This window comes from Syngnathus leptorhynchus, chromosome 3 (genome assembly GCF_054491065.1).
Source record: "Syngnathus leptorhynchus isolate UIUO chromosome 3, UIUO_Slep, whole genome shotgun sequence".
Taxonomy (NCBI): domain Eukaryota; kingdom Metazoa; phylum Chordata; class Actinopteri; order Syngnathiformes; family Syngnathidae; genus Syngnathus; species Syngnathus leptorhynchus.
In genome coordinates this window covers 15,726,460-15,839,725 of record NC_141197.1, presented here as the reverse complement: position 1 = coordinate 15,839,725, position 113,266 = coordinate 15,726,460, and the positions used below count along the sequence as shown (strand labels likewise).

Sequence of the window (113,266 nt, the reverse complement as noted above, 5' to 3'; positions counted from 1 at the left end):
ATCATGGTCAAAACTTAAATGAAAGTGAAAAGTGCCACACCCGAACAACCCCCCACTTTCTGATTGGCTGTTTGATCTGTGACGTCACTCGGACACTCCATTAGGTACACCGCCATTTTCAGGTGTACCTAATCACAGGCCACTTCATTAGGGAAAAATCATGGTCAAAACTTAAATGAAAGTGAAAAGTGCCACACTCAAACAACCCCCCACTTTCTGATTGGCTGTTTGATCTGTGACGTCACTTGGACACTCCATTAGGTACACCGCCATTTTCAGGTGTACCTAATCACAGGCCACTTCATTAGGGAAAAATCATGGTCAAAACTTAAATGAAAGTGAAAAGTGCCACACCCAAACAACCCCCCACTTTCTGATTGGCTGTTTGATCTGTGACGTCACACGGACACTCCATTAGGTACACCGCCATTTTCAGGTGTACCTAATCACAGGCCACTTCATTAGGGAAAAATCATGGTCAAAACTTAAATGAAAGTGAAAAGTGCCACACCCGAACAACCCCCCACTTTCTGATTGGCTGTTTGATCTGTGACGTCACTCGGACACTCCATTAGGTACACCGCCATTTTCAGGTGTACCTAATCACAGGCCACTTCATTAGGGAAAAATCATGGTCAAAACTTAAATGAAAGTGAAAAGTGCCACACCCAAACAACCCCCCACTTTCTGATTGGCTGTTTGATCTGTGACGTCACACGGACACTCCATTAGGTACACCGCCATTTTCAGGTGTACCTAATCACAGGCCACTTCATTAGGGAAAAATCATGGTCAAAACTTAAATGAAAGTGAAAAGTGCCACACCCGAACAACCCCCCACTTTCTGATTGGCTGTTTGATCTGTGACGTCACTCGGACACTCCATTAGGTACACCGCCATTTTCAGGTGTACCTAATCACAGGCCACTTCATTAGGGAAAAATCATGGTCAAAACTTAAATGAAAAAGAAAAGTGCCACACCCAAACAACCCCCCACTTTCTGATTGGCTGTTTGATCTGTGACGTCACTTGGACACTCCATTAGGTACACCGCCATTTTCAGGTGTACCTAATCACAGGCCACTTCATTAGGGAAAAATCATGGTCAAAACTTAAATGAAAGTGAAAAGTGCCACACCCAAACAACCCCCCACTTTCTGATTGGCTGTTTGATCTGTGACGTCACACGGACACTCCATTAGGTACACCGCCATTTTCAGGTGTACCTAATCACAGGCCACTTCATTAGGGAAAAATCATGGTCAAAACTTAAATGAAAGTGAAAAGTGCCACACCCGAACAACCCCCCACTTTCTGATTGGCTGTTTGATCTGTGACGTCACTCGGACACTCCATTAGGTACACCGCCATTTTCAGGTGTACCTAATCACAGGCCACTTCATTAGGGAAAAATCATGGTCAAAACTTAAATGAAAGTGAAAAGTGCCACACCCAAACAACCCCCCACTTTCTGATTGGCTGTTTGATCTGTGACGTCACACGGACACTCCATTAGGTACACCGCCATTTTCAGGTGTACCTAATCACAGGCCACTTCATTAGGGAAAAATCATGGTCAAAACTTAAATGAAAGTGAAAAGTGCCACACCCGAACAACCCCCCACTTTCTGATTGGCTGTTTGATCTGTGACGTCACTCGGACACTCCATTAGGTACACCGCCATTTTCAGGTGTACCTAATCACAGGCCACTTCATTAGGGAAAAATCATGGTCAAAACTTAAATGAAAGTGAAAAGTGCCACACCCAAACAACCCCCCACTTTCTGATTGGCTGTTTGATCTGTGACGTCACACGGACACTCCATTAGGTACACCGCCATTTTCAGGTGTACCTAATCACAGGCCACTTCATTAGGGAAAAATCATGGTCAAAACTTAAATGAAAGTGAAAAGTGCCACACCCGAACAACCCCCCACTTTCTGATTGGCTGTTTGATCTGTGACGTCACACGGACACTCCATTAGGTACACCGCCATTTTCAGGTGTACCTAATCACAGGCCACTTCATTAGGGAAAAATCATGGTCAAAACTTAAATGAAAGTGAAAAGTGCCACACCCGAACAACCCCCCACTTTCTGATTGGCTGTTTGATCTGTGACGTCACTCGGACACTCCATTAGGTACACCGCCATTTTCAGGTGTACCTAATCACAGGCCACTTCATTAGGGAAAAATCATGGTCAAAACTTAAATGAAAGTGAAAAGTGCCACACCCGAACAACCCCCCACTTTCTGATTGGCTGTTTGATCTGTGACGTCACTCGGACACTCCATTAGGTACACCGCCATTTTCAGGTGTACCTAATCACAGGCCACTTCATTAGGGAAAAATCATGGTCAAAACTTAAATGAAAGTGAAAAGTGCCACACCCAAACAACCCCCCACTTTCTGATTGGCTGTTTGATCTGTGACGTCACACGGACACTCCATTAGGTACACCGCCATTTTCAGGTGTACCTAATCACAGGCCACTTCATTAGGGAAAAATCATGGTCAAAACTTAAATGAAAGTGAAAAGTGCCACACCCGAACAACCCCCCACTTTCTGATTGGCTGTTTGATCTGTGACGTCACACGGACACTCCATTAGGTACACCGCCATTTTCAGGTGTACCTAATCACAGGCCACTTCATTAGGGAAAAATCATGGTCAAAACTTAAATGAAAGTGAAAAGTGCCACACCCGAACAACCCCCCACTTTCTGATTGGCTGTTTGATCTGTGACGTCACTCGGACACTCCATTAGGTACACCGCCATTTTCAGGTGTACCTAATCACAGGCCACTTCATTAGGGAAAAATCATGGTCAAAACTTAAATGAAAGTGAAAAGTGCCACACCCAAACAACCCCCCACTTTCTGATTGGCTGTTTGATCTGTGACGTCACACGGACACTCCATTAGGTACACCGCCATTTTCAGGTGTACCTAATCACAGGCCACTTCATTAGGGAAAAATCATGGTCAAAACTTAAATGAAAGTGAAAAGTGCCACACCCGAACAACCCCCCACTTTCTGATTGGCTGTTTGATCTGTGACGTCACTCGGACACTCCATTAGGTACACCGCCATTTTCAGGTGTACCTAATCACAAGCCACTTCATTAGGGAAAAATCATGGTCAAAACTTAAATGAAAGTGAAAAGTGCCACACCCAAACAACCCCCCACTTTCTGATTGGCTGTTTGATCTGTGACGTCACACGGACACTCCATTAGGTACACCGCCATTTTCAGGTGTACCTAATCACAGGCCACTTCATTAGGGAAAAATCATGGTCAAAACTTAAATGAAAGTGAAAAGTGCCACACCCGAACAACCCCCCACTTTCTGATTGGCTGTTTGATCTGTGACGTCATTCGGACACTCCATTAGGAACACCGCCATTTTCAGGTGTACCTAATCACAAGCCACTTCATTAGGGAAAAATCGTGGTCAAAACTTAAATGAAAGTGAAACGTGCCACACCCAAACAACCCCCCACTTTCTGATTGGCTGTTTGATCTGTGACGTCACATGGACACTCCATTAGGTACACCGCCATTTTCAGGTGTACCTAATCACAGGCCACTTCATTAGGGAAAAATCATGGTCAAAACTTAAATGAAAGTGAAAAGTGCCACACCCAAACAACCCCCCACTTTCTGATTGGCTGTTTGATCTGTGACGTCACACGGACACTCCATTAGGTACACCGCCATTTTCAGGTGTACCTAATCACAGGCCACTTCATTAGGGAAAAATCATGGTCAAAACTTAAATGAAAGTGAAAAGTGCCACACCCGAACAACCCCCCACTTTCTGATTGGCTGTTTGATCTGTGACGTCATTCTGACATTCCATTAGGTACACTGCCATTTTCAGGTGTTCCTAATAACAGGCCAATTCATTAGGGAAAAATCATGGTCAAAGTTTAAATGAAAGTGAAAAGTGCCACACCCGCCCTCACCCCCACTTTCTGATTGGCTGTTTGATCTGTGACGTCACTTGGACACTCTATTAGGTACACCGCCATTTTCAGGTGTACCTAATAACAGGCCACTTCATTAGGGAAAAATCATGGTCAAAGCCTAACTGAAACTGAAAAGTGCGACACATGTTTAGCCGACAATTATGTTTTAATTTTGTATTTGATGGATTGTAGTTGATCGTATTATCATACCGAATGTGTTTGTGTTTGAATAAAAGGTTGAAAAAAAATCTGTTATGCCGACATTTGTTATTTTGGGGGACACCAACTCATATAACAACGTAAAACACATACGTATTGTCATATAAAGCAGTTAACCAAATGTCTGATTTATATGTTTTAATTGGCGAATATAACAACAAGGAATAAAACACCAGACAAGTTTTAACATCAACGTTTATTTAAAAATAATAGTAATCCATCCATCCATCCATCCATCCATCCATCCATCCATCCATCCATCCATCCATCCATCCATCCATCCATCCATCCATCCATTTTCTGCACCGCTTAGTCCCCACGGGGTTGCGGGTGTGCTGGAGCCTATCTCAGTCGTCATCGGGCAGTAGGCGGCGGACACCCTGAACTGGTTGCCAGCCAATCGCAGGGCACAAATAATGATAAATATTAAATAATAATAATAATACAAGAAAATTTCAAACCAATCCAACATGAAATTGCAGTAGATATATTGGATAACAATATTTAGGCATATATATGGATACATGTTATTTAAAAACTACTATAAGTGTTATAAAATAAAGATTACCCAAAGAGAAGCATCATCTCCCCGTTTTTGCATAACAGCGCATACCTTCAAAACCTACCAAAAAAAAATTTGCCGTTAGCTTGCCGCAAACTTGCATAAAAGAAGTGGTGTTTCAGTGAGTGGGGTTCTTTCTTTCCTTGGCAAATCATAAATCTACATTCTGGCTTACATAGTTCACGCCAGGAAGGAGACGCAACACGTTCACTGACTGCTTTGTCACTTCATTCAAATGATCGGGATCATTATCATGCTCTCTGATTTGTTTGTTAGTCATCATAGGCAACATAGCTACCTTGCATAAGTCAGAGAGAAAAGCATGACACCCCCATCCAAAAGTAAACCTCCCTTAGACACACAGTCACACGCACATCCTGGTCCCTAAGCAAAACCACACGAGGCTGTGTGCACAGTAGCCCTTGACCTTGCTGGGTGTCCTCATGGCCTGCACGCCCGCTGGAAATTAAATTACAGACTAGTGGCTGCTGGCCCAATAGTTGCATGGGTGGCCTCACTCTAATTCGGGAACTGCTGGTGAGGGATTAGAGGAAGAAAAGGCAAGTCTTGATGTTTCGCACCCTTTTTAGCAGATCACTAGCTTCCTACAGCCCTAAATCAACATCAGATGAAAAATATACCAGATTATAATGAATTGTAATTTATCCGCACAAAAAGTCTAGTTGAGGATACATTTTTAATTCAATGTAGCCTCTCACTGTAGGTTTATTAATTATAGTTTCATCTCAAAGACAAATAGAGACTTTGAGGCTGCTCACAGCTGATAGTAGCGCCTTTTCAAGTGTTAACACAACACACTTCTCAAGTTAAAATGAGTTTTCATACCAAAGCTGACAGACAGTGAATGTTAATGTTTGGATATCCTCAGTGTGAGCTCACTTTGTTTGGGTCCGAGCTTACAAACATTGTGCACTCTGACCATATTGTCAATGCACACAATTTTTTTTTGGAGGGGGACTAAAAGCGACAAACTGAGCAAACTCAGCAGGCAAGTTTGAGCAAATAGAACAATGTGATGACTCAGCCTGGGTGGGTCAAACAAAATTCTATACAGGACTACACCGCACTCACATTAAAAAAAAAAAGTCATTTTCCACTGATGACATTGATTAGCCCATTGCTAACCAAAATAGCATCACTGAGGCATGTAAAGTGCCTCCTTGTGTGCTACTTTCTTTCCTTAATTCAACTCCATGCACGGATCGTCTATTTTTGCAACAGAATAATTGAAAGTCTCAGTAAAAGGAAATCTCGACTTTCTCGCAGGCACCTTTTTACAAGACATCAGAGGTCAGCAAGCGCTTCCAAGTACCTTGGACTCAGAGCCCACACATGCTTCCAATACGATGTGCTAATCGCTAACGAGAAGCCATTGCAATTAAATAAGGGAATAAAGAGAAATAGCTACAGGGACACGAGTGAATGCCAATGTGCAAATAGTTTATTCATGGCAATGGCAGATTCTCCATCACAGGCCGTTAAAGTGCATGTAAATAAGTTTGGCTTAGGCCACTTACATTGCGTGTAAACACAGCAAAGAACCCCCCCCCCCCCCAAAAAAAAAAAAACAAGCAGATTGCCCTGACGCGCCCCTTGCATCATTTTTACGATCTGCCCGGGTTTGTTCGCCACTTCAGGAGCGGCGTTTTAACGTTTTTTTTATTCCCCCCGAGGAGTCCTGATGGCGTAGTTAGTATGCAGAGGATGGAGCAGCGCATAAAGCAGCCAATGCAACTGTGGCAGAGCGATACTTTTTCGACTGAACTTGCTAATAAGCACGCTGTTTTATGACACACTGAAGCAAGCGTTCAGGCTGTGAATTTGCTTTGGAATTCACAGTAAGTTTCCTCATTGGAAAAGCCAAAGAAGCCCCCAGCTAAAAGCTGCTAAGCCACACAAAAGGACCAATTATTTGTGCAAATATTCCGAAGAATTACTCACCAAACCAAAGCCAAACCAACATAAACTAAAAACACTGAATTGTGATTGTGAGTCAATGACTCGCACTACTTGAATAAGCTCTTATGGAAATGTATTTCAAAACTGAACTCACCAGATCAATCCATTTCTATTCAAGGCAATAAAAACCTTTTCTTGTCATGTCATTGAAGCGTAATCTTTATGTATCCGACATCAAGTCACATGGTCACAAACCTACAGCATTGTTTTTTTTTAGCTGAGGATGCACAGAAGTGGAAGCAACTGAAGCCAAAAGGATGGGCAAGCCTACTAGGCACATTATTGAAATATCACGAGTAACATTTGTTGGAATAAAGATTCATACAAAGATATATTGTTCTATTTCTACTTAAAGACAAAACAAGGGCAAAGTAGGTCAAGACTGCCCTTTGAAACTGTTGAGTGTGGTTTGCATCATGTTCGTTTGTTTTGCTAGTCAACGAACGCCATCAATCCCTTCATTTACACATCAGAAACACCAACATGACTCACTTTTCAAACCAAAACATCACAACTGGGTCGATATGGACCGCGTGAAAATGGATAGCATTTCTGAATTTCATGAATTCCCAATCGAATGTATTAACATGTCAAGTCAAGTCAACATACACCCTTAAATGTGCTGGGGTAAAAACTGGACCTACCCAGAAGGTTGTGGTGAATTTGACCCAAGTTACTGGTCATGTGCTGAACATCAAATATCATAACTGGTTCATGAAGCACATTTCAAGCTTCATTCATTACTAGTTTAAAAAAAAAAGACACAGCCATTTAACTAGTGTGCCCTACTAATTCTAATAGTGTGCTAAATGTACTAAATAATGGTCACAAAGTATACTAGTTCATGTACCTTACGCTGATTATCAAAGATGTTGAAGCTGGTTGAAGATTTAGATAGATATTTGATATCTTTAACGACCGGCTGATGATACTAGTAGGCCAAAAGTGGCACTAAGAAGTGGAAAAATGATGAGTCACTTGACATAAACGCAAAGTTGTTTATCAAGGCTATCGACCAACTGCTCAAACGAGCATCGAAAGTATGAAGACGAAGCAAGGCTATGATAGCTAGCGATGACTGTTTCTAAAGTGCTGCGTGAGCCTAGAAAGTGATAGTGATGTTTTTGTGAGGGACATCGGGGAGGCCCAAAATGAGTCTTATTTTAGCAACATGTGCTTGGTCAGGCTCATTGAATGCTGCTGTCCCTAATTAAAGTGTTCTGCTCCACAGAGTAGCAAGCAGCAGGCTGCTCCTGAGCATGCACAAAAGCGTCTTATTCTCTCCATCCATCACATCTACTGTAATTACTTTTGTTTACAGTGCGCCAAACGGCAGCTGTCTGATTAGAACTTATTGGCCAGATAAGTTGTTGGTAATTTTCAGCGGCTTGGTTCTCTGCTACTGCAGGATGCAGATGAATCATTTCCTGTGTGAAGTGAGGCGGCCATGTTGTGAGGACGTTTCCTGACAAATTGCCTCTGGGCTGTCAAATGTCCCTCAACACCCTTGTTATTGTCGTTGCGTTCTTCCACAACTTATTGTGATGAAAAAGTTAGCAAAATGACTTGCACTTAATGTTATGATTCTATGTTTCTGCATTATTTTATGGCTTTGGGGAAATTAAGAGGGCAATAAACCTCACTACCTTGTGAGACATACATCAACAGTTTAACAAAAGGGCACTCTGTTATAGTATCTCTGCTATGTCGTAAATGTTACACATTAGCATCATGCTACACGCACGCGTGCTGTTACTGATAGAGCAAATGGATTTGCAATGTCTTCATGGGAAATCCATTCTGTATCATCTACTTCCATGCTTTTGGATTAGCAATATGCTTTGGATTTATTTTTAGAGAGGCTACTGAAATAGTGAATAATGGTCAAAAGTGAGTAAGATACTGTCCAATGATGGCATAGTTTATGACTACGTAGCTGCTGTATGCAATTATTAATAGTAAAAGTATTTGCACTCTTCAAATTCTTATTTTTTGCAGTTTCACCAAGGTATTTTTATTTTTTTTAATCTCAGACAGAGATAACATATAGTAAACATAATATCATTAATTGTCAATTCACATCTCTGTGGAGATAATTTTGTTGTGCCGCAAAAGTTAAGTGCGCTTCAGCTTCAGGTGAAAAACTGATGGCCAAATATTTTCCTTCAGAATTTTCTGGTAAAAAGCAAAAATCATGTTTATAACAGGTTGTACAGGTCCTGAAGGAGCAAGGCAACCCGTCATTACCACACTACCACGTTTGACTGTTGGGATGATGTTCTTTTTCAGAAATGTTGTACATGTTACATTAACGCATGATGTAATGAGACACACGTTGCAAAAAGTTAATTTTTCATCTTATCGGTCCACGGGATAATAAATAAATAATACTGTAGGAGCTTAGGACTGGGAGGTAACAATCATTAAATTTCGACAACTATACTCCTCACCAGTGGGCCCATTAGTACAAAGTCATTAATCTAACACTGTGACAACTGCATGGAGGTGTGATGTGCAATATTACAGTTACACATGAGCAAGCATGAAATCAAAATAATTAGTGATTTGCGTAACTACATAAGCAGTAGCGCACACCTGCTAATATGGGCGTGGACAAGCCAAGCATTTAAAAAATAATTTGCATACACAGGTGTGAGTGTGTGTGTTTATGAATGAATATATATGCACACAAACTCAATCAATACCCAAATACAAACTGTGCAATGATGACACTAAAATCCTGCATGCAGTCTTAATTGCTATTTGCATGGCTCGTTAGCATATTAGCGCCTTCTCCACAATGGTTGATGATTGATGAACACGTCCGAGCACATCAGCGTCAAAGTAACAACATTTGACAAATTATAGAGACGACACACACTCTCTCAAGGACAACTGCTCATTCCCTATGACCGCCACAACAGAAAGAATTAAAGCTCATGGGAGATCATTAAATGAATTAAAAAAAATATATATATTTTACGACTTTGAAGTTGGCATATGAGAATACATTGTTTTTGTTCCAATAAGTCTTGTTTTCTTATGACAAGTTATTTTAATTACATTTCAAAGTTAAAATGTTACGTACGGTGCCTTTAAAATCAGATACCCTCACAGGAGGTAGCCATGATCGATACTCTGCATGAGTCTGTCATTAGCAATCCCTATTTCCTCTCCCCTTGCCCTGAGCTGGAGCCACATTCGGGCGTGATGTACGCCGCTGCCCGCTAACGATGCCCTGGTCTTAATGAGCCTGCGTCACCATGCGTGACAAAAGAATGCCCGTCTGGGGACGTCTGCTAGAGTGAATTGGCAGGCCCGCCGCCAGCCGTCATATGTAAAAAGGCCAGCAAGAGGTTTTCAGACGTTGCACGATGACGACTTCCGCCTTTTGTTTGGGTCTGGGATGAACGTCGTACAGTATGATGATCCCAAAAAAAAAAAAAGACAGAGAAAATTAATTTGGTAGTTTTAATAGGGTGACTTAGACGTACAAGTTGTTACGACAACAGTGCCTTTAAGTGACCTCAGATGTATTAGCGTGCTACAGCTCATTAGCGTCCTTGCTGTGTTATTGCACTGAGGCTTACTAAAGAAAAATAAATAATGAAATAATAAATGAAGTGCCTTGCATTAACAGTAGAGGAAGAATATTATATAACAACCACACAAGTGGTGATACATATACAATGTGTCAACAGCAAGTTTCTGCTGGAGTCAGAAATAGAAAAAATGGGTGAAAAATGCATGCGGCTCCCATATGTAAAGGTCCTTGTGAGCAAACCATTATGGAAATATGGATCCCGAGAACCGGTGTTGACAAATATCACCTTTAAAGGTTGCATACATTTATAAATAATACAACGATTCTATTTATAGGGCCTACTATGTTTTTTCTTACAGATGCGATAGTTTTCTGTGTATTATTGTCAGCATATAATGAGAAAATGAGGAAAAAAAAATTATTACCACATTACAAGAATGTCTAAAATGATATTGCAAAATAATCACGATTCAGAATGGTGTTCATGAGTGCAAAGTTATTGCAAAATAATCATTATTCAGAATGGTATTTATGAGTGTAAACTTTAGGTGTGTCGAGAAAAAACACTTGACATGAAATTTGTATGATTATGAAAAAAAATGCAAAATGGAAAACAAAGCATTGCAATTCTAATTGAATGTGAAACATTATCAGAACAAATGTGAGAAATGTAATGAGAATAACAAACAAACATAAAAACACGAAAACGAGGATGTGATATCAAAACTTTTTTATGTTGAACAAGTGCATGCAAAACAATTTCAAAATGCTGATTTACGGAAAGAAAACATTACTATGACAAAATTTGTGAAATCGCTTCCTTCGACCGTATGACATCAAAGCACTTGAATAGCAAACGTTTTCTTGCCAAGATGTCATAATGTGCTACTGCCTGTCCAAAAAGGTCAACATCATCCACTTGGATTCTATTCTGAGCGATATCACCTTGTATAATGTGAATTCTCAGTGCACCTGTTGTCTGCGGTGTTAGTACGAATGTATGTGCAGCATGTGTGCTCCCTGCAGGCGAGCCAGCGACAAACACGGGTGTTCCGGTGACGGGGCAAACGAGCCAAGGCCGTGAATTTCCAACGGAATATTGGCTGGAGGGGAAACCGTTTGGAAAGTAATTACATCAAAGGCTGTGTTGGGAGTATTTCACACAAACACCAAAACAGTGCTGATGATAAGCAAAGCCCCCGCAAGGCTGTAATCAGGGATTCCTGCCTTATGGCCAGCGCAGTGGAGCTCGCACATGTTGAATAGTTTGTACGTTTAAAAAGCCCACGATGTATGGAGGATTATTAATGAGTGTAGCAAATGGGATGTATGGGTGGATGGATGGATGGATGGATGGATGGATGGATGGATGGATGGATGGATGGATGGATGGATGGATGGATGGATGGATGGACGTGTAATGATAACATGTAGCCACCTAGTTTCACAAAGTACAATATGCCCAAGGTTTAGGACTGTGAAATCGTCCACAGACAAGACCATCCAATTTGCCAAATGCTTGACCAGGCCTTCATGCCTCACAGGCTGGTTCCTACAACCTTTTTTTTTCTGTAAGCCTGTTGACCTACACAGTCACTGTCTAGTCACGAACGAGGCCGTGGTCTTGGTTGGACAGCTTTAAATAGCTACGGTGAACATGAAATGTGGAACTCGGTGGGCTTCAATATGCCTCTTTCTGAGTGGGTGGGATGCTGAAATCTTGCACAAGTTGTTGGAACGGATAGCTCTCGGGAAACAGTTGCTACTTAGAGATTGTGCTCATTTTTCATCCTTTCAGCCTTGAAATATTCTTGTCACGTTTCTATTTAACTGCGGATAAATAGAATTGTTTTTGCAATTTGCACGCCTACCTAACGTCCTACCTTACGTCAGTCAAGACGGGCGTGAGTAATCCGATTTTGATTGACAGTTGGGATAGGTTGAAATAAGTATAAATCTTGCAGATCTATTGAGTACTTACTACATGACTTCAAAATTGACAAAGAACATCCATTAAGAGGGACAACCAAGAAGTGAAATTCCCCACACAAGCACGGGGAGGACATGCAAAATCCACACAGGTTCCAAACTGTGGGGCAAGATCAACATTGCCCAAATGCAAAAACTAACCCCTCCTCGGCCAAAACAAAGTCAGAAAGAAAGCCAAGGTGTGATGTAAAGTGGAAGTACAGTACTATTAGAGGCTGTAACCCTCTTTGGGGGTGGGGGGGGGAACTATTGATTTTCCCTTTAATATGAAATGTGGAGCTACACCTCCCGGTGTGGTCTAAGGATAATGGCTTGATGGAGTGTGTGTATTATTTGCTCAGGTTCCTCTTGAAGATCGGCGCTAAATCTCCGCGTAGAACTCTACGTGCAAGCCCCGTCCAGAATACATAATCCCTTCCATGGTTGGGAGTCTTATATTACATGCTCGGGTGAATGTCGGATTTTTATGGTCACTCGGTGCATGGTGCTCTCTCTTGTGCAGATGGCTTGGAGGGATAAAGTCTGCTCCAGTGTCAGGAGAGAGGTGCACAGTTAGTCCATGTGATAAATACTACTCCCATGCTGTGATTACGTTGGCCCTTTGCGGGATGGAGTCATTACGGCCCTCGAGCAAACACCTGTGACGGGCCAAACACACAAAGAGAAGCCTAGCTTGATTTCCTTTTTTATTCCGTTTGTCCTCATTTGCGTCGTGGGTGATCTGGAGATGACCTAAGCTGCTCTTTGACACCATTATAAGGTCAATGGGCACATCAAAATGGGTTCGGAATGTTGTGAGGAAGTCTGTGAAGGTGATTTTTTTCTTTTTTTTGTAAAGTATGCTGTATTGCCACAATGTCCTCGTCGTCATGTTCCGATATTAAAAGTAGCACATTTCCGACAAAAAACATTATTTTCTGCCTGCTTCGGATCCCTTCTTTAAAATAGTAACTAAAAGAAACAAGACACTTACCGGTGCATCAAGGCTGACCGTGCCATTTTTCATTATGGGGGAAACAGTCCCAGCATGTCTTAAGCAGAGTGAAAAACAAATTTGGCTTATCAAAAATTTGTGATGCACAGTAAGCAAGCAGGCTACTTCCGTGTTCAAAGAGACAGAAACAACCTTTTGGGAGTGTAATATTTACCACAGATGGGGAAACTGTCCAACAGTGCCCAAAAAAAAAAGTTTTACTGTTTTGCAAATGCCAAATTTATGCATGTACTCATCTCAAACAGCAAAAAGGGAAAACAAGTGTGTTATATTTGTTCATCCATCTATTTGCTAGCTTCCTGGGTCATATGAAAACGGAAAAAGGCAGACCTGACTGCTAAGTCACTTATCCAAACCCTCATCAAAATGCAATATCTTTGAAGCTTTGGAGAAATCAATTTTGGTTTTACATAATCCTTCTACAACAAACAGATGAGTGATTCAAAAACAATACTCCGCATCAGCAAATTTTTATGATATACGTCTTTGTTTTTGTTAGCACATTGTCATTTTGTCACACCTGATGAGAAAGAACTGAGCGCTTTCCCTACAAGCGCCTGCCCTTATGAGCACTTCACCAAACTAAAAAGCCTTCAAGGCGAGCGGCCGACCTGCGACCTTTCATTTCAAGCTCAAGCAGAAAAGTTCAGCTCAGGGCTGGATTCTTATTTACTGTACAGCGTGACTTTCATCTCAAATAGAAAAGTCTGAACTGGCCTCTTACGACTAACAATTTATAAAATAGTCAGACCCCTGATATAAGAATTACAGTGGTTCCAACTAGAATGACGATAGGGCGACAAAGTCCACACGGGAGTTTTACGGCTTCCGAGGTTGTATTGGAGTCATAACGGCACCACTCGTGTGGAAGGTAATTCCCAAATGCCAAGTTTTGATGTTTGCTCCCGAGTTGCTGTTCTTTGTCGCTCCAGAAATTGACGTCATCTAAATGTTAGATTACCAAACAAAAATGTCGCAAAAAGGTGTGCAAAAACAATCTCGTTCCAATTTACTCACTCAGTGTTTTGGGGTTCCTCTGTAGAGTTTGATCAACATAATCCAACAATTGTCACAACAAAAATCTAAATAAATAAATCCTGGTTCTGATAAAGAACAAGCATTTGTTGTTGTTCTTCCCCAGATGGCAAATTTTGTGCAGTGAATGAACATCTGTGCTGGTTGCAGTCAAGTTGTGAACCCAATTTGGTGTATAGCTTTATCAACTCCAATGATCTGACTTGTAGCAATCAATTAATCAAGACTTATAATCAATACTCTTGCTCTACATTCCTGTGCCCTGCTTTGCACTTAAAGATAATCGAACATTTCTGGATCTGCACCATTAGCAACAACAGCAGAAATATGCAACGATGTAACCCGGATTCACATCTCTAGTATAGTCAGAATTAAGTAAATATTTGGATGAAAGACTTTTCTAGACCAGTTTTAAAAGAAAACAATTTGTCGCCAAACGTAACGGGTTTTGCCTGACTAAAGTTTGACCGTCTATGGAAAACATACGATTGAAGGAACACACACAACCACAAATATAACCTCTAGTGTGACTGTGCCTGTTTCCTCCATGTGTTAACTTGTTTCCTCGAGTGTTTCCTCCTTGCTTGCCAATGTGTGCTTATGTGTGTGTACCTGGAATCCTGGCATGTGTCCCTCTTCCTCCTCCTCCTCCTTGCCGGCTCATCAACCAGCAGTAGCTCTCCTTGCCAGAGTGCCACTCTGCACGTGTGCGCGACTCTCAGCTGCCCAGTTAAAGTGGTGTTATTAATGTTCTTCAGTGTTTTCTGTTGTGCATGACATCCAAAGTGTCTCTCTGGGCCCTCCGCTTTTGTGTTCACGTGCCAGCTCGTGGGCCACGTGGATTTGCTTCCGGGGCCGTCCCACAGCCCGACTTTTTTTTTTCTTTCTGCGTGTTATTAGAAGGTCACATCCGTGAATGAGGATGAAGACTTTACAGATGGACTCATAGGAATGTGGCTTTTTTTTTTTATTCTGGGGTTAAGTAAGTGAATTGAAGTAAGTACTTTATACTTTATGGGCAGATGATTACGGGGTGCAGGGAACATTTCCATTATGACTCTCAATAAAAGTGTAATGAAGACAATAGAGCATTGTGCAGGTGTCTCTCTGCCATCTGTTTGTTAGTTAGCAGGATAATTCGATATTTGAATGGACGGTTGAAATCTCAGTAACACAACTAAACTTTGTGTGTCTTTTTTTTTTTATAGATCTCTTCATGAAAGACAATCCTGCCAAATGTCATGTTGCGAAATGAAACTGGCTTCAGGGATGGATTTTGCCAAAAGAGCCCAACAGTGTTATGAGCAGCTACAATGCGTTTATTGTGTTCGAATGGCACGGCTGTATCTAATATTTTGCTCACCTCATTTTGTAACTCAATTTTCCAGCACGCGTCCCAATGGCATGGCAGCGTTGTGACTGGCCTCCATCTGCTCACGCAGGCTGGCGACCTTTTGCAAATGGAAGATGTGTAAATATTAATAGCTGCAATTGGAGACGTTTAACAAAGAAAGCGAGTTGGAGTGTTTTATAGAAACTGTTAACTTCAATGTCCTGCAGGCTCTTTAAAAAAGAAGAGTTGGAAGAAAGCGTATGACTTTAAATATTAATGCTATAATGTGCCTTTCCCAAGGCAATGTGCCAGGTTTCATAGCGTGGGGATAAATTCGGATTGGAATAGCATTCATACATATGCAATTGTGCATCCTCCCCCCAAAAAAGGTGAATGGTGATTGAGAGACTGATTGAGAGAAAAACATCAGTATTGCTGCGTATTGGTGAGACACCACCAGCATTTCCATTAAAAACTGCTTTTGTGTGAATGCTAAGAGACAAACACTGACATTGATTCTAAACAGTCAAGTCATCTGATGAGAAATATGCATCCACAAAAGGTGCATCAAAAAAGTTTAATATGTCAAAGTTTCGAGACAATTGTTTTGTTTTCCATATCCAGAATATTGCTGAGACTTTATTTAAATTTTATGTATGAATGTTGAGGATTCACACTAATGTTGAAAAAAAAAATGCTTTTCTGTAAATGCATTATAAGTGATGAAAATGATTAGGATGGGAATGCCGGATGACACTAATGGCAAAAAATTACTTTTGTAAATGTTGAAATATGATCACGCTGAGAACTTAAATGTCAATCGAGCATTCAGAAGAATGTTAGTTGGCATTTCATTTGTGGCATTTTGTGAATGCTGAGAGAAAAGAATCCACTCATGTTTTTGGATTGGTGACTGTTGCAGCACAAGCCGGAGTAACTTTGGTACAATCCGGATCAAATCCTTCTCAGTTACAGCCCGCTGTTAATTTATTTCTCACAATTGTGGCTCATTTACAGCGTCCCTAAGTATTCTCATGAATTATCGGAGGGAATTGTCGATTCGAGTTGCACGATGTGCAAAAAGGGGGAGGATTATTAATTCTAAATTGCTTCACCGAGTGTGAGCCAATCCGTTGATGAGTTCTAACTTTTCACGGGGGGGCGGGGGGTAGGGGTGGGGGGAAGCACTGCATCATTATCATGCCAGTGGGAGGATAATTACAGCAAATGATACAAGTAAATATGGCACTTATTGGCCCACGTTCGAAGGAGACATCTGGCCTTCATCAGTGTTCAAGTCCCCGTGATACTGTCACCTCCATCAGGAGAACATTGCTACAATCATTGCAATAATCAATGGGCCCAAACCCCATCTCTGCTTGTAAAAGTGTGGCTTCCCAAATTCCACCAGGGTACTGTTTTAGCTTTGTTTACACTGCGATAAACCCGATGAGGACTCGTAAAATAAACTAAGCTGGGCGGGGACTGGGACTTGGGGGGAGGGGGGGGGGATTTTTACTACTACGTTTGGAGTCTTAAAGGTTTAAGTCCCTGGAAGAATTAGGAGATAAAAGTTTTTATTTGACAGGCCTGATGGTTTCTCAGGGCGAGTCGTGCCTGGGAGATGATAGAGAACGATCAAACAAACAAACAAAAAAATTGACAGCTCTCAGGCCTCCACCAAATGTGTTGACAAATAAAGGAAAAGACCATGAAAATATCTCTGTCCAAAAGGGCTTTTTTCCACCTCACTGTTTTGAATGAAAAACAAATTCAGCCATTACCGAATTTTTCAGACTATAAATGGCACTTAAAATCATTTTAAATTTCCCAAAAATCAACATCATGCAGTGGAATTCTCAGTCTTCCTTCATTTGAAGTCATGTTTACCTTAGTGGGTCCTGGATCCGGGCCAGGATTAGTCGTGTTCCATTAGCACTATTTGGCACACACACATTCACTTAGTGGCAGGAGGTACATGCGGTTTACACAGTGTGAGTACTAAACTGAGATTTTTAATAAGATGTGTACTTAGTCGCTGTTCTAATTAGCATCATGCACAAGCCTGGCTAATGTTCATTTGAGTTGACACTGCTTATATAATTTAGGATAACAGGTTTTAATAAAACCCCCTCTTCATGCTTCATTTCCACTGATCACCAGCTGCCGGGTCAATTGAATAATTAAGGATTTAATTAAGCTTCAGGGTGGATCACAGTCTTCCGACGCAGTCCAGCTTGATGCACCGGAGAACGGGAGCACAACTCAAATGGGCGGCGGTGCAGAATTTGAACAAAAACATAACTGTTCTATCTCGGAATCCTCTCTTTCCATTTCACACGGTCAGGGTTGTTATTTTTTTGGGCTTGCCGCGGTGCAGTTCAGATTCCCAAGCGATCCTCCGAGGTATGCGGCATCGCAGGCCGTCATGTAATACAATGCCTCCCATCGACTTATTGGAGAGCAGCTCCTTCCTGCGCTGGCTCGTCCGTGTAGCGCCGGCTAATTTCACTCAATGGTGCATGAGTAAATGTTAGATGAAGCCAGTGAACCCTGCAGTATGAGAATATTATCAGCCTCACTGCGGTCCTCCATGTGTTAATGTACTTTTGGACACTCTATTGAGATGCTAAATAATTTAATTGGCACTATCATTCAGCAAAGGTCCTTGGCACAAAGCTATTTTACTGTGAGAGTTGACAGTATTGGTGAGCATTTGCGGTGACATTTAAACAAGTGGCTTTAAAGCAACTCTGTGGAGGCCTACAAGGGGGAAAAACCTGTTTTGTTTTTTACGCCCATATTAAGAACTGAACATAAAGACGCAAGGCTTTTTCTAGGTAATTAAAAAGTCTTAAATGCTGTATTATGCTATCATGTGTTACGATAAGTTGTGTTACGTCACCTTGTGGTCTGATACGATGTGTTCTTGTACATTGTGTTACAAGTTTTACAATACGTTGCGTTACCATTCGTTGTTAGAAATGTTGTGTTGCGCTACGTTACGTTGCAATACGGTGAGTTATGATGCGTTGATTTACGATACTTTACAAACAAACTGTATATCTCGACACAGACACTACAGGGGTTCTTGGTCATTCTCTGAGTGATGTTGCTAGTTTTAATGCTCTATCAAGTCTGAATAAACACCATAAAAACATATGCGAAGCAAAGTCGCAAAGAGCAACATTTAATCAATTGTAATCATATTCCTCTGCAACTTAATGTCCGTGAGTGCTTCCCAGTATGACCGTTCGTTTCACGCACGCACACACGTGCAAACACACACAGGCACCTCCGTCTTTCTGATTTACCGTTTTGTACACGTTGTGCTGACACTGAAAATCACGCTACGCATCACAGCACCTGATGAATAGACCTGATGTAAACTTATACGCGGGTTGTAATCCTGTGATATATGCAGGTTACAAAGCTGCTTGAAGCTCGAATATGCATATAGCCACATTCCTGGAGCCTTGCCTGACTGCAATATATATTTATACACTAACATATTTGTGTGCGTGTGTACGTACGTGTGGATTATATATATATATAGTCTATCAGCGGATGCACGGCCTGCAGCGGAATTTATTAGGGCTTCTCACACACACTTAAACTAGCCATGATGCTAATACTTCTCTACAGGCCTGATCTCATTGCAATGGATGACATCACTCACCATAAGTCAGTCCAATGGAATTGGTCCCCTGCGACAGGGACTAATTGTAATCGTGATAGGACCACAAAGGGGTGCATGCATGTATGTTCTCAATATAGACAGCCATACTGTTTTATGGATTATTGTACTGCATTAAAGAGAGAACACAATTTGGAAAGTACAGTTTACGACAGAGTAAACAAATCTATACATCTGGTATTACGAGTTTATTTTAGTAAGGTCACAATTACAGGAAATATAAATGTATCAAACGGGAATCCATGAAAAGGAAATAGTGGTACATTGTGTTTCAGTACATTATGTTGTAATAAGATAACATGGTTGTCCATAGTAAAGTCCTCGTTGCAGAATCTGAATATATATATAAACAATCAAATCAAAAGAGATCTTTTTTTTTTCTCTTACCTTCCCTTCTGCGATTGGCTCACACACTGGAATAACAGCCAAACACCGGAGGTCAGGACCAGTGCAAAGTGTGGACCCCCTGTGATGTTGAAGCAAAAACACATCAATGATTTGCATTAATGTCAGACTTTTGTCTTCAAAATTTGACTGCTGCTTGCTTGCAGAAAAATACACAGGGGTTAGGTCTCGTGTGTGTGCGTGCATATATGTGTGACCAGTGGAGCTAAATTGAAATTTAACACACACAAAGTTTTTCTGGCTAAGGTCACACAGAGGTTGGGGTTCCTGAAATGTTCTCTGAGCCAATAAATGATACATGAGAGATGGAGATGGTGCGTGACTCTGGAGTTTGTTTTTGTTTTTTTGTTGCCAAGTAGCACCTTTTCCAATGTGGGCTCTGCTTCACCAATTTGAGCATTTTTCATCCATAAATAGAAAAGGTTAAGTCGGGATTCTAGTTGATGTGTAGCTACAGAAAAAGCACTTGTATAACTTCATTTAATTCAATATAATTAGACAGTCAACTTAAAATATTTAGCAAGTACAAAAATAGAAAATAGAAAAGACAAATATTCCTCTTATCAACAATACCATTGTTTTATGATTCCAAGTCTTACTAATAAATACTGTATCATAGAATCTGAACATTACACTACATTAATGCCATCAATTGATCTTTAACCTTCAGGTCATAAAAGAATAACATTTATACCGATTAAAAAAAAACTAATTTGGTTATGTCTCGCCTTGCTTAGCTATGAGACAAATCCATTGAACACTTTTAAACGCTGAGATTAACGCCATGCAGAAAATGCGACAGCACAATCACAAAGCTCTTAAAAATCACACAGCATATAATGCAAACAGAACAGCCATGAATACTAAAGTGTTGCGAGGAGTGAGGTGCCACATCGTGAGAAGTCTTACCTCAAAATACTTTTTAGAGAACCGAAACTGAAAATAAATGGATGATATAAATATATAAGTAAATGGCTGTATTAAGCATGTGGACTTATGTACAAACAAAGCATCATTAAAATGTTGTTAAACGGTTCCCAGCCAACCAGAGTAAAGAGTGACGAAATGTGGCAACAGAAGATTAATTCTACGCTTGTTCCTCAAGGTCCCCAGAAACCTCCCAATCATCATGAAGTCACGTTTTAGGATTAAGCCACGTACAATTTAGACCTCACATGAATCACACCTACAGCATTTTAATGCATTCTGTGATTTACACTGGGTGCTGCTGTTGTTGTTTTTGTTTTTTTGTAGAGAATGTGTAAAACTAAATATATTTATAGTATTCTTTGCACCTTGAGAACTAAAACTAGAAACTGACTCACATATTGGTTTCTGTGATTTTTTAGTGGAGGCATAAGATAAGAAGATGCTGCCCTTTTGTTTAAAAAAAAAAACAGACAAATTAAAGTTTGCAAAAAAAAAAAAATCTGTCTTTATTTTGCTTGCCTTGGGAATAAGTCTAACGTAGTTGATTGTTAATATAAATGTGTAATATTTTCAGTACAGATATTTTTTTTCTCCTCTGCCTCAAAACCACTGTACAGAATAAAAAGTAATTATAGTAACATATCCAGTGGCAGTTTAAGATTTTTTACACAGTACCAGATAGGTAATATCTTTGTATCCAGTTAAAAGGAAATCACCCGAAAGCAATCACGGCTGTCAAAAGAACACTTTTCAATGTCCTCTCGAGTGCAGGAGGCGGTCATGAGTAAACATCGCACAGACTTCTTGACTTTATTGCATCAGCTCAGAGGCCAGCAATGATACGGGAACGCGAGCCTCTTTTTTTGGAGGGATTTCTCTGTAAGAAGGTGATTTTTGTTCTCTTGGTGTCCATTGCAATACTTTCAGCAATTCCGGCGCTAAGACGAGATCTCATTTCAGCGTTGTGCCTGAGAGAGGAGGCTTAGGGGAGATGAGAGGCCTCTGTCGGAGCCCCCGTGCCAGGAAAATGAGGGTTACACAATTACACACAGTTCCGAAAAAAAGCCCTCTTCGTAATTGGATCCATTTTAGGGCCTTTAAAACCCACCTCTTGGAGATAAAGCCGCCCTAGGTGCAGATTTCATTCTTTTCTCTCTGTCTGCAGTGCTTTTTCATTTAGACTGGCCTAAAAAAAAAAAAAAAAAAAAAAGACTGCGGTATCACATCCAATAGAACATCATTTTAACTGAAAATAATTCTGCTAATTTCTACAAGGATGGATGATCATCTGTGTCAAAACTTGATAAACAATCAGTGTAATGGGGACAAAAAAAAATTGTTGCTTTCTTTAATGAATGTGAGACATTACAGTGATCACCCAGCATCTCTTTTTTTTCCCCCCCAGCAACACCCTCATCCCAGCAACTCTCACAAGAGCCTAAGGCGGTGAAAAAGTACCCAGAAGAAACACACAATCAATCGAGCATATTCTTGTTTTGGCCTAAGGGCAGAACTTGCAATGTACGGCCCGTGGGCCACGTGCAGAAGGTTCAGACTTGACCAGCCCTGGGCAGTGTTTATGAAGTTGAAAATAATATGCAAAACATGTGCTTCTTTTATTTTGAAAGTGTTAATTTTATTTTGATGTGCATGCGTGTGGATACACAGATTTTTCCAACCCCTCTGCTGTCAAATCTTTAAAAAAAAAAAAAAGACGAGCAAAAATGCCAATCGATTTGCCACCGAGTTCGATGCAAGTACGTGGCATTCACACAAAAAGCCATTATCCACAGCTCATATACTAAAATGTGTCCCTAAGTTGTATTTTAGTTGAGCTGAAATCACGTAAAAACCAACACCATGCACCAGTGGCTAACTGTTTTGGTTAGATTTGGTGTGCAATTGCCACAAATGTCATTATTCATTCATGTCGATCGTAAAATAGCAATCTAAGATTAATGATACTACCCCAACCATTATAGTGTTAAAACGTAATAGTAGGGCAAATGGCCTTGAACCAAGCACACACTTCATTACACACAGCCAATATCCAAATGAGATATCTCAAGAGAAGATAATAGTGAATCACAAATTACATGGATTTACCACGCACTTTAAAGCCTGCTTGTCTGCCAAATGAACTTGTGATTGCTTTCTGACAACACACTAACATAGCATAAAGGAACTGTCACATTGGTCCTATTTGATGTATTGTACTATTTGCAAAATCTACACTCAATACTGTTAAATGGTCATTTTGGTGAGAACGCGTTGGTAGTTTTCTAACATTAAGTGACATAATGTTTTTTTTTCTTTTTTGGTAAACAGAGGGAAAAAACATATATGCCCATAAAATCCAAAACAATATGGCAATGGTTATGACATTTTCAGAAGCTGAAGTGGGTACTATACATTTTAGTGATGGCATGGTTGCAGTGTTCTGACATTAAGTGACCATTTTTTTTGCATGCACATTAAGCATTTTAAGACTGTCCTGAGTATGACAGTTCTCAGTCTTTGCACAAAACAGGTACTCTGCACGAGTTTAGACATTTCAAACATGCATAATGTCTTTAGAAACAAAGGGATGAATTCCCTTTAAAAGCTCTTTAAACTAGGTCATCGTGCATGTACAGAGTTTACAATGCCCTAGTAAAAAAGAAGCATTTATAAAAATAAAAAAAATAAAAAAGACATACAGAGTTGGTCGTTGTAAGCAACGCGCTCCGCGCTCAGCGCTCAGCGCCGTAAGGGCATTTTTTGCATAACAGCTGGCTGTCGCGCTTGTGAAAGATGACAAGAGCCATACATCGGCGAATCCCACGCCATGTCCTTCGTGCATTCGAGGATGAAATGACAAAAGGACAAGCCAACTCTGCGTGTGACTGTTAAGCACTTTACGCTGCCGCTTCGTCACAAACAGCAATCCAGCACGCCGACTCAGGTCGACTGAAGGCGGAGAGCACACACGGACACCGTGGAGACTTTAAGGCCCTTCCCGACACATAATATCACCTCGTTCCCGTGCTCGTGACGATCATGTTACGTTACAACTTGAACCGCGACGTCATAAAGCACATGAAAGTCAAAGTTTCCCTACCTGCACCCGCGGACAGGATTTTTCTCGACTGTCACACCTCCTCCGGGCGAGGTGACCGGGGCTCCCCATGTCCTCGACCGAAGAGCTGCGCGTACAGTCGGACGATCACCTGCTCCTCTCCAGAATGGATTCTTCCGGTTCTGAGGATAATCAATTTTCACCCGGATCCCGAATTCATTCCAAGTCGTCCAGCTATGACGTGCTGTCAGTCTTGGGACGCGGCGCCTATGGGAACGTGGTTAAATGTCGGAAGACCACCGACAACAAGACGGTGGCGGTCAAGACCATCAAGAACCATGGAACATCAGCCAAGCGGGCCATCTATGAGGTGGGTGATGGCTTTTAGGTACCTGAGGTCATGACCTGCACTGACATCTATACCACTTGTGTCTTTATAGATTCTTGCCCTGCTAAAAATAAAAAAGATGGATGCTGACAAATGCCACTTGGTGCAATGGAACAGCATCTTCAGCATCACTGGACACGTTTGCATTGAGTTTGAACTGTTGGACAAAAGTCTGTATGATTTTGTAAAAGAACGAAATTTCAGGCCTCTCCAGCTGAAGGAGATCAGGCCAGTTGTCCATCAGGTATGATCTCCTAGAAAAGAAAGGAAAAAAAAGCTTTTAATATTTTTGGAATGTTGATAAAGTTGGACTTGTTGGATTGACCTTTTAGCTGGCAGACATGCTGGATCACTTGAAGGTCTCGCAGATAATACACGCAGATCTCAAGATGGAGAACGTTATGCTGGTTAATCAGGTTCAGCAACCATACAAGATTAAGGTGATCGACTTTGGCCTTGCTGCTCAAGTGTCCACCGCCAAACAGGGCTCGCTCATTCAGACCCTTCCCTATCGGTAAGTCAGAATATAAAGTAACTCATGTTTATGACTGAGGTCACCAAAACACTGGAGATAAAGTCTAAAGACTAACGAAACAGTGATCGTACAAATGCAAATAATAATGTATATAAAAAAATGGGGGAGGAAAAAAAAAAAATCACAATAAGATGGTTAATCATTTCCCCCACTGTTGCCAGGTCTCCAGAAGTCCTGTTGGGTGCACCATTCACAGAAGCCATAGACATCTGGTCAGTGGGCTGCATCGCTGCATTTTTATACACAGGCGCACTTCTCTACCCTGGAAAAAGTGAATACGACATGGTAAGTATAAGTAAGTATACCCTATTTTGAAATTGGCTCAATGACAATACTGTGAAACGTCATTTCAAGAAAAAATTGCGTCGTAAATGTGCTTCATCTCATTCTTGAACATCAATTGTCACACTAGTGTTTTGGTTGACACTGGAATCTAAATTCTTTAAGTGTGAGTCCACTTACGTCTCGTAATTTCCGATGAACACGACAGGTTATTTAGTAATGTTTTGGGTCCAAATTCTCAAATGTTAACTTGGTGTTGTGATTTCAGCTCAGGTACATAGTGGAGACTCAAGGCCAGCCTCCAGATAATGTTCTCGAAGCTGGACTGCAGACCAACCGCTTCTTCCAGATGGAGCGCAATTTCAGCTGGAAGCTCAAGGTACGTGCCTCTCCTTGCTTGTCCTTGAAAAAATACAAACTCTACGTTTACCTGGAGTCTGGTCCTTTCAGACACCAGAACAGTACCAGAAGGAGACCACGTCAGTACCCAAAGAGACCAGACGATTTAAATTCCGCTCTCTTGATCGCCTTCTTCATGTAAGCAGTCTCTCTTAGCGCTGTAACTTCAACATCAATGTCAATTTATGACATGGGCAACTTTATGTAGTTCCAGCCAGGAATCTTGAACACTAGGCACATTGCCAATAAAGCAGCCAAGACAGCTGACGTGCAGAGGTTTGTGGAGCTGCTGAAGGGAACGCTGCACCTTGACGCCGCCCAGCGGATGACGCCTCACCAGGTTCTAGAGCATGACTTCAGCACCATGAGCCACCTAGAGCCGCTTCACAACACCAGCTCTCAGTAAGGCTGAACCCGTTAAAGTTCCTGGAGCAATCTCGCTCATGAAACTGAAACTAATTCGAGTTTAAATATCGGCTTGTCTTGCAGCGTGCAGTCATGCTTTCACATCATGTCCACGTGCTCCAACAAGACCACGCTACAGTCGCTCTGCGGGAAAGGATTCGACCCGTTGGCTCTAAGTGAGCCGCACGACGACGAGCCGTGCTGCAGTCCAACATCACCGGAAGTGTACGAAATCATGGCCCAAGATGAACGATCGGACCCAAGTTGACATACGGGGTCTGGGATAGACACATCATCCGCTTGATGAGATGGAGGGACGTTGTCCTTTCTCATTATCCCTACAAACTCAACCCAGTGAACAATGTTGGGCCCTCACTAACCTGTACAATGTTTACACTTGACAGTCATGACGCCCATCGAATCTAAGTATCGCGCTCCACTGATTGAGCTAGCCGGGCATCATTTCCTGAAACTGAAGATATAATTGCTTAATGTTCCTTACATGCCAAAAACTTTGAGCACTGTGCCAGCTGATGGAGAGATCACATGTGCTGAAACCTGTACATAAATCTAACTTGTCCATCTTTTTCTACTTCATGGTTTGTGAATGATGCCAGAACAAGACAGCCATTGCTAATATAATTTTCAGAGCGTGTACAGTTATATTGACGCGACAATGATTGGTGAAAATAACTGTCATATAATTGTTTACTGTTATACTTTGTCAAACAAAATGAGTACTTGGGAAGACGGCGTCCTAACGCAGTGCATGTCTGAGACTGTTTATCACGGCTAATACAAAGTAAACGTTAGACGCCCTCTAGCCCGTTGGTAAGTGCACTCTGCCCATCTGATAGCTAATAACGGAGCCATTAAATGGACCGATAACGTTCACAGCTGTGTCCTTGTCTGCATTCCGCTTCACCCCGCCATCTTTCCCGCCTCACCTCAGCCACCCATCCCCGCTGCCTAGCCCTTTAATCCCCCAATAAAAACCTTATTTGGCGTCTGCCCTCGGCTCTAGGAAACGAACAATCCCCCAAACACGTTTCTTGATGAATGTAGTGTTTCATCACTTTGGTGCCCATGCTGATTTGTGTGCGAGGGGACGTGCCGGTGTCGACGCACCGGGGGCTTAACAGATGACTACTCCATGCCTGGGAGCTGCTTAGTGCACAGCGCACATGGGACGAGCTGGCTGCGTTGCAATGCGACAGCTGGTTTTGCTACAACCGGCGATATATTATGCAAATGACGGAAAATCTTCGTCTTGGATTGCTGTAGTTCTTCACACACTCATCCAGAAGTTGTGGAAAATAGATGGAAGTGGATATAGGCGGTGACGGGAACAAAGTCATTAGAAAGTTACAAATGAGTTTCCATTGTCCCATGGGTCCACAGCAAAATTTTGTTCGACCAACCCGTTTGTTTCTTCTGCCCTCTTTGTTCATCTGGTTCATGTGTCTGTTAGTCCGTTCATCTTTCATCAGTCAGTTGGTCTCTCAAGTTGGACAAGCCACACTTTATATCATTATGTCCATAGATGTCCTGCCATCCAGTTTTTGGCCCATTGTAATCACGTCGGTCAGATTGTCTCCATCCATTTATCAGATGGTTTGTCTTTTTGTAAAGCCTGTCCAATGGTCTGTCCATCCGTTTGTATTGTCAGTGCATTGTTTTTTGCCAGCAGTTTTTTGGTGGGTCCAGTCAACGATTTCTGCCCGTCCATAAGCAATTGGTTCATACGATCGGCAAGTCTGTTCAACCGTTTGTCCACCCAGCTGTCGGTTGTTCCATCCATTTGTCTTGTCCAAAAATCAGTGTCCATCATAGTTAAGTCAGTACGTCTCAGTTTATATCCATCTGTGCGGTAGAGTTTATCCAACAGTTGAACATTTTGACCGTTAGTTGAAACATTATCAACCGGTTTATCTGTCCATTCTGTGTCTGTTGAGTTGATCCGTTTAGCTGTCTCTTACTATTTTTTTTTTTTTTTGGGGGTTGATTGTCTTGTTTGTTGGTCAGTCTCTTGTTGGTTTATGAGTCAGTCCGTCCATATTACAGTTGTCAGCAACATCTCTCGGTTAGCTATGATGGTAATTGTAACCTTTTTTTTGAGTATCTTTAATATCCCAAAAATAAGGCATTCGGATCATCACTGTCAATACATTTTAAATTACGGTGCTTTGAATTGGTACAGAATCCTTAATGGCCTCATAATTTTGCAAAATGAAAAAAAATATATAGAGGTGTTTCTAAATACAATTGAATGGAACGCTCATGTCATCAACAATGTTGAATATATTTGACTGGTTTATTGTTGAAACACTACTTATGCAAACACTTATATGTTGTATTTTCTTTAATCCAATCCACGGGGAAGGCAATTAACTTTAAAGACTGTGGTGTTGCCCCAAAATCACAATTTACACTTCAAACCACCTTTTTTCATCCCTGGCAATTTGCATACAATAGCAAAGAAGAAAAAAAGGGTGCATCAATGTCAAGTAGAAGCCTTCATTGCGTGTTTTCCTCTGTAGGGGAAACTGAGGTCGGCACACCTGAGATGCTGAAAGCAAATCAGCATTAGGTGTAAACAAATGACGGCTGCCTCCGAGGGATATAACAATACTTTGACGATAAAGTTATGAGAAGAAAGGGCCTCAAACAGTCCGAATACTTTTTAGGGGTTATCTTTTACGTAGAGGTTTGACTAAACAGTTTGGATAAACAGGTCGCATCTCAAAAAAGAGGCTTATGTTTTTTTAGAGGGATTTGAAAAGTTTGCTAAGAAGGCAATGCCGACTTTTGTTACCATGACGACCGGGGGCAGAGCTAGGTCATGTGATGCCTCTAGTGACTTATTGGCAACATATCAAACCACTTTTAAGGTATTAGAATAACTTTTTAGACTTCAGGAGACTCCAAGAGATAATATCCCCTCCCCCTACCAATATCCACTCTTATGTCCTACTCAGTCAGCTTTTGTGGGAATGCTTTTCAAAATCAGGTGGGTTCTTATTTCTTTATACCTTTATAAGCAATTATTATTTATAAGCAATTACTGTCTTCCACCCCACCCACAAAACTATTTTCAAAGGGGGCAACCATGACGTTCTTTGCCTGGATCCCCTCGAATGTTCCTGGAATGGAATTTTCCAGCATCTCTCCGATGCATTGTTGTTTTGTATTAACGCTTGAAATTCTCCCAATGAATCATCTTTGATCACAAAACAACCAACTCGTTTGGTTGTCAGCATGCCATACTAATTACCGCGCATTATATAAATAGAATCTTTCTACGAGTGATTAATAGGCTTCCGTGTTGCTACTTTGAAACAATGTGATGCTGCCGCCACAAACACAGGAAACATTCAGAACCAAATGAAACAAGAGAGAGAGAGAGAACATTAAAGATTATTTTGAGTTATATTGAGTTTTCCTTTTTTTTTTTGTTTAGGCTTTTTCATGCTCATTGGAAATTGGGTCAGTGGTGATGAATGAAAACAAGGTGTTGACTAATTACTGTATATTCAGTTGGAAAATGTAGTTGTATTGTATTGTACATAGATTGATTCAGCTAGCCCAAGCAAAAGCGAGATTCAACTGTAAATGGTCCAGCTAGTCAACCTACTTCATCCTTTTTACTCAATTTATGAATGTTGGATTTTTTTATCCGTTTATTGTCTGATCTGCTCATTAGTCTATTTTACAGTCCAATGTTGTTTGCCAAAAGGCTTATTAATAGGTATGAATGGACATAGCCGGTACTCTCTATCCATTTGGCAACCTGCTGTTGATGTATTTCCATTCATTTATTTCTATCATCCCCAGTGGGCAAAAGTCTATCCCAGCTGACTTAGGTGACATGTGGGCTACTTTAAAAGTTTTCACTTCCATGTAACGATGGAATGGAAATGAAAAAAGCACAGAGAGAGCATTTAGGATTGCCTGACATTTCATCCTGGAGCTGATAAACTGCCAAAAAAAAAAAAAAAAAAAACTGGGCAAAAGGAGCATGATTGGATTGACATTGACCCGTTGGACAGAAGCGGCGTTCCAAATGAATGATAATACTCATTTTGGTCACATAGTGTGCTTGTGATGATGGGATGGGAAGATATAGTTCCAAATAGAATGGATTCTCCATTTTCTTTCAAGCACTTTAAAGAAGTCGCTGTCAGAAACAGTCTAGCGGAAATAGTTCGTAGAACACTCTGAATTCCCAGACTTGTCAGAAGGAACTCATGTGGTTGGAAAGCAAATCTTTTCATTGTGCGCAAAGTTGCTGGCCCAGACAAGCACATCACTTGTATGTTGTACTTTCCACTACCAGTTCATGGAGAAAACGAGACAGTGGTATGACGTTTTTTCCACTATTTAAAAACATTCACAAGTGAGAAAGGGCCATTGTTTGGAATCAAGAGTTACAGCTAATTTTTCACCCTCCTTTTCGAGTCCTCTAGAGATCGGTCGGTTTTGAGCGGGCAAATTAGCTGCTGCTCAAAACACAAATGAGGTTGTTTCAGAAACTCCATAATTTTTTCCATTCTTGTTTCTGAAAAGCAACGATGCAGCAACCACTACATGGACCAATCTGTTCAGTTGACATTCAGTCGGGTCCGTTACAATAATAAGAAATTTAAGAGCAATCACCTCACGCACAGATTGTATTTTATTGCCACCAAACTTTTCACAACACCGCCGAGGTGGAATGCGTGTGGTATACCATTAACTTGACACAAAAAAATAATGACTAATTAAAGTGCTTATTTTTCTCATTTTCATATCCAAATGAGTTGAATCGAAAGTCACAGGACATTTTAATTATGGCAAGCAGAGAGTAGCTGGAGTGTTAAATTACTCCATAATGCTGCTGTTCTTCCAGTAGGTTCTTAAAAGGTTTGAAATGTAATCACGAGGGTACAAAGAGAGTGAGAAAAACAGCAGCCTTGATTGTATCCTGAGGTAAAATGGCGCAGAGTGGGAGAAGCATGCCGACTCTGGGGAGGCTCTTATCAATGCCGCCTACCAAACATTTCCTGTTGAGCTTTAATAATCATTCTTGGCGGGTATGTGGCAAGCCAACTTCTGATTACCCGGTTGAAACTCTTTTTAATAAGTTCCCCTCTGAACCGTTACGTTCACTAAATCCTAATCACCAATTTGTTTTGTGTTTGGAGGGAAAATGAACAATCAATGCTACATAGACCTCATTTTCGGGTTAGGGTTGTTTTTTTGTGAACTGTGTAGAAGGAATACAGGATATGAATTTCCAGTAAATATTTTATTTGGACGAATGGACACGATAGACGGACTTGCCATTTAACATTGCTCGTTTTTGTGGCAAAATCTATGATTTCTTTGTGTCTGTGGCTTAACTGACCAAGTTGCCACCAGTGACAGAAGGATTTGCGATCGCAAACAATGAAGCAATTTATCATTTAGGAATGTTGACCCAATTATTTTCCGAGCAAATCAGGCCGTGAAAAATTCAGTTCATCATCTGACAGTGCGGCATTAGCTAACTTTGCCGAAAGGAAAGGAAATTGTTCAAATTTAGCCAGTTAGTACATGTGTAGCCAACTTATATAGACATTCTAACATTTAGCTTAGCTTCCTCTATTTCTCATTTTTCAACTACTAGTTTGTTTTTGTATTTTCTGGCTGTGTGGGTGGCTTGTGGCACCATGCTGTCTCTCATAGGTCAATCTTGGTACTCTGACAGATGGTTTCACTGTTGTCGGAGGAGATATCGTGTGTGTTGTCAGTGTGCGATACTTGTCATTGTGAACATACCACACATGATAAGAACACACATCTCCATTTTTTTTATATCCCGCTATGAATAAAAACGCCACTAACAAAGACCACTAAACACTTAAGATGGCTGGCTGGTGCAACTAATTGAAGGAGCTTTTTCTTTTTTTTTTGTCTTTCTTTCTTTCTTTCTTTCTTTCTTTCTTTCTTTCTTTCTTTCTTTCTTTCTTTCTTTCTTTCTTTCTTTCTTTCTTTTTTTCTTTCTTTCTTTCTTTCTTTTTTTTTTTTAAAGGAGAGCTTGTAGTGTTGCCCATAGAAATTGACTGAATATTTCAGTAGATCCCTTGAATATCTGATTTGAATGCACATCTTTGGATGCGTTTCCTCCCGCCTTTCATATGCAAGAAATCAGCCGATGCCACGATGAAATGCAGCTCATCAGCATATGAAGAGAAGCTCCCTGAATATGATCTCAATCCCATATTTATTATTATTATATGGATTCGCTTTTTATGTTACGATTTTTGTAGCTGAGATTGCAAACAAGCATGAATGAGCACCGCCCTCAACCGCCCGGCTTTCTTTCTGATGTCCTGCAGACTTTCACCTTGATTCCCCTCAACCTATCCGCCACTGCGTCACCATGACAACCGCTCACTCTGCTCACAAAACTTCTCTCCTCCAAGACACTTTCTCCATAGATACTTTTCTTTCATAATGTGTGGAAACTGTACACGCAACTCCAAATTATACACGGCAATAAAACCTGTTCAATTTTTTGCATCGGACGTCAATATGTTTTCACCTGTGTTGATAATTTTGTGTAGATGGGTAAGACTGTTATCAGACCAATACTTTTTCTAACTTAACTGAGCTGGTCTTTAAAAAAATGAATCCAAGATGGCCGACATCCTGTTCAGTATGTTCACACAATCACTATCAGTTTGACAGCAACGACATCTTCTCTGCTTACAATTTAAACAACAAGCACCCTCCAGCACAACGGGGTCGCGACAGCAGTTTACAGCAGCGCTCGCTCTCTCCTGCTCCGTCTGCACGCCTTAGCGCATATTAGCATAAATGTTGCATGCTTCAAGATGTGTTCTATGGGACGACACGTGACAGCTGGCGTCGGTGGCCGAGCACCGTCGCGTTATCACAGCCCTTAAACGGAGAGGCAACACACAGGAAAAAGAGCCTTATCGTGTTGACGCGTGAAATATTTACCGGATTACCATCGTACAGTGAGAAGCGTGGCATCCTATTAATGTTTAAAAATGTTCCCACATCGGAAGGGGATCTATCATTTTGCCCGCTACTACCAAACATAATGTTCTGACCGAGGGCACCGCCTTAAATGAATTCTTATGAGGCGTCTAAAAATAGTGGCGGGTGTTTGAGGGGTCCAAGCTGCCTCTAATGTGACAAGCACAGAGGGAGCGTCACGACCAGCCAGCTGCCACTGGAGAAGCAACCTGCTCAACACGCAGCATTTCCACGTTAAATGAATACGAGCAAACAGATTTGATGTGGAATTTCAATAATCTCAAAATTTAATGGCAGCACTTAGGGTGGGCTCCTTCCACACATCTATGGCCCAAAATGCTCCCACAGATCCAGGCCGTTTACGACAGCAAACATAAAATTAATCAAATTGATGTTACCGTTGGATTTAGTTTTTCACGGAGGTTTTGTATTGAAGGTAATTCAATTGTGCAAATGTACTCAATGTGTGTCTTCTTCTTGTCAATTTAATTAACCATGATGAGTCAAAGTGGACGGTGAGGATTTAATCGGCAAACATTATCTCTGCCCGCTTTAGGGTAACAACTCTACACTACATTCCCCACACAGGCAATAATTACGTTTTCCCACAAACAAAATGACCTTTTTATTCCCTCCCTAACCGTCATGCCGAAACAATATTGGAGTTATCTTTTGTATTCACGATCCGTCCCCGAGAAAACGGTTGTCATGGAAATGATTTTCCAGAGTGGGACCTGTGCCAATTAACTATACGTCGACCTTGAAAATCCAAAGCGAGATGACAATCATGTGAAAAGGGGAAGTGGTAAATGAATCACAAAATGGTGGCAAATAAAGGATGGCAAAGGCTTCTTTTTTTTATCTGATCTGATACTTTTACTGATACACAATGCACAGTGACAGCTCAATATGGAAGCGTTGTTGTAAGACCTTTGATGGATGAAATAGCGAAGGTATGCGGACAAGATGTTTTGCCTCATTCGAGTCGGCTTCATCGAGCTCGGTTAGAACGGCACCATCTTAAGTTTGTGTGGTGAAGCAAACATACAGTGAGGCCTCTTGGCTTCAACTTGGAGCGTAAATAATAAAAAAAAAAAGGCAAGGTAGCACTGTATGTCACACTCCCGTCGCAGGTGAGCCATCACCCTATTCACACGAAATACACCGTCGTGTTCTTCTGGGCTCTCTGTGGATCTCTAAGACAACACAAGGAGGGCTATTTAATGCACCATAAAATTCTGACATCACCTTTCTGCCGTAGAGAAGGACACAGTCAATTTGACGGGCTAATTGTGTGTGGCATAATTAATCAATGTCTCCTGAACGGCAAATTCCCCTCGCGCTCGCTCCGTAGTGTCGTGTGAACGCTGTTGAAAGCATGAGGGTAATTGAGGGCCAAGCAGTGAGACTTGCAGAGGCCCCCCCCCTTCCGACAACCCACCCCGACCGCCACCACCTGCACCCTACCGTCCCTTCATTGTGTTACTACCTTTTATTAGGGTTCCACCTCAATCACTCTTTCGCGTCTGGATGCCCAAGGCAACGGCAAGAAACTAAAGCACAATGTTACATTTGGAAGACTGATTAAGGTCAATTCCATTTCAAATGTTAGTGTCTGGTCTTCCTGCGATAAGGCGCAAACCCCGGGTCAAAAAGTGATGCGCCACTGGATTCCACTTTGAAGCCATTGACACCAAATTCGAAATCATCTCGTTCCAAACAGATAAAGATGATTTATATTTGAAAGCAAGTCCTCAGCTTCTCATTCTTCTGTCAGAAACTCTCACCACTATCGATCGGTCCGTCTATCGTATCTATCTATATCGATCTACTGCATCAATGTATCTCGTTCCCTCTAATGTATTTCCTGCTCTCACTCTCTCTGACTTTCTTTCCTTATTAATAATAAAATTGTGTGTGTGCCCGTGTGTGTGCGTGTTATGAAATGTAATGTTCATGTAGAACTTACAAAAAGCAAAAACCGAAAAGGAGAAAAATGGTATTTAAAAGCGATATGGAAAATACTGATATTTTGATATATCCCTCTGCTCCCCAAATATTTAAATTTCAGGCATCGACCTGGCATTAATACACAACAACAGCCTTGGTTGAGTTTTACTTGCGTAAAAAAAAACAAAAAAAAAAACAAGCACCAATCGGAGCATTCAGTGGCAATTAGGTACGCTCCTCGCTTGCTAACAGGATTTAAACTCATGATAATGGTGATAAAAATGAGACATTAATAATATTGTTGTGTTAATTAAATGCGAGAGGATTAACAGCAGCAGTAAACAGTAGACTAGGGGCGGGGGTGGAGGAGGTTGGGGATCTCTGACATGTTTCCAAAAAAGCATCCATGATTAATACATGCATTTGAGTGCGCACTCAAACAGATCATGTGTTAAAAAAATGATGCAGAAGACACATTATCTCGGTTGAGTGTAGTCACTGAGAAGAATTAAAATGTTATTTTTGTTATACTCACTGTCTTGTCAGTCTGACCATATTTTTCCACGATTACAACTTTGTTCGCATAAAAAAAGCAATTGTGAATTTTGTTTTCCTTGTAAAATTACTATACCCGAATATTTTCACTTAAAAAAATACAAATGTGATTCCTTATCAATCAAATCTATCTTCTTGTTAATTTGCTTTCCTTAATGTTATTTTCCTGTTAAATTTAAATCAAATAAATCTGCCTTCCTCACACGAATCATTGCAATCCACCACCTTAATAGCGCTTCCACCTGCTTCGCTTCACGATCCGAACCCAAGCAAAGACCTTCGGGGTGTGTAAACATTAACGAGTGTGTCTACGCTTGGCGCGGTTGTGCCATCTGTGGCGTTTCCTGCTTCACGCAGCTGGTCACGCTTCCTTGGATTTGTCGATTCCGCCGAGAGTTAAGAGATGAATTGACATGCAGGACTAACGTTAGTGTAACTGTCGCAATCGCCAGAAAGGGAAGGAGAGAGGAGAGAACGCAGAGATGCCATTAGTTGGCCATCGAGCTCAGACTTTGCGACGTTAATAGCAAAGGACTGTGGTCAGAGTGTGTTGCATGGTGATTATTGTGTTTAAAAAGATTCGACATTACTTGCGGAAATGATGGGATTCGCTGCTCGTTGATGTTTGCGTCTTTTCCTCACAAACAGCGTCAACATTGTGTGGCCTGGAGGCCATGTGTTTGAATCGAGGATTTGTTGTGGTGCCATGCAGAATGAAAACAGGATGCAAGAGGGATTCTGGGATCACTCCATCGTGGCACAATGACTTTCAGCGTTTGCCAACGTTTTGGAGGCGTCCGGCGCTGAAGCCGAATGGCCCGTTTGTGACATTCATTCAAATGCTAGCGTGATGAGAAATCACTAAAATGCTGAGAGCTTCCGTTGGCCAGGTGTAAATATGAATTCACTAATGCTCTGTGTTTTCCAAATAGGCGCAGATGTGGACGCTCAGGTTTTCTTTTTTGGGGGGGTTGAATAGACTGAGGTTTAAAATAGAGCAACGTCACAACTGATAGATTTTGTCCCGCACCGCCAACGACCTGCAACAACAGCAGCGGAGGCTTAAGATAAAATCAATTCATCTAAAGGGCAGATTGACTGTTTTCATCATGCCCACGTCATCTTTGCCATTCACTTGTTTTCATTTTCAAACCCAACACAAACATTGATCCAAAAGCCTGCATATGGGCAGGAAAAGCTGCAAGTAGAGCCAGGGAAACATAGTTCTTATTTATATGAGGAAAAAAATAGTAGCAATTCATAACTACAAGAATATATCAAAATATTACAAATATAAAGTCTTAATAATTATAATTTAAAAAAATCCAATAATAAAAATGAGCAGTCATCATTTCATGTGAACCCTTTCACAAAAATAAAGCCGAAATGTTACAAGAATTAAGTCATTTTAAGGGAAAAAGGGGAAAACAAAATTCTCACAACATAGTCCTTGCCCTTTTGGGAGCCCAAGATCAGGGGATGCTTTGAGAATAATTGTCAATTGATTGTCTATGTGAAGCCCTTTGAGACTGCTTGTGATTTAGGGCTATACAAATAAACTTGACTTGACTTGACTATTCGCAACAGGGTTCGATTGCTCTCCCCCATGAGGTGACTGTATTAACAATTTGATATCTATGGCAACAAAGGGAATTCAAAAAGCAAACACCCACCCTAAAGGGTATACATCGCCAACTTTTGGATTGGCATCTTAACGCCATTTTTACAGATTGGGGTTGACAGACAACAATGGCACTTTCAAACAAGTGGCTAAAATAAAGCCAATAGCGGGATGCAGATCCCACATGTGATCATGCCAGTAAAAAGTATGAAAAAAAAATGATTGGCTTGTGACTAATTACCCGTTTAGTGTCGCTGAAAGTTGTTAAACAGATCGTTGGCTTTAAATAGCTAAAAGAAGGAGTGGGATTAATTAAGCAGAAACGTATTCTTGGAGTCTGCCAAGTGTCTTTCTTATAGTGTGTAAAAAAGAGCACAAGGCGATGGCGTCTGGGTACCTTCGGCGAGGAGACGCTAATGACCTGAGGAAAGGGCGCTCTCCTTCACTCAACTCACTACTTCTTCTTCTTGGCTGGATGATGATGATGATTGAACGACGGAGGAAATGGAGAGCTGCAGCAATAAAAAGAAGCCCAGTCAAGGTATTTATGAGTGGATGGAGGCTTCTTGGAAAAGCATCACCTGCCCCTGTGGAACATGACACAATGTCAACTTTGATTAGTTGGGAGGAGAAAGCACTGGGAAAAACAATAAACACCTGCCGGTCCATTCACATACACACAAAGTGTAAACGATGATGGATAATAATGTAGTCCCAGACCAAAAATTGTATTTATTTATTTGATTTATTTAAGAATACTGTCATGAGTATGCGTGATTAATGACCCAAGTGAGGGGAAGCAAAGAGGTAAGGCAGAATTGCACTCAAAGCAGGACTTTAATCTCAGAGAACAAGAAAAAGCATGCTAGCAAGGCACGCAGAATTAAAACACACACACACACACACACACACACACACACACACACACACACACACACACACACACACACACACACACACACACACAAAAACTGAATTAACAAAGACTAAAAAAACAAGACACAAAGTAGCAAAACAAATCCAGAAATAAACTCAAAGACAATGATCCGACAATAACAGATACTGAACTGAAAATGAGGAACACATGGACAAAACACGAACGGCCGAGGGATCTAATTGGAAGACACAAGGGACCATGGTTGACGAGCACAAATGGAAACAAAACCAAGTAGAAATTCAAAACACATCATGACAACTAAAGACTTGAAGTTGATGGCCTTGACTGCCCTTTCTCACATTTTCAACTTTCGATTTTGACTTTTTCCAAAATTTTAGACAGATTTGACTTCAAACTCACGACATGACAAATGTGTCAGCCCTGTCCATTTATCTGCAATCTCACACTGCAAACCACACAGGCATTAAAAACGAAATCCAATCAATCAAAAATAAGGCTCTTAATATATGTCACCACGTTGGGCGTTTGAGACAATTGGTGATTCACCGCCATGACTGCGCTGCGACATGTGCCCGCAGCCACAAACCTAATGGCATGCTAATTAAAAGCACAGTGCTGCGGGCACTGACAGCCACACTGGCAGACAACAAGTGCGCTTGTTGCACAGGTTCCACTCTTCGTAATGAGGCCCACGCACACACCGTGATAGTGATAGGCTGCACTAGTGTACCACCAAGACAGCTGGAGAGCAAGAAAAACACAGACAATTGAATTTGAATGGTCTGGTCCTCATTTACAATAACGGGTGAGAGCAGACGGGCTGGCGTCATGTAAATGTCAGTCTGACCTTTATTTATGTCCATATGTAAGTACTGCAAACAACTCATTCACAAACATTACCTTTGTAAAAATCTGACTTTCCATTCACAGTCCATCCATTCATACACAGATACATAATGTAAACGTCTGTCATTGATTTCTTCAATGATTCAGAGGCTTCCATGCACACTGTTGGGGGATTTATGAACAGGCTTGAGGAGTCACGAAGTGCATGTATTGGTGTTACATGTTCAGGATACAAAATAACTGAACTGTATTTTGGTACAGGTACAGAAAAAACAAGGTACGGCCGTGTACATTGGGTAAAAAATTGATTGGTTTTCAGGATTACTTTAATTCTGGGAAAAAGACGGAGCTGATAAGTCTTCGTCATCGCTCAACCTTGTTGGCCAAAAAAGCTTTCTCTGAGTTAAGTGGATAACTGGTCACAATATAACTTAATGGAGTGCTGCCCCACATGAGGAAAATTTTTTGTTGGTGCAAAATTGAAGGAGACAGGTCGGTCGCATGTCTGTTTCAAAAGTGACTTGAAGGGCCAGATGGTGACCTTTATATTTAATTCACTGCAGATATAGAATAAAACATACAAAGAAACGGTAAATTGTCAAAATCATCTGAACTGCATGTTACCATGGAGGTGCTAGCAGACCATAGCACTATACCATAGGTGTCAAACTCAAGGCACGGGGGCCAGATACGGCCCACCGCATCATTTTATGCGGCCCGCAAAGACACATTGTGCATCAACGTCATGTATCAATACTAAATTAAAAGTGATCAATTTGAAAAATGCTAGCAAATTTTATTTCCGTCGATTTTTTAAAAATATTTTAGCAGTTTTTCCTATTCTCTGATTTTAAAGCTACTTATTCTGTAATGGCCCTCTGAAGGAAAATATGACGCGGCCCACGACAAAAATTTGTTTGACACCCCTGCACCACGCCCACAACTTGTAAATTGATACATCAATAATTCCGCTAAACTATTTAAACACCATATTACCATCTGCTAAAGTTGTCAATGGGAATAAAAATAAAATTAACTACTTGTGAATCGTCTGTTTAATTTATGCATGCATATTTATGCAAAGACAAATGTTTATATTAGGAGTGGTAATAGTAATTAAAAATTTGAATGGATAGTTTACATCATACAATGGATTATTATGCAAGTATGGGAATTGACAAACAGATGTTTCAAGTGTGTGTGTGTGTGTGTGTGTGTGTGTGTACGTGAGAGCAAAGAAAGATGTTTCCCCGATGTGCGTCCTCATCGAGTTTTGTGTATTTACGACATGACACTCCTTTTACCTCCTACCTTGTAAATGCGCCGCTGATCAGCCCCTCCGCTCAGTGCTCACCGGTAGCCGCCGTCACCATCTCAAGATTTACGCCCCGACACGCTCCTTGAGTCCTGAGACGATGCGGCGGCTGCCAGGAAGTCCAGATTGTCGGACAAGAGCGCGCCTATTTAACAGCCTTGTGGGCTTTACGGTGCACGCTGAGGCACTAAGAACACAAGCAAAAAGAGAACATTGATTGACCACTTGGACAAGGCCGAGGCGCCATAACTTCAAAGTGCGGCCTGATTGCCTTTTATCCCAACTACATTACGGGGCCTTTGGTGAATGGGGCAGATGAGGTGATGCTGCTTCGCTGGTGATGTGACTTGGCACGCCACCAAGTGTAATTCATCCCAATCCTAACCTTGCCTTAATGCCTCTGTTAGAGCAACTAAACAATATGCTGAGTTTGGCACGGTCGATCCCTAAAGTGGAAAACAAAAGCATCAAAGATCATTCATAAAGCATAACGAGACGAACAAAATGTGAAAAATAATGGCTCTCCTTTCTAATCCTCCACTGCCAGGACTTTATGTTGTTGTTTTTTTGGTTCGATCATATTTCATTCTCTATGTGTTGTCATGGCAATCCAATCTGTCCGAGGCCATCAACAATGTAACTTGAACAATGTTAGCTTTAGATGACCATGTATATAATACAAATATAAAAACTGACCAGCTGCTTTTACAAGATTGCAACAGGAATTCTTTCTATTTAAATGGATTCTTAGAGGGCAAAGTTCAAAATAAAAACAAGTTGTAGTATGTTGGGTTTTGAACAGTGGCGTGTCAAGGGGGGGGCAAACGGGGATTGATTGATTTCTAAAGAAAAATCTACACCCTGTGAATGACTGTTTATCTTTTCAGACGGAAGGACATAAAGACCATCTTCAGGACAGTGTATCTTAACGGAATAACAAAATCTTCCTTCTGCACCTCCATCACCCCCTTGATGAAAAATTAAACGTGGCATCCATATTTAAGACGGGGTTATCTCGCCTAATAGAGGGCAGTGATTTTTTTTCAACCGGCATAAATTTCAAAGCTTTCAATCTGCAATTGAATAAAAAAAACAAAAAACATTTTTTATGTGTGTGGGTTCATTGGCCCGGGCATCCACTGTGCTTTACACACTACTGGTTCTGAAGGTAAAAACTCGCACAACTCTTGCCTGTCCTTGCACATTTCATCATCTAATGAAGACATCTGCGGTGTGTTTGAGTGTCGTGTTGATTCTGGTGTTTGAGGAAGAGAGGGAGATTGGATATGTGTGTGTACGTTTGTGTACGTGTATGCGTGCTCACAGCACACAGGCTGTGGAGGAGGTCATAAATATGAGTGATGGGGAAAGCCCTTTGTAAGGTGAAATAAGGGCCACTCAGCTGTCTTATCATTCGCTCCTCTGATGTGTAGCTTGTTAAGAGTCAGCACTTCTGCACTCTTTGCAAGTAAAATGCTCAAAGTGCTGCCAAAGTACAACCACACATTAATTGAACAGCACTTTTCTTTTTAATCAACACATTTGCTTATCGCGCTATACTGTTTTTTTTTCTCCTTCCATCCTGCATGGATGTTTCATGTAATTGTGCACTTTTGGGGAGGATTCAATTATTGTTAGGAGTTTTCCTCGCTTGGTCGAGCGTGTCATTGTTACACGCCAGAATTTGTGTGCACTTTACAGCTTCGCGCAACGAGGTTACGCCGGCGCGGTAATTTCCTCTGGCAATGATGCTCGTCGTATTACATGGCTCTGCCTGTAAAGATGTGTTTTCTATGAGAGTGCTGGAAAATGCAAACCTTTCATAAACACAACCGGAGTGGCACTCGGTGGAGCGTACCGATCCCAAGACAAGCAGTGACAAATTGAATCCTCCAACTATAAATACATATATTCTGCCAGGGAATGTGGGTGTTTTTTTAGAAGATGAAAAACAACTAAATAGCAACAAAAAGAGAGAAGACCTCTACTTCTGCTAAGGCCAAACCCCCCCAAAAAAACATATAAATAAGTTGGGCCTGTTTGTTTGTTAGCTAGGCCACTTTGTGGTTTATGAAGGATAAACTGGCAGAGCTAAGTTTTTTTTCTTGGGGGGTGGGGGCAAAAATATCTCATGTGTTCCGTAAAACATTATTATTATTTTTTTTACAAACCCTTAAATTCTTCAGAAAAGCTGATAAAAAATCATGATTGATTCTCTACAGGTGAACTGATAGAAATGTTGAAAACGACACGCGGAAAAATTGGAAAATACCCAAATGTCAATTATCTGGCCTTGGAAGTCCAAGCATATTTTTGGGGGGGGGGGTGGACAGGATAATTTCTTTTGCACCAGTTCTAAAAAAAAGTCAAAATGAGAACAATTCCAAGGATCAACAACAACAGAAGTTTTCTATTTAAATTTTTTTCTTGAAGGAAGAATTTTTAAGTGACAACAAATGACCGAATAGGGCAATTGTTTGTTGTTGTTGTTGCGTTGGTCAAGCTGCTAGTTGGTCTTACATAGAAAAAATAATTTAAAAAAAAAATAAAAAACCTGCTTGGCCCTGCTCACTTATTAAGCACCTGAGAAGTGACCACAGTCCTCATTAAGTTTAATTACAGAGCGCCAAGTGTTATGCAGCAGGTAATATTATTTTTTTCTCTTCTCCAGGAAGTAAAAAGCAACTCCCACAGCCACGCAGAGCCCGTCCTTCATCACCCAGTGAAGGTCTCATTTTATCTGCGGCTGCTGCTTGCCTCTTCATTAATCACTCCGGGCCCAATCCAATGGTGACTGATGGCTGACGCGGCCTTGTCCGGGCCATCCCTCAGCTATTGGGAGTCACTCTGGGCTTGAGGGGGAAGGTGGGGCACAAAATAAAAAAGAGTGGGGTATATGGATCGTGAAGGTGATGAGTTTGCCTGTATAAACAAAAGTGTGCCATGTGTTTTTATTTTTTGGGGAGGCAGCGTGATCAACACATTCTGCCGACGAGAGGCATCACAATTCGGGCCTGCCGGATGGAAAAACAATGGAATCTCGTTCTGGACTGAATGGAAACAATTCTGCCCAGTGAATGGGATTAGAAATCATCAGTTCCCGCCCTACAATTCCTGATACAAATAATGTTTCCACGATATAAGAAAAATAACAAATTAGCCTTTAACGTACATGCTAAGGCCAAACAGAAGTAGAAAGCGAGAACCACGGCAATATTTCTTTAACATTTGAACCGTAAACCGGAGTGTTTATAAACAGAGTTTACACTGATTTTTTTTTTTCCTTCCTAATCCAATCCAACAATTGAATAATAAATGCAAATCGGTAGCAGCGTGAGCTGGCAAATGAAATAGTTTGCCCTCATAGAAGCAGGATATAAATGGTCCCGCAAAAAGATGAAACAAATCACGCTGAGGGGGCAAGCCGATCCATAGTAATCAGCGGGACTGCATTGAGCGCACCGCTTCACGGGCTTCCCCAATCAGCGGTGCAAACACACATTTGTTCTTCTACTAAACACACACACACACAGACACACAAAGCAGTGATGGAGGCAATGAGAGTGAAGTGTGGTAATTACATATGAAGGTTGGGCAAGGGGCTATTTTTGTGTCACGCTCACCTTTTTGATGTCAACCTTCCTCCGTGTGATTGGCACTCAACATTGCAATTATTTGACAAATCAAGCAGGTCAAACTCAACTCTTGGGAAATGTGCCGCATACATAATGAGGAAACCCTCACATGCTCGTTTGAAGTCGGTTAAAAATTATGGCGATACTGAACTTTGTAAAGATGTGTTTGTCACTTAAAAAAAAATGAAACATTTTCATTGGTTACAAAATGTCTTCCACTATATACAATATCTAATCTTTTTGCTATCCTGTACGTAAAAAAAAAAAAAAGGCCCCAAAAAATGACCATGTGCTTTATGTGCATCTGATGGCAGACGGTCAATGCAGATTCGCCGCACCGAGATGCAAAGGACGGATTTCTCTCCCTAATAGAAATGAATGATGAGCCATTTGGCAAAGGAGACAGCGCTTTGCTCAAACATTTCAAATCTGCCCGTTATATTGATTCATAGCACAGATGACTTTTAAAATCTTTACCAGGCATGAAAAAAAAAATACACGCGCAGGAGCTCTGGCACGGCAGCTTCCGGAGGCTGTTTGGGCATCACAATGAGGGCTTAGTTTGTTTTTGCTGTAATTGATGCTTGGCCCGTGCGGTAGCCCGCCATTGTTTGTTTATGCTAATGACTGCGATGACCTCTTTGCTCCGCAATCTCGCTGCAAAATGGCAGCTGCTGCTGTGGGGAGGAAGCAGCCACTTCAACCCCTCCTCGCTTTCTTTCTTCACAGGTCAGGAGCAAATAGAAGGAATGATGACCATTGGAATTGCAATAGAGAAGGTTGAACGGGAACAGCTTGGTTCAGTTTACATGATTTCTTGGTTGAAAAATTGAAAATGAGGGCAAAGCAAATTTGAACAGGAACAGAATGGAATGTTTCTTCTTCGACAGGGAAAGTGACAAATTGTTGATTGTGAGCTAGAACAAAGACAGATGGGTTCGACTGGATTTATATTCTATTTTTTGGCAAAATTTGAAATGACCATGAGGATTAATATAAAGTACAATCGGGATTATTGAAACACTGAAGATGAATAGATTACTATGATTACTAGATTACTATGTCCAACGTTTCATAAAGGGGAAATTTGAATTGGGGAAAAAAAATCTAAACTTAAACAGGAATGGAAGAATCCGATTTCCAGGGTTGATTATGAGCAACATTTGACATAGAGAAGTCAAATGTTGAACATGAACAGATTATTTTGAATGTATTCCAGAAATATACTCGATATTCGACAAACATCAGCGGACGTTAATGGGCATTAATTTAACGAATGTCGCATGCTGTAGAGACGCATTTGATTCACACAGAACAAATGGGATCACATTTTTGGAAGACACCATTGGCACTAAATGAACCTGAGATGTGTTGGGCAAATTTACAGTAAAAATGTTGGGCTTCTCAAACTGTCCCATGAGATTTTGCAAGCCCTTGCTTGGGGCTCCAAAAAATATTATTTGCAACATATTCTGTATAAATTTTTGCAGACACATTTTACGGCAAACACAACATACGAAAGCGATTACTTTTCCCTAAAATAGTTTTCAATAATTTAAAAGCTATGCTATGGTTGCAAAGTATTAATATTGATAAATATTAAATTTGGTCAATTCTGATTATCAAACACATCATTAATATCTTGGCTAAAACAAAACACAATTTAAGAAATTGTAAAGTAATCACATTTTTGGTTTGGATCATAAGGGAAGGTCCTTAGAAAAACGTCTTCCTGCAAGGAATCAGCCGTCCTCTGAGAGCAATGCGAAATATAAAAAGGCCGTAGGTGTCAGCGAACCTTTCACTCCAAGTCTATAACATGTTTGACTTTTCTTTCAAACTCAACAGGAAATTGGGTGAAAGCTTGCATGTTGCCTGAGAGGTAGCGGGCGTACAAAGCCGATCCGCAGGGTGGATTATTGCCCGCGGTCTGAAAAAACAAAAACATCTTTTAACAGGAACATTTTCTTTTCAGGCCTCGCTCTTGGATGCTTATTTTTTGGAAATGTCATCTCTATAGAGCTTTTAAGTTTAAGTAAATGGATCTGACTGGGTTTTTGTTCTCCGTTCCCTCTGGCAGCACCCTCCCTTGGACATATCGATCGAGAATGGCTATTGGCATTAGCCCTCTGAATAAATACTCTCCCACCGACTGCTATTCTCCACTGGGCCGCTCAATGGAGAGACAAAATGCTTTTTTTTCCTTCACCTTTTAGATTCGAGCTGACGTCTTTTCTGACACTGTTGCTGGGCACACAGGAGGGGGGAAAATAGGAAATTTTATGTATTGTTTGAAAAATTGACATCTGCTTCTGAGAGGAGTGATGGAATGATCATTTTTGTCTAAGTTTTGCGTCTGTCGAAAACCATGCAGCATTGAAGGCATCTGTCATAGAGAACAACAATGGAGGACAAATAGTTTTCATCTTTACCTAATGAGGAAAAGGACTGCTGCAGCAAACATGTTTGAAATTTCCTTGAGACACAAAACGTCACAAAAATATTCGGCGAACGTTTGTTACATTGAATGAACCCTGCCAAACTCTCATTCTACCTGCAAAGCAACCTGCAATGGTTCACCTAGCTGGCTAATACTAACTAATTAGCTAAAATAACACGACTTACCTCCACCTCACTTTTCTCCAAATACTTCTCCACATTAACCCGACCAGTCGAGGCAGACGGCTTCCCCGCACTGAGTCTCACCTGTGGTTCAAATGGTTTTCTATAGTGTGCCGTTCGAGACCATTGAGCTTCTGTAGTGTATTAGTGCGACATAATTGAACCTGACTAGAGACCACTATGTGAAAGTTTGTTCTTACCGTAACCATGATGACAACCTGTAGTGGGAAAAACAAAGATGCAATGATACTGTTAGGATAACAGGTTAGAGATCAAATTATAATTTTGGGCTTAGGGATTGTGGCAGAAGGTCGGCTTTAAAATTCATTTTGGTAACCAAGAGTCAATAATCGTTCCTAACCAGAGCTTTGGAATGAATTTAGGGAGCCCAGTGATTTTTTTCCCATATAGCATTTCTTTATTATTTATTGATTTATTTGTGTATTAATCTATTAGCTATGTATTTAATATTAAATAATGCACAGTTCTTGTGGGAGCTGTATGATAAACGGAGGAAGGTTCCGGCTGGCTCAGTGCTCCTTTGTTTTTTGTTTGTTTGGAATATAGGGCAATACAGTTTGGGTGCTCTTATCCGACACAGTTTGTGTGCTGCTGTTTCGGAGCAGTTTTTTGCGGCAGCTGGGGTTCAGGAGGCCTTTCCTGGGTAACGTATGTGCTCCCGTCATGCTTCTCGCCGACGGGGGTACGTAAGAAGGGTCGAGGCAGTTGTGGAGGAGTGAGTGCTCGGACGAAGAACGTTTGGGGGTGAGTGGTTCAGCCAGGAGGCTCGGCTCGCTGTCGCTGTCGGGCGTAGCGCGGCCGCTTTTGTCATCCGGTAGGTCCTCCTGCTCCTCTTCGTCGTCGTCGTCGCAGCACAGGGCATGGTAGAGGATCTTGTCACTAAATCTGACCCTCTCCCTCGTCTTGTGGCTGTGGGTGGAGCTGCTGGCCTCCTCGCTGGATGAATCCGGAGTGATGATACGTGGCCCGTTGGGGATGGGCAGCCCGCCATTCATTTGCGAGTAGACTGAGGCGGTGGCGGTGGGGGGAAGGGTGGGCGTCTGCGTGGGTATGGTTCCACGGCCCGTGGGCGCTCGGGGGTAGTACCCCATCGGCTCGCCTGTCGTGCGGGCACAAGCCCCACTGGCCGACTCCAGGTATCCGCAAAACTCCCAGCTGTCGGAGAGCACGTCGGCGTTGAGGAAGTCGAGGCGGAAGGCTTCGCCGAGGCCGCGTTCGCTGCTGGACGTGCTGCTCGCCGTTGCCACCGTCCAGTCATCTGGATCCAGATCAAAGTCAAAGTCTGACGTCAGTTTATCAATCTGGCCCACCACCTGGAAGGAGAAAGAATTGGATACTTAACCTTCAATTTAAGTCAAGAGCTTAGGAAATGACTTACAAGTTGAGTCACGTATAAAGATGTCATAAGTCGTACAATCTTGTTCAGTCATTATTGTATTTGACGTCGAACTGTATAACATCCTGCAATTATTCTTGATATCTAATGAAGGTTTCCATGGTAGTTGACTAGGCCAACATGGTGGTTAATTTAAGGTACCAAGATGTTGAAAAAAATGTTTGAGCTAAAGAGGAAATGAAAGTTCTACCTAATGATTTTCTATATCGGTGCAACTTGGATGGATCACCAGTCAATTACAGGGTACACATACTGGTACTGTAGAAATAGAGTGCCATTCACACTCACTCCATCAGTGAGTGATGGCAAGTGAACCATTATAGTTTCAGTAACTCAAAATGACAGTTATTCTCTGTATTGAAAGACAAATGGACAGCAGGTACTACGGGAATGTATGAGGAATGGAAGAATGGGAATTTTGCACGCTACGATAAATACCAATCTCAGTTCAGTCTGCTCTGTTCGTCTTTGTCCACTTAAAAACCTGTGCCAAAGAGGCCGAACATAACTGCTTCACTGATTCATTGAGAAACTTTGACAAATTGATTGCTTCAGTCAGAAGTTATGCAAACAAACGATAAACAAGAACTTTTGAACTGACTGCTGTGGCATATAATAAAACAGAGTACAGAGCTAAGGCAAAGCACAGGTTATGTTAGATAACAGATCCTAACTGGAATTTCTGACAGGCACCCTTAAAATTATGGAATTCCTGAAAACAAAGTCCGACGTGTTGTTTATCGTCGTCCGCGTAAATGTAACCGCCATACTCAGGACCGCACTGTGGTCAATCTGTGTTTATCCTCACATGGCTTCGCAGCTTTGCACAGCTTAGCCCACCAGAAATCTGGTGCGCACTAAAATTGTGCTCCGTATTTAAAGCTACAATGATTTATTCCTTCTCTAATGTCCCAGCACATTTCCAAATGGAATGAGCAGAGGACTCACTTGGGGTGGCAGTGAGCAGGAACGGTGTCCCACTCATGATAAATAAATCATAATAGCAGGTGGAGCTGAATATTAGAAAGAAGCACTCTTGTAATGTCGGACCGTGTGGAATCCATTTCCCAAATCGCCACTCAAGCTGAGCAGAAGCTCTTCGGAGACTTTTTACATTACTGACCATCGCTTCGCGTCACGCCGTCATGTCAGAGACGAGGTAGTCGCGAGTGGCCTCTTTCATTCTGACCCTCAATTACACAGCCCAATCATCTCTGACAGGTGTCGGGGTACAGTAATAAACCCTCGGCTGACGCTAGCGGGCCTGCCTCTCCATTAAAGCGACTCACTGAAAGTGGCAAAGTGACCTGACTTCAAGTTGATCGGGTGCAGTGACCACGGCGGACTCTCGACAGTTGGCAATGTAAAAAAAGAAATACAAATGTTTCTCTTAACATCGAATTCGCTTGATAACAAGGCAGCTCGCTGTATCTTTACATAATTTTAATGAGAATTCTCGTGTACAATCATGGATATTATTGTTCACGACGGCTTCGTCAAAGATGTTATTTACGGCACAAAAGAAAGTCATAAAAGATTATTGACTACCATTTTTTTACTATATTGCTTAACTGTGTTGCAAATGAAGTCGCTTCAGTCGCCAGGAAATGCTGTCAATGCTTCATAAACTTTATAGAGTGACGGCTTCATAAAGTCCACGGGAGAATATTCGTGTACACTGAACTCCAGCCTCCAGCTGCACGCCACACATTTAGCACATTTGGGCGGGTAATCAAAACGATTGACGTGTCTACTTAGCTGTAGGGGACATTTTAACCACTTGGCCCACCTTTTGTACCCCTTTGTTCCACTGGGAACTGTGGACATTTCACTTTTGACTGCAGCAGAGGGTGTGACCTGTTGCTTTCACAAAAACAAGATCAGGTCAGGTCAGAAGCTTGTACAGCACATTGCCATGATGAGCACGTGCCAAAATTCCAGGAGATACTCAATTGGAAAAAATAAATGGAACGCCATGTCAGTCTGTCTCCTCAGACTGGCTAGCCACATTTGCTTGCCGCTAAAGATTGTTATTTCATTTCACACGTCTAGGACCACATATGAAAGAGGCCTAGGTCGGATTTCTAAAAAACTGTTCACATTCAGAAACTCTAACTGCAGGAGTTGCACAACCCAGTCATTGTAAACTTACCATGCTAGATAGCTAGCCGCAAAGTAGCTAGGCCCAATTTGCTTTCCACTCACACTCATGATAAAAAAGTACATTGATTATTGAGGTCTTTATTTTTCATCTTTTGACAGTTCATGTTAAAAAGATGCAATGCATGACATTTACCGCACAGTAGAATTTGACAGAAAACTGATCCAGTGTGGAAGTGAACAGGTTGTGCAAATTTTTGTGTGTGTATTGAACACTTTAAAAGCTTTAATTGCTGAATAGAGATGCATAATTTAGAACCATATGAAAGCTGAGTGTTTTCATTCGGCGATGGATTGTCATTGAGAGCGCAAGGCTGATTGAAGGTGCCAAAATGTCAAGTGTGTGTTGTGGCAAAGAGGTGCGATTCCAGCTCAAGTGCTCTGTCATCCTCAAACATCCAATGGATGTTGATGACAAAGCCAGAGGTTAAGTCTTATTTGAATTGCTGTGACATCATACGCTTCCCGTGGAGCAGGCCAACAAAGGGAGCAGCAACACGGACACTAACACTGACCAATCCGAGTTTGTTGTGGGCTTTGCTTTCTCTTCCAAAAGCATTTTCTTCAGAGCTTTTTAAACATGTGTCAGGTGACGTCTTTAAAATAATTTTAAAAACTGCATCGTGGATTGGATAACATGTCCGTCATTGCTTTGAGTTTATTTAATTTGAACATGCACATCAGTTGCACATAATTACTGCATGTGTATACCAATTTCACATATAGGAATCCTAGCTATAGTCTTCAGGCTGCAAAGCAAGACAAATTTCCATTGAAACCAAAATGTGTTTTGATAGGTGTTGCTTTTTAAACAGGCAAAGCTTGTTTGCCTGGTCATCATGTTTGGGTTTAGTGTTGAATATTTGAGTATTCATCGGCAAATAAATCAGGTGTGAGTTGCCAGGATAAACGAAACGTAACGCCCTTGCAGGAGAAAAAAAAAAAAAACACAGGAATGTACTTCATTTTTGTGTTCGAGTGGCCATCTGTTTGAGCGCCTTGCGTCGTTTTCACAGATTCTGTAGCGCTCGCTTGTTAATTATAAAGCATCCGGCATCTAGTGCCTTCTTTGTTTGGTTCCTGGGGAAGAAAATATGGGTGGGGAAATGCATTTGCTGGGGGCCATTCCAACACATCAGCATCATTATTCCACGCTCAGTGTGGCACCTGCACTGGATGCATCTTATGCCCACCATGACTGCTTACGCTTGTATAAATACACTATTTGTAACTTGTAGTTTTATACAATTCTATAGAATTTATTTCTGGGGCGAAAACAAGAAATTGTGGAGAGTAATCCAATAAATTTACTGATTGTATGAAGGAATGGAGAAAGTGACAAATATCAAAAAGGACAACTTCGTCTTGGGTTAATGTGCATGTTTTTGGAATGCAAGGCAGCCTAAGTACCGGAGCACAATGTTACTTTTTAAACACATAGTTGTATTCGCAACACAACCATAGTTCTTGGCTATCCTCATTCGCATTCCTGACATGTGAATAGAGCACTCACAAAGTGCTGTTGTGATTTATCTCATCCCGCGGCAGCTCATTTATCATCCCTGACTTGTTCGCTACAAAAAACAAAACACAAAAGTCCACATTCTTGAACACCTTTGCTTCCAACTGCATTTAGGGAGCATTTTTGAGCGACACGCGATGTCACTGAATCTTATTGCATTCTTGTCTGTTGTAGGGACAGATAGCAAAACAAAAGCAACTGCAGAAAAAAAAGACAAATATAGTTTGCTTCTTTAGTTTCTCAACTGCTGACCAAAACGATGGAACTTAATGAGCAATACTACTGCTGCACACTATAATATAGCAACAAACAAAAATAAGATTTGGAGAGGCAAGTTTAAACAAAATTGCGCTACTTCTGTGTAATTAAGAAAAATGACACTCAAGGGCGTCCTTCATTTTCATGTTCTAGCCGCTCGTAATGACGATAACTCATAACTTTCAATTTAGCAACACCCATTTGTCCAGTACACACGCTTCAATTTTGGTTTTACTGCTAATAATCCCCAGATTTTTCTTTTCTGTAAGGAACCAGTAGAAACCCAGAATCTAATCTTTTGCAGTCATTGACTTTCTTGAGCTTCAGCTAATAAGCCTGTGTGTGACGTGATTTAGGTCATCTTGATGGGTGCGATGCAGATGAAGGCTGCAGGCACGCGGACGAGGTGTCCCTTTGAAGTGCTGACGGCCGTAATCGTCCTGTCACGAGCATCTTTTATAAGCCTCAAACTTCATTAAGACCTGCACATGCTGCCCTTTTCATCTCAAAAAAAGCTCGTCTTGGGCTCAAAGTGTTAAACTGCAATGTGATGCCCGTGAGGACAAGTCTCTGATCAAAAGCATCATTAGGGAATCTCGCTGCTTAATGGGCCTCGTTTATCCCTCTGGGGGCTTTATGGGAAGGGAAGGTGGACTGCTGGAGTTATCAAACTTGCAACTTTTTAATAGCATTTTGGCTGAGAGGTTACATGTTACCGCAATCACACAGGGATCGGTCTTCTGGGTGTGAGATGATCATTTATTGAGGTTCTCCTTCATCGCTTCTATCCAGGAATGACCAGGAAGACAAAAAAAATGATGATAATGTCATGCTAGAGGGCCATGAGATTACACCTGAGCTTGGTCTTTGTGACCTCGCGGAGGTTCCTTTAACAATAGGATGTTTTCCAATAAAGCCAGCTGAGTCTGAAACCAAGGCGGAAAATATTGAGGATGATTACATGTGCTTTGTGAACACACTCTAACTGACCTGTACTGAGAAGAATCTTTCAGGAAGGGCGGGGGACTCTAAAACCATATAACGTACAGGAGCGCCTCCATTCATGACAGAATTTCGTTTCTTAGTCGTAATAAGGCACAGTCTATTTCTAACCAAATCCAATGCCGTAGTAAAGTCATAATTTATGAAAAACACCCCTGGGCTATAAACCTAAAATATTTTTTCAGGCTTATGCTAAGAGAAGTTAGAGTATATTAGACTTGAGCTGCAATAACTGCATCAAGGCATTGATATTCTCTGACTTTAGCAACAAACATTCGATGCAAGCGAGCCTCCGACGCGCTACCCGCCATACCGTTGTGACGAAATGTGAGGTTTTCTTTATTCATTTGAGAGAACACAACCATACGGTTAAGAAGGATTTTCCAATGGCCACATTGACCCCCGAACAGATGAATTCCATTTCCGTTGCTTTCCTACGGAATCTAATATCCTTTAACGCAGTGCTAGCAACGTGTCGGAATGAGCCAGCGAAACCATTTAGCGTATCAGTGTGAGCTATTTATTCAGTTTGGGAAAGTCCGCAGTAAGTGAAACATTAGTGCAGGTTGGCTAGCTGACTCGACAGAGACCAGATAACGTGTGTGTGCTTCCAGGTCGTCACTAAAGGTCGAGTGATTTAGTGGCGTAGTAAAGCTGCTTTCATTACATCCAGGTCTGCTGAGGGTGACTGATTGTTTGCCATGCAGCCAGAGAGACACCGATAACACCGGCCGCATTCATTCTCTCTTTTGTGTGCGTGTTTGTGTGCACTGACCCGCAATATGAACAGTTTGTTTATTCCTCTTTTTTTTTTTTTTTGCTAGGGGCAGCTGTTTAATCCCAATATTACACTTTAGAGAATGCTCAGTGCTCATTAATGTCACAGCCGTGATGTACGGCTGTCGTGAAAGTAAAGAGTGAAAAGGAAGGGCACCCTTGAGGGATTGTGCTAGTCCTCAACACTCAAGACCATATCCCAAAAAAATAATGTTGACGTTTTAACGTACTTTGATGGTCAGCTTGCTTTATGTCAAAATTGCCAAAAATTTCCAAAATTTCACAGGCATGGTCCTCCTGGTGCAAATAGTTGGGTTCCCTATAGTTGAAAAAAAATATATAAAAATCAGTCGCCAAATATATTTGCACAATATTTTCAAAAGAAATTGGACATTCATATCTATCACAAATAGACCCACAATACTGTCTCAAGAACTCCTGCCCTGGAAATAATTAGAACGTCAGCCATTTTGTTTTGAAGCGCTTATTCTGATTATTTTAGACAAATGAAATTCAGCCATGCACCTGTATAGTAGTAGATAGGTGGATGACCCTTGTGAACCTTTAGACTTTTTTACCATTTTGTGTTACTTAAGAATTGTGTTCATCCTAAAAAAATAACGAGATAATTTGGCCGTTATAAAAGTATGAATCATGGTGTTTGGTGGTATTTGTCCAAATACAATAAAATAATCTCATTCAAATTTACTAGCTAATGAACCCCGTAACATTTTGAAAATCAAGCCCTCCTGATATCATGAATAGACTCACAAAATGTGTCAAGAACTTTTCCTCAATTGCATAAGTTTTTCATCATTGCGTGTGGGCAGAGCATGAAAAAGGAGGACACCCTTAAGTGTCATCTTGCGTTTGTCTTGGTCCTATATTCCCATGTGACACAATTTTCCCCATGTAAAAAAAAGAAGCTAAGAAACCTCACAGCCCCCAAAGGCAATTTCACTTTGCAACATGAAATTTGGGAGGCATGTCTGTCATGAGTTGACCCACAAAAAAAGTCTCAAAAACCCATACATAAAAAGACACAGAATGGGACATCCATTTTGTTGTTAAAATGCCATTCTAGTCATGTGATACAGAAATAAAATAGAAGAAAAAAATATTCATCTCATTATTTTCCGGGAAGATAGGAAGAGGCCATTACATTATGGCATCAGTTTGAACCAATTCCAGGAGGTCCTTCAGAACCACACTTGTCCTTGAACGGTCAACTTTAAAATACAGCAGATGGGTGACACTGAATTGCTAAACTTTTTAGCTGTCTTCATCACCTCTGACCAGAGCAAGGCAAGTTTGATGATGCAATGACTCTGTATACTCGTATCGGCGACTCTGTCAGGCCTGTTCATCGCTGCTCGCAGCTTTAATTTGAATTTTTTTTTCTCCTCCCAGAGGGAAGGATTATGTGCAGATAGCGAGAAGGAGGTGGACAGCCCGTGCAGAAGGGGAGATTGGCGGCAACTTTTATGACTGAGGAAAGGAACTGCAAAACTCAGCAAAACATTTCCATTAGCCCACCCCTCTCCAGCCAAAAGCCAGTTCTATTTATAGACATTATCCATGGCTAAGGTTACCATAGAGAAGCTTTCTTTTTTTTCTAAGTCAATAATCCAGATTCAAGCTATATCTTCTATTAGCGTCAGTCCTTGGCTGTGGACATGATACTTTCGTGTGGGACGCTGTCATTCCAACGCCATCTTCCCGAAGATAAATGACAGACTAAGGGATGAATGTGGCCATTTACCCTCATGGGACAGATGCCCCTCGAGCTGATGGGGTAATAACGAGAAAAGGAGGAGACGTCGAGGACAGAGGAGGTCAGATTCCAAATAGCTACTGATCCAATTAGCTAATTTAACCATGAATAAATGTTATGACAATGGAAGTGACCGGTGAAAACCATCTGTAATCGAAGAAGCTTAGACCTGCCAAACCTCAGTTTAGCAGGAAATACACTTTATCATGAGGCCACATTTATTTATTCAAGCTATAGTGTTCCTCGCTAGATTGCAGAGATTTTGTAGAATATAAAGTCGTGCCTTGAGGTAGGATGTTTGTAACTCAAAACACGGTTTATCTCAAATCATCTGTCCTTATACAAATGAATAGAGATGCCATTAATCTGTTCTTGCCTCGCCATTTTCTCACCCCAAAACAACACTTTATACAAGTGGACTTAATAGAATGTAAGGAATTCAAGTTTTTAATCCCACTAAGTGTGTGCAAATTTTTTTTTTCTCAAAATAAGATAGTTATATTGTGGATTATTACCTCTTGCGAGTAGATCTGGGACGTATCTCCCAATAAACAAGTTTCACCAAACCTATAAAGTACTATTGAGTATCACTGAAAATTCTTTCCATTTTCCTTTACGTGTTTGTCAGGCATCTTAAAAGGGTGACTATTTATTTTAGGTTAATTCATACTGTAGATTGTTACACATTTGTGACAGTTCCGAATGCCTGAATGTTAATCAAGAAATTGTCTGCACAGATAATACGCCTGGAATGAATTTATTCACTTTATTCCCAATATTCTAATGTGATAGAGCCCAGCTCACCAGTCATCCTAATGAGGACATACTCTTCACAAAATGGAATGCTTGAATGGAATCGGAACATATTTAAATATCTTTGAAAGTCTTTTCTCGAAGAATTTCTAATCTTACCACAGACGAATTTGCAAAACAACTGGCGCAAACATCTGCCGTGTCCGATTCAGATGTGCGAAAATACTTTGAACTCCAGGAGGCGGTTTGAAAAACAAGTTAGCCCAAGTAGTAATCGCTCCCTACCTCGCAGTAACTCATAGCTGATGATGCTAATTAACCGATATTGATGGCCCGGTGTGATGACTGAGCAGTAGTTAAAGTTAATAAATAATCACTGCACCTGCTCCTGCGCCGTGCTGATTGTGGGGGGTTCTCACGCTACCTGGCAACATTCACTTACAATTTCACAGCAATCTGCAGAAAATTGACTCTAACTTTCTTTTAATTTTTCTTTGCTTCGGGCTTAGTTTTCATTAGGATCGGTGCTGGGCCGTGACTTTGGGATAAGAAGTCTGGGCTGGGAGAGCAGCGGCTGGCCCCCTTCTATTAATACAGGCCACGCAATCAATATGCCGTTGGCATTTCTGGGCTTCCTCTGGGCTGTGGCGCTTATCTTAATGGCAGTGTGCTCCAATTTTCTTTTCTTGTATGGACCCCATATATCATTGCTTACAAAAAAATATATAAACTGATTTTAAATGAATTGGAGATATTGCAACTGAGCAAAGGATAAACATTTTTACTTTTAACTCTGAGTAGAGCAGCGACTATCGCTGCGTTATCTCAGGGCCATCTTTCTGTACCTTTATATGGGACTTTTCAACAGCTTGTATCCACTTAGTTGGGTCTCAGGAGTCCCTGCCCTCGCACTGTGAAGTTACATCGTCAAAATTTGCATAACCCAAATTTGTACATAAATTGGAACGCACAACCACAGTTGTTAAAACAATTGGAAAGTAATATTTACAGTAAATATATATGGATGAAAAACAGATAAAACAATCAAACCAGTAAGTGAGGCGGTAAATTCTTGTGGTGAGGGAAAACGGATTGTTACACCGCTAGACAAAATTATACATTGTGTGCCATTTGGAACCTTCAAACCTTGTATGTTGGAACCATTTTAAAAGGAAGATCCCACGCCTTAAAAAAAAAAAAGAAAATGTCAGACTTTTTGTGCTTATTTTTTCTATGACTGGTGGTTGTCACGTAATGTTTTCACCAGTGATAATCCTTGCGAAGCGTAGCGTCGACAGGAGATGACGGGATGCATATTAAGGGGAGGCCGGGTGATGAGGGCAGAGACATAGATTTATGTGGACAGATTTCTTGAAATGATACGCGGGCTCAAAGACAAAGGCAACGGCGCGTCTGCTCAGCAACGATGATTCCGTGATGCGTTTTGGCATTTCAAATAAAAGTACGTCTGGCGCTGGCCCGCAGTGTCTACCGAATATCAGCGCTCAATGTCGTTGCATTGGACACACTTGCACAATCTGTGGAGATCAAATATAAGGCAGGATTGGATTCTGACAAGTGTATCCGAAGCCACTGTGCTTTACTGCTGTTGTCAAGACTCACAGTTGCTGCACCGAGCACACTTTGGTCTACTTCAACCTGTCACCAACACCAAGGCAAGTGAAAAAGAAGTGGTATTTGGAATGGTTTTGCAAGAAAATACAAAAAAGTATTTAACTAAAGTGATAAACATTCTAGAGGGGTGACTCATTCACTCCAGTATTATTGAAACCATCCAGAATCGTATCATGACATGTTTAAGATATACTTTGTCAGCCATGTTTAGGACTGTTCCTACTCATATTGTCATGTTTGTTTTATTCCTCTTGTTATTCTCATTCCTCTTGGCTTGATAAAGCTCTCAGTCAGAGTTGGCGACTAACTTTATGTGTATAAATGACTTTAATTTATCACACACACAGTCACATTGTCAGTGGTATGTCCAGTTGATAAAGGTTTTACGAGTTTTACTGTTTTGATTCTAGACAAATTTTGTCGTCGGAGAACCGTAAGGGTTGAATCAAGACAGCTGGACTTTTGTTTCTTGAAGACATTTCCCCTCGAATCCAACAGGTTTCCACTTTAAGCATGAAACCTAAACCTTGCAATTCCTTTTTGAAATGTTTCCAAAGTAGATTCTTTTAGGGGAGCTGAGCTCGTACCTAGAAAGTACAATATTCATCCCTCAACAGCGTTAGACCACGGCACGGATATTGGCAAGACTTGCTCCTCCCGCTTTCTCCTTCCCAAAACAATTTGTCACTGCTTCTGCTGTTTCTATCTGTGACAACCTGTAGGTCGCTTGCCTCGCTAAGTGACAAAACCTGTCACCCTGTGTCACTTTCACTCTCTTCCCGGCTGGCGTTTGGACATACCAGCGCAGTCTCCTTATAAGTCAAGGCTAAAATGGAGAAGTCTGATGGAGACATGCCGGGCTGCATTTTTCTTAACGGAGAGACCTATTTGCAAACAAAATCACCAGGAGACATTCCCCCACAAGGCACCATCTGGCCGCCGCGTGCACGTACCTGCCTCCATCACCAGTGCCTCTATTTATAGACGCTCTCGTGTCCACCACCCCCACGTTGCATCTTGCAAAAACAAAAACTGAAATCTAACTAAAGGATCCGCCGACGGGCGTTCCAGCATTGCAGCTTCCGATGACATTTTCCAAACACAATGGTGCCATCATACACCAAAGATTTCCTGGACAGTGAACTCGCTGACAATAAATCAGATTTTTGGCAGCCTGATTCAATTTTTGTGGAACAACTTCATACAAAGGTGTTAGAGTGATATATCTTGATGGAAATGTCTTATTATTTTATAAAACAACATAATACAAGGGTGTTAGTGTATCTCTTGACACAAATTTATATGGAGAACACAGAGTAGGGGAAGTGTTGAGGAAAAACAAGAGAAAAAGAAAACACGCTGTCAAGGGTAACACATGAATGACTAAACTAACCAAACAACTAAATTAAGAACAAAAACCATCATGTATGCTGTATAAACATTTCTATAAAAATCCAGATTGGGTTGTGCTTACACTTACAACCCCCTCTTCTTTGCATCTTTGTCTCAGTATTGTAAAAGCAAAATCTGTGTTGATCATTGCTTCTTCAGACTACAGCTCCTTGGCAGAGTTAGGCCGCCAATGATATTAATGTCATCATTTGATGACTATTTTGAGCTTGCTTATGAAGCACAACCTCCTCCCCCCTGACTTGTATCGGCTCACGAGGGCGGCAAGATTTCCCATATTTCACTTGGACACGCACAGAATGGGAGCTGATGTCAGCCGATGTGAACCGCAGTGGCCTATCGGGGTTATCAATAAAGTGATTAGAGTCTCATCTCAGAGAGGTGCTGACTGAATACTCATCACTTGTATTATGCTATTGAACGAGCACTGCCCAGCCGGGGGGAATGATATTGAGAGGCACTAATAGAGACGTGCACTTGCAAGCTTGTTAGGCATTTGCAGCATTTTGATAAGGTCCACACTGACTATATTCGCTTTACTGTCGAAATCCAACATGAATCACAATGCAGTATGTTGGTAGCTCGACTTAGGAGTGCCCCAACTGACCAAATACATTTCAAATAAGTTCAGAAGTGCAGAACATTGATTTACTATATGTATAAATATACAACTGTGGGTATGGACGGATTTTAATTCATACCACTGTATACTATGTGGTGTACGTCTGTAGCCTATGACAGGTGTCAGTGGTTTTTAGCAAACATTTTATTCAGTTAAATATATAAACACCATAGCATTGAACCACAAGGCCCACTACTACAGTATTATAGCTACAATAGTGGTAATAATCTACTGTCATTAATTCCATTGATTTTGACAAAACCCTTCCCCAGAGTGGAAACAAATACAATCTCACATTCTTCTACACTTAATGACTTTTGTTGGGGGTGGTCCTTGATTGGGAAGAAAAACAATCCAAAGTAAAAGCGAAAAACACGCAGAGGCCTTTGATGACATCTGGAGTGAATGAATGCTGCCACCACCCCCGACAAAAAAAAAGCAGAATGCAAGGTTATCCTTGGATCCTCGCTCAACTGATGTTTTAAAAGGCTGAAGAAAAATAAGAAAAACATATCTTTTGTAACCCATAAAAAAACCTGATAGCTCTAAAAATGCATGTTATTCAGTATTAAAATAATGAATACCTTATCAGTGAGCCCATCTGCTAGTATCAAATCTAACAGCTTATCATTAATGTAATTTATTTTAACAATAAGTACGTCATTTAGCATTATGATGATCTTTATTAGTCATGCCATGAAATGAAAACTAGTCATCAACAATCTTAGTTCTATTAGAATATTACATAAAACACTGCCTGTGCACTTACTAAAAGCTGGATGATTCCCCAAAAAATATTCCACATTTAATTAATCTCACTGGGACATTTTGTTTTGAACTATTCAAATTGTTTTCGGCAGCACCATTCGTCATTTTCTTTTTTCAGTTCTTTTACAAAAATAACTTTGTGCGAGGGTGTTATAGGCGTATATCGTGACACAAAATTTCCATGGAGACCATTAGCACAAGTGCCATGGAATTCTTAATTGGCATTTGATATCAATGCGTATTTCAGGTGAGGGGAGTGTCCCTTCAAGTTCCACCAGTGTCTCTCTCATTCAATTTAAATGTTGTGAAGTGATTGACAATATGTCACCCCAACAGTTGCATTTAGGATAAAACGTTGATTGGTGTATTGGTTCAAGCACAAAATTCAGTACGTCATGAAAATAAAGGTTTTGAAAGACAACATCACATCATTGCCGAGTATTTTTGTTTCTGAATGTCTTACATTCTTTTGAAACACCTTACACTGGAATTAAGAGCCTCACGTGCAAGCCCGACACAGGCGTCTTATCTTAACACTGCAGCATTCTCACTTCTCCATAAAGTACATCACCGGCAGAATAAAAGATGGCGACTTGAAGCCGGAATACGCCTTTTATACACAAATCTTCACACATTGTGGCCATAGCTGACAGCAGGTGATGTTGCCGATTCCCGAAAGAATAAAAAAATAAAACCAAAATATTCATCTTTTATAAAGATGCCAAGGTTTCATTCAATTTAAAAAGACAGCTTTTGAGGAAGTGAAATCATCAGCAAGCAGATGTACTGCCACACTTCTCTATTGAGATGCTATAAAAGCCTCGCTCACTCTCTTTTGGGTTGGATTTCACCGCCATCCCAATGTGGGAACAATTAGTCAGTGTGCAAGGATCAGCACCTAAATAATTACATATTGAGTTATGACTCAAAAGCTCATAACCATATTGATTGCTTGCATAACCCCTGAAATATGCAGAAAACGCATGTTCCCCCATTTAGATCAACTGCGCAGAACGTTTTCGCTCCTGACAAATCCCTTGATTTGTGTTTTGTTGTGTGTTTGTGATTATGGAGTGTTGGCAGGGAAACACAGCAATGTGTGTGGAGAGGTGTGACCTTGCTCTTGGAGGAACACAACAAAAAAAACCTTCACCAAGAATAAGCAAGCTCACGAAAGCAAGTAATCAACGTTGTATCCGAGAGCAAGTCGGCTCCTCGCAATGCTCCTCCAGAACCGAAGACAATCATTAGCATGCCAAAGTGGTGGGCAGGTGTGTTATTATGGTGCCGCATCGCCGCCTGGCTAACAGTTATACAGACGTTTGTGCTGTATGTACACGCCGCCTACTCGTCCTGAATTATCAGTACTGTTAGCTGAGTAGTCTAAAAGGAGAAAAACATCTTTTTTTATAAGTCAAATTGTGGAAAATAAATCCACAATGCAGCTTCTTGTCTGTCAGTACATACATCTATGTCGGGGGGGGGTCAAACTCAGTTTTGTCGCGGGCCGCATTGTAGTCATAGTTTCCTTCGAAGGGCCATTATGACCCTAACCCTAACTCTAATAAATGTATGAATGTATTATATACAGTATAAGCTACAAAATAAATTGACAATGCTTTTTCAAATCACACAAGTAAAAACGGCACATTAAAACTACCAATATGACCTACTAAGAATCTTGGCATGTCTATCAAAATCAAAAGTGCTTAATAAAGCCAGAAAATAGTAAATGATACAAAAGTTACCTATTATCCACATTCAGCTCGGCCGACTTGTTCTGAATAAAACAATGAGGTTCTCTACCCACACCCTCTGTGAGAATTAAAAGGTGTAATTACCACAGACAAACGAGCACCGCATGGCCAACGCCAGCAAGAAGACATCTTATCTTAGCTCTCTCCATCCCCTAACATTTGGGGCCCTAAATCAATGGTGGTTAAACTGGGGGCAAAATGAATGGTGTCGTTGATACAATAGAAGCGGCGAAACAATGAAGATGTACGATTCTATGTAGAGCGATATTCATTCTTTAGATAATAACGAACATGAGCAGAAGAAGGACTGTGTGAAATGCTTTCCACTAGAATACACGTGAGGATTCATGTCGATTCATGTTGTTACCTTGAAAAAGTAACTTACTTTACTAATTAATAGTTACGTTCCTTTTACTTCATTTTGAAAGTAACCAAGTTACATACTAGTTATATTCAACAGGTGCCAACAACCTTGCTTAACATTGAATTGAGATTTCATACTCAGTACATTTGCAAATAAATTGAGCTGATATCAGACATCATTATTTAAATATTCATATTTTTGTATTCTAATGTAAAATATGAGCCTTGGCTCTCTAAAAGTTGGGAAACAGTGAGATAGACTTGACCCCAGGTCAATCCACAATGTTGTGGGCGTCTTTTTATTTATTTTTTGCCCAATCCTGATGAAAAATGTTTCATAATGTTAACGCGAGAAAGTGCGTAGCACACCAAGTTCTTATTGAATATTCATCTTCAGCCTGCCAACAAATCACTTACTCTGTCTGGATGATGCAATGTTTACTGAGGAGGTCTCTGCATTTTTTCCTGGAAACATTTGAACAGGCACGGCATTAATAATCCATGCGATCCGTGTTCACGCGTAAATGCGGCGCCGCGCTCTAAGTGCGTGTCCTCAGTCGGACACCCTCCCCACCCCACCCCACCCAAAGATCTTTTTTCGCCGGGATAAGCTGTGATTGATGACAGAAGGGCCGGATGGTGAGATAACGGGCCTGGACTGAGAGAGTTCTGCTCTCAGCCCGGAGGAAGACAGCAAGGGAGGACAGTGTTGGGTAATATAACAGTCAGTATATTTATATGGTGTGAGAAAGAATTGAATTACTGGGCTAGTCCCACAGAAACGGCTCCGTTATGAACACATGTAAACATAACAGTACTACTACAATCGTGCCAATGTTGGTCATTATAGTGGTGGGGAGCAAAGATGATTGATTTTGGCTTAAAGCGGGGTACAAGCGGACAGACAATTGAGCCAAATTTGAGCCACGACACAATGGTACTTTACTCTCAAAAGATAGTGTAGTTTTAAAGTTTGAAACTTTTTTTTTAATGAACTTATTATTTGAGAGTCGTCTTTGCTTTCAAAACATTACATAATCTTTCTCTTCACAGTGACTCCAGAAGAGGGCGTCAGTTGATTTGTATCGGGGATTAGTATCGGAAAAATTCCCAAGACCTGGATACTTAACTAGGCCAATATTGTTGTCTTCATAACAATAACCTCGTTTTGGTTCTTTCCCATCACTACTATTACAGTATTTTTTCAATGTCTCTCATATTCTTGGAAAAAATATATATCCTTACATTAATTATGCAAGCAAGCAAATTGACTGGTGGGTAGTTTGGCTACCATCTACGATAAGGAGTCAGTTAGCTCGCGTGCACATCCAACATCTTTACATATGAGAGGTAAACATGAACAAACTAATGTCGTTTCATTTTATAAGCGTGACACCGCCGACAGTCAAGAGCAATGTGAACAAAAACTCGCGGCAGGGCTTTGCCGCTGGCGTTACATCAAATCAATCCGACGTGGGAGGCGTGCGCAAACAGAATGCGCGCTCGGGCGCAAGCGCACGCACCCACAGTAATCACACACAGATGCGTGCAAACACACACACACACACACACACACACACACACACACACACACACACACACACACACACACACACGAGTCTCCAATCTCATATGATCCAGCTCGTACTCAGCCCGTGCATGCATCAATCTCTTGCTCTTTTATTTTTTACCCCTCCCCAACTCAAACGTAAACAAAGCATCATACAAACAACACATGTACAGTATTTCCTCAGGTTGCAGCATCCAAGCTTTAACTCAGATATGATCAGTGAAAAAAAAAAAGTCTTGGTAAGAATTCAGATCCCCTTTCAAGTGACTCTCAGAATCCAGCATCAGTACAAAAGACTATTAAGCGGAGGTACTGTCATGCAGGAAACCTACGCTTCCCGGATGTGATGCTCCTTTTATCATATCAAATTCAAAAGGTAAGCAGAGCTGCACATCATTTTCTTGGATATGCAGATCAGCATTACCTAACAAAATAGTTTCTGATATAGATATACGGAACCAGATAAATTAAACTAAACTGCACGGTATTTTAATTGTTGGGCATTTTTTTTATTTAAAGGTACTTTTTCTTTCATTTAGTTTTTTTTTATGTTTTTAAATTTAATTAGTTTCTAAAGCAGGTTATTTTGATTATAGTTTTTTTATTGTTCAAAATGGCTTGTTTTAGTTGAGATTTTTTTTTAAATTAGCCTAAGGATTACTAATTAGTTTTTTTTTAAATATACAGACTATTTGATAAAATAGATAAAATAATATAAAGATAAAAAAGGTCAATTATAATTGTGTTATAAAATAAAATACAATTCTGAAATGATACAAAAATAGTAAAACGAAAAAAGTACATTTAAAATTAACGCTGCAATCTCGTGTAAATTATTAATTGAAAAAGACAAAAATGAAGACCATTGTTGCAATAATTATGGTTAGTTTTAGTTTCATAGCTTTTATTTTTTTAGTTATTTTGTTAGTTTGTGCAAACTACAATAACTTTCGATGCATTAGAATGATAACTTACAACTTGCAATCTCGAAAACTACCCTCCCATATGACCTTTACGATAATGTGCAGTGTATTTTTGTACCGGACACTCAGATCGGGGGGCAGAGTGTTAAGCGCACTCTCTCCATCTCATCCGCAGACAGCAGCAGAGTTCTGACAGATCCGACCCGGCTTGCTCCTACCGTTAGGTGACAGATTCTTTATTTATTTCTGCTCTCCTCCGCTTTGCTATTTACTTCGTAGCACTCTGGACCCTCCAGCTATTGTCAGTTCTGCTCGCCTCCCATGTTCGGAAAAAAAAAAAGACTCAAATGGATTTACACAAGGTTTATCATCAACCGCTGCTCGTTTTTCATTTCGACGCGAGCCATTCGTCAACGCTGACCTGGTCACTCTTCTCCAATGGCTGCTCTCTGTCAAGTCCTTTGCTGAGGAGGCTGCAGCGAATCTTGACCCGCGTTCGATATTATTCCGCTGAAGTCGTACAACATCCTATATCACCAGACTTAAGCTCGGAAAGGAGCTAAAGCAGGATTTGCCAAACTTCCAATGGCAAAGTGTGCAATGGCATAATAATGATACATCTGTATTGTACATCTCATTTGAGAATGGTCCTTTTTCCGTTTACTCGTAAATTTTTATAATGGCTTGAGTTTGAACAAATTAACAGACTAACTATTATTTCATATGGGAAAACCTGCTTTGAAATTCGAACAACTTATCGGAACACCTAGTGTTCCACTTTGGAGGTTCTGAAGAAACACGGTTCTGTTAGGCCTAATAGCAAGCGAGTGATCACAATTACAACCAAATCTGGTAAAGCGGCGGTCCCACACGTGGGCCTGAATATAAACTCTTTGACAAGCTCGGAAATGAGCTAGTATGTAACGCTGCTCGACATCGGCGTGCTCTATTCAGAATTCAGCAGACTCTGTGCAACTACGCGATTGACATGACGGCATCCATTTCGATGAGATACCCTTTTGCTCCATGCACAATTAATTTGATACAAGTGCTCCATCTCCCCCCCAACATAAATCCTGGATGATTATGCCGTGCTCAGGACAAAAGGCTTGTGTGACTATTTCCATCTTACCCGGGCTGGAGAGGGAAAAAATAGAGGAACGGAAATTAGTTTTGTTGTATTATGTAGATGTGACGCATTCTGCCGCATAGACAGCATTCAGCAGTCAGCCTTTGACTGGGTCAAGATTATTAAAGTTAAAAAACAACATCCTCTTTCTCAATTTGAATGACTTTGAAAATAAAATCTTTCATTGATATCAGATATTTGGAATAATTCATCTCGTTCAAACTGTCACCATCATAAACCTTTATAAACCGTACAGACTAAGTTTTGAATGGCATTTTGACAGTCTTAACAGTCAGACATTTTTTAAAACATTACCAATCTAAAAAAATAAAATACACAGGGGCCTATTTTTGTTGTCACGGCAAGTCTAACATAAGTCAGGTCATTCAAATTGAAACCGATGGACAATTTAGAGCCTTTTATGACCCTAATGTGCATTTTTGTAGGAGCTTGTTAGTCACAGGCGAGTGCAAGAAGCTAATGTAGCAGTCTTTACTTACAAAGAGATATACATTTAGTAAATATAGTACACCAGTCATAGCTCTTTATCTGCAAAATGCTGTCCAATACTGGCTCAGAAAAGTCACCTATCAAGCCCAACATTGGAAGAAGACTACCAAAATTATATCCACCAAAAAAAAAAAAAAAAAAAGGCTTGAACAGTGCTACTATCTTAAGGACTATGAGTTATCATCTGGGGGTCTAATAATCACGCTAATAATCACAATGTAAAAATGATGGTAAAAAATTCCCTCTTTCCTGTTAAGAAGAACACAATTAAAAATGGGTTTGGAAAGCGGCCAGCTGCTGCAGGTTAATAGATGGGCTTTGGCCAGACGTCTACGGGGTGACCGCTAGGCTGGCGAGCGGCTGGGATAAGGTTGCACATCGTAAGTGGACATGCACTTCGCTTTCACAGGCTGTGTAGTTGTCACGAGAGATGATAAAGCACCTTGACTCTCCCCTCCCTCCTCCTTTATCCTAACCTTCCTCACCGTCGACCAAGGCCAAAACAAGTACAGTGCTGACACGTGGTGGCGGCGGTGGTGGTGCGGGGGTACGACTTGGCAGACTCTGGAGCCCCAGAGTGAAGCATCTCTATTGACTCAGGGGGGATCCAGCAATCGAGGACAGAAGCTACATTTCTGAAGAAAAAAAAAACAAGAGGCTGTTTCTACAGTGAGGCTTGACTTCAATTTGAACCACTGCACGGGCAAAAATATGATCCACCCTGATCTGGAATGACTTAGCACACTAAAACATATGGCCTAAAAATTCACCCAGTGTCCCAGTTACAGATTCTTATTTTAAATTTGGCATTCAATTGGTTTTTGTCCTGTTCAGAAAAGACCAATGGCTTTTCTAAATGTATGTCAGTATGGTCCGAAACCAAGGACTCTAACCTGTACATTGACAACACATGCTGATACCACTGTTGGTAATGCTAATACATGCTAGCGACTCTGATTACCTTTTGGATATGTCACAGTAGTGCTTCGATGAAAACGTTGAAAATCTTCTGCAGTTTAGTTGCCGTATCATGGTTGGATAAACCCGGTGTGGTGGTGGGATTTCAGTAAGTGTAGTAAACGAGCCATACAATTACGCCACGATGAGACAAAATTCAAACAATCTCAGCCACACAATAGGGAGGAAACACAAGATTTACTTTGTTGTAAAATCTCACCTGACAGGTGGGCAGGCATTCCAGAGACCCAACTTTTGCATACAAGCAATTAAAAGGTCAATGTCCATGATTTGTCCTCTTTAACGATCGTATTTATGAATTAATCTGATTGTAGTTACTGTAGCCTAGTAGCTGGTTTCTTCCTGAGGGGAAACAACAGTTCTCTCTTTGAGGAATGCCCATTATATTTGACGGATTGCGGTATTTTGACAAAGATTTAAGAAAAAAGACTCTCGGAACAGCTCTGAACTATTTTTTACTGAAATATTTACTAATATGTTGTTTACTCATTCCGCAAGGTCCTTATACATGAGCAATCTTTATAAATAATAGCTTAAAATGTGATTGATTGAGAGACACAAAAGGCTGATTTTCCATCGGAAAGGCAAAAAGTCCTTAATTATGTATGTGAACAGTGCTCTGCTCAATAATTTATTGTATGTAGCCAAACAAATGATGGATTGGTCTTGAAATGTATTCCCCCTTTCCAATGTAGAACGGAGGGAAATGCGAGAAGGTAAGCAGGGCAATGAATTATAAGTAATACTTGCAGAGCCTAAAGTTAAAAGGCAATGCATGCTGTATTAATTTACTGGTCACGCTCTGTGAAAACCTGCATGGCATTAACGGACTTCAATCTGTCACAAAATGCCTTGGGTGTGTAAAACGCGGCTTAGAATGGCAGGAGAAGTTCCGGACGCTGTAATGCGGTAGAACTGGAAGGAGTGGGGAGGGTTGGATGGTGGTGGAGGAGGGGGTCTCTTGAAAAACTGGCTTCACACTGGCCTGATTAATATTCTATTTACAGCACAGAGGACGTTGGTTTAAATTTATCCAGCAGAAGAGGGGGTAAAAAAAAAAAAGGAAGAGGGGGTCGCCCTTCCAACTTGGCAACAGAGCGGACCAGACCCAAACTGCGGTCTTCTTATCGGGAGATAGAAATATGTGGTTTTTCATTTTCGCCGCGGGCCGTGATTCTAGCATTTGAGTCCAAGTCCTGCGTTTAATGACATGCCATGTAGCGGCTGGCAACAATGTGGTTCTTGGACGCCACATGAGTGATACTTTGAATGCATGTGCGGCTTCGCACGGGCACTTTAATCAGGCGTATGAATAAACATGGAAACAAACGCAATTCTCAAGAGCCCTCGTGCGAACAGCTGAAAACGTCTCTGTCTTTAGCTGTGCAATTAGTTGTCCACTTGTCAGGATGAATAGATCAGTGGTCAGTGAGTGTTGTAAAAAGCTTTTTTTTTGAAAATTAATTTACAAACATCATACGCAAGTCAAGTCCTAATCGGAGTGAGTGTTTGTTTTTGCTGATGTGTTTGCTGTATGCACCACATTTCCAGATCTGCTGTTAACTGCTGTTTGCCATGAATATTTCAACTGACATACAGCAAACGCACGCAAATTCACAATTCAGTAATTACGAATTCATCTGTTTTCATATTTTTAGGGGAACTTACTCCACAAGCATCAACACTGGCCAGAGACGACACTACATGAATAAGAAAATATACTGAATGTTTAATACTCTTAAGTTAGCTAAATAATGAATATTATATAATAATGAATAATTGTGATAATGTTTTTACTTTTGTATATGTACGATAATCTTTTTGCTATAATAATAATAATAATAATAATGATAATAATAATAATAATAATAATAATAATAATTAATATTATGATTACAAATTATTGTGTAACGATATTCTATATGTTTTGCTTCTTAAGGTATTTTGTTGAAAACATTTCCCAGATAACGTTATTAAGATGCCTGGATATTGTTTTAAACTAAAACAGATGCTGGAATTTGCTAATACACAGCCGTGGTCCTGTCTTGATACGTGATACTCTTTGGATATTGCCTCTCAAGCTGGAACATGGTGCAAGTTGACTTCATGCTCCAATTCTGTGTCTACCGTTTATTCAGAGCAGACTCACTGCTTTTACAGGCAGTGATAAAGGGGCTGCAGAGAAACGATCACATAATAGTAGGGAGAAAAATGAGTTTTCTCTTCGACGATGACAAATAATCTCGGAAACTTTGGCAGAAACATTGCGATGAGATATGACATGCATATGATATTTCGTCCTCCAAATTCATCCAGTGTTATTTTGTCCTGTGAAATGTTATGCATGCTTGACTCTAAGACTGAAAAATCCCTGCACATCAGATGATTTCAAAAACAGGGAAGATGACTCGGTGTGACACGGTGTGACATTGCGACCTTAGCTGACTTAGCCATCAGAAGCTAAGATTACTTTCCTGTTATAAAACACGGATCCTTGGAAGATTGGTTGAAAATGGTGACTGGGGAAGGGTTGAAGCAAGAGCACTGCGCTGATGTGACCCTTGGTCTCAGCTATCACAGTGTCAGGTAGAGTTACAAATGAATAAAGCCCAGGTCCCATCAAGCGATAGTGTTGTTTGATTCCCACTGTCAAGGGCTTTAAAATGTACTAAAACAACTGAGCCATACAGGAGCACTATTTGCCCCCTTTCCATTGATGTATTGACTTTTGGGGTTGGATATGATTTTGCGGTTTGGATGGTTGCCACGGAATTGTCACCTTCGAATGAATGGAACTGCTCGGATGTCCGCCTCCTGATCACAAAAAGCTAGTTGGCTGGTTGTCCTGAGAAAACCAAAACACATGAAATGAATCAACTAGCATGAGGCAGGCTAATAAAAGTAGAGAATCAAGCTCTCTTCTACATATTTACATTTCAATTATGAAACAAAATCACACATTTGTCATTCCAGCAACACTGACAGGGTGTGGAGCCAAGAATCCGAGTGCCTATTTTTTCTCTCTCGCTGCAAATCATTGCTAAACACAGCGTTAGTAGATGAAGGAAAGAGAAATCCAATAATGTCTAAAATGGATAGGAAAAATATTGCCACTGGCTGTCACCAAAAGTTCACAGTGAGTTTATCATGAGAACGTTTTCTCTCCTGCTCCAAAATGGAGTCTCGCTATCAAGGGCTGTTTAGGCCTGGTGTGTGGCGGTGCACTCGACAGGCAGCTCGCCGGAGTGCTTTTCCGTCAAGTAAATGAGATTTCTAAATTAAACGGCTATGCCAAATTGTTTCTCTCTGTAGTTTCCTAATACAGTGAGCACACACCACCACCCACAAAGTCTGACAATTATTCGGGCGGTTTCCGAGGCACGTAGTAGCGGGCCACTTATTTTGACAAGGCGACGACGAAGGCGAGACTCGAGAGGAAGAAGACGAGGGCAAGCAGCGGTGAGCTGAGTGACAAATGTTGTTACCTCAGTTTCCCATCGTTAGAGACGCTTTTCACTTTTAATTGTCAGTGCAACATGAAAGATGAACACGCTCAAAGACTGCGTGGATGAATTTCAACTTTATCTGCACCCACAGCTAACGTGTTAAAAGTGACTCAATACCACCCATGGAGAATCACTAGTTTAACATTTAAAATAAGAACACTCTTGGATACAAAAGAACAGGGCCAAATGAGAAAAACACATTTTTCCTCCATTTTGAAATGAATACAAATTTTAAAACAACCAATATCAAATGTTTCATTTTGTTAATGCTCCTTTTTCGACGAGGAAAAAGCATTAAATACAGTTTAAAAGCCAAAATGAACAGCAACTAAGGGACATGCAGGCATTGTAACCTGTCCCCTGGTCGAACAAAGCCCTAGAGGGCAACAGACGGCGCAACCAAGCCAATAAACTTGAGAACTAATGAGGGCAATTAATACAGTATGTCACATGTTAGTTTAAGGGCACGTTAGCTGGCAAATGATCCAAAATGGCCATGTATTGCAATTCATTACAATAAGCCAAATAGAAAAATAGCTTCTGTAGGCTTTGGACATGTTTGTGCTCGCGTGGCCCGACACAGCATGATGCTGTGTTTGTACTGTGTATGAGGCCAGACCACCAGCAGCCACATTGAAGTCGAACTTTCACTTTTAAAAATAATAACAAGAATTACTTCACTCCACTCCCTTTCCAATTTGTGTGCTGTAAGCTTGCTGGCATAGTCAACAGCTTACTGAATTCTTGTGTACAGTGTGGCCATTGGCCATTTAATGATCAGACGACTTATGCTTTATTGTTATTGTGTTTTAGCTTAACCAAACTTTGATAGATTTGACGGTTCTTTGGCAACAAAGGAGAATGGCAGATGCGATATCATAATTTGCTCATAAAAAGGTGGTTTACTCCTAAAATATGTCCTCCCCACATCTGAAATGATGGCTGTGACCCTGGAGTAAGGCCAGTCAACATGAATATCTGAGCAATTTGAAGCAAGGTTTTCAGGTCGTTCATGGATTTAGTATTGGTAAAGATTACAACTTGTGAAAATGTGGTTAAGTCAAGGAGGAATTACTATGTCAGATTTTTAATTTTTACCTCACAGATAGTATTTGAACATCATCCCCTTTGACACGTCACTATGTTGATTAACTCATTCACTCAGCACAGTTAAAATTGATCTTTGACATCTATAGCCGGCAGTGAAAGCGTTAATGACATCCCCTAATGAACACACCAATTTAGCCAACTTCTGGAAAAGGTAATACAGAGTTGATGTGTGTTATTAAACTCCCATTCAACACAGTTCACAAGGAAAATGAAGCTCTGCACAGATGGAATCCAACCCCCCCTTTGTTTTTGTTTTTGAAGAATCAAAGTGGACCATCATAATGGAAACTTAGCTGTGCATACAAATCAGTGTGGCACATGACAGCGAGAGAGAGAGGCAAAGAATGAGCGTCCCGATCCGAGAAAAGGTTTTTAATAGGTTTTCATTTATGTAACACATGTCCAGAAATATATTCACGGGCTCTGGAATTTTTCCACGTTACAACATTTGAATAATGGGCATAAGAAGCGTAAATGTCACCCCCATAGAGCTATTCTTTTTCACAGTGAGAAAAGCCTCAATAACTAAGCATTGGTATATTGAGGCAGTCAAAAAATATGGACTTTGTAATGTAAAAATATTAATGAAGAAGGGACATAATGCATGATGGAGGATTTTGGCTGTGACTGACAGCCTACATTATAGGTGGTGGCCCAAAATTTGTATTTATATGTTAGTTTGGGGATTCTTTTTAATTAAGGGAACTATATTTTATACTTTGCAAATTAAATAATCATTTATTATTAAAAATATATTTTAGTAAATGTACACCTATTCACGGCAAGATATGCTTCATTTCAAATGTAATTTGTCAGTAGATATATAAATGCATCAATGCTTGTTAAAGAATGATAAAAAAAAATGTGCTTTTTGAAACTGAGAGCAATTTGTTTGGTATCAATTAACGTGATGGGCAACCATTTAAAACACATTTCTGAATTAACAAATTTGTTTGGATAATATAATATAGATACAGTAAATGATAAAATGTAGAATTAAACATCAAATTAACTCAACAATTGTGTGTTGATTATTTCTATTTATTTATGTATTTTTTCCCATTACTATGAAGTAAATATTTACAAAAAATACCCAATACAAAAATGATTATACATAAAATGATACGAATAATTTACAATTAAATTTGACTGGTTTCAGCTCTCTTTGGGCTAGCAAAAGTTATTTTCAAGCAGTATCTGTTTTACATTGTAACCTGAAACATTACGACAACTGACAGCCCATTTCATGATGCCTCCGTTTAAACTATCGTGGTAATCGACTCCAACCTGGACAAAAACGTTTCCTTTTTTTTTTCATTGATACAAATGATTCTGCAAAGCAATATTGGCACCGAACAGATGACTGCGGCCTTTTGTTGAGGTAACATTTAACAACGCGAATGACTGCATGCAGATGGACGGATTGGGCTCAGTCGTGAACCCTTGCGTATATATATGGTTTGGAGAGCAGGACCGCTCCTGTCAGTCCCCCTACACAAACGCCGAAGTGACAGGTGGTAAATAGCTAGATACGCTTCTGGACCGTCGTGCGTCTGCTATTGACTCTCAGCTATAAAGAATGACAAGAATGAACCGTCGACCCCGTGGCTCGCTCACCCCGAAGAACAGTGCGCTTCCCTCCGGGCACTCTACACTCAGGGGTCCTCGGCCCCTGAAAAACATGTATCGTCTGCTGGCTCGCAGATAAGTCCTCTCTTTCCTTCTGTTGCTTTATTTCCTCCCCCGTTGAGGAGCACGTAGTCCAACACAAATGAGCGGAAAAGTCGTCTAGTCTGACCCGCTGGGACGATATTAAGCACTGCCGTTACGAATCGGCGTTGCGAAAATAATTTGATTATACGCCTTGGATATTCTGGGGTTAAGGTAGGTTTTGGTTTAGGCACAAAAGTCACAAATGTTTTTTATTAAAGTCACAAGAAATTAAACATAAATTCTGGGGTCTGCCCAATATAGAGAATTTTGTGGCTACTATCCCCACTGAAACCTATCCCCAGGTATTTGCTTTTTTGGTGAGCTATTTTCAAAAATGCCCGAAAGCTGGTTTCTCTTCGAGCAGCTCATGCTTGAGGACCAAACATGGAAGCCCTGAGCTCTTAGTCACTGTGATGTCATTTTCAGTTGACAGCAGGTGGCAGTACAAAACAAAATGGCCGCTGACTAAAATGGACAAAAAATGGGTGGGTTTTGCTGATTAACCGAGATCCCGCCAACGTAATATTAATCAGAACACCATTTGTATACTAGTGAGGGCGCAAAGAACATATAATTTTATTTTAGTTTTTTACTTCTTTTTCCCTTTAAGTTTTGCATTCAGGTTCATCGAAGACTAAATTATCCATAAATTGCCCTGCAATTGGCTGCTACCAATTCGGGGTGCACAAAGTCCGATGGGATAGGCTTCAGCTCACTGCGAGTCTAACGAGGACAAAGTGCAGTACAGTAGAAAATGGCTAGATGGATGACCAGATGTGTATTTACTGCCTCACAAAAGCCGTTTTTGAATGTCATCGTCAAACTGAGTTCATACCCCACCTTATCCTATTTGTGATTATGCTGACTAAAGCAGCCCCCTCTCTCAAACTTGACAGTGAATGACCGGGGTAGCTTCACCCTCGCCTGCCTCTCAAAGTCATGACAGTGTGCAGAGCATTCCATCACGCTGGCCTCTTTGCCAACGCCAAAAAAGAAAAGCTGATTCAAGGACACGTGATTGTGGGAACTTTGAGAAGCAATCTGGAGGTCAACGGTCTGGCGACAAACAACTCAGTTTACTCCCTTTTTCTAATCCATGTCGGTGGCAACAAAGCCAAACAAGGACATAGCGGATAAATTGTCACGTTCGCCTCGTGGCAAGTCAGATGTACTCAGAATTTGTAATAGAGCCAAAACTGCAACCTGGCCTGCTGTGATTTATGCTGGCGGGCCACAGTACAGAAAGGAGCTCAGTCTGGGTCATTGTAGTCATGATAAACTTGTGAGTCTCGGGTCGATACACACTGTAGCACTTATTTCCTTTCATCACCACCCTTTTTTTAAAATATTGATCAGCACATTACTCACTGAACCTTGCAACTTAAACTTTCTCTTGCTCGTATAATGATTTCATTTTTGAATTCCTTTATAGTGTTCCTTTTCTACTTATCAACCACCGATGGAAATTTGCACTCAGAAACAACAACAAAACAACAAAAAATATTTTTCGTCGTAATTCCCGTTAACGTCATTGCGTGCTAAATGCGCAATTATGTGGCTGGATTTCAATAACGCTTAGATTGAGATGTGTCTGCGTCTTGCCCTGACTGCCTGCGATTCCTTTGTCTTTTAATATAATGCACTCCTCACAGTTATTGTCTGCACCTTAATGTTGCATGCACAGCGGTTGAAATAGAGGCACATAAAACGAGCTGCTAAGAGGCCGGCGGTTATTCGTCAGCTGCGAGCAATTTTCGGCCCTCCATCAAATCCATTTTTTAATGCCTGTACATTCATCTGACGAGAGGAACAACTTGACGCGGACCTCCCACATGCATTCGCTTGGGTCCGTGCTCAGCCCTAAACAAGTAGCCATTAATCGTGGATGTGATTTGCCCACAGACACTATTATATATCAGACACCGTATTTATGCATAGAATGGCCAGAAATAATTTAGAGGCTTTTTTTAAAAGGGAGAACTTTATGTGTAATGCATTGCAATGAACTTTGAAGCAATATAAAACCATGTCAAGAGAAAGTGAAGTTAAAAACAACAAAAATGTAAGCTGACTTTGATGAAGAAATGCAGCAAAAAGGCAAGCATGAGCAGAGCAAAGTCAACACTGGAATGCTAATCGAAATCAGATCAACGTAACCTAAAATTGCATTTAAGCATGTGGAGAGAGCTGGTCGACAATATGCAGTAAGACTGCACACTTTATTTCATTTGAGTGACAGTTGGTTGCTACATGCTGCTGTTTTGGTTAGCAACAGCATACATTAGCATATTCCACTAATAGTCTTACTGGTATGTGAACATTTATTGTAAATATGCCAACCATTATAGAGAAGGGCAGTGACACGATAAGATAAGCGGTAGAGTGGGTACATATATCATAAGAGGCTATTTTGGTGCTGCTGCTTTGTTTAGCAAGCAGCGTTTATCTTCATCATGTCTGTGTATGACAATAATCATTTTTGGGAGGTGTCTAATTCAGAAAGGTGCTTCATTTGCCACCCTTTGCGAGTAAAGACTAAAAGGTGACCTGTCAAGGTCATTTGGATAAAAATGATTGGCACAATGTTGGTCAAGACAGTCCAATGCAATTACTGACATTGCAAATGTGCTCATAAGTGGAATGTTTTTTCCCCACCCTGCTCTTCGCATAATTTTATTCCGGATTCATTTTTCTCCACACTAATCAGAACCCGCTGAACACACTGTAGATTGCTGCAATCCACATCAACCTTGAGTGCCATCCTCGGTTAATATCCTTGGGAAGACCAAAAGAAAAAAAAAGTCCAATTACATTTTTCACTAGTGCGGCCCTTGCTGTATAATCTATTTCACATCCACGTTTTGAGCCTTAATTTTGTGACCATGAAGTGCACAGGTGATGAGGGGGGGTATATTAATCACCAAACATTTTGTTGACACTGACTGTCCTCATCTGCTCTTTGCTTCAAGTCATAATAATAATTATCCTACCTTTCACCCCCCCCCCCCCCCCCCAACATCCCTCCCATTAGATGCTGTATTTTCCAATGACTGATGCTAAGTGCACATGCTGTGCTGTGGCCAAAGAGCTAAAAAAGGGGAAACAAATGAGGCAGAGGAAGCTTTAGTGAGACGGTTTTTACTGCAAATAATCAAAATGGATGCTTTAACAATGCAATAGGCCAGCGGTTTGGAAACCTTTTACACCAAGGAGCACCTAAAAAATACTTAGCTCTCCAAGAGCCACCATTATGAGCAACATTAAAACACAGTAGTCGGCCAATCCAAAAAGCGTTATTGCAAAGCACTCTGACATTAAGCAAATGCATTGTAATTAGTTATTAAACACAACAGAACTACTTTAGGTGATACTTTTGCAAACCACTAGAGGGAGCTCACTGAAGCTACACGAACCACACTTTGACGAGTGTTCTCCACGGTATCGATTGCCCATATCATAAACTTTTTCTCCTTTCCTCATCCATCTTCAAAGTGACAAACTAAAAGCTGAGCAGAGATGACATCATCATGAATTAAGGAACTTAGGTACTGGTTATGAAGGCCTCTAACCAGCTATTTCCACCCCAGTGATGTGTGAAATGAGTGTAGTTATCTAAAAATAAACGTAATTCAATAAACTACCATAGGAGGAAATTAGGTAATGTCAATGTAACCTTGTGAGGATTTATTATGCTTTCAAATTTATATACACATTGATGACAGACTTCTGAGTGCATTACGGCAGCAGCTCTGAATTTAAGCGTCGGTGATGATGCACTGACATCGTCATTTCTACACTTTTATTGCATGGCGGCAATATTTGCTCATTAAAAGACAAATAAAGAATGACAGGTGACGCTTTCACTCGTGACTCCTGACTGGCTGCTAAAAGAGACGTTTGTCACGCTCTTGCTGTGAAGCTTACTCCTTCATCTGATTGGCCACTAATGGATTTGACACTCTGAGCCTTCACCAAGGACTCGCAGAGTGTCGTTTCTTTTTCAAGTTTTTATTGCCTCTTTCCTGTATGGATTTGCGAAGCAATCCATATAGTGTGTCAAATATGTGCACCTATAAACTGAACCAATCAATCACAAGCACTATTGAATGTAGTCCTTCTACCAAGCTGACAATAAAAAGTAGTTTGGGGTATGGCTGAACGAAAATGCCATAGAATTAACTGAAATGTTGGCAATATAGAATGTGAGAGTTTAAAATGACACAGTGCTGCATGAATCAGTTTGTTCGATGAAAATTTGACAGCTTGTGTTGTTTACTGTTTGTGTTAAGAAAGGCTCAAAGGGTAACATGCCAACAGTAGGCATGCTAACATGAGAATGGGAAGCAGACGCTCTGAACGACGCTGGAAAGGTTTGAATGAGTCTACGAATAGGTAGAAAATGTACAATATCTACATTAAATTGCGAATGTTGACTTGGAAAATGTGAAATATTGACAATTGGGGAGGGTGAAACAGTTCTGTAGGTAAACGGGTTGAAGCTGGAGAGGTTTGAAGTTGAGAAACTTGAAAATATAGGGCATTTTGAAAATGTGAAAATGACTTTACAAATGAGCTCGGCAGTTTAAAAGCGGAAAGATTTGAAGTATAATTGAATGAAAAATATCTGCAATAGGATTTTCTTCATGGACAATGTGGAATTGTGGAAAAAATATATATATTGGGGATGCTAAAAAAAAATATCCAAAATGGGCTGAGTAATTCAACAGTTAAAGTTTTAGAAGGGCAAAAACGTGACATAATGATAATAAGATGTATTTAATGCAGAACATTCTCATCAACATTTACCCAACAAGGTGTCAATAAAGCATCGGATCGACTGTGATCATTTACCGTTTGAAATGTCATTGTGTCTGCAGCTGGCAAGGAGATAATACTCTTCCCTCCAAAGCCTCCTGTGATTTCATTTGCAGGAGTAAGGAGCGGAAATTGCCACGCTGTGAAAATGCAGTTCTAGCCACATGTGGCCCGTTAGCACATACAGTGGTGTGTACATTGCCATAACCGAGTGACGGTGAGGAAACGTAAATGCAACTAAGCAAGCAGGATGCTTGGCTATGAGTTACTTCAAGTGCCACGTTTGCATTAACATCTGCAAACATTAAACAAGGTACATAAGTGACAAGAACCATGAAGACAACATTCAAACCAAAGTGAACGTTTAAAGAAAAGAAAAAAAGCACTATAGATGCTATAATTTGCATTTCTTGGCTGACAATTATTTTTTCCTGTGGTGCCTATTTGAAGTGAGCCATTTATTTATTCAAGTAGATGATACAGTTTTGTTTCCCAGGTGGGAAAGAGGTAGGCATGTTTTTTTTTTTTTTATAATTGTGGTATCAAATATTCAGATGAAATAAAATTTTAGCATTGTCGATACCAGGCTTTTAAAAAAAAAAAAATCAAAGCAGTCCGAATTATTATTAATAAGCATTTGAGTTACTATTGCACTCGTGAAAGCTTGTGGATAAACACGCACAAATCCAAGTTTTGTATTATTACAACTCACATCCATAACAAGTGGAGGAAAAACTAAAATATGAATTCAATAATACAGGAGCATGATGATTAGCCTTGAACTATCACAAACACCCTGCTTGGATATTCAGCCTTAAAGGCTCCTAACGGAGGCAAGTAATGAATGACATTTAAATGTTAAATAAATCTCTGTCTTATTGGCATTAATTAGGCGGATTAGAGGCAAATATCAGGAGGAGAATCCAATGTTTTTGGCATTTCCAGAGGTCTCGCAAATCATAGTGAGGTGCATTAGTCCTGCATTAGCCCATTACTCCTGACACACGAGCGTAATCTCTTCAGTCACAATAATGGGATAATTGCAAATTTGACACCCCGAATAACTGTCCCCGTGTTTGCCAGGGTGCATAAATGCTGCGGCTTGCACTATTTGATGCATTTTGTGAGCTGCCGCAATAACGCTGCCGTAAAAGAAAAAAAAAATCTATTGGGCTATTTCAAAGCAGTTTATTTAGTCGTCCCAAAAAAACTCAACCCATTCAGAGTACTCTTCACATAAACGTGTGAAGGTCATCTGTTCAACTCAACTGGCGACCCCTATATTAGAGGGAAATCTTAGAATAATCAACAATGTGACAGGTGGTTACGACTTGCTGGAGTTTAATACTAAATCAAAAGGACTATTACCAACAAACAGCATTTATTTGTGGTGGAAAGATCTCGGAAAGTCTTCACAATTAATCTGAGAGGCTGTTTACACAATGTAGTGCTGCTGTTTTGGTTAGCAAATGAGTTCAAACAAGCTCTGCAGTTGACTCTTCACAAATAGTGGCCTGTGGACATTTGTTAACTCACACAACTCACATTGAGATTTTTATTTGTATGAATATTGCAGAGTGGTCAAATGAAAGGCTGAATTATAGGGTGCTGCTGTTTTGGTTAGCAACAAGTTCAAACGAGCTTTGTCGTTACCTCCTCAACATTTGTAAATAGTGCTCTGCTTCTATTCCTATTTTGGATATTGGGGGAGACAACATTTATTAGACGGTAGTCCACAATCGCATCTGTTGCCGTGGAATTCTCACCGACTCAGTTCAGAGAGAGGAGCTACTGAGCCACTTTGACTGGCGGCGACTTAAGTCGGCTTTAGACTCTCCTGCAGTGGCATAGCCCGCCCACCCGCAGATCTTCCAGGCTACAGTCCTCTAAGATATTACCAGTCTCACCTGATTGCCCTGCGCCGGATTTACGCCATTCACAAAAATCGGGCTCCCAGGGTGAATAAGTCCATTTATAACATAATTAAAGGTTCCTGCCATTTTTTTTCTGATGGGAGAGGGAGATGTTTATGTGTGTGGTGAGTGAGAGTGACTGATTGCGGACCTTGCATTGATTTCAAGGGCGACTACTTAGTTGGATGTAGTTGACTGGCTTGTCTTAGAAAACTTTTCTATATACTCTGAGATGCAAAAGGAGGCTCGTTTATCGGCGCAGCTGAATGCATGGATGTTGTACACAAGCACATTTGATGAGCTGATTCACTCCCGTTGTTTGAATTAAGAAGTGAATTCTTTTGCTGAGAGCATCTGTCACAAATTGATACTTTACAGCGGCCTCAATAACACCGCAGCTGCTCTGATATCTGCTTGCAAATTACGTCTTCTAGAAGCTTTGAAATATTGTTAGCCTTGACTTCTACATCTCTGTTATTCAGAATAAAACAAAGCCCCAATAGTCTTTCAAACTACTTAAACAAATAATAAAGCTGCCCTGGCATCACTTGAATATGAAAAAATGTTTTAATTGCCATTTTCCTTTTTTTCCCTGATCTCCAACACAATCAATAAGCTGAGACATAATGAAGATCGCCCAAAGTGAGCAGATGTGCCAAAATTGATTGTGTCTGAAAATAAAAACTTTTCGTGGTAATCTGTCTTTTTGTTTGTGTTGATTTTCTACTAAAGTATACTTGGGAGCGGGGGGTGTTCTAGGGGATTCATTACCAGAGGGAAGGCTTAATCCATACCCCTGACAACTTTTTTAAAGAATCATTACGTATTTGCCTTTGCTGAGATAAGATCAGCGTTAATCATCAAACATGAAGCGATAGTCATCCTTCATGATAAAACTTGGCTTGACTTGAAAAACACAATTATTTTGGTTGTTTATCTCGATTTCAACCGATGCTCTTAAACATGAGTATGCTCCACAGCATACAAACCAAAAGTAAGAGTTTGAGGTGTGGAATTGGATGACTCACTCTGTTTTTCTCTTCTGGGGGGGCATGCCTTCTTTTATTTGAAGTGTGGCATTTTTATCAATGTGGCTAACGCTGTTATTTTTGTCTTGAGGGGTCAACAGGAGGCTTTATGGCGGCCTTGCATACTGTATACTTCAAGTGGATGACATGTATGTTGAGTAACTCAAGTGGAGTTAACACTAGAGGTCACTTTAGAAATTCTGATGAGTGATGAATTGCAATGCTGATGACTTAATGTTACATTGAATGCTGTAGCTGTAATGCATAGAATGCTGGAATCTCTTGTTTTAAGATTTTATACATCTCGTATGCAATTTATGCATCTGCTAGTTAAACATCTCCAATCTTTTTTCATAATGGGGTTGATTTATGATACACCACAAAGTAGAGCTAAAAATAAAAGATAGGACAAAAAAGCCTCCAGATGATCCCCTCAGAATGAGAAAGATAAAAAATGTAGAAAGACAAAGCTTCCCCACTAGAGAGTCAGTGGGCCTCGCATTGCTCTAAGCGCAGCTCTGAAGATGGGAAACATCCCAAATCAGATCACATTTGTGTTTGTAATTGCACGAGCAACAATCCCACACCTGCCTAAGGTGTCTGACAGCACCCAATGGAGACTCGACCATTCCTACATGTAAAGTACACTATGACACAATGAAAATGATGTACAGTAACTATTCTCAGAGTGGCATTTTTCACACCATTACCTTCCTGGTATGTAATGTATGTAACAAAGGGTTAATTTACCCAATATTTCTCCGTGACATGGCAGAAATGCCAGCTAAAGTTCCGTACTTATAAGTGGTGGCTAAAACCATTATCATGTTGAAGCCAAAAGGTAAATAGAGCTGTATTATCACCACGGTGGGCTAGGGATATGTCAAATTAGCTAGTCATGGCTTTGCACAAGGTAAGCAGAGCTGCATTCAGCCACTTTCACAAGACTGGCTCATATCCTGAAAACTGTCTAGTTTCAGCCAGACAGTGTGTGAAATGTGCATATTCTTCATCCTTGGGGTATTTTGACAAAAACATGTCAGACATTTTAAGAACACTAGGAACTCCTTTAGTTGGTGCAAATTGGTATTCTTGAACGCTTTATAGAGACATTGCATTTCTGTAAGGCCTGATGAGTGCAGTTGACTATTCCAAAACTGGTTATTAAGCATTTACCTGTTTATACCATTATTGAAGAACACATATAGAAAGTAAGTACCCTTACTGTAAAGTGGCGCGGAACTTCCTATCTATAATGAGCCAATAAGCAAGATGAGCACTATTTTTTTTTCCCCCGAGTGTTTACCTCAGCAGAGGTCGAAAGCAGAGGCCTCATTACTGTCTATGCTGAGTGCAGGGTTCCTGGAGGGAGGCCCAGTGGGTCTTACGAGCATGATGGGCTGGTCAATATGTTGGAGCTGCGTCCCAAAAGAAGCTCCGTGGCAGTCTCGTGGGAATGCATCACACATTTACTTTCTGCACAGCTCTTCACATTAGCCGGCCATATAGTGTAGTTTCTGTTTATGGAGTTTCAAACCACTCGAGAGTGATGATACTGCACACAAACATCCATGCACGCAAGCAAGCGAGTTGTATTTATATCTGCTTATCTACTTGTCGATCGCGTCACTGTGATGGATTTGCTCTCGAAAACATAAGCTGTGTCCATCCCCCGAATCAATTTGCAATGAGGCACACACCAGCCGTGGACATTGGATTCAAGGCTATTGTTACGTTAAGGTGATCTGCTCTGAAATTGGGACAAGCATTTATTTATTTATTTGTCTATTTATGTATTTAAGTGGATAACTATTTTTTAGGGGAAAAGGAGCCATTTTTTGAGGTGTGGTTTTTATGTAGACTGAAGTTTAATACGACGGTGTTAATTCAAGTGAATATTTTTTGGAATGGACAAAATTGAGGCATTTATTTGTGATCAGCATCTTTTCAAATGGATTAGACAATAAAAAACAATTTCAGAGGTGTGGCCTTTATTCTTCCCAGTGGATGAAGATTTCGTTAACATTTTTTAAGTGGAACAAAAAACGCCAAAGAACATCTAAAACAAAAACAAAAAAATTATTTGATGTGATTCACTTGAAAAGATGACATCATGAACAATAACAGTTCAAACGCAAATAGTAACTTTAAAGGCTTGTCTTTCCAAAATGTTGGTGAATTTCCGAATCCTACGACCTTGGGGACATTCAACCTTGATTATATTTGTACTTTTGTTGACACAAACAGAGAAAAAGCATAGCAAAAATAACTCTGTCTGAAGTAATGACTTCAACCACTAGTTTGAATTAAATCCCAAACAAAGCATGTGATTCAGGGCTGACGATATGGCAGGCTTGTTTTGTATTCAGCATGGAAACCATTTAAGGCTTAAGGTGCCTTGTTCTTGTTGTCTTTTTTTTCTGCACAGAAAAGAGAACCGCGCTGGAGGCGTGACACCAAGCTTTAATTTAGGAATTTAATTTCCATACACAAAATGGGGTCAGGCGATGAGGAGCAAATTGACAAGACACAGCAGGCAGGTACTTGTCGTTTTTCTTCTCAAATGGCTTTTAATGAGAAGCAGCCTTTTGGCCCAGTTTTTGTGTTTTGGCTTGAAAAAGCACTTTGATCGGTGCATTGCCCGCGTTCTAGCGCCGACCGCCTCGCCGAGCGCTTGGAGGCCTGTGAGATCCTAACACCGCAAGACCAAACCAGAGAGCTACTCTCTAGAGATGTCAGCAAGTTCGAATGTGGGGAAAAAACACAGCCACGGCAGGCGTTAACGGTTGCTAACGGTGCAAACGCAGACCATCGTCCCTAATTTCTTAAAGCTCTTAACGTGTGTGTGGCTCAGACCAAAACAGATGTGCCCTACGATTGTTCGTTGGTTCGTCCAGGTTGTCACTGTCTATCAGTTGGTAGAGGCTCGAGCTCACCTGTGATGCTACTGAGGACATAAACTCTGGATGGCTGCATATATTTTGTATATCTGTCAGAATATTAGCCATCATCGCACATCAGTAGACCTCATTTCACCCAGCATCAAAGTTGGAAACTTTCGGCATAACTTTTTCTTGAAGGACAGTGGTAAGAGGAGCGTGTAAATAAGATCCCCCAGAGCTTTTCTTGGACCAGCAGCAGGATTAATGGTTAGCATGTCTGCCTAACAGTCAAGACGTGTTGGGTTTGAAAAAATAGCTATAGACGTGATTGTGAAGTGCGGCATACTGCGGTAGCGCTTAGGATGTCTGCCTTACAGTTACGAGATCTGAGTTTGAATCTCTGCCTAGTTTGCATTTTCTTCCTATGCTTACATCAGTCTTCTCCTTCCTCTGGCTTCCTCCTTGTACATTGCAAAAATATAAATGCAAGATTCGTTGTAGACCTCTAGAGTGAATTTGAGTGTAAGTGGTAGTTTGTCTACATGTGCAATGTGATTAGCTAAACAATGTGGCATTGGAAACAAAATTGTGATTAATTTCTCCTAGATCAATAACAGAACTGTTACGGGTGGAGTTTATAGATACTGCAGTTTTTAAAAATAGCCAGATTAGCCCCTATCTCTAGAAGACACACTAATTTACCGCCGTACTTCTTGTGTCTGATTTGATTGCAATGTATTCATTGCCTAGAAATATTTTACATGAACTAAACTTTTATTGGAACAGATTAGTGATAGACCACAGTACATTCAGGGTACAAATCCAGGTTACTTTGCCACCGTAGGAACGAAAGCTAGCTACAGAACGATAATCCACGCTCCAAACGACTGCCTCAAACAAGCTTGCAAGGCAATGTTTGACAGTGAGTGCATATGGCATCTAAGCATTTATATGCATGCAGTTAATGATCTCTGACCTATATCCTCTTGAATTTTAACGGGGGAAAAAAAATGAACAGCACTCAAGTCACGGTACGTTCCATACTCGCGAGGGAATAAAGCTCCAGACCACGCTGCAGGGAGAAAAACAATTTCAGCTGCCTAAGTCCCATTCTCCCAGTCACTTGTTGTGAGAGCTGAATGTAAGCAGACTGTAAATTGATTTAGGTTTAGCCTTCAGTTCACGCTAAGAAAGTTAAGGTTTGTTTCTCTCTCGTAATAGGTGTGGACCCTTGACGATTCATTCTGCCTTGCAGCCATGGCTACAAATTGTCAGTTATAACCAAGAAACAAATTGCACAAGGCGAGATCGTGATTGGATACCAATTTGTTGTTAGTTATTTGTTAGGATGAGTACACAAAAACTACAAAACCTTAAACGAAACTTGCCGAGGTGCAGGGGCTTATCGGGGTGCAGATAAAAGCGGGAGTTTTTGGTGTTACAGTCATTTTGCATTGGAGCCAAATGGGGTAATGTTGTTGCAACAAACACTGTGATGGATAAATTAACCTAGTTTATCTGTCTATTTCCAAATACCTGTCTGTGAGGCACTTCAGATTTTTATGATACAACAATAATGCTAATTCCCATTTGAAAAACTAACACAATTATCCATAAAAATACCAACACAATTATCAGAATTAGCTTCAGATAAGTGTGACATATTTGACTGTTGGGTGAAGTGTGTACTCGTTTGATTCAACAGCTTGGAGATGAAGTGCTGTCTCTTCAAGTAAAAATGCCATCTATGGGTTTATTGTCTTTAAGAGCCTCATGTGTAATCCACAACTCACACAAGTTTTTTTTTTTTTTTTCCCAGACCTTGAGATCAACATGTAGCAACAGACTCCTTTCCTCGTCGTCATGGTTATGAAAGCCGTCCTCGCGTTGGCACACCCTGCAGTGGAGGGGATGGTGTGAGTAGAGACTCAAAAAATGTTGACGATTGTGTTATGAATCCTGCTGCTTGAGGTATTTTGACGAGTGCGGGTCAAAGCCATGTAAACAGGACAACTGGGAACGCTGTTAAATGCTGAGAATGTAAGAATATACTTCAAAATAAAAGCATTTCATGGATGAAAGCCCATCAATCTTGTTATAACTAAGCAAACTGGGGATAGTGGGATATCGATACACCACATCTATAATATTGCAAAATGATGACTTTCTTCGCCAAATGTAGTTTTGATCAACAAAATCTGGCTCACTAACTTTGGGGAAAAAAGTAAACCGTATGCGTCACTGGGTAACCATACCCAGAAATCTTCAAGATGGCCAACTACATAAGCGGGGCTTTTTTTTTTTTTCAATTGTCCTTATTAATAATGTTGAATATAGCCAAGAGAATGTTTCTCAGAGTGAGTCAGTGTTTTCAGCTCTGCAATGCATATTGGGGGGGGGGGGGGGGGGGGGGGCAGACTGAGAGGGTTTGGAGGGAGGAGATCCCTGAAGATAGTAAGTGGCTGTTTGATTTTTGTCTTCCCGGGGCATTTTCTGGGTTCTGAACAAACTTGGTATAGGGCCGAGTGTGTTCCTTTCAACAGGGAGCTGCTAAACGTGGAAATGTGTGGTAACTGGTGTCTCAAAAAAGAGATGCTAGCTATCTGGCTGGCTGGATTGCTGGCAAACAGGGCAACTGATCCTGGGCCAGTTGTCTGAAACAGCGTCAATGTCGGGCTTCAAACAAGGCTGGCATTTAACGCACCGCCTGCTCGTGAAGCAGATCATTCGCAGATCAACTCATTTGATGAGCTACCATTTTTTTTTATTTATAATCTCTTAATTTCTGCTGCCAACAGGATCATATGCCATTCAGTTAAAATAAATACAAAATAAAACCGGACACTCAATTTGGGTTTATGGAAATACATGTATTTTGTTTTGCAACACCCATTTCAAAAAGAACACCTCGTCTCAACAAGGGGGGTGGGGGGGGTGGTGTAAATAAAACAAGCATTTCAATGCTTGCCAAACTGGAGATAATGCAGAGCAATCACGGAATAGCTCCTTTGATGAGGTAGCATTTTTGTGTATCATCTCGTTTTGTATTGTTTAACTGATATTATTATAAACAAGAATGCAGTGACTGAGGAATGTGTCAATCTTATTCAATTGTTGTCAAATGTTGCTCACCACTGCAGTCAAACAGCAATGACAATAATAGAAAATGGCAAGGTCGAGTAAGTTTTCTGAAAGCTTCACGCGAATGTCTTGCAGTGTATTTGAGTTGTGAAGCAGTGAAAAAACTGAAACTGGATTATTTCACTGAGACAAATGAATGTGTTGGATTAGAATCTAAATCCGACACTGCTGTCGGATGACTACTAGGCTTTCAGTTTTTTTAGTTAGGAGAACTACTTTGTGCGTTTCAAACAACCGTTTCGTATTTTTTCACAGGTGCTTCGGAGAAAAACAAGATTGGAACATTAAAGGTATGAAATTGATTGTAAAAATAAAAAAATCGGGATCAGCAAAAATCGGAATCAGTTGGTCAGTCTTTTTAACAATCAGAGATCGGCCGGAAAAAAACTGAATCTGCGCACACTAATATTTCAGAATAAAATGAGCAACTTGTATTACTGTTACCATCTAAACGCACTATCATGTAATGCATTACCCCGAATACTGTTGGCAACCAATCCAGGGTTACGCCATTCAGAATGGATGAATGAATGAAAAAAAACCAACTTTTGAATATGACCAAATTTCAAGTGGACTAGTGTCGTCAATTGTGATAAATTGTGTTTGTACCTTCTGGTTCTTCTGTACTGTAAAATTCTAAGATTAGATAGATTTCTATAACATGGAGGGAAGGTAACATGGCCACAGCGCTGCCACTCGCAAATGAATAACTATGGCTAGTTTTTGATTCATGACACACTTCCAAAGATTAATTAAATAATCCTCACCCAGCACGGTGGCCATTCTCATTAATAAAGCAGCAGGGTCTAACGTAATGACAACTATTGAGAAAACTAGCCTCAATCTATCCTGAGGCCTCCTGTCAGGGGGCAATGTCCTCCAACGTGCTGCATTCAGCCAGTGATAATTGCTCTTTCTTTATCGTCTTTTGACCTCATCTCATTTGGAGCTTTATTGTATTTGAGGAGTCCTGATTGCCTGCCCCGTGTTCATTTGTCTTGCGCCGAACACAGATGTGCTCCATCGAAAGCGTCTGCATAATGGCCGTCATAACAGTCCATCATCCCTTCTTCCTTCCTTACATTTTTCATTCTTTTTAAATGCTCCGTCTTGCATATCTTGACTATCCCACCCCCCGACTCGGTGCTTTATTACATTATTTCAATTTGCCAGCCTGGAAGTGTCCGATAAAGACAATTGTCTTCCATCGAATGCCATCTATTCTGCTGGAGTTAGTTTGAGCAAATATCTGAATGTCACCCAAACGTTCATAAAACGTTTCTTGTTTATCCTCTACCCAAGGTTGATGCCACAACTCAATGAGTTATTCCTCCAGTGGAGTCGCCGCTCCTGCCACTGTGATTATTACAAATGGAGCGCTTTATCGTGGGGTATTACCGTCCAATGTCCTTCCTTTATGTCCTTCTCATTGGACTCGTCAAAAAGACCGTCATGCGATTCACGGGTACGAGGGCGGCGTATGTCACCCAAATTGACTTTCAACGACAGCCGCAGCAGAAAAACTTTCACAAGGCGTGAGATTTACTTATATGATAGCAAGGGGGACGTGACAACGCATTATAGTGAATATTAATGTCGTGCACAAAGTGCAAGAGTAGGCATATAGTTGTAAAAGATTGACAGAGTTTAACCCCATTGATGGACCACCACTGTGATCACCAGACCTTAGCCCAGGAGATTTCTAATTTTAATTTTAATCGTGAACAGCAAATGAAATGGAATAATTTACACTCTCCACCTTAGAACGTTTTATAAATGCCTAAAGATGCCAGAATATGACTGCAAAACACTACTTTTCAATTAGACAGGGCGACAGACTGTGCACAGAAATACAAATAGCTCAGTTTTTCAGCATATAACTGAGGATAGGTTAAAAATAGACGAGGCTGAAAAATATTTTATTTTGAAAAGCGACCTGATTATTTCTGTCTACAACGGACGCTTGACACAAGTTGTTTCAGTTATGTGATGCTCATATTAAATCCCCAAGCTAGCAAACAAAGTAAAACAAAACAGACATATTTTGAAAGTTTCTTTGCGATGGCAAAAAGCGCCAGTGAGGATTCAACACAAGAGACTATACCCAAGAAGAGAAACAAAAGGTGTATTTCACAAATAATATCAGACGACACACTTGAAATATTGATTCACGGTGACAGGTGATTACCTCGCACAAAGGCCAATTTGCGGCGAGCGGCTCTTCAATGAGTCAATGACGCCTTCAGAACTGATATTTCAAAATATAGGCGCCTTGAAAGCTTCATATTTGGTCGGGAATTGCATTGCCTAGGCCTTCACTATTGCTGAAAAAATAAAACACTGCAATACCCATTGTGAACATACACGGGCACAAAAACATAATAATATGAATTTTGGGCAATATCGTTGAGCCCCAGTTCAACTTCCCAAGGCTGACATCACATTGTAAGATTTCGCACCCAAATGTATGAGAACGCCATCAATCGACAAACAATCCAACACAATCACCCAAATTCCTAATGGAACGTTATCTACAGTTCCACACTAACTTTTGAAGAGTCAGCATTTCATTTTACATTTCACTCAGTAAATCTTTGGAAAGCATGCTGATTGCCAAGAGTCTGAATTTAGTTTTCAACAACAATCTGATTCAATGGAAAGGATGAAATTATAGTTTACATTCTCCTGCCAATCACCTATTTTTAGTCTTTGTGAGGGCTGCGTTCTATTGTATTCTGTTCAGCAAGAGGCTATTACGTTATGGGCTTGTGTATACTGCCTTGATGCAGGATGGATGGATTTGGAAGTCTCGCCCCAGCCATACATTACATTGTTGCACCATCATATTCAAATATTTGTATCATGGGCTTGGAATGAAATGCATTATTTAACTTTCATGGTTGACAACCGTTATAGCAAGAACGGAAATGTGGCACACTTCCCATCCACGGGCTACTTGGGTGCACCAATGACTAATGTTTCAGAGCAAATGAATCCATAGATTCATCATAAAATACAGCTTGTCAGAGAATTAAGCTCTGTGGTTTGAACTTTGGAAAAGAAAATTACGCGTTTGGCAAAGGTAGTTTATTAATGAGCCTGATGAATCCTGGCAAACAAGAAAGCAAGATCCTCAACATGACCTCTTTTCAGACGATGAGGACAGCAACCCCCTAAAGGGAAAAGAATGGGGTGAGGTCAAGGTCTGGCTAAAAGGAAAATGATGAGATTAAAACTGCATCTTTGTCTCATATGAACCACAGTTATTTGTGGAGCAATGTTCTCAGGTTAAGATTAGTTTTAGTTGTATTGTATTGTCATACAGACTTGGCAGAGTGCCTTCATATGATTTGTCTAAACACATTTTACACATATAATTATGATGTTATGTTATTAAATGTTTTGTTTGTCTTTTCCACCATGGCAGACTATACTCAACTATTTGCTGTGAGGTCTTATTATATGTAATTAAAAAATGCCTTTGTCCATGTTATGTTCAAAGAGAAATAAAAATGGCCTGGTCTTGAAATTCAATACAAGTATAATGTACATTTGGAATTGCCTCTTAAATGTCCGCAGAACATTTTGATTTCTTAAAGTCAATGTGCAAAGGCTATTACAGCTACAAGTTGTAAAACTCCCTTAAAAATCGAAACCTCATATTTTTATTCATGTTGGGGCTCCGGCTAAATGGTTTGATTGAAGGCTGGAATAAGAAATGAGTGCATATTGATAAAACTCAAAATGGGCATAGTATGTTATGCAGGCAGATTGATTAGCTGAATGGAATATTGATGTGGCTGAATTGAAGAGATTTTTTTTAGCATTATTTTTGCAGCACATGTTATTTTGAACCTTTGAAGTGGAAAGGCCGGATTTCTACATTGTGGCATGTGATCTGGAATGTCATCTTTTGACTCCCAAGAGACCTTGTGGGTGATTATCAGTCAGTCCTGCTACCTCATCAAATTATTTATTTCACTGCATTCACATGGCAATTCATCATTTAATTATTTGACGGTTATTATCTATTCTATTGTTCCCATCATGTGACCAAGAATGGGCGATTTTATGCAACATTAGCCATCCAACATCTGAGTGGGACTTTGTATTTCCTCTGCCAGTCTGCCATCCCACGGTTGGTCAATTGCAAGATATTGATACTGATAACATGCCAGCTAATAGGTTGAAATTGCAGTTGGTCAAGCAATGACGTAAACATAGTATTTTGCCAATTATACCACAGTATAATGATTGAGCAATTGTGTGACAGTGGACTGTAAAGTCAAACTGATGTCCCCCAGCACGACAATAACAGTCCATGCTGCTTCAAATCAAAACGTTTCACAAACATGCAAACCAACAAACATGGTGATGCTTGTTATTAAGAAGGCAAAATTAGAAGCATCTTAGCAAGCAGCAGCAATTTATTTTGATCTGGGATAAATTATTCACTCAGAATCTGGACACTGCTTCTCAGTTTCCGGTTGTATCGTTATGCTTGTTTGTAACCTCAAACTCCCGTGAGTCGAACGAACGCAGATCATAAATGAAGCTTCAGAGAAAATGATACAATACGTGGTGATATTTTCCTTTCTACAAGCAGCTAATATGAAGCCCAGGTGTCAACATGTGATTGAGCCATTCCTGCAAAGTTACGTTAGAGTCATCGTGCTCCCTTAATGGGCGTTGAGACGAGAATGGTAATAGACGTCGGGGGCTGGCAATGGCACAAGGCGCGTGTTTGTTCATAAATATCTCCGGCCGGCATTACTCCACTTGCCGTAGCACCATAATCGTCAATCACAGCCTCTCCGTCCCACTTTAGAAGGAGGCTCGCTGCTAGCCGTGCCCTTGCGCCTCAGAGTACATAAGAGGTGGGAGTCTGGAAGAAGGCGTGCAAAGGGATTGTGATGTGATGACTGGCCAGCTTGGAAACATCTATTTAAAACCTCCCCACCTTGTCATTTCGACACCAAGATGCAGCTTTATAGTGTGTTTTAAAGCCTGTTTCCCTTTCTTTGCTTCCCTGGAAACAGGTGGGAGGTTAATAAGTGGAAAGACACGGGATGGGTTTCGGGGAGCTTCCATTCATCTCTGTCTCCCCGGCTGCTGTTATCTCTCTCTTTAGAGGGAGCTGAACAAGACGAGCTCATAGCGGGGGGAAGATCCCGAAGAGATGACCGGTGCCATTGTGTGCTCTCGGACTTAGATTCTCAGATGCAAGACACATTTTTTTTCCCTTTCAGCTAAGCTAGCGGGGTTATTGCAAAATTGCATAACGCGAGAAATGCCACACAATCTTTCTCTCCGTTTCAGACATCTTTGAGACGCCGAATTTGCAAAACGACAGGAATCTCGTTGATCCTGAACAAAATGCTTAAATAACTGTTGCGGTGCTAAGTGTTGGATCTTATCTAAGCCCCTTTCCTCTCACAGTCAGGCTTTGCAGCATTTCATCAGGTCTTCGCACCAAGTTTACCCCCGCACCCTCCGACTTGAACACACAAGTAGTAATTGCCCTAGTCTTTGATGAGGGAGGGAAAGCACACTCACTGCGGGACTAATCAACAATATCCTCCTGCTCCACAACAAAAAAAAAAAAGTCCAAATCTTAATCACAATCTCCACACTGTGAGGAAGAAACTGCGCTTAATTAAATGAACTCTTCCTTGGTAGGACACCCACTCGGAAGCCGCTTTCTCCCACAAAACCGGACGCGTGTGTGATTTTCAAGCTCACCTCCCGAAGTTCCTTGGCCACATCCTTGAGCTCTCTGAGAATTCCTTCCAGCTGGTCAATCACCATCTTCATGTGGCTGCGGATGCGTTCTCTCGGGCTGGGGGTCTCAGAGGTGTCCCGGGCCGGAGCTCTGCTGAGGGACATCCTTCACAAGGTGACGTGGGACCAGTGGCCAACAGGCTGAGGGCGTGGGGGAGCCGAGTCGGGGTCCATGTCTTTGGCTACTAGGAGCCTCAGTGCTACTGATCCGAACGGGGGCCCCGGTCGCGCAGGGAGACCTCAACATCTTAAAAGCACCTGGACGACCAAAACGCCTTTCCTCGCCCGCACAATCGGCACAGCGTCACTCTCTGGCAGCCATAGCGTCCGTCCGAAAACGGGTAGAAAGTGAACGCGGGAGAAGTCAAAGATGATAAATCCATGGAAAATAGAAGAGGCAAAAAAAACATGTGCCGAGGCTGGAATAAAAAAAATCTTACATAATCACACTGAGCCAACTCATCTCATGTGTCAGTGTGTACAACTCAAATGGTTCTAGAGGAGATGCTATTTAAAACACCGTTCTATACTTGGGGAAGAGCTTTTCCCTCTTGTACTTGAAAAACATTGCAACATTATGTCATGCTGCCATTAAAAAAGTCGATACATACCCACTTTCCTAGAAATAGAAAAATACAAGTCCCAAAATTGCTGTCTTTTATGAATTTTGAGAAGGGATCTTACTGATGGTTATGGGAAAATCTTGTATATTCCTTTTCTCCCCAAATGATAAAAGACATCACGGTCAAAATAAACTTAAGATCCCGATTTCTTTGCAAGATGGCAACTTAATGATGTCTTTTAGTTGTTGTCAAGAAGGTAGGTGGGCTGGTGAAGGTCTTTTCCTAGACCTAGAAAATCCAATCTCTCTTCCCAAAAGAAGGTTTTATTCCAGGTGGCGTAGGATCAGGTTGAATTAATTCCTAAGCCTACGAAACATGACTCGTGGCATGAACTGGTAAAAAAAAAGCAAACACAAAAAATCATGGTGGATGAGACACAGTTACAGGGGACACTGAGGCAAAGGAGCAACTTCTTCTCGAGTCTGGGTGGCACTTGATGGCCACAGAAGTCCACCTGGGGTGTGCCCTTACCCCAACCCAAAAAAAAAAAGCTGATAGAGAAAAAGACTCTCTTCTATCTCCCTTGGTTGTTGCTAAGGGAACCGGGTCTGCCTCCCCTTGCCGTGATTGGGTAATTATTTTACTTCTCCGTGCTGCGTGTGGTTTCCTATGCGGACTCTTCTTTCCGAGAGGCAAGGAGCTCACTTGCCATCCAACATGATGAGATAAATCCAAGAAAAGATTCCCGGCGGAGCCCGGGAGAATGAGCAAGGGGACGCTCTTCCCGCCCCATCCTGGGTAACGGCGCTGCCACAACCGCACATGGCACCTGGACGGAAGGTGGCAAGGAAAGCAATCACTTACTCTCTCTCGGCACCTTCAACATGCGATAGAGTGAACGGGACGGAGAGTGCAAGGGATTAACTCGGAGCTGGTGTCAGAACGCACCACCGCCACACGCACGGACACACGCACACGGACTTACCTTTTTCGCGCATCACGTTACTGTTGCTGCGCCTGGAGCAACCTGTCCATTTACATCCTTGGCATTCATAGCCACAGACTACCTCGCTCTACTTCTCTGTCTTCCACACTTTCTCATCCGCACTCTCTCACCGGTAGAGATGTCCACACATACACACAAACACGCACAGAGTTCCCTCCCTTCCCTTACTTACTGTCTTGACAGAGAGAAGCCTCTATCAGCAGGGGTCTTTCACTCTCAGGCTCGTCAGTAAGAGGAAGATGAAGCTGTGTGGAGGACGGGCAGGAGGCGCCAGAAAGAGCAATCGGCAGTCTTGGGGGAGCCCGAAGTGGTTGGAGAAGATGCCGCCGCCTCGGATCCTGTCAGCGCCGCTGCGAGCGTCAGTCCGATAACCGCGCTACTGAAAACGAGCCACCAGTCATCCCCCGCTGGCGTTCGCCTGCCGTCGCCAGGCAGCCGACAGACGGGCAAAGCTGCGAAAAAGGGGAGCTGCGCGCAGATGACAGCTTCTCCTCGCTCGTCTATCCGCCTCGTCTCATCGCTCTGACCACCGAGCCCCCCGGACCCCCCTCCTCTCTCCTTCGCTCACTCTCTTTCACACACTCTCTCTCTCTCTCTCGCTCTCCCCCGCCTTCTGTCACGCTTGCTCTTTCTACCGTCGCTCTGCCCCCTGCACCCGAGCCGTGTCCTCCCTGACTGCCGGATGAAGGCAAGCTGATGCCAGAGTTTATCATGTGGCTCAGACTCCTGCCAGCACCACTCGGCTCTCCGCTTCCACTTGGCGGAGGCGGAGTCTGGCGCCTTTAAAGGCGCAGCTCCTCCACCTTCATTCTTCTACCTCGCTTCTCTTCTGCATCTTCTTCATCTGATGCTCCCGCGCTTGCAACTTGCCATGAAGTCACACCTCCTACCACGTGGTCACAAAGTGGAGGGTGTGCAAAATGATCATGTGCAAGGGAGGTTCATGTTTCATTACTGGGAGACAGAAAATGTCCTCTTGATTAGAAAGCACCAGGTTGGTGTTTGATAGAATAGGTCCAGGGAAGTTTCACTTTACTGCGGCACTAAAGTTATTTAGTGAACTTAAGTTGAGTTTCATTGTGCTTTCAGCAGGCACTCACTTTTTCTCCTGAATTCTGCTGGTATCAACTCTGGCTCACTACCTGCGTAGAGCGTGTTGTTTCTCCCTATGTGGTCTTCCTTCATACTGCCAGGCACAGTGGAATCAAGACACAACGTGCCACAAATCACTGATATCCGAGGAAGGTTTGTGAAGGACCTTCTTGATTAGGTGGTTTTCACTGCATGGCTGCACCAGAGGTTGCTGTTGAAAATGTTCTTTTTTAAATTGCAATTCAGAATAGGGAGGCATGGGGATGCATGTGGCTCGCACATCTGACTTGCTGACAAACAATTCAGGGTCTCTCTTTGGATTGTGATTGTGACCAATCCAGGGAGTATCCTACCTGTAGCCTTAAGTCAGTCAGGATCGGCTCGAAGATCATACATGGTGACCCTCAATGGGATTGAAAATGGATGGCTGGAACGCCTAATAATAACTTCTACAGCATATTGCTTTCCAACATTTTTCTTTGGTTTGTTTGTTAGATAACCAAGCAGAAGAGCTAGAAGGTCTGCGCATTCTTTAGCATAATTGCAAAAAGAGATTCGGGCTATGTGGATTTTCCATGCAGATTAGTTTGGTCTGGTGTCCTAGAATCACAGATGTTATGCTGATGCTGTTAGGCTAATTGGAGAGGATTGAATATTTTGCAGTCAATCAAATCTCAATGTATGTTTCAATGCACCCCCCCCCCAGAAAATATATATATATTCAGAGTTACATACAGCGTGTGAATTACATCAGTTGAAGACAAAAATGTTTCCTGCTTACGCAACAGCAGTGTAACATTGCAGACAGTGTAATGTGCCTCTTGAAGAAACAGGTGTCCTTGAGCATTTTTCCTCCCAGCAACAAGCCAGAAGGCTCCGTTCTTTCGGGCTTTTATGACAACCGTTTTCTTTTTGCTCAACATTGCAAAACCTTTTTTCTTTCAAGGTGTGTTTAGCAGAGCGGCCCCTAATAGAGGGCATTTACGACTCAACGACATCCCCCGTGGAAAAGACCCAGGTGCGCGGCATAGATAGCTTCATGCCACTGACGCCTTCATGGGGAAATTGATTATTTCACCCACGTAAGGTCATACCGTCTGGTGTTTTTTTTTTTTTATTATTGCAAGAAATCTGGAGTGGCTCCAAAATAATATGGCTTGCACTTAATATTTCCTTGGAATGATTACGCCATGCCTTCTTTTTATGGATTGTAATTTTTTCGAGTTGGGTACGGGGCTCATAAACAAGCATAAAAATGTCAAAAAAAGGCATTAATGCACAAACACTGGAAACTGCTTTAGTGGGAACTGACATAAAACGGGTTACCGACATATGAATTTTTTACATCAGAGACGTTTTTTTTTTCAAACGTGAGACCCCGCAGTGAAGAGCATGGCATGTGAGCTCACTGTGTGTCGTGTACTAATCATACTTGTGACAGCGCGTTCAACAGGGGTCAGTACACCTGTAACACAGATTCTGGACTTGCTCCACTCCTTAATTAAAATTATACAGTACTGTAATTATTGAAATTCTGACACAATGCAGAACTAATGTACGTGGCTCAAGGTTGAGCTGCTCTGTTGCGCAACACTCAAACATTATCTGCATAACACATTGTACAGCCCTCAAAATAAAAAGACACCCATAAAATAACACGGTTAAATACTGATACACTGATAATGGCAGTCAACAGTGCGAGAGATGAGAGGTGGTCAGAGTCCTAACCACAAAGCATAGTGTATTCTTACAAGGTAAAAAGAATGCCAAGACTGACCTGTGAGAGGCAGCACAGTGCCACAAGGCAAACAGACTCCTGGAAAATACAGAGAAGAAAACAAGACTAGTTAATCTCAGAAAGGCTTTAATTATGCAAGGTGAGACAAATGTATTTATATCGCACACAATTCATATACAAGGCAACTCAATGGGCTTCAAACAACCAAATGCACAAAATATTTCAGAGTTTAAAGCACAGAAAAGCTTTGTAAAGTTACTAAAAGTGAAATTGATTTAAAAAGACCAAAATCAAAAGTACGGACGCATTTACACTTGGGGCAGACTTATTTAACTTATATGCAGCAAAACTTCACAATGTTTGCTCTGAAGTTCGCAGACCTCAGAGCCCTTTATTTTATTTATTTATTTATTTATTTATTTATTTATTTATTTATTTATTTATTTATTTATATGAAAATGTCTTCAATGTTTCTTGCCATGCAGTGATGTATCCCTTCAAAAGACACACCACACCTCCACATTTTAAATGAAGAATTAGATAAATAAAGAACAGATGATTTTTTTTTTTTTTTTTTTTACAAGATTGTTCTTTCACTTCACGAAAGTCATTGGGTTGGCAGCCAGTGTTACAAAATGTCCAGAGGATTTATTTTGTATTATAAATACAGACAGAGAGAGAGTGCCAGCAATCAATAGAGATGTTCTTCTCCCAACGTACACCCTTTGATGACATGGGAAGACAGACTTGAAGTCCATACTTTCTACCAGCATTGAAGAATATGAAGGAACATTAAAAGAATGTATGAGTGGGCTATTTATCTGATGTATCGTATTTTGTTGTTGTGTTTCTAGGTAAGACTTGGTTCTTTTTGAGTAAAAGTATTGAGAATTGCATATTTTGATGGGATTCCAAATTGTAAGACCTTAATTCATGTGTTTGATGCAACACATGCCAAACAATTGTTCAGATGGTATGATCTCAGAAGCTTACGGATTCTCGATCTTCACATCATACATGCATCATTGTTTTGTACAATGACTCTGAATCCATACCAAAAAAGGAGACTGCTGGCTGGGGAAGGTTAGGTATCTCAGTCTATGAGAACATCGGATTGCGTTAAGACCCGCCGACCAACATGGCAGAAATTAGTAGTGGTTGCTGTCGATGAGCCCTAAAGCAAAGCATTGCAACGCCCCCCCAAAAGCTTAGGATGCGCCTTTTGTGTGAAGCCCCCACACCATAGCATATATATTTCCTTGTTTTTCTTTCTTCCAAAGAATCCCCCCATTGGTCCCACATTCGATATCGTGACGACCGCAGTTACATGAATTGGTTAACTGATATTTCTTTGCCAACTCCCAGTGTGCATTCATCCGGTTCAAGTTAAACAATATATTTTTTTATTGCAAAAAATATGCATCAAGAATAATATAGGAAGCAGCAATGTGGGCGAGTGGTTAGTTTGCCAAAGCCAGCTGGAAAAGGCTCCAGCTCACTTGGGACTCTAATGAGTCAGTTTTGCAAACACTCTTTGTTGTTCTGTTTAATTCATGCCAGTCTCTTTACATTTGCTTGAATGTATTTGAAAATACTGACTTCTTTCCACTGATGTAATGTGACTGTATTTCCTCGTCTTGAATTAAACATGAAGGATTTGAGGAATAGTCTGGGCATGCTAATCAAACATTAAATTTTAGTATCAATCACTTAATTGAAGAATGTCATCTTTTTAATACATATAAATCTGTTGCATGTAAAAATTGCTTCTTTTTAAAAAACAAAAAAAGATGACAAAACTAGTAATACACTCAAGTGTGTCTTTTTTTTGTCACACAGCAAAAAGAAATCCTCTAGCAATTCATCACTCTTTCCTCGTTGCTTTTAGTGGTCAATATTCTCAATTACCTACCAAAAGACTGTGAGAAATCCTACAAAAGCAACCCTTCATTAAAAAAAAAAAGTGTGTTCATCAGCTGATTCGCCAATGTCAACCAGACATTGCATCAACCAAAGAACAGTGGACAAAACTTAAATTGTCTTTGCTTTAACCATGAACAGCTTGTCCTTAAACCACAAAGAGATAAAGTAGTTTTGTAAAGCTGCACATTTTCAAAAGGATTAACTAGCATGGACGCTTGAGGACAAATTTGCGATTTTTTTTTTAAATTCCTTAAAAAATAATAATTCAAAATAACTGGTCAGAATTTTTATGGTTTGGTGAAGTTTAGGAACATTTAGAAATAATCTTAAAAAAAAAAGTTCCTTGTTGACAAAATTATTAATATATATCTGTTTTCACCCACTCAGCTGCAGAGAAGAGCTAGAAAAAAAGATGGAGTGATGTTCCTGATTATTCAAGAAGACTTCCGATATGTTTATTATGACAAGCCTACCGTTTGAGGAACCCCCACCCCCACCAGCTAACATGATAAATGATCAAAGAAGGATTCATTTCCATTTTGAATGCATACACAGTTCATGACTAAATGTGTCTAATTTCCACTGAGAGTACACTCACAATGGCAGTTTTTATTCTCATTGTCATGGTAACCCAGATTTTTTTTTCTTGATAATTTTTTGGCTTACAGAGAGTACAAGGCTTGCTGGCTTTTCCACGTTGCGTGGCCAGACATAGCCGCCAGTGTCTCATGTGGACAGATCGTTAACGACACGTCTTGCCTCTCCATTGACCTTTTCATATTTCAAACCGGAATCCCACACGTTTGCATTTTTTTGGGTAGGGCTTGAACCGCAGGCTGCCTCGAACCGTAACACCCTCCCGTGATGGATCAGCTCTCTTACATAATGACATGAGGCTTTAAGTGGTTGATTGATTTGTCATTTACTTTTTCTTCCCGACGGGGGCGAATGATGGTCCGAGTCCTGGGAGGGTCATGACCTCATCATGAAGAGTGGACGGTTTGTGTCATATTTTTTTTAGCAGAAATCACTCAACCTGTCTAATGGCGAATCAATACGAGCCTCTTTAATTTACTGTAAAGCTTCAATAATAATGATTGATCATGGTATGACGCAAGCCATCGGATGGAGCCTGGCTTCACTGGTCTTTTCAAAGATGTTAAAGAGTTATAGTAAAGTTAAGAATTACTGCAGAAGAAGTCAAGAGGTTGAGGCCCTTTCCAAAAGTGCCTGACAAATCACAGCATCTCCACTGGGAAAATGTCACTGCGTATAACGAAAGGGCACTAATGGGGGCCCTTCCTGAATTCTAATTGCAGCGAGAGGTCATTGAGAGTCTTCTTGAGGCCATTTTCGTATTGACCTGCCAAGATAACTTGGAAGCATGGACAACACAATTTATTTTTGATGAGGTGAGCGCAAACCGGCCATTAGACAAAACTGATCGCTCATTGGCAGTGATGGAAAAAAATAAAAAGACTGCGCTGACTTTTCACCCAAGTTCCATTAAGAACCTTGAGTCACCTTGAATACGATGGCGCTCGGATGAAGAACAAACGTGAAAAAATATTTGTCGAGTTTCCGTCTGTTTAAACTCGGGTGTTCCATTTGACTAATTCAGCTGTAATTGTTACTTCCTCAAAACGACAGATGGGTAATTGGTAATGACGACATACTGTACATATACCGTATCAATTTTCTATCCACAAAGCATTTGTACTATTTTCTATGACCGCATGCAGTGGTTGGTAGCCTGTACTTTTCAAGTGGTGTATTGCCGAATAGATATACAGCTCCTATATCATTTTATATCAAAATGTGTAGGAAATGTAGGGTAATGAAATGGCCACAGGCCTCAATGACTAACATCCTGTTCGACACTGAAGGCTGTAGGCTCCCTATCTCATACTCGCTTGTGATATATCACCACAACCAATCCCCCGCTGAATTGCTCCATCTGTACTTTTTCATTCGGAAGTCGTGATGGCGCCTCATTAAAAGTGTGTCATGTTGAAAACACTCACTACAAGCCAGTTGCTGTGAAGCTCCTGTATTCGTTGCCATGGATAGGCGTCATGTTGCGTAAGGTGGCGACTCTACCGTGTGTCATCATAGTGCAGGGAAATTTTTGGAGGGTCATACGTTGGTTAGCAAATTAACGCAATGGCCTCTCAGTGGAAAATGTAGTTTAGGTTCAATGTATACTTTTCGGCTCTCACGGGCCTCGTTAAATGACACAGCAGACCCGCAATGGCCCGCAAGCCTTAAGTTTGACACATATTGCATGACGATATTTAGGGTTTGGTGAAGTTAATGTTTCAAATTTGGAGGATGTGCAGTAATAAAGCGTATTTGTATCAACACATCATGACCCCACTGCCTGCTGCTGCTTACTTGTTTTATTTCTTTCAGAAGACTGAGAAATCTATGTGTTCTGTTTAATTCAAACTCTTGGTGGCAGATTTATTTTGTTGAATTTATCGAGTCATTAGCCTTGATTATACTTCCGCAATGAGCCGCAGAGAAATGGGGAAAGCAGACCATGGCGTCATGTTGAAATATAGGCCGTGATAATGTACAGTGCGTGATGTCAAAGCTTTGATCTGAAACATAAAGAAGGGATGGAATCACAGAGAAATTCAAAGACGAGAGGAAATATATTCAATAGAAGGCCATTCATGTGTATAAATTATTCAGCGGTTGGCTATAAAATTAAAATTGGGAGAGCTTTGTTGTTGTCCTGCAGTAAACGCAATTTTCTCTCAGTGATAAAGTTATTGGTCGCTTCAGTATTTCGTTTATACAGGTCACAGAATCGGCCATAAATGCGTATACAGCAAATCATTTGGCGTCTTTGGTAAATCCCGCAACAAAAAAGGAATGCGGTAATGTGAAAACATCCAAAGCAATTACATTTCAACGGAACACCCACGCACGCTGTAATTTATAGGCACATCCATCATCTCCACTCCGCTGAACAAAACGCATCGCAACTAGTAACCAGCTCAGAATTTACATTAGCGGTGACACGATGCATATCTCTGACAGTGGAACTGCCTCTGAAGCCTCTTTTGCGCCTCAAAATGGCTGCCTCACAACTGAGTACCATATTTTCTGTAACGGGGGGCAGACCTTTATTTGTACAAAGGTTTTATGCAATCAAATGGATAAATTAAGCAAAAAAATGGAAAGGCTTAACTAATACCTCTGTGCAATCATCTCAGTGAGACAGAAAATTGTCGGATCAACAAGCTTGATTTAACAGCACGTGTAAAAAGGGTCTCTCAAATTGTTTGAGAGTTAAAATTCAGAAACAGATTAGAAAATATAATCCATCACAACATTTAATCCCATGGTGATTCTGTACTGTTAACATGCACTTGTAGTTTGACACGCATCTCTGTTTTAATCTCTAACTTGCAATCTCTTTTCACTTACCCTTCCTCTTTCACTCAGCTCAGGGTGTCCTCTAAATTCTGCCCCCACCCTCCACCTACTTCAACCTCTCTCGGAAGCTAGAGTACCTTTAAGTGTGCCGTTTGCCAAGCCCTATAAACAAGCGTAATAGAATTGCAGAGGGGTTGAGCCGCGACAGCTAACTGCATCTCCCATCGCCTTCCCCCCAGCCGAGCACTAACAAGCGCAGCAGCATCTTTGTGAATCCATAACGAGTCGCGGCAATATGGGTCATCTCTGCTGTGTTTCGCTCAACACACCTCCTTTCCAATTATTTTCTTTCCATATCTTTCTCTTTACACAAATCATATATTGGACAACTCGCAACCCACAAATACTGAAACCATGGGAAAAGAGAAAGAGAAACAAAAAGACAGAAACCATGGGAAAAGAGAAAAAGAAAGAAAAAGAAAGAAAGAAAGAAAGAAAGAAAGAAAGAAAGAAAGAAAGAAAGAAAGAAAGAAAGAAAGAAAGAAAGAAAGAAAGAAAGAAAGAAAGAAAGAAAGAAAGAAAGAAGAGGAGAGAGGGAGAGAGGGAGGGAGCAAGGAAGGAAGGAAGAAAGAAAGAAAGAAAGAAAGAAAGAAAGAAAGAAAGAAAGAAAGAAAGAAAGAAAGAAAGGAAGGAAGGAAGGAAGGAAGGAAGGAAGGAAGGAAGGAAGGAAGGAAGGAAGGAAGGAAGGAAGGAAGGAAGGAAGGAAGGAAGGAAGGAAGGAAGGAAGGAAGGAAGGAAGGAAGGAAGGAAGGAAGGAAGGAAGGAAGGAAGGAAGGAAGAGATTGCCAAAATCCAAAAGAAAGAAGAGAGTGCCGGAGTCCAAAAGAAAGATAGCAGAGATTACCAAAGTCCAACAATATGTTGACTCCCTAGTGCAGGAAGATTAACACATTTTCATTCAGGCCCTGGTCGTAACTTTTAGGACTTGACTGTGTACAAATAACCGCAGGAGTTCCTTGGAAGAATGGTGACTTACAATTGAAGTATCTCGGAGTGCACTTCCCGGTCCCGCACACTCGAATTTCACATTTCACATTGAACCCTTTGCATAAGAGTTCTTGTGTCCACTCTGCCTCATCATCAAGTATCCCGGAATTTCATCAGTGCAAATGAATAACTCACAATGAGTGACAGCTTTTGCTGTGTCTTTTTAGAAAAGATTCCCGTCCTGTAAAGAGAGGCTGACATCGGCATTAAAAACCATGTGGCACACAGCATCTTAATGTCCATTATGCAAATAGCGCATGAGGCCAATTAATTAAAAACATGACATCAGGCAGACAGGAGGATCTTTCAGTACATTTGTGTGTCGTTTAATCGTAATGACTTAACATCTATTGAGATCGCATGATGGCATGTGTTTTATTTCTTATAGAGACATTAAGAAGGAAAATTGCATTCAATGGTATAGAATTGGTACCACGCTATCAGAGAGAAAAGAAGAGTTTTTTTGTGTGGTCGAATTCCTCAAGAGAAGTCATTAGTGGCTTCACATATTTATGGAGGACTGGGCTGGGGATGGGGGCGGAATCCTGGGCAAAGGAGAAAGATGGAGGATTGCTGGGGTAAATGTGCCAGCGGAAGTATTGAAAATGTCCTATGATCTGGGCCTGAATTATTCAGATGGACCCCAATGCCTAGTTGTCACTCGTTTCATTACTTTGGGCAATAGGTCTTGGCTCTGTTTGAGGAAATGCTTGGCTGTCGTAATGGTTTTGTTATCCATAAAATGCTGTTTTTAGCATATTAACCTGATTGAACTACATTTTGGTTCATAAGATAATGACAGAATAGCAGATTTTAGTACGTTACTTCGCTTGGAGCAGACAAATGTATGCCTGTTGATCCCTGATTTAAACGAGGATACGTAAACAAGCCTGTAGTTTTATTCAGAGAACGGATTTCCATATCTTGGAGCGAGTCTTGCGCTACTAGCATAACATTAGTGCTCTGATTAACAAGCTAACAACAGCCTATCATTACTGATTGGACAAAACAATTAGTTTGCTTCATATCACATTTTTATATGGCTTACTTTGGGAAACGGAACAAAAGAAAGACCCCCTTGCCAAACAACAAAACTCAAAAATTACAAAGAAATGTAGCATTGAATGCAGTCTTGTTTCAGCTGTAGCTTTAAATAAGGTAAATTCTCCTTGCCCTGATCAATACAGACACATAGAAAGAGTGCTTGGGGCCATTATTTCCGCCCACTTCTTGTCACTGACTCATCACAGTCTTTCAACATGTGTCGAGGTTGCTAGCCGTCTCCATCTTTCTTGCCCCGCCAGAGCCAGTCAGTCATGTCCAGCGGTGGGGTGGGGGGCGTGGGGGGTAGATACGAGATACGGTATTTCTAAAGATAAAATACATTATGCCATGCGGCCACTCCAGCCAGAAATGACGGCTTCATTTGGGGAATGGGGGTAGTAATCCAAACGCCCGAGTAACATGATTCTAGTTACGTAGGTGAAAACGTTGTTACATTTGTGCCTCGCCTTTTTAATCAAGTATAATTAAAAAAAGACAACCTCGTGCACACTCTTGTGTTTGTATGCTTTATGTACATATGAATATCACATATGTGGGCGCACTAACCTCATTATCATGAATAAATTATGTTTCCCTTGTATGATAGCAAGTCATCTACAGGAAATGTGCCTCTAGATAATACATACGCGTGGTTTCACCTGCAAAGACAATGCATGATGTAACACGAGACTTGTTTTGCTTTTTCTTTCACAATGCGCCTACAGAAGGACACCAGAGATGGAAAAGAGGATAAATTCAACCATAGAACAGAAAATGGAGCTTAATGCGGCATGGCGGTGGCATCGCAACTTTCTGTGCCATGAATATGACAAAAACAAAAATGGAGTGTAGTGCCCAATGGGCCACCCTGGATTGATATGATTAAAAAAGATTGAAATAACTGAGTGAAATGTTGGTCTTTGACCACCCCCCCCAAAAAAAAAAAAAATGCCAACAATCCAAATGTATGCTATTTGGAACCTTTGGACGTTTGTGTCATGTTAGTAAAAATAGACAAACACATCTGAGCATTACCCCCCAGTCTCTGTTTTGCACTGCCGGCTTTGGTGACAGCATGGCGGACAGGCTGTTGTGATTGTTGGAGCTTGATGTGGTGGCAGCCAAGTGTCCGCCTTGGCAGGCAAAACAAAACAAAAATTCACATTTAACGTGTGTCGTTCAACTGAAGTTAGAGAAGGGAAAATCGGCACCGTGGGGGGAAAGTCAAACATTGGTTCATTTACATAGCCACAAAGTTACACAAAGGTTGTTGGAGATGCCTTCAATGCAGTTTGAAGAAGTGCATGGCAGGCAGTTTTTCTGAAAGCAAGCTTTCATGCCATTCTTTACAGGCTGCGTAACATCTGCTACGTCTCGCTCGCTCTCCGTCACATGTCGACAAAGCTAACAAGCTCCACGGGTAGCCAAGAATGTCTCACGGTGCGTGAAATGCACAGGATCTTGGATGTGGTGTGTACACTATACCTGAATGCACGGAGTAGACGCGAGGGTCTTCCCGTGTGGCGCTAATGAATGCGTAAATAATGCAAAGAATAATAAAGGTGCAAAGGAGAATGTAGGGGAAAAACTGCTAACTAGCGTTGGATGAAACGTATTTCTTTGGAAAAGTGGAGCTTTCATAGAGTTTAAATTTGACCTTACTACCTTTGGAGGACAGTGTATAAAAAAAGAAATTCAGTCATCTCCAGCTGCTCAAACTCCAGATTCCAAGATGGATGATTTTGTTTCATACTTCTATGAAGTTTCCTGTGTGTGCACTCCCCTGACTTAAATTTGCATTTTCAGCAATGGTGCAGCGTAAACTTTAAGAAAAACTCATTCCTTTCTGTGGTGAAAGAGAAGAGGAGGAAGCAAGAAAGAGTCAGGACACAAGTGGTACAGAGTTCCATTATGCATGGTTGCTGCAGGCAGCCCGTGATGACTTGGAAGTGCACGGAGGCCACAGCTGCAAGGAATATCAATACGGACACAACCATGTGATTGTTGGACAGTGTGCGCCATTTTTTTTTATGTGGGAGGATGCGTCGTGGAGAAGTTGATTTCCGATCGCACACAGGGACGTTCCAACACACCTACTCTTTGGCCGCCAAACTAGAATCAGTCTTCACCCTTTATTAGTGCTCCCCGTAAAAACAGCTTCCACACTAATAGTCGCCATCATCTGTCACTCAATGCAAGCCTGTTGCATTGCTCAAATGCCCCCCCGCCCTACTTCGCCAACCCTTGCAACCGCTCCTTCCACCCACACCTCCTGCCCAGCTGTCTCACTGAACGGCCAATGATGAGACGTGACAGACAAGGACAGCCCGGCTGGCGCTCTAACAGCCTTGGAATTCAGTCACCATGCAAAGTAGCTGCAAAGCCACAAAGTAAATCGACAACTCCATCAGTGGTCTGTATGGTCGCACATTTGCATGTGGCAACCATTGCATATGGGCAGAATATGTATTATGCGAAGATATGTAGAATTTTTGGAATTGATAAAAAAGTCAAGTGGTGGGTTATGTTAAGTGGTTCAATGACATCTTTTCAGAAAAAAGACCTGTTAACAAATCGAGATTTCTTTTCATAATTTAAAGCAGCACCAATGTGTATTCTCGAGGACAGATTATAGAAAATTGATTTTTCAATGGCTTGGATACAAACAGTTGAGTCTCAAGAGTGCCTGCCAACCCATCTAGTGTGAAATTAAACAAACCGAGTAAATCTTTTATCTGTCTATTTATAACCGTATCTGTGAACAAGCTGTTCTGCACTTCCGCAATTTACATAACTGCCCAAACAAAATTTCTCCATCACTGATTTGATAGCTCGGCAGGGCAAAGACCCAGAGACACTTTCACTTATCCTTATGTGACAAGTCACACTCATATTCACACTTATAAAAATTTGCATCGTGTCCAAGGTTACGCCATTGTCAGTCGGTCTGACAAAATATTGATGTAGCTAGAAATGTTTTGTCTGAGTTTCTAGCAACCAATCTCACACATTTGTATGGTTTGCTGTAAACCGACAGCAAAAGTCACTCTACGCGTGCAAACAATTGAATGGCGGGTACCCTCGAACTGAGTTTGCAGCCGTTAAATACGTTTCAGTGATACTCAGTCAATTTAGCACCCCGCCTATGCAGAAGCATGATGGATCGGTGAAATGATTAAACTTGCACTTGGATTTAAAAGTGAAAAACAACAGGTCACAAATGTAATCAAGGGGAAAATCTGATCTCAAACTGAGACAATTTAATGCCAGTGCCCAATAGGTGGTGACATAACAGACAATCTAAGATGGAGAAGGCAGTAAATTTAGTGGATAAGGACGCAGACATTTGTTTGTTCTGTCGTGTCCTAATGGGATTTGGCATTGAATTTGCACTTGCTCAATATCGTGCCATTTTGTTACTTTTAAGCGGGCCGGCGCTGGGATGCGGGAGGAATTGATGATGATGTTAAATGGCTCAATCCGCAAACATTTGCATATGCTTTCAGGACAATTTAAGCGGACGTTTTATGCGACACTTAATTGGAGCCATGCGGAATTTAAAGCAAGAGGGATAGAAATGCACATCGGTGGAATTGGAATGGAAGAAGCTAAAAGGGGAGGGGGGGAATATTAAGAATCCTCGGGCGACCCTCCGCAGATGCCCCTATGCTGAGATACTTCCAGACACGTTGCATGTTTGCTAGGACTTCATAAACTTTGTTGAGCGCCCGGCAGTTGCTCGCCCCCCGGAGGCGGAAGAACAAAAGCGCGAGGTCCAGGGATGCTTGGCCTCGGTAGAAGCGCCGAGACCTCAAGGGCTGAAACACCAAGCGGCAGACAACGATGTCCTTTAACCATCGCTATTCTCAAAGCCGATTAGAGTATGAGGGTAGCCCTTGGAGAACTAACTATATCATCCCTGTCCATGTGGAGACTGATTTTCTCAGCCAGACCTCCAAACACAAAGTGACAGAGCTGCAAGGGATGCTGCTAAAATTACAGCAGGCGAAACACACTTTCGGCAACTTTGCGGCCATTTTGAGCGGTTAACCTTCCAGTGGCCGGCGACAAGGGTGGGGGGGGGTGGTTTGCTTTATTACCTCGATCAATCAGTCCACATATTGACATGTAAAAATGGTTCCCGACAAAAGCACAGGCAGTGTCGTTTTTGGGTCAAATTGTCGGCAGGAAACGGCGAGTTATTTAAGTCCTTGTCAGACAAAATGACAAATGTGCACAATCAAGACAATCGCAACAGAGGTAATAGCCAAGTTTTGTATTTGAGTGGGATGAACTCATTTTTCACTGACACTTGACTGTCACTCACAGATATAGTCGTCCTCAAACAAAGACGATGTGGAAATATGAACAAATTCTCTCTGGCTGTTGACGTTGCCCACCAAGCTGGAGCTTCTCGTGAGCAAATCCGTTGGATTGTTTTGCTGTCTGTTTGTTTATCTCATTTGTCTGTTCAATGTACAGTATCCATCTGAAAATACCAAGTGAAATTTGAAAAGGTGAAGGCGTGTGAAATCCGTGTATTTTGTCCTTTTAAGGCTCAGTAATACTCTCCTATCTGTACGAAAATACACAGACTTTCATTCTGTTGGAGGATTTAGTAATTCGTCTGCAATAAGGCAAAACCATATAGTTCTTGAGAACAAAAATGACAACGTGATTTGGATGACCTACTTTTAAAAAAAAAATAGGGGCAACGTCCGTGGTGACCCCCCCCCCCCCCATCAAATTGTGATGAATTCCACTTCAATACAATCACTAATTTCAACACTACCCCCAGTGATTTCCATTGGCACTGTAATATTTGGACCAAAAACAATGAATGGGCAGACAAAAGTATTTGTACTGACATAGAACACAGAAAAAGTTTTCTTGGCATCCAAAAAATGCACAGGCCTTCCAAACGTTGGTTGGCTCTCGCCTCGTTAGGAAGTCTGCTTTTAAGGAGACAAAAGGAATTACGTGGCACTGTAAAATAGCACAAATAACCTTTTAAAAAGGCAGCAAAATAGTCATGTGGTGGAATTAGTAGGTTGTCTCCGGACTCCAGTGAGATACAAACCAATTAAATTCTCTCATGTGAAAGTAATTCAACAACTTCCTTGAAGAAATGTCGGCTGTGTCTTGATATAACGCAAGCCTCAATGCCCTCCAGCCAAGTTGCCTATCTAGTTACTTCCCGCGCAGACAGCGATGATATACGGTCTATAGGTTCGCACCGTGGGTCACTATACAACCAATTGTTAGAGTAAATGACGAGTGGCCAGGTTCTGAAAGAAGGGTCAAAGCTAATAAGAACGGAAAAAAGCCATTGCTCCACGCTGTAGAGTAAAACCCAGTCAGACGTATATTTGATCCCTTGCAAAGCTTCTATTAAAGTCAATGTGTGTTGAACAGTACCAACATCCTGCACATTACATTTGATTTCTATAGAGTAATCCTTGCCTGTGTTTTAAGTCATAGCAAGGTTAACTTGGGTGCTTCATCTCATGTGAGAAATTTTGCTCTAATGTAAGGCAATAATAAAATGTGTTTGGGATTTTTACTGGTACATCAGTCGGTATGTAATATTCCATCACACTGCAGGTGATGTTTCTATATACGTTGATCCACTGTCGCTGGCCGTCACTTTGTAGCCGCTGTTGGTTGGAGTCATCGGGCGGTCGTTACATTAATCATGAAGCCCCTCCCCAGTGATAAGTTTTGATGTCACTCGATGTGTGTGTGTACATGTCAATCATTCCATTCAGCAATTGACGTGTTATAATGAATGCCACTCAGTTCTGTAATATGATTGGCTGCTGCATCCAGAAACGGGATGACCATTTGTGCGAAAAGAAATAACCAAATTTGTTAGCGATAGGATTAGAATTTAGATGTTAGTGTGTAAGTTAAAATGAATTAAAACAATCATTTTCTAATTTATTTTAATTCTGTGTCTATTAAAAAAATATACCTCATTTGTGTCATCCGTTTTTTTTTTTAATTGTCTCGTCAAAGGCCATCAATGTATTAAAATTATGTTATTTAGATCCAAATGTTAGATCAGTCAAATGTCAGATTGAATTTGGCTAATGAATCATGTCAAACCCTACGATAACCACTATCTGGATTCTGGCTCGTATTCAGTTAAGGTTTCGTGGCTGTAAACAACAAATTGCGTCTTTTTCTTACAGTAATGCTGTTTTGTTGCGGTGCCACCGATTGCCCATTCAGCGGCGCATTATGCTAATCATCTTATTACGGTTAGAGTTTTAAAGCCCTGGGAAATAATACACATAATGAGCCGAGTGCACGGTCAACAAAAATGAAAGGGGCACTATTCAGGAGAGCTGTTTAAAAAGCAATGCTCAGGTTCCTCTGGGGCTTGGAGCTGGGCATTGTCTTCAACACAGGAATCCATCTGGCAGAGTCTTAGAAAAAGAACAACCGCTCCATCACGCCGAGTCCACTGAGGTCTTCCCAGTCAGACAAGCCTTGACCAACGGACGTCAGGCAATTTTTCTTCTTGCTAAAAATGTGCTTTCCTCCAGGGATTTCAATTGGCAACCAAAGGGGAACGCAGCCATCACTGCCCCCCCCCCCCATCCCCAAGAGGAAGAGCATTTAAATGAGGCGGACACATCTGTGTTTGCTCGGATACGGGGAGTTGATCTCGCTACGAGCCACGGAGCCCAAAGGCCAGGATGATGAGCTTGTGAGGTCTGCGTTCGGCTCGGCCGCCTCCTCGTCGACTTCAATCAGATTCTCGGTTGGAGGAAAACAATTTGCATCTCACGCCCCAGCGGTCAAGTCTCCTATTTTGTTAAAGCTTTTTCAGGGGTGTTACCCTTACCGGCGGGGGGCCACCTTGGTATTCATCATCTTTCATATAGACTCCATCTTCAACTTGTTAAAGTGATACAAAACAGGCTGATCGAGTTAGATCCTCAAGTTGTACTTACATACTACAGTTGTACAGTTTATAGGTGGAAGATTTGATTTAGTTTTTTGAAAAACACCAACAGCCCTTCTTACTTTTTCCCCCCTTCATAAAAAACATTATTTATTTTGTCTAACCCTCCACCCAAGAACATTCATTCATTCATCATTATAATTATTTTTAATATTAGGTGCTCTATAAATCGAATTGAGTTGATTTCTTTAGAGTAACCGGAGCCAAATTAAGACTGTCGGAACAGTGCCACTTCTGGTCGCAGCCAAGTGGAGCACCATGAGTAAATACAGTGGAGTAGAAAAGAGGCGTAAGCCTGCGGTTTTAACCCGGAGCCTTCAGCAGTATCAACTAACCTAATTGAATGGCTAACGTAAATGAAATGGCTTTTGACTAGGTATTGAAAAAGTAAGCGTGGATTATTGTCGCAGCTTGATGCCAAATCCTTCCCGCTTATGCAAACAGGTTCGGTGTGCCGCTCTGTTTAGGAGTGAGGTTGATACCAAAGTCCCTACTCTCGCTTCTATCGACATCATCATCGCCCCCCAGTCTCCTTCATGCCTTCATGAAGCGCTCATCAAGTGATGTACCAAGAGGCAAGCGCTGGGTGATAGGCTAATTTCTTCTGTGTCCATTAGTTTGGAATAACTGCTGCAGATGGTTTAAGGCTAAGGTCCAGTCAGCTGGAGAGAGCTGAACATAACACAGCTGTCTCACGGGCTCATACACTGCATTATTACGGGGAGTCGTTGGTGTGAGACCGCTCAAAGAAGACTCCGGACGCCTTGATGTTGAAAGGTCATATTTTTGCAGGTCTCGCTGCCTTCGAATCAATCCATTTTGTGCTGAGATGCTGTATAATTCTGCAATTTCAGTGGTAAATTGAGAGGTTATATGAGGACAGTTTGAGTTCTTGATAAGTGAGGTGATTTGGAGTGTTATCATTGAGACGTGATAAAAAGTGACCTCCACTAAAAAATGAATAATTAGAACCATTAACAACTACAAAATGCATTACAAAGTTATTTCAACAACTGTCCTTTACAAGGACGGACATTTGACAAAATGTGCTTGACCAACAAAGGGTGTAATTGAT

At 41.1% G+C, this 113,266-nt stretch overlaps 2 protein-coding genes across 2 annotated transcripts; one reads left to right on the top strand and one right to left on the bottom strand.

The window, feature by feature from the left end:
• Positions 1-23,656: 23,656 nt before the first annotated feature.
• On the top strand, positions 23,657-26,627 carry LOC147059495 (homeodomain-interacting protein kinase 1-like). The gene is made up of 8 exons (XM_085908650.1): positions 23,657-24,094; positions 24,165-24,356; positions 24,445-24,626; positions 24,809-24,932; positions 25,198-25,308; positions 25,380-25,466; positions 25,537-25,730; positions 25,818-26,627. The coding sequence occupies exons 1-8, from the start codon at positions 23,834-23,836 to the stop codon at positions 25,999-26,001; spliced, it is 1,335 nt and encodes a 444-aa protein (XP_085764776.1). The 5' UTR covers positions 23,657-23,833; the 3' UTR covers positions 26,002-26,627.
• A 20,024-nt stretch (positions 26,628-46,651) lies between these two features.
• insyn1 (inhibitory synaptic factor 1) lies at positions 46,652-93,785 on the bottom strand. Its single transcript, XM_085908161.1, has 2 exons — positions 93,380-93,785; positions 46,652-47,535 (listed from the first exon to the last, which is right to left on the bottom strand). Exons 1-2 carry the CDS (start codon positions 93,521-93,523, stop codon positions 46,732-46,734), a joined length of 948 nt encoding a protein of 315 aa, XP_085764287.1. The 5' UTR covers positions 93,524-93,785; the 3' UTR covers positions 46,652-46,731.
• Between the last annotated feature and the right edge of the window lie 19,481 nt (positions 93,786-113,266).

Excerpts from the sequence above, each read along its gene's own strand:
- insyn1 (XM_085908161.1), bottom strand. The coding sequence starts at position 93,523 with ATGTCCCTCAGCAGAGCTCCGGCCCGGGACACCTCTGAGACCCCCAGC. Across the intron at positions 47,536-93,379 it reads TGGCCAAGGAACTTCGGGAG|GTGGTGGGCCAGATTGATAA; the intron begins GTGAGCTTGAAA and ends TTCTCCTTCCAG.
- LOC147059495 (XM_085908650.1), top strand. The coding sequence starts at position 23,834 with ATGTCCTCGACCGAAGAGCTGCGCGTACAGTCGGACGATCACCTGCTC. Across the intron at positions 24,357-24,444 it reads TCAGGCCAGTTGTCCATCAG|CTGGCAGACATGCTGGATCA; the intron begins GTATGATCTCCT and ends TTGACCTTTTAG. Across the intron at positions 24,627-24,808 it reads ATTCAGACCCTTCCCTATCG|GTCTCCAGAAGTCCTGTTGG; the intron begins GTAAGTCAGAAT and ends CACTGTTGCCAG.